A 143156-nucleotide genomic window follows, 5' to 3' on the forward strand; every position below is an offset into this window, starting at 1 on the left:
TTTCATTTCACCACAGTTGTTTAAACAAAATGGAAACACGAAGAAACTGTGAAATTTTTATATTTCTAAAATGTGCAATAGGATTCAAAGTGAATAGTGTCAGATTACTATCATGGGAAATGAACTTGTGTGCTGCTGTGCCTCACAGATATGGTAGACTGCTGACATCAAACGAAGAAATGCAGTGAAAATATAGCACTTATGTGCTGGATGAAAAATGATTAATTTATGACTCTGCAGCTTTGAATGTCCTGACTGTATTTGAACTGTCAGTTTTCCAAATGCTTTCCAGAGTGCCTCTTTTATTTATCCTCTCTGCACTGAGCAGAGTGTGGAAGTGCTTTCCCTTTTCCCTGAAACTTGCATCTGATTGGAGGTGTGAAGACCAAAGAGAAGCAAAACTGTTTGAAAGAGTCTGTAGCAACCCGGGAAATGCCACAAGGGCACTTCAGACACTTCTGCAACCTCTTCATCCTGATAAGCCAAAGAGGAAAAGCCAGCTCAGAAGCTTTAAATTCAAACATTTCAATCTATCTTTCTCTTCATGTAAATAATTGTTTTTTGTCACTTCTACCCAGTAGTTTGGATTTACCTGTACAGCCAGTTCAAATTAAGTTTGTAGCCCTTAAGGGCCTTATTTCAAAATAACCTAGATAGTGGAGCAATGCAGAGACACCGTCTTCCATATGATGACAAGCAAAATTATTTTATCTCATCATTTGATGTCTGCATAACAAAAGGACATATTTCAGAAAATTTGTAGTTTTTGGACTTGGTTTAGATTGAATGTCTTTTCAGGTGGAAGCAGCAGGACAGGGCGTTTTAGGGTATCCTCAGTGCCATAATGTAGCAGACTGTATATATAAAAGAGTATCATAAACCAAACAGAGGAGGTGGTTCCTTCACTCAATAACAGACACAGAGTGGCAATCACTCATGCTGTGAGGTAGCTCAGAAAGTCTCTGGTCCAGCCCACTGCTGAGAGCAGGGCAGATTGCTCAAGACCTTGTCCAGTCAAATTTTGAATATCTGCCAGGCTGGAGACTGCACAGCCTCACTTTTAATATGTTCCAGTGTTTCCCCCTCAGTGTGAAGAATTCATTTTAACGATTTAACAGAAATTTTCCTTGCTGCAACTTGTTAATTCTTATACATCTGTTTTTTTCAGCCACTCTCACAGTTGCATGGAGTGTTTTACCTTGGTAGCTCCATAATTAGCTCTGTGCAAACAAGCAGCCTATCTCCAATTAATATATCCACAGCAAACCCTTAATTTTGATTAATCTTACTTCCCATGATCCTTTAGAAGAATGCAAAACAGGAGGGAATAATGGACTCGATAGGTTTCCAGAAGTCTGCTAATTCATTTCAAAGACTGAGTATTGCAGTTATTACTTTGACAGATGTTTCCTTGTTTTGTCCTAGACTAACCATTTGATTGCTAATTTTAAAAGAGTCTCAAGTTAATAGTGTGCTGACATCCTCAAGGGAGGAAGTGAGAATTGTGCTTTCTTTTTCTTTGACAGGAAATTAGTCAAGGTTGACATACTGGCAGTTCAATATGGCACATGTTCTGGCTAAATATTGCCGCTTATTCCTGTTTCTCCTTTGCATGCCTCTGTAAAAGGCCCCAGCAAGTATACAAACACTGATATTCTCAATAACCCTGCAGTTATTAGTAAGCATTTAACTGATTTGGCTCCCTCTTTGGAAGTGAAATATACATTTATGAGAATAATTTGGAGGTTTGAACAAGAGTTCAAACCATCAGCTGTCTGTGAATTCAGGTGGAAAGGGAGAAGAAGCTGGTTTGAGATTCTGTTCAAAAGCAGGTCTTGTTTAATATTAACTTCTTCTGTACCAAGAAGTAACAGCAGGGTTATTCTGTCCTGCTAAATAGTGTTATTTGCTGTGTTTCTGGTGGCTTCAGAAGGTCCACACATGAATATTAAATGCTGTAAACTCATGGCTGCCCCAACTGCTTGAAGGCCAGAGGCAACAGAGGATGGTGAGAAAAGAAAGATCAGCACAATAGGCAGTGGTGTGGCTGTAAGAGCAGCAGCTGGATAGACTGGCTGTGGTTTAAAACCACATGATAGAATTTTAAGTAAATGTTTGACAATATCCACTGAAGAATTTTTTTTAAGAATCCTTTCTGTTCATGATAAACATAAGGAAGGAAACAGCAGGCTGCAGAGGTGAACAGTGAAACTTGCTGAACAGCTCAATATGAGCAAACAGCAGATCAGCTCTAGGAGCACATAAATTGAGAGTATGACCTGAAAATAAGGTAGGGGTAGATTAGGAAAGGTTTTGGAGAATAAAGGGAGGAGAATTTCAGGCAGGTTTTGACAGAATCATTTAAAAAATAACCAGAGTAAAAAGTGTTGTTGAAGGAAGTCAGTAGCATAAAGAGACTGAAATGACAGTTTTAATTATACCCTTAATATATTAGAGGAAAAACAAAAGTAAAGAAAAATTCAGTAAACAAAGTAAGTCCAGAATGTTTTAAGACCACTGTACATGGGAGGTTTTTATAGTGCTGCTACAAGGGACAAGGAAAAGAAAGTCGGAGAAATGAAAATACTTGGAGCAAGGTGATTTCAGTGTCACAGGTTTATCAGTAGGAGCTGAATAGTGAGATCAGCTTAGAGAAACTGTGGAAGCTCCTGTAGCAACAAAACAACTGCTAGAAGCAATTGAAAATGAAATTGATTGCACAGAAAAAAAAAATCAATGCACAGAAGGAGGACTGAGTTGTGAGGGGGAAAAATCTACACATTCCTCTAGACCTCATTAATCAATTTCCTTCTTTGAGTTATACACATAAAATGTTATGCACTTTTCTCTAGGACTGTAGCAGTGCTTGCTGAAGGGAATAAAGGCAGCATCTGGGCTTGCATATCCAAGCACTTGTGGTGGTGTATAAGGGAGCACTGAAGAAAACTTGTTTACCAGCATTTCATCTCCCTTTCCATTACCTTTTTTTCCCCAGGAGGTAAGTCAGTGTAAGTTTGACCTTTCTTCTCAATGGCTGGTTACAGCCAGTCCACCACAGGAGCTGGAGTGCTTTCAGAATTCCCTGCTGAACAATACCTGCTGATCTGATTACTGTGTATCCAAAGCAATCTGATTAACATGTATCAAAATTAGCAATTTTGAATGATAAACAAATAATAGCCAATACAAAGGCATTCACTGCCAACAACTATAATATTATCTTTGAAGCCTGAAGAATTTCCTCAAGATTTAAATTTATTAATGACTTCTTTCTGCTGATGCAACTAGATTCAGTTTGTCATGATCAAAGCTCTCTGGGTAAAAAGAGAATGAAAAATGAAGAGAAGCAAGGAAACACTTTTTCTTTCCAGAAATCTGATCTATGTATCTAATTTGTTTAATGTATCCTTCAAAAATGTTTATAGGCTTTTCTCATTCCCCTGGGTAGACTTTTTACAGTGAAGGATTTTTCTGTCCTTATTAAAATAACAGCAAATTTATTTAAAAAAATAGAAAAGTCTTCAGGGGGAGCAGACTTATACTAGGAAAAGCAGCTGCTTTGCAAGCTGTACATCATCATCAGAAAGGCAGAAATTTATTGTATGAACGGCGAAGTTTTGTCTAGAAAAATATACTATGTCAGAGCATCTGAGTGTTATTTCTGGTCTGAGTCTTCTGAGTGTAGGATTTCTCTGGACACTTCCTCTACACTGAGGGAGGGTAATGAGAGTCTCTTCTCTTAAATAATGCTGTTCACTGGTTTGATTAGGTTTTTGCTTTCTTTAATTTGGGTTATAGTGGACACTGTAGAAGCTGCATGCTTGGCTCAGACAGGGTGAAACAATGAAGACTTCACATCCAGTGGGTGCTTATGCAGGATTTTGGCTGCTGGTCCCAGTGAACTGAGGAAGGTGTTCATGCAAAGACACTGCCCCCAAACACACACAGAGAACACAAAAGCATGTGGCATTAGCTCTACATTCCATGTGCTCCACTAAGAAATTCTGAGCTCAAACTACTCAGGTCAGTCCCTATGTGCAGCAGAAGTCAGGTTTTGAAAAGTCCAGGGAAAATTAGTTCCCAAAGGGACCGATGGTTTGGGTGCCTCTGTTTCCAGAAGTGAATGTGATGTACCTGAAAGGAACTCATCTTTCAGCACAGCATTCCTTGTCCTTGGCCACAGGCATTGGGGGGGTTATGGTATTGACCCAGGCAGGGTCACTGTGGAAGCCTGGGTGGCCCACAAAGGTGTGGATGTCACACCTGGATTTCAGAGGATGCTTTCCTGAGGACATGTATGGTGAGTTCCCTTGGGTCCAGTGGGATCAGCTGTCCCCTCCCAAGTTCCTGTGCACCCACAGCTTCCTCGCTGGTGAGGAGGTACAAGAATAGAAAAGATTGTTGCTCCTGCTGTAATGTTGGAGAACAGTGTGATCCTTCCTTGGGGCCTGAAATAAAAGTGAAAGTAGGTCACTTCATTTGGATAGCTACTCACAGGCACATTATCCAATTAAATTATTCTCTTATTAAATATTTCCAGAAATTGTGACCTAGACAGGTTTCATTCATAGATAACTGGCAAAAAAGCCTCCCTTTTGATGTAACCAAGAGATGTTTTAACTTGACTCTCTTACAAGTGTGGCGAAATGCAAGGAAACCCCCTTCCCTTCTGCGGGAGGCATTGCTCTTGGCTCTTGTCTAACACTGAGGCAGAACAGGTGCTCTCACTTTGCTCCTAACACAACCTCTATGTGACCATGAATTCAGTTGAAATCAGGTGATCCATCGGTGTTGCCCTTTCCTGGAGTTATTGTGAGGTGTTAGTAAACCAGTATGTTTATTTGCATTGAAATTAGAAATGTGCAAAACACTTCATTAAAATAGACTGATGATAAAATAATGCTTTTTTTTAAAGTTTCAGATTAAAAGTACAAAGTATAGGTTTACTGGTTTTGTCTTGTCAGTCCAACAACACTAACAGATGCATGAAATGTGAAAGGTGTATTTCTACTGCTTTACAGTAATTTCAGTGAACATGTATCTGGTGTTTCTTGTGTACATTAAGAATATCTTGAAACTCAAATGCTGATTTCATAGGTATTGTGAGGTAACATGCTTTTATGAGCACATAATGACTGCTATGACCACATAAAATGTGAATAATCTAAATTGTTGTAAGCTTCAGAACACTCTTATTCCTTAATGACCAGCAGATCTGAATAAATGTATTATATTGAACAGCTCTTAATTATAACCCTACCTATGGGAATTAAAACCCAGGGTGAATAGAGGAAAAATGTCATCCAAATAGATGTGAAGATAATAGTTCAGTCCTGAGCACTGTAAATTCATATTTGTTAAATATTCTGCCTTTTCATGCATCATTTCATTTGTTTTTAAGCCAATTTCACTTCAGTTTTTCAGAATATTTGGTGCAAGAAGGGAACTGGATTGGATTTGGAATCCAATAAATATTGAGCTGTGTTGTTCTGATGTGTTTTCTGGTTGTATTCCATCTACCCTACACCCAGAGGGTAGGTCAAGCTTTATTGGCTCTGCCAATATAGATACTGTGCTCAATAGACCTTCATGCACTCAGGCAATGCAGAGGTTTTTAATTAAAACATATGATTATTCAAATCAAAGATAAACTAGTAAAATAAAATGCAAATTTCAAACACAGTTCTGTAGTTCTGTTAGTTCTTTTGTCAAGAATTTACTTTAATTCCATCTTTTACAGGACTTTGCCTTTTTGAGCAACATATCTCAAAGGTTAACTATTTTTCCTTTTCCTCTCTTGTCTATATAATGTTTAATTCCAAATGTACTGAGAAGTCCAGATCAAAAAGAACTTATATGAGATCTAAAATTCTGTAATTTACAGAAAAATAACTATTTGGTTCTTAATGCTCAGATCTACCTCTCCTGTCATATTATCCTTCAATTGTAAAGATTTATTTTGCCTGGACTAGTTCCAAACTAAACTTTAATGTGCAGTCTCAACTGATATTCTCAAATAAAAATGATTCATCTGTATTTTTAGAGAGCATCTATCTCTAGATTTAATATCTAAGTGTATAAATTTGGAAGGAAGACTGTTATGTAATGATAAGTTTCTAAAATACTGCACTGGATCTGACAATTCATTTGCAGAGTACAGCTCTTGGTCATTCAGGTCAGGTCAGAACTGTAAATACAATCTGCACCAATACAGTGAAAGAGCAGATCTGAAATGTTGTTACTCAGTCTGTGACTGAAGACAGTCATCACTACCCTAAACTTGATGGAGGGGAGGGAAGGGCAGCAGAAAACAGGGGGAAGGAGCAACATGGAGTCTACTGCTAACATTGTCCATGTGACACAGGAAAAAGTTTGATTGTTCCATAAGATTCCTAGAAAATTTGGACTTGGTCAGTGTAAAAGAATTGGCTTTCCTGTGAAGGGCATTACTTGCCAGACTAACCTTAAAATATGTAGCAAACCCAAAAGAAGTTACAAAAAAAATAGGAGTGAAAGAAAAAAGATTTCATTTTTAAAATTTATCTACAGAACTTTTTAAAGCCTGCTGTATGTCACTTTCACCTTTCAAGGATTGGGATAATAACGCTATTTTTATTGTCTTCCCTCTCCTCATCCACTGCCTAAAATATCCCAGGCAGCAATGGATTAGCATTTTCTGCTCCACAGAACTTGATAAGAGAGTGTTCGGTCTGCCGAAGATGCTGAGAACTTGCCTGGCCCTGCTTTACAGGAATCAGAAGTTTAGGACCAGAGGATTAGGCAGCAGAATCAATATATTTTTCTATTTTTGCTACGAAGGAGTCTAGAGTCTTTTAAATCAAGGAGGAAGTTTGCCATGTATTTTTGGTACTATCACTGTGTAGTTTGCTTTCTGTGGAAAGTAACATCAGCCCTGCTCTTTGCTTTCAGTCAGTGCCTGAAGGGACAATATCTTCATCTGCTCCTTTCTATTTATGGCATGGCCAAGGGCAGCCCTTTAACCACTTGCCAAATTGTTTCTAAAGATCACAAAAGACCTGCTCAGCTTGTTGAAGTTTCATTTATGAGTTTCTAATTTTTTGAGATGTGGAAAGAAAATTTAAAACTGAGTCCACTGTATTATATCTTCAGCGAAATAACTTCTTTGAGTAGATTTTCAACATTTTTTCCATTAAAAACATTTTTAAAGTATCTTTTCATTTAAATGAGGCTTTCATTTTTAAATTATGTGCATAGATCCATCATCATATGTATTGCTTTTAAAAAGTTAACTTCTCAGGACATGCCACCTGTAATGGTGCTTCAGGTGCAAATGCTGCCCCAATGGACACTGGAACTTGCCAAGGTATATCCAGGATGGGCCTCTGCTTGAGAGCCTGTGGTATTCAAACTGTGAAGTGTTTGGAGGCTGTTTTGGGACACAGTAACTGGAGTACAGATAAATGCACATTGAGTTTGGAAAGCCTCATCTCCAGTCTGACTGTCCAAGATCAGAGTGAAGCCATCTTGAACTTCAGATTTCTGACAAAACTTTTATAAATGGTGAGTAGATATCAGAAGTGCTGGTGCATTATGGTATCAACTTGTTTGACATTTGAAATATTTTTGCATGCAAACCATCATAGCCAGGTTGTTGTGCTTAAAGTATAAATATGAACCATCTTAAAATAGATGTATTGATATAAATTTACTCCTCAGATAACATGAAGAGCCACAGCTCATTTAGTGCAAGAGAGAAAAATTAATTGGTAGTTCTTTATGGCTCCCAAGTGGCAGCTAATTTCAGCTGATGTAAGCAGATAGTGGGTATCTCACAGATGGGCAAAGGATATGAAAGTATGCTTCCCCTTTTGAAGAGGATAACCCTCCCACTCACAGCTGGAAATAACTAACTTTTGGCATTGCTTTGTTTCAGTGAATAAATCTTTGTAGGAATGCAACAGACCAAATCACAATGAACGACTCTAAATTAGACACTTTGTACTCTACACTGAACATGTAATTACAAATAATAGCTCTGCTGCTGTTTGAATCTTTCTCAGATAAAGTGCATGTGCACACATTGTCATGGGATAATTACATATAACATTGTAAATGCCAGCTGCTCAAGGGATATTCTTCCATTTTCTGGGTCTGTTTCTCCTCCATCTCCACCAAAACCTAAGTTTACCTGTGGTACAAGCATGTTATGCAGCATCTGTATACAGCCAATGCCACATTGGCCATCTTGTACTGTGGAGAATATATTTCACTGGTTTGGTTTAATCCACTACTCTGTGGGGAAAAATGTAAAGCCAGAGAAAAAAAATAGCATTTGCCTTTGAATAAAATTCTTACACTTCCTTTGTATATGGAAAACTGCATTTCAGGCTGGGTAAAACAATTGTCTTAGTTTCTTCCTAATTATCTTGAACTGATTGCAACATTTTTTAATTTAAAATGTAGTTGCTTTTCTTCATCTTTTTAAGTGTCCTTGTTCCACTCCTAGAGGGAGATTTTCTGTGCTCAACAAGCCTTAAAAAAAGTATTTCCAAAATGTGATTGTTGAAGATAACCAGTAAATGGCAGTGTGTGTAGCTGCAGCCTGCAGTGCCCTGGGAGCCCAGGCTGGTGTGTTGGTGCTGCACTCCCAGACTGCCTGAGGCAGGGGCAGAACTGTCTCTTTGACCCAAAGACTAGATTAGTTTTTCATTTTCTATCCTGCCTATTTTTGCTGTCTGGTACAAGCCCCAGTGGCTGGAGCAGTTTATCACCACAGTGTCTCAAACTCAAGTTCTGATGCTATTCTCAGCACTTTTAAAATCTTCTGCCTCCTGAGTTTGTCACTTCTTCCTATATTTGCCTCAACATTCTGGAGTTACTGCACAGATCATGAGGCACATAGGTAGCTGCCTCCTTTAGGCAGGACAAAGTTTATCTTGTGCTGGCAGGTCTGATACTGGCTGTAGCTGTAGATTTGGCTCTTGTCCTCAAGAGAAGGAATCCTGAGTATAATTTATAATAATAATTTCTGAAGCATGAGAATCTCGCAGCTGGTGTAGTGCAATAAGGTCTGTGCTCACAAGATTTTGTTAATCTCTTTAAGATTGCATTAGCATTCTGTTCTGTATATTTTGGTAGGTTTCAATTGTGAGGACTTTCACTTGACAGGTACTGAAAGTGCTTTGTCAGAATAAAACCAAGTTAGAGGGGAAAGAGGTGAAGCTCTGTCAACTTCACCTGTACTTAGTGTGAAGCTTCTAAAGCTTCTTGCTTGGCAAGAAATTAAGAAAAACTTCACAAACATAAGGACAAGATGATATCTAAGTACATCAAACAGCTAAGTGCAGGGGATGAAAGTTCATTAGTTTTTTCAAAGCATTTTGAAGGAGCTCAGAGGCAGGCTGCCTCTAATACCATCTCTTTGCTAATACTCCTGTCATTACAGCATCAAGCTGCAGATCTGAGCAGTTGTGCAGGAGCTCCTCAGGGAGAGGAGCTGCAAGACCCCATTTCCCAGCCTCTCTTTCCAACAGGTAGCAAAGATTGAGGCTTAATTTAGTGCACATTGTCATTGAACTAAACTGCTGTTTTAGTATTGATTTCAGTGGAGCAAGGCCTAGCAGTTCTAACTGCAGTTATAATATAAGGAAACTGAATAGATACAGCTGAGGGCAAAATGAATTCCACTATTTGCAGAGAGGGACAAAGTTGTACATTTGCAATTACGAGGAACCAAAAATATTTTGAATTAGTCACAAGACATTCAATGTCTTAATAGCACAATTTAAGACTCTAACATAAATAAACTCTGCTTGTTCAGAAATTTGTATGCAAGACAGCAGTAAATAGGCTGAGCTAGCAGTCCTGTAGAAATGTTTGCATTCTCACCAGTTTCAAAGCATCAGTCTTCTACAATTATGTGCTTGTAATAAACCACCATTGAAGGCTGAATTTGAAAAATAAAGTAGAAGATTATTTCACTGCTGACACAGGACTAGTTGTATATCCAAAATAACATCTACTTTCTGTAAGTGCATCAAGTATCACTGCTTTAGTAAGAAAGGTATTGAGAAGTTTTGAGCAAACCCTCAGCAGCATTCCATGGCTGATTTCTGCTTTTGTCATACACCATCAAGCAAAGATGCAAGAAATACTTCTGAATTCAGAAGTACCCTTATCAGGAGAGAGCTGTGTTTGTTCTATTCATCACATAGTTCTTGTGTAAGGGAAAACTCATGCTGCAGTTTTGTGGAGCTCCAAATACGATTATTTGAGAAAACTATTCCCAGCATAGTGACTTTCTTGCACAGAACTGATGTTTATTTATTTACTTTTATGATTTTGTAGATAGTCAGAATTTCTGCAATTTTGAAATAGCTCCAAGCTATTTCTCCAATTTTTCAATCACAATCTCTACATTTAGGCACTAATGCTTAATTGAGCATCTTGTGGTGGTACTTCAGTGATTTAAATAATTGCACACAGATTGTCAGCATGCTGAAATTGCTTTGAAATTCACTTCCCATAAATGTTTTTGCAGCTAAATAGAGTTCTTGGTCTTGCATCTGTATTCCAAGGACATACAGTCTTCCTATAGCTTGTGACATAGAATTCTAGCCGAATAGTCACAGAATTATTTAAAAATAATTATTTGAGCAATCCATTGTATGATGGAGCACAAAATAGGATCAGATCAAGAACTGAATGTGCAGTTCCCCGGTGTCCTGAAAGCCCTAACTAACAGCAATTAGAAACTCTGGCAGCAGCAAATTGCAAATGTGATTAACCTTAAATGGAAACAATTTTATTAAACTAAAGATCTGATTAACAACTGAACTGCACAATGCAAATTTTCCAGCAGGAGTTACAATACTACCAGAACCTACAATTTAATGCTGATATGAGTTAATTTGTTTCTTTGCATAAATGCTATGGTAAAGAATTTTTTTTTAAACCAGACATGTCCATCCTTAAAATAATTCCTAGTGGATCTATTGTTGCTAGTGAGTGGGCTGTGTTGGAAATGACTTACAGAACATTAGGAAAAAAAAAAGGAAGATGTGAACTCCTTCCCACTGATGGGCATCTCTTGCTTTCCAGGGTAGGTATAGCAATGGGTATTGCTGCCTCCCTTCCACTCTCTGTAGTGATATTACAAAACATCCACAGTTTGTTTCCAGCATCTTTCCTTTCTGCCCAGCAGAATTAGGGAACAGTCCCTGTTTGAAAGCTATAAGAAATTCTGAGGTCATATTCCATAAATCCCTTGCCTGTTTTTTTTAAGCTGTTTTTACATTCAGAACTACCCAGCCAAGGTGTGAAAAACAGAGGCAGACAGAATATCTTAGCCAATATCTAGTACAGTCATTGCTTTTATTTGTTCAGTTTGCATATTAGGCTTCTCCAGAGAACTCCTGACACACCTGGAATCAAGATTTTACGTAACAATCCCCACAGATCTGAACCCACCATGCTCAGTTTTATGGAAGAGAGAATGAAGGCACAGCTCGTGGGCAGGGGAACACCACAGTCTATGTATAAATACCAGTAAGAGGAGACCACCTTCATTTGTAATTTCTAGGGATATTATTCAAGTCTTCTTCCTAGAGCCATCTTCTATACAGCTGAAGAAGAGCTCTACAAAGAAAAGATTTTACCATAAATTGGTATATCCTCACTTTTCCTATAATATTTGGCCAGTTTTCTGTGGAGTTTAGGTAGCACAACATACCAGTCTTTATGAATGCATGTGGGTGGAAGCAAAGTCCTGTTTAGCATTTCATGTAGGAAGTGAAATGTTTCTGCAATCTATCAGCAGAATAAAATGTATGTGCCTTTTGATATTTCAAGGCTTGTTATCACAGCGCAGTGAGGTAGATTTTGACATACACTGTGCTTTTCTTGTGGGGAATCCAATTTTTGTTTTGTGTTTGGGTGAGAGTAGTGGATTCCTTCCAGAGGAATGAATGGAGCACTGTGTGTGTGGTGCAGGGATGTCCAGTCCTCACTTGTGACACTTCTGGCATTATAACAGCCTCTTTTGTGAGGGGAACAATGTCCCTCTGCTACTGCTTTCCCTGTTCCCTGGGCAGTGTTGCAGTCCATGCAGCCCTTCTGCCACTGGTGCCATGTGTCTGCTGCCTCTCCACTCCCCAGCATTTTCCATGGGAAAGGAATCTTGTTCCTCATTCAGAAAGCTGGGAATGCAGCTCATTAGAATCTTGGCAGCATGAATGAAGCTTGTCATTTAACATCAGGTCTCATTATGGCTCAACACAAGATATAAATTGTCAGATAGGGAGCAAACCCAGTACATTATGGATTTAGTAGTCTCTTTCTTTTCTCCCATTTTAATCTTTTGGATATGAAATAGAAGAGCTTAAACCTCTCACTGAAGTTGTTTTGAAAGTGATCTCATTTCTTCTAGATCTCCAGCATTACTGTGCTGCCCTCTTTCTGCCAGAGAATCCAAAGGGCTTAAGGAAATGAAGTGCTACAGATATGATGCAAGAGTTGCTGAATGGCAACTCCCTTAACTCATTTCCCTGAAGGAGAAATGAGTTGTATTTCTACATTTTCCTTCAATTCCCAGAGAGTGTGTCCTGGACATCACATAAAGTCTGCCACACTTCCTGCCAATTCTGGGGTGAAATTCTTTGAGCCTTAAGGAATGTGCACAATCCTCCTGTCAAAATCCTGTGCACATTCTGGAAAAAGGCACTATTTGCTCACTTCCCAATTGATAATCCTGCCTCGTATGTTACTGTTGAATTCCTTTGATTTTGAATTATTCCATGTTATGGTTTTAGGCCTGTTTTACACCTCTGTGTGATGTCATCCCTACCCACGTACTCCCACTCCTGTAGTCAGACTTGCTGCTGTACTTCTTTTTTGCCACCTTTTCTAAAAGCACACATTCTCTGTATATATAACTGTATATATTCTCTGTATATATAACTATATATATACTGCAGTTACAGTTGGGGAAAATGCTGTGTTGCTTTCATCTTTCCTGATGAAAGCAAAGAAGACTGCAGTTAGGTGAGGTATTGTTAGTGGCAGAAGATTCTTATTCTCTCATTCTTATGTATCTCACAAACATTGATTCCCTTCCTCAGTCCACACAGATCTCCAGGACAGGCTGAGGAATTATTGGCCCTCATTCCCCAACAATTCCTGCCTCTGGTGGGGGCAGGCAGCTACTGCCTTGCATGAGTCCTGCAAGGGTAATGACACAAGGAAGGGAAGGTCTTTCTGGAATTCCTGTAGTCTTTAAAGCCTTGCAGATGGAAATCTGCAGTAATACTGTCAGCACTAGGAGAGCTATCATTGCACATTGATGCAATCAGGCACAATCTTCATTCCCAAAATGAAGGAATGAGGAGAGAAAAGAATCCTGACACAATCTGCTGTGACCATTGCAAAGGCACTGGTACAAGGAAGAAGGTACTCACTACCCCTTTTAGCCTCTGTTGTGGCCAGTTCACTGAGTTTGAAATTAATAGGAAGAAACAAAATCAGAATCAAGTAAAAACCAAAAACATGGTGAAAACTAGCAAGCTGAGGTTATATTATTGAGAGAGAAAGAGAGAGAGAGGAGCTTTATCCCCACTGTTCAAGTTCCAGATACAGCTATGTCATCTATATATAGATTTTAATTTCCTGCAATACCTTCTATTTTAACAGGTATTCTTCTGCAATTCTTCGGTTCATGCTGTACATGAGTCTCTGTACTCATGTCATCCATACTTACAGGGGCAAAGTTCAGCTTTCACAGTAAATTGAAATATTGAATGTCTGAGTCAAGAGACACAGTTTGGTTTTTTTTGAGCATTTCAAGTACCAGAAGGTGTATTGACATCTATAGCTTAGAATAAATAGAATTTTGAAATTACTCAAATCATATTGAAATAAATTTTTAAGAGTCTGAAGCAGCTTTTAATGTTTAACTATGAGTATCTGCAGTAGCTGAGCTGCAATGAGACAATCTGTAGAAATTAAATTAGCATCCTTGAAGTGATTTCCACTGATTTAACTAGATTGGATATGATTCGTTTTGTTTTAATTTGAACTGCAGTTTAGCCTCCTTAGTTTTCCTGTGTGAGTGAGGCCTCAGAACTGAAGGTACACCAGAATGCAATCTCACCCGGCCCAGCACATCAACATCACTTGTTTTTAAATCACATTGTTCTTCTTATAGGATGAGGAGGTGCTAGAGAAGTGCCAAGTCACAACACAAGACCCGTGGTTAAGTCATCTCTACAGTCTGGCAGGGCTGAAACTGGCAGTGTCATCTGTCTTACTCTGTTTCTTTGCAGACACACTCTGGTTTTTCCCTCAAGCAGGCTGTGCTCTGAGCTTAAGGCTGGCTGTGCTCTCTTCAGGGCACTTTGCACCTGGGTTTTGTTGGACCACAGATTTCAAGTGCTTTTCAAACCTGCCAGTCATTAATGCAGCAAGTTGTGACTGCAAATAATGGAACTGCTGTAGAAAAGTGTGGCTTCCCTCCTTTATTAAACAAAACACAGAAGAACAGAGTTTGTTAAAGGAAATAACAAATTACAAAGCCAAGCACTTGCTAAAGGATGCTGTCTCTGGGCACCTGTTCTGTGTAGTTTGGGCAACTGTATTAACAGTTCAGATGCCTTAGATGCCTGAAATTAGGTGGGATGAATAGGGGTCTAAATCTGTTTCAGCCAATGACCTGATTTGCTATGGCTTCTGCAGCTATTAACATATAAAATAACTGCAGCACAGAGAGAGGCTCCCACAAATAAGCCAATGTTTAAGGTTTATGTCAAATCAAGAGCCACCACCATTTTCCCTGCATGCTGGATCGTTGCCTGAGGTCCAAGTGTTGGTGCAGTGTGAGCACTGCAGCAAGTTCTGTGCTGTCAGCACGGATTGCTGTGCAAGGGGAATGAACAGTGAGCTCTGACTGAACAGGTACTTGAACTGACTGAGAAGGGGAAGCAGAGCCCTGCCATTGCCATGGGTTCTGTTAGTAGATAAGTAAGTACTGGTGCTTTATACAAGTGCATGTACTTACAGCAGAATTCAATCTATCTATTCAGTGGTGGTGGTTGTGTGAATGGGGACTGACACCAGAAAAGCTTCAACCTTTTTATGAAAAGCTTAAGTAATTTCTGTAATCTAAAACGTACACCCAGCCAGTAATGCAGCCTTGTGATTTCATTATATACCATGCTGCCCAGCTATTTTGGGCAGAATCAAAACTGTTTGCAGGCCATAACTATGATGTGTGGTACAAATAATCTGATCATTAAAAAAAAAAAATCTGTAAGACTTAAATTGATTTCATTAACTTGTGGTCCAAGCTGTAGTGCCATCATCTGTTTTTGTTAGGGCATCACTAAAAAAGCCATGCCAGTAATTCCCTATGGTCACCAAGCATTTAGTAGAGAGGACAGGTTATTAGAAGAGGTTATTTTAGCTATTTAGGCTTGGGTACTGGGTTTGGAAGTGCAGTTCTTCCTTCTGCTTTCAAACATTTTGTTGGGCTGTTTCATGGAGTATTAGTATTCTCTAACTCCTGTGTTCAGAAAATGCATGTGAAAATGTTCATTTTATGGCTAAATATCTGGAAAGGGTAAGGTATTAACCTGTATAGAACCAGCCTAATTGTATGAAACATAACAGAGAGTTATATGAGATGTCTCTGTCGTGTTCTTTCTGGTTTTTGTATTTGACAGTATCAGCCAAATGCTATGGGTATGAAAAGAGACAAGTCTTCAGGGCTTTGAAGTACTTTTTAAAAATTTCGTCAAGTTTTGCTAATACCAAGCAAACCTAGTACCAGATGTTGCTTTTCCAGGCTAATACATATCCAGTGTACATTTTTGTCACTACTGATGGCAGCAGAGATCCATCATGATGTGCTGCTTTCAGTGAGGTAGGGACAAAGGACAGGATCTGATAGCCCTGCTGTAGGGTTCACTCATCCACACTCCTTGAGATCCTGGAGATTTCTGCCCTGGGATTTGCTAGCACAGCACATTCAATCCAATGTTGCCTCCTGTGGGAGGAAAGCAACGCAGGGTCTGAAATTTAACATATCCACTATAGGGTATTCAGAGGAAAGATATTTGCCAATGTTTTGTTAAATTTCAAAGAGATTGTGGCTCTCTGGAATTTTTAAGTTTAAAGAGGCTTTTAATACATTAAGCCTAGTTTTCACATTATGGAAGGGTTTAAGTGTTATTTAAAACATTGCTAAGCAATGATGTCCTAGATACAAACTACCCAGTTCTCCCCTTGCATGTAAGCTCAGCAAAGCTCAGTATGTTGTGGTGCTGCTGGCTGCAAGGCATTATCTGGGCATGTTTGATGGGGAATTACATGCCCTAAAAAGAAAATTAATAAAAATATCTGCTCTCAAGTCCTAAATTTTCTACCTACTTCTTTCTGTGATTAAAAACCATGTATTTTAATATATGAAATCCTAACACTTAAAATTACACAGTCCATTTTTTTTTTTTGTCATGTCCAGGACTTCAATAACTCAGGCAATTCATGGGAGAGTGGGAACATTTGTATTATCTCTTCCAGATGAGCTGAAGCAGAGTAAATAAGCTGTACCCAGCTCTGAGAAAGCAGCTTGTTTCAAAGGGATCCTTTCAGCTGCAGGCCATTATGTCATTCCCTCTGAAGAGCTGCCCAGGCCTGCAGCTCTGGGGGAGCTCAGAGTGTGTCCTGGGCTGGCTGGACAGACTCCAGGGTTTGGCTGCAGCTCGGGCTGCTGGGTGAGTGGCATATTCACACTGGAGCTGCAGGTGAGAAGCAGAGTTGTTAGTGATGCTGGCAAGGTGGCTGTGAAAAAAAGCATTTATATTGCATCCTTTCAGAATCCAAGGTGGTTTTATGCAGCTGTTCTTTGTGGCAGTACAAAGTTCCACAGAATGCTGTGTTCTTGTGATGCAAAATACATCTCCTGCAGTCATTTGTTTGCGGACTCACCACTGGAGTGTAAAGCTTGCTTATATTAAAATCTGTGATGAAATGTTACTTCCACTACTTGTGATACATGGGCTTCATCCACTTTGTTCACTGTGCCATGGTATTGGAAAACATCCATCTGTGTGTGATACACAAATTCCTTCCTAAATTGGGAAGCAAACTTAAGTATTTTTCACCTCTACGTTTCTTAACCCTTTCTTGTATCCCTTTGAGTAAAACTTGCTTTTTTTCATGAGCATCTTTTTTCATCTTCATTTTAACTCGTGATTTCTCTTTCATCTACTCCTGTTATGTGGTACTTCCATAATAATTTTAAGGTTCAAAACATTAGCAATATTTTTTTTTCTTTTGGACAAAAGTTTAGTTTATGAGAATGTGTATTTTTAGTATCTCTTTACAATGAGGTTTCTCCAAATTGCTGTGTCTGTGGGTGTGGTGTCCAGACTACCCTACAGATTTCTAAAGGGAAAGAAGGAGGAAGATATTTGTATGTGGTTTCAGGAGAATCTTAATAAAAGATTAATAAACTGAGATTGAATGCCCTTGGTAAACAACTGCTCACTACCATGGTTAAGCCCACTTGTGACTATGTCACATTCCCCTTCAAACTACTTATTTTTTATCTACTGGAGGTTAATCACTGAATTAATGTTCAGTTATATACTAATCAAGAGAAAAGCAAGACTATAAATTAGCACTGAGTTTAGATGTAGTCAAACAGCATTCTGAATTACTCAGAAGCATCTGATGAGCTTCAACCATTTTGGAGGATAACATTCTGTATTACTGGCAATCTTGAATGCCTTTGTGTGTTTACTTTATATATATATATATATATATATATAATTTCATGGTGTTAAAGCAGGTCTTGAACTTTGGTGTATTTAGTGTCACTTTGAGAGAAGACTGGGCAGCTGTCAGAGTAATTGCTGTGCAGGAGCCACTCAGTAATTTTCTGCAAATGGGTTCTTTAACTAGCAACCTGTGAAAATCCTGTTGACAGCAGGGATCCTTGAAAGCATAAATTCCCTTCAGAACACGCATTTAATGGTTTGAAGAAACAACAGTACCTTGTGTAGCTCCAGGCAGGCCCTGTGTAATGGAAAAAGAAGATTGGTGCTGTGAGATGAAGCAGAACAAGGTTGCAGGGCCAGAGGCTGTCCCTCCTGTGGTCCCACGGCTCTCCCACAGGCAGCCAGGGAAGAGCTGCTGTGCTTCCAGAGGTGGGATGGCATGGAAGCACAAGGTGGAAGAGAAAGATGACTGGAGAAGCTGGAGTTGATGAAAGATCTTGTCAGGAGTAGGAATAATATCTCATGGATAGTGAAAGCACTGAAGTGGCATTAGGTTCACTTTTCTTGCCCTACTCTAATTATTAATAGCTGTTATACACTTGTGTCTGATTAATAAAGGAGCTAAAGGGAAAGAGGGTGATGGTAGTTCTGCCATCCTGATGCAGATGGAAAGAAGGAAAACATAACCAAGCTCACATAGAGGGAATAGCTTGGAACATCTGGAATTAATCTATTTGTAGAAGTTTAAAAGATTAAAAAGGAGCATGGATGATATGGAAGGGAACAATGTTTTGCAGCAAGGTAGCTATAAATTGCTCTTGCTGCTGTAGAAAAACATAGATTGCATTCAACTTGGAAAGGACAGAGAAATTGATTTTAAGAGTAATGTGTGTAGTAACAAAATACTTGCAGGAATCCAATGAAACACTGTCTGTCCTAACAAATCTTTGCTGTCTATAGGTAGTATTTTGTTTGTCTTTCTTTTGGAAGTTCATTTCAAATGCAGAAATAACTGCAAGTTTCTGTTATGAAATGATGAAATGAACTTTTGCCCTTTTCTGGTGCTTTTTTTTTTTTTTTTTTTGGTGAGCCTGAAGAACCTGGATCTATTTCCCAGTTTGTTTTTGCACAGCTGCTGAAAGAGCAGAATTGCAACTGCACCATTGTCAGTTACAATCCTGGCAGGTTTGTTATCACCCATCCAGCTTTCCCTGTATAATTGGGAATTCAGTGTAGCTCTTGCTGAAGAAAGTTGGAGTTTTTTGAGTTTCATTGAGATTTCATAAGTGCTTCGGATAATCACAGCTAAAAGCATCCAGTGTGCTTGTACTGAAGCAAAGACAAGCAGGTTTTTCCCTTTTTTTCAGGTCAGTGGTCCCCAGAATAACAATGTATGGTTGAACACATAGCCTCAATTCCAGAAGGATGATATTGCAGCTTGAATGTCTGCTGTTGAATTCTAGCCTCAAATAAACAAATTCTAGCCTCCACATAGGGTTTGAACTGGAATAAATGCAATATTTTGGTCTATGCCTTGCAGTCAGAACCTGAAAATTGATTCATTACTATAATTAAAAGATAAACTTTAATTTCTTAGAGTGCTCATTGTAGGGCACTGAGAATAAAAATTAAATGTGTCCGCAAGAGTTTAACCAATTTGCCCATTGTAATTCCATTTTATTGGGTATATTTGACATTCATAACTAATCTGAAAAATATCGACAGGCTGACATTTAATTAAAAAGTATGTCACATTCCTCTGCATGGGGAAATTAGATGCTGATTTCACACTGATTTAACATTGCTCTTCTAGGCTGCTCTTGCAGCTGACATTTGTGTCTTTCCTCTGGGTATCCAAACCCAGTGTCTGAACTAATCAGCAATGGCTGAACATTGAATAGTTTCGTCTGGACTGTTATTAATTTTATCTTCCTAGGAAGCACTGTTGCCTTCACTCTGAGTTTTTCAGGTTTGGTCAGTCCTTTAAACCCTCAGCCCTTTCCACTCTTGCCTGCTTCTCCTAGGCAGGCAAGAGTGGAAGCAGGCTGGTAAAAAACAGATGTTTAGTAAGGTTGTAATATTTTTCCATGCAATGTCTTTGCCTCTTATGTACGACTTAACTTGGCTCCAGCCACCTGAAATCTCAAAGAGAAAAACGAGTTCCCCTGGATGACAGGCATTTTCTGTTTTCCATCTGAATGGAAATCTGCTTATCTCTGAAGCAAGCAGATTTTTGGATTATATAAACAAACCAAGAAAATAATTACAGACATGTTTTCTTCTGTGCTTGCCTAGAAGCACAAAGAAATTAAGAAGGATAATTACCATGAAGGTTTTTTGCCCCACAGATGTTACAAAGCACGTTTCTGTGTCTGCGTCTTCTGGATACAGTGCCTGCCATCTTGTGGACAAGCCACACTCTGAATCCTTGAGATGAATACTTAAAGACCATAATATTTTGTGTATGTGATATTTGTAGCTCAATGCAAACAATCTTTCTTCTTAGGGACTTATTTTTCAATTGAAGTTACTTGAGTTTGCTTCGCTCCCTTACTTTTTGAGGATGCTTGATTTCCTCTGCTCCACTTGTTAAAACTATCAAATGCAAAATTCTCTGCAGTTTTTTATTTGAATAAGTTTAAGTCAATAACCTAAAATGTTTATCTGAGAACAAATCAGAAGTAATTCCGAGAAATCTGTCAAAGCAGCATAATTGCTACATGCCAACAATAAGGAGAAAATAATTTTAGAAATTCCCTTGCTTCAAATCTGAAAGCAAAAATATTCCTCTTATTACAGACATAAACAACTTGTACAAATATTATTTGAAAATAAGACATCTATATTCTTTGTTGACATATACTAGCTTGATACTTTCTTGGTAGAATTCAAGTGACAACTCTCATATCATTCTTTAGTGAGTGAAAAATCCTTTCCAAATGCAATAAGGATTCATTTTATGGGGAAGGCTCTAATCCCCAGTATTTGTCAAAATATTATGCTTGCTGAATGAGATAATTTCCCTTTTGTAAAAGTCCTTTGGAGACAGTCCCACTACCTGTTTTTCCAAAATTTATGGTAAATATTCCCAAAAACAAGTATGCAAAAGTTTTAAAAAATTGTTACAAAGGAGATGTTTTTGCTGGGAGATGGAAAGTACAGTTCTAACAAGAAACAGCTTCAGCTATTGGCCTGACTTAAAATCTAATTTGGACTCAATTTTTTGTTTAAAATAAAAAGGATTGTAATTCAAATTTGATTAAATTAATAAAAGTTAGTGGATGGATTGTCACTATTGTCACTCCCATCTGATTAAAGAAACATTAAGGTTCATTGTGCTGGTAGCTGTGCCTGCCCTACAGGTGCTCAGAGCCATTCCTGGCTTTAGGGCAGATTTCTGACTTCAGTTCTGAATTGCTCCTGCAGAGATGCTGGGAAGGTGGCTGATTCCCAAGCCCTCCCAGCACCCAGGTGTAACAGAATTAGTGCCACAGAGGTGGCAGCTCCTAACAGCAGATTTGTGAGGCAACTCTGGGGTGCTGAAAGCTATCAAGGAAGTGGCAAAGCAGCAGGGTCAGATATACAAATGAGGGTAACACAGTCTGCTCAGAGAACTGACGACTTACTAAACAATCATCTGGGACTAAACCCACGTGTTGCAACTGTGTGAAGGTCCTGAAAGAGCTGGCTCTAATGACAATTAATGAGGCCGTGGACAATGTGATAATCATAAGGAACTGAGTTTGCTGACCAGTGCTGGACAGTTATTTATAACCTGGACTAAACTGAGCCATAAATTTGCAGAGAAGCAGTTTATTTTTAGTTACTGTAGATTCTGTTGTGATTGTGTCACAGACCACATGATTTTGCTGCAGGGCAAATTCAGGAGGAGCTGTGCATACAATCAAGAATCTCTGCACCCAGCAGATCAGCCAGCTCTCGCCAGCCTACCTGAGGCTTTCTAGTTCACTTATCTTTATTACAAGTCTTTGTAAGCATGTTCAATTGTTTACTGATTGCTTTGTTTATCATAAAGGATCGGTCTGAAAAGACAAAGGTTTCATTTCAAACAAGGAGTGTCCCAAACATTGGCATCCAGTGTAACAAGCCACTCAAGGCTGCACAGCAAATTTGGGGAAGTGTTTCCTTACTGTGTAGCAATGGCTGCCGAGATTGCATTTCACCAAGATTAGTCATCTGTTTGGTAAATGGTTGTCAATGCTCACACTGCTGTTGCTGTTTGAGCTCTGTAGCTGTGACATTTGTACCCAGATGATGGTAAGCTTCCTGGCTTGCTGCTTCCTACAGACAATCAAGTGACAAGATACAACATAATGTGTGAGCTTCTGAAACAGGAACTGAGCCCTTCCAAGCTGAGACTTGAGAGATTCACTGAATCAATGAAGGCAGTCCTGCAGAGGTGGGCAACTGAAATGCTAAACATGATGTCAAACCTATCCTTAAATCATGTAACCTAAGTAAAAAAACCTAGAAATTATAACCCAATACATAAATCAGTATCGATAACTCATAAAGTGAGAGAAGCACAAGAAAATAAATGCTTGCAGGCATCTAGCTTTGCATATAATGTGTGAGGGATGCTAGAAACAGACTTTAAGAGAAGGGGATATTTGAGGCCTGAAGGAAAGCCTTATTGGATAACTATGAATTTTTAGTAATATGGTCTCAATCTTTATACATATTTCTGTATTTCTTGCCTATATCCCAACTAGATCACAATAATCCTGGATTCCAGATGACAGCTGTGTGAGTATTCTATCAGAATTATGCACAAGAGAATACTATATCACTCCTTACTCACTTTAGATCCACAGAGTTGGATCAAAACACTTCATGAAAACATGTCTGGCTGCTGCCTCAAGCAAAATAGCAGGAAGCTTCACTGTAAGATTTAGATCAGTGATTTCAGTGTCAGATACAAGAGCTGGCAAGGCTGATTTATGCCAAGATTATACCACAGCTTGGCCAAAGAGCAGGTCAGGCATTATTCTGGAGGAAGGGTAAGAAGAAAGGATTTTTTCACCATTTCATTCAGCAATGACATCAGAGCAGTGGAAATCATGTTTCAGTTCTGTCTACAGGAAAAATAATCAGGCAGCTTTATTTTTTAAATCACATCATTCCTGCACCCTGTCAAGGGAGTAGGAAGATTAATTTGAAGGGTAAATGGTTGGAGAATCATAATTTTCCTCTCTATTTTGTCATGGCATTAATAGATAATCCATCAAATAATGGATAACTTAACCAAGACAGACCTGCTGTTTTTAAAGGTGAAGCTTTTCTATCATAACCATTGCTTTTTGGTTGTTCATACTAGGAGAACCATTACTGGCAGTGAGTGGTTATTCTCCTCATAATCCTTTACATGAAGTGCCAAGTGTTCTGAGAAAAAGAAATCTATCATTACCTCTTTTGACACCACACTTCTGTCTCGCTCTCTAGGGGAGATAATATGATTTACATACATAAATGTTTTGCTGTACTGTGTTTTGCAGTCTGGCAGCTTTATCAGTTGTTGTGATGATCAAATAACGCTACAGGAGTTGGTAATTAAGAAGGAAGCACTACTAGAAGGACAGCAAAGTACTAATATTCAGGTTTGGATTAATTTCACAATTCTGTCAATCAATTGCATTCCTGGGGAATCATCTGCAGTTTTAGACTAGATATACTGCTTCTGTTTAATGTGATAAATGACACTGAAGTGTGAGATCCTGTTGTCATCTTTGAGGCTTCTCATGTGAACTTCAACACTTGTATCATTGTACTAACTGTTGAAATTGTGTTGGAGTTTTTGTTCTGTTTGCTTAGCAACTTGAATCAGCCATTGCAGCAGTGAAGAAAAAAACAAACATGCTTTCAGATTATTTGGCTTAATATATCTACCTTACTTCTCTTTAAATCTCTCTTTGTACATTGATCATTGCTCTGAAACTGCGTTCTGGTACACCTCCATACATATTTAGTATTGCTGAAATGATCAAAAGTCATAGAAATTATCTACCTTCAACAAATCAGTACATGCAAAATTACATACACACATAAAAAAAGATTTATTTGTATGTGTGCAAGTCCTGTGATTTCCAGGCAGGAGAAATTTAAGGTGAGATGAAGGTTTACTTATTTTACACATGTTATTGAGACCATATTATAGTATGTAAAATATGGCTAACAGGCTTTTAAATGTACATCGACTTTTGAACTTCAATTAGCTTCATTTACAGAAGCCTACTGCTGTAAAAGCAAAGGGTAGTAAATCCAGCATGCAATTATTTTTGGGGTTAAACTGACATCTGCTGGTGTTCTGCAATAGCGTGTGTGCAATCAGTGTGATGACAAAACATCCACTATATTCTTTGTACATTTCCACGGTGCTGTTAGCAGCCCTGATGATGACTCAGTACAGCAGAGAGAAGCTGAACAGTGAACAGAGCAGGTGGGGCTGCTGATCACACCTTGCCACGGGACTGGGATGGAGCAGAACTCTCGTGGTTACATCCTGCTGCATTTGTGTGTCAGGCTTCTGAAACTGCCACGGGGCCCTTTTTACTTATTTTTTTTTAAACAAGTTATGTTTATAATCTTCAGGTACACAGCTCATGAGGAAGCAGGGGTGGGGGTGAGCTAAAAAGCTGTATCAGTTTCTAGCCACATTTCCTCATGCCATGCCTTGAGCTGGCACTGGCTGTGTCCCATCCAGTCACCCAGTGTGCCACAGGAAGGGAACTTCTGTGGGTGCCAACGTGCAGGCAGCAGCTTTGGGGGAGCTCTGTGGGCTTCCTGGGCCTCACCCAGCTTGGTTGTTGGGCTGTAGCTCTGTTCCATTAGACTATGAAATTTGGCACAAAATAACCCTGCTTGTGCTGGAGATCAGAGGGGATGAATGCAGCTGGCCTTAATTTCTGGTTATTATCAATTTGGCATTCTAGTCTGGTTGTGTTTAATAAGAACATCCACAATCACAGATTCACAAATAGTGCTACTTATTGAAGCAACAGAAATACAGATTTGGAATTGCTGTTGATAAATGCTGTTAGTGCATTAGCACCAACCAATGGTTAATTAAGCTAAGTTAGCTTCAAGCTAAATTAAAAATTCAGTTTTTCATTACATTTCACAGTCATTTAAGCTTCGTTTCACCCATGTATGGTCTGACACAGAAACATGAAACTTACTAAAGAGGCATCTCTCCTTTGGGGAGGAGAGAGGAGCAAAACCATCCACTTGTCTATGAAATGGGGTCATATTCTCATCCTCTACATGGAGAATTCCAAATATCAATTTTATATTTTCAGATAAACAGAGGTGAGACAGTAGTCAAATATAATTGGTTACCTGTTGCTTCCATCTTAGATAGTGGGGAGGAAGGCACTTTCTCAGTTGCATGCTGGTGGATGTTTCATAGCTAAATGAGGGATAATGAGGATTTCAGTTACCTTTGGTCAGGATGAGTGAGGACTAATGGTTGAATCAAAAGCAGAACAGAGGCATGATACTTCAGTCTTGTTTCCTCCTCCACTCAGCTGAGGCAGCAGTAAAGGTCATCTGACCTTTGCTTGATCATCTTCATTCCCATCAACATTTTACAACTGCACATCATCATCACAGAATCATAGAACAGTGTGGGTTGGAAGGGACCTTTAAATATCATTTAAAGTCCAAGGCCCCTGCAATGAGCAGAAACATCTTTCAGTAGACCAGGTTGCTCAGAGCCCTGTCCAACCTGGCCTTGAATGTTTCCAGGCACATCCACCACCTCTCTGGGCAAACTGTGACAATTGTTTACCACCCACATTATAAAAGTCTCATTTTTTAATATCTAATCTAATCAAAACTGACCCCTCCTTCCATTTAAAATCATAATATCTTTTCCTGTTGCAACAGGCCCTGCTAAAGTTTGTCTCCAATTTTCTTATAGGTCCCCTTCAAGTATTGAAAGGAACAGTAAGATCACTCTGAAGCCTTCTCCAGGCTGAACATCTCCAGCTCTCCCAGCCTGTCTCCACAGCAGAGGTGCTGCAGCCCTTGGCACATCTGCATGGCCACCTCTGGACTCACTTCAGCAGCTCCACGCCCTTGTTCTGCTGGGGGCCACAGACCTGGATGCAGCCCTGCAGGTGGAGTTTCATGAGAGTGGAGCAGAGAGACAAAATCCCCTTCCTTGGCCTGCTGGCCACACATCTCCTCACAGGACCAGATTTCTACTGCTAAGACGGCCTGCTGTGTGTGGATAAGGGGGCTGAGGGCCTGTCTCCATACCACGTGTGAGTACACTCTCTACTTCACTGACGCACTGGGCTGGGAGCTCTACACTTTAGCCCAGACACCATGAAGGGCTTAAGCTCACTCAAGTCAGGTGTAATATAAGCAAATGCCTCAATTCATCCTTGCCTAACCAGCCTCATCAATTCTCCATAGCAAACCTGCCAATTTTCCACAAGCTTGTCACTGAGAATCAGGAATAAAAGACCTTAACACCAATGTAGTATTAACAGGCAGGGGTTTACTTTTTATGGCGCCTGATGGACAGGATAACTTTGCCTAAGGTGCACGCTTGGCTCAAGGTGGTACAAGTATTTATTAGCAAGGATATACATATTCCTCAGGAAAGTGTTACAGTTTGTTACTGTAGGTGGCCACAGAGCCCATTGCCTGTGTTGGACTGATTTGTTCCACTGAGCACTACACAACATTCCATTAATTGTGACTTCTGTGTAATTGTCCACACACTCTCAAGTGCTGTGGTGACCTGGTCAGCCACAGGCTGGCTAAAGCTGATGTTTCTTTCACCCAGTGCCATCCAGCAAAAGGACTGGAAAGGCAGAATTAGCAAATGGTGAGCAGGGTGAAAAGGAGGATGGGTAGTGAGAGGAAATACATACCAGTAAATGGATGCCAACTGCCTACTTGGACATTTGGGGGGAACTGTAGTAGGGCAAAAAGAAGAAATGTTACTGGGCAAGGAGGAGCACGGGCCAGCCTAGACTAGATGCAAAACACAACACATGAGAGAGCATGGCAGCTGGAGTAAAAAGGCTTTCAGTTGAAGGCCAGGCCTTATTTCACCATGGGAGACGTGTTCTCTTGGCTTCTCTTTTCTGTGGCTCCTAAGCTGCCCATAGCCACCTGGGGAGGGGGGTTTAGTTAGTAAGAGAACAATTATTCCTACTTTAGTTAATCCAGGCCAACAAAGCCCAAATTAGTCAGGTTCTGCTCCTGAGAAAAATAATATATTATGTGATTTCTTGGTAATGGTGTAAATATATTCACCTCTAAGTCTAGTTCTAATCTCAGTGCTGGTGAATCACACTCCACACTCCTCTCCCTAAATCGGGGGGACTGGAGCATTCATGCCCTCAATACTCTCAACATCTGATGACATCCCCAAGCACCCATACTTGCAGGTGAATCAATATATTACTGTGACTGCAGAGCTTCCTGTTGGGTTTATCATCACTTTGGGTAAACTTCTTTCATCCTATAAAACCTGACTCCTTGCTCCAGGATGGATTTGAAGTTTTATGCGTGTTCCTTAGGGCAAGGTTCAAGAAGAGATTTAAATACAAAACTAGGACTTTGACGGATTTTAGATGTTTTCAGCCAAAAGGCCTTATGAACTGTCCCTGCTGATAACCTGCAGGGGTTATCAAGTCCCTTCAGTCTAAGGTAGATTCACACAAACCAGTGTGTGGAGCAGTCCCTTTTGAAGCCCGTTTAGGATCTGGCCATAATTTACTTCTGTGTTATCCCGGAGCTGGATAGGGGAACGACTGACATACTCTTGTGTTTTCCAAAGACTGAATCCAATTCAATTCCTTGTAAAGGCACTACCTAAAATCACTGAATCTTAAACTTCAAAGTTTTGTTGATCATTTTATACGTTCTTGTATGTTGTCTGAAATATCTGATCTGGTAAGGTAAAGGGCACTGTAGAATTAGTGAAGTGATTTATTTCCCTGCAGTGTCACAGAACGCGGTGCTTGGCCGCGCTGCTGACGGGGCAGTTGAAGATTACTGGTTTAATCTGAGCGAGCTCCTGGCGAAAGCCGCGGAGTTCCCGATGGCCGTGACTGCGAAATGCGCCAGGAGTGCCTGTACTTCCACAGGCTTTCCCCTTCCCTTCCCGTCCTGCCCAGACACGCCGCTCCGGGAGCCGATGGCTCGGGGGAAGCGGCCGAAGCAGCCCCCGGGCAGGGCCGGCCGGGGCCAGCGGAGCGCCCTCCCGAGCAACCCCCGCGGCGCCTGCTCGCGGCTCTAGGGGGAAGGGGAGGAGGAAACGCGGGTGGGGACGGGACGGGACAAGCCCTGCTGACGGTGGCCGCGCCCGGGCGAGCGGAGACGAGCGGAGAGGCAAGGAGGGCTGGCGGGCACGGCTCGGCACGGTAAGGGCTGCCCGGAGCCTGGCGGTGCGGCGGGCAGGGCAGAGCGGGGCGGCGGGGGGGCTTTGCTGCTCTGCCGGGGCCGCTCCCGGGCCCGAGCGCTGCCCTCCCCGGGCCGCTCCCAGTGCTCCGGTGCTCCGGCCCGGCTGCGGAGAGGGGGAGAAGCCGCGGCTCTAAGGCTGGTCCCGCCCGGCAGGAGCCCCCGGGGCACCGAGGGCAGGTTGGGGCTTCGCGGGCCAGCCGTGTCCCGAGCGGCGCAGTCCCGGTCTCGGTCCTGGTCCCGGTCCCGGGACGGTCCGGGAGAGGCCGTGGGCGACGCCTCCTGCCCTCGGCGATGCGGGCGGGGGCCGAGCGAGGCCGGAGTTTCGCTTTCCCGAGTGTGGCAGGCGGACGGTGGCCCTTTCCCTAGGGAATGCTCTCGGGATCCGCGCGGCAGCAGCTCTTCTCGGAGCGGCCCTGCCCCGGGGAGGGGGTTACTCACAGGATGAAGCCACTCACAGGATTATTCCAAAACTATTGATTACTTGATAAAAGTAATACTCTAGTCTCTGAAATCGCTCCTGCCGGCGGAACACGCAGTGCTTCTTCTTTTACTTCTACTTTTACTACTATACTTCACCAGTATAGAATTCAATGTGACCACAGTGCCGTTGGTTCTTCCTGAAATAATATGTCAGAGTCTTTTTTTTTGTTGTGATTACTAGATTTTATTCTCTCATAAATGCCTGGGAAATTTAAACAACTTTGAGATAGTATTTCTCAGCAGGTTGGTAAACTTGGAAGTTGTTCAGATTTCAGACGAAGTTGGTGGTCCAAGAAGGTGCTGTGTTAGGGCTTTGCACTGCAAAAATCCGAGTGCTCTGATAAACCTGTATATCCTGCTGGGTTGTTAAAAACTTCAACCTGTATTTCATTCTCGGTGTTGCTGACTGGTAGCTGTCTTAGACTCTGATGTGCAGGGAGCCTTCTAAACCACCCCTGGTGTTGGAGGGCAGCTTGGGATTTCTAGTGAAGAGGACTGCGTAGGAATTGTTTAATTTAAGGATTAAATTGTGTCAAATTTTAGCAAGAGATTAAGGGAAGGCCATCAACAGATTTGTTTGGCCAGACTAGGTTAGGATAGCTGTAATTGTAAGCAGTTCTTTACTGGATGGGTTTTTGGTTGGTTGGTTTTTTACATACCAAGCAGAGAGGCGGGCTCTTACCTTCTTTTTCAAGACCAGGAGTGTGAAACACGTTTGCACATTTGCACATTTGCACTGGCTGTATGAAGTGATGGTTCAAATATCTCTTCAGAGTTGACATTTAAAGCAGAAGGGACATTAGAAAAATGAAATTGAGAAGCTGAAGTTGTGGTTACATCTACAATGTTCAGTAATTTGAAGAGGCTTTTTTGTAGTCCCAATATCATCTTGATGTTTATTAGGAATTTTTGTTTCAATAGATAACTTCAAGGAATTCATACATGGTTTTAGTTTTTTACCATTCACTGTAGTACTTTGTACATGTTATTTGTGCTACAGATTTGAAACTTTAAAAAAAAAAAAAAAGGGATTCCACAAAGCGCTGTGAGGACCTGAGACCTGTTCATGTTTGCCTACAGAAATAGGGAAAAAAAGTGAAAGTGCAGAAAAAGCACTGTGATCACTTTTAAACTGAAATGGTTGTTCAAAACCATTTGGTGGTAAGAAATGAACATGCAATGTAATTTAAAATAAGTAAATATCAAGACTTGAAGTGTTCATGCTGGAAGTTATATAACTTTTAAATCTGTGAACAGGTGTCATTCAATTTCTTACAATTTGCTTGTCAGTGAAGCAGAGCTGAGCAGCTCAAGTAGCTGTGTGTTTAACCCCACCTGGCAACTGAGCACCACACAGCTGCTCACTCACTGCACCCCTGAAGAAACTGGATGGCTGTGAGAAAACTCATGGGCTGAGATAGGAACTGTTTCATAATTGAAATAAAATAATAAGAAAAGTAATGGTTTAATAGTTGTAATGAAGAGGAAACTAGCAGAGGGAAATAAAATCCAGTAAGTGAAGCAAATGAGAGCAATTGCTCACCAGCAACCAACCATTGCCCAGCCAGTCCCTGAGTAGTATTTCCCTCCCAAAAACCTTCCTGCTTTTATTGCTGAGTGTGATGCTTTATGGTCTGGAATATCCCTTTGGTCAGCTGGGGTCAGCTGTTCTGGCAGTGTCCCCTCCTGGCTTCCTGTACACCCCCAGCTAACACCAGCACTCCAAGTGGGGCCAGTAGATCGTGATTCAGCTCTGTAGTTTAGTCACAAGGAGAAAACTTCTCTTTTCTAAAGAAATCAGAAGATCAGTGTTTTTTAAAGCTATAGCTGTGAAATACTTGTTGCTACAAAAACTTACTGAGTTTCAACATCTTTGACTGCTGTCCTGTTTCCTCTTCATTCTGCCAAAGCTGCAGTGCAGTGTGAGTATGAGAAAAGTGGGAAGGAGCAATGTTTGTCCCAGGCTTACCACAATTACTGCTCCAGCACCTGTAGGCATGTCTGTTCCTCTGTACCACTCCTGGCCACAGGGCTACTATAAAACCCACACTTGATTGAGTACACAATCCCTTTGTAATACACCTTTCCACATTTCTGCTAAACCTGCTGGGAAGGCTGTGGGACTCCTGAATTATATAAACATTGGTGTTTGCTGGTGTATCCCCATGCCTCCAGTGATTAGTCCTGTGTAACCTGGAACAGTGAACAAACCTGTGACAAGTTCTTTATGGAAGTGTTTGTAGATTTCACTGAAATCCTGATGAAAGCTGTGTAGTGTAGGAAGGTAATCAACAGTATTCCAGGGACTTTTCCATGCTCTGGGAGAGTGGAAAGGCATGTGTCATTGTTGGGGACTTGTGTGCTGGGTCTCACCCAAGCTTTGTGTGGATGGAGTGACACCAGTCCCAAACAGACACACCCGAAATTCTTTTTCTTTGCATGTTGTCTTTTGTACCTGCAGATTGCATCAGTGCAATTTCCCTTCTTTTATTCATAGTAGTGCTGTGGGTAATTGGAGCTTCTATATAACCTTCATAGCACCATAGAATTAATATTCCAAATACAGGTTGCCTTTCCCAGACAGTACTGAGTGAAAAGACCTGCATGTGTACAGAGGGATCGTTGTGTGCAGCAACAGAATGGAGTGTGGCTCTTGGGGAGCTGTCTGATGGTCCTCAGGAGGAAGGGGGAAAGGGAGATGCTTGGTCAGCATTGATGCCATGAGACCTTGTTCCACAAAGAAAATGGTGGGCAAGCTACAGGAAGTGGGTAGGTGGGGAGGAGGAGAGGAAGTCTGCATTGAACCCACAGTAGTTTCTTGGCGGTGGTCAGCATTCCTATCCTCAAAATAACCAAAATAACAATTGGTGGAGGAAAATTTGCCCTACAAACTCATTAAAACATGGCGAAGAAGCAAAAATGGCAAGTGTAGATATATTAGATATATTTGATATCTAATATATCTAATTTGGTATAAAAGCTTTGAGTTCAGTTGGACATGCTTAATTGTTTGGGTTTCTTTTTCCTTTAATACAATTACTTCTTCTTTCAAATTACAGCAGAGGTAAATAGTATTTTTAAAATATTGAAGTTTCACCACAAACCAGGCTTACATTGGTTAGCAGCTACCATGTGGCCTATCATACTGTTCTGTTTTTCAGGAGAACAAGAGAGATTAGAAATAATGTTGAAAATTATGATACTTAGATTGTTTAGTATACTAATAAAGCCCCACCTCCCTGCTTTAGTGTTTTTAATTTATAAAGGAAGAATTGGTGTTGAGGCAAAGTGTAAAAAATTCCCAGTGAAAAGGAATTGGGAAGTAGGCAACAACAGTGAAATCATGATTAACATTAAATACTATCAGAAACAAATACCAGCCAATTAATTTTATGCTGGTAAAAGTCCCTTTTAATTTAGTTATCTTCTTGCTGCTGATTTGAGCCTAATTATTTGTCAATTGCCATTAATAAATAATACCTTTTGTTATGATTTTCTCTCTTTTATGTTTTAGATATGTCTGCTGCAAGTGCCAATCCTGTCCCATCTGCACCACCTTCTTATGAGGAAGCTGTAGGAATCAATGTGAACTATCCTCACCCCTATCCCGTCCCTGACCCTGGACTGAAGCCAGATGGGAAGGGAACGAACCTTCCTCCACACATGGGACAGCCTCCACCAGCAAATAACCCCAGTAAGCCTCCAGAACTCTTCTGTACCTCATGTTAAGGTGGTATCAAAGTGGTTGTATAATAGGTGTTGTTAGAAGATGAAAAATTGTGGTTTGCAGGTGTTCAACACCTGCCAAAAATACTTTTGAAGAGAATAAGATTAATCTTTTCTTGTGAATCCCTCAGCGTGCAGTGATATCAGTAACATCATTTGGCTTTCTGCAGTTTTTAGTGCAGCTTTATTTTTAAGACATTGTATTTCTGCATTAGGAAATGCCATGGTTATTTCTGTCATTGTGGATTTCATTGTTCTGAGCCCTGAATATTTCAGTTATACCTGGTTTAGAGGAAGTTGATTGCTACTCTTCTTTCCTGTTCCTCGTGGAGTAACCAGCCATTTCTCTGCTCAGTTACTGTTCAGACGGTGTACGTGCAGCAGCCAGTTATGTTTTATGACCGCCCAGTTCAGATGGTCTGCCCTTCCTGTAACCAGGTGATAGTGACACGTCTCTCGTACGACTCAGGAGCTTTGACCTGGCTGTCATGTGGTGGCCTCTGCCTTCTGGGGTAAGTCAACTCCAATTTGCACTTTTACCTTGACTTTTTTTAGCTCTAACATAGAGCTAAACAGAGCTCTCAGGTTTTCTTTCTTTGTGTGGGACCTGAGCCTTCAATTAGCCTGCATCTGTGTCCTACTGGACCTTAAAGCAGTTCTGGAACATTACAGTAATGGACTCCATAGCCATGTGTGTTCTTCCTAAAGCTTATGGCACCAGTTTTGCTGATTGCTTTTGAACAAAATACATTTTACCTTTTGTGTGTATAAAAAGTGGTAAAGCAGTGTTTTTCTTTCTTTTTGCCTCTGCAGGTGTATAGCAGGCTGCTGCCTAATTCCCTTCTGCATTGATGCCCTAAAGGATGTGGATCACACCTGTCCGAAATGCAGCGCTCTTGTTGGCTCTTACAAACGTTTATAGCCAGTGTTTATACATTGAATGATGAAGTTGTTTAGCACCTGTACAAGCCCTCTCTGAAGCATTATGGAGACTTTCCATTTTTCTGTGCATCCTGTCACTGGAAACCAATAAAAAGTAATGTTTATTGCTAGATGGTTTGAATACACAATTGCTTGAGAGGAGTCTCACTTAGGTCTGTGAAGAACATACCTAATCTGTATGGGCCACTCAGTCCAGCACCAATGGAGAGCATGGAGTATTTCTTTTTTTGCTTAATACAGGACAGGTTGGTGATATTCTTCAGTTAATTGTGTCTCAGGCATGATGCACATTGTACTTGCATTGAGACTGTAAAGTCTCAGCACAGAGCAAGCGGAGGACAGGAGGACAGGAGAACTATTTAGGCTCATGCTTTGGCAGCAGCACTGTTTATGAGCTTGCAGGGAGTTGCCTCAGAGACAGGTGCTCCTCCTTGAAAAAACAAATCTTTTGTTGTCATCTTTTTATGAGCACTAGAATTAATTGTAAAACTTTTGTAGTTTGAAGAGAACCAAACCTGAAGGCTTCTTCCTTCTTGGAAGTAGCTTTTCCAAATGGACAATTCAGGTGGTTGTGCAAAAATAGTGAATGAATCTAGTATCTGAATTTTCTTGCCAGTTTCAAGTCTAGTCATGTTTCTAATCTGAAGTAAAGATGTTCATATAGAAGATATTTGTTCAGTGGTTTTTGTTAGGCTGAAGGCTTTCTTAACTGCTGATTGAAAGTCTGTGAAGTGTTTTCTTCATGCCAGTGGAAATGCCCAGAGAGCCTTGGTTAGAGCATTGGAAAACTTCCTTGTACATTTACGTAAGTCAGCTGATTGTCCATAAACAAACCTCAGCCTTACCTTAAGGCTCAAATTCCACCTGAAACACATAAACAAAACACCTGGGCTTTTAGTTGTTGATCTGCTCATTAATTATTGTTTCTTTATGAAGAAGGTAAAATGTGTGTTAAGGAGTTTCTCTGATTTTTCTAAATTAAATGAAAGATGAGTTCTGCTTTTAGAAACTTAAGCTGGATATGCTTATTTAAGATGATAATCACAAAAAATTAGGCAATGAGGCTCTGAAGGTTGAAGTAATTTCTGTGTCATAAGCAACTGGATCAAACAACATTTTGATGCATATCACAGAATCTGAACCACAAAATCAACTGGGTTAGAAAAGGCCTTTGAGATCATCATATCCAACCTGTGTCCTAATGCCACCTAATCAACCAGGCTGTGGGTGCTGAATACCACACCCAGTCTTTTCTGAAATACCTCCAGGGACAGTGACTCCACCATCTCCCTGGGCAGCCCATTCCAACATCTGATCACCCTTTCTGGAAAAATCTTCTTCCCAATGTCCAACCTAAATGATACCTGTCCAGAAAAGGCAGACAGGTGTTTAAACAAGGCTATGTTGGTAACACTGTATTAATATCTGTAAAAAGCTAAAATAAATACAAATAAAAAATACTGCATTTACTGTTCTTACCAAATGTGCCTTCTGTATATATTTGGTATAATTTGGTTTTTCAAAAGTCTTTCAACACTTTGTGTTTGAAATCCAGTAATTTTGTAGATCATGTACAATCTCTAGTCTTTGTCTTAATTAGGTTTTGTAAACTGATGCTGCTTGTGAGCCAGTCTGCAAGTGATTTAAGAGCTTCCTTGTGTATTTGGAAAAGGTTTCTGGTCTCCTCATCCTGTAAGAATGTACATCAGGATCTACTCACTGGGAAGAGGATGATGGAGATAAAAAGCTGGTGGTTTTGTAGCTTTCCATGCTGGTGAGGTGCTACCAACAAGTGCTGTTGTCTGCTGGTGCACCACCAGAGTGCTCTCTGTGTTCTTGAAGGGCTTGGGTGATGCTGCATTGAATTTTCTGTTCTGGTGACACGAGCAAGTCCTGTGCCTTACTGGATGTCACAGAAAATGTGCTTCTTGTCAGTTTATTGTCAGAGCAAGACAAAAAGAAGCAATGAAGCTCACAGTGTTTCCAAAATTGGGATTTGCTTGCATGGTAAGAAGGATTTTTAATTCTTTTAGTACCTTGTTAGTCTGGTCTGGATAATCCTGCTATGTATTAATTTACTAAGTCTTCTAATTGTTATTACCTTAGCTCCCCTTCTCTCTCCAAAATGATGGTTGGAAAATCTGAAGTGGTGGCACCAGAATGCAAAACACTGAATTTTTTTTTTTAATTTATGTGGACTGTCCATTGATTAAGTTCCTTGTATGGATTGAGAATAGGACACACAATGTTGGCAGCTCTTCCTTCCAATTCAGCATTTTGCAAGACTTTCTGCTGCCCCTTCTGCAGTTGTGTTTCCTTAAATGCAAAGTGTGTTTATTCTCCTGTGTATGGAATAATCTACAGACTGTGCCAAAGTAACCTGCTTTGTTAAACCTACCTTGGACAAACAAATGCAGGATATAACTTGCTTTGTGTGAAAGCACTTTGTGTTCATGTTGAAATTACTGTTTATTTTTAAAACTGACTCTATTTAAAATAAAAACTTTGTCTTTCCTATCCAGTGCTTGTAATTGGAAAATTATAATATTTGGAATGTTTCCAAACACATGAATGGCTGAAATGTTAAAAGAAGAAATGTAATTACAGGGAGAAATTTTTCAGAGTCTCACCTGGGCCAAGTATCTGATAAATGGCACTGTCTGCCTTGCAGACCAGCTGTCGCACACAGAGCCACACTGAAAATGTGTTGTTTTCCTGCAACCCGGGCCCTAGAAATATTTTTTCAATTAAAACTTTTGGGTAAAACTTCCACTTGTAATGCTGAGATTGCAAGCTGAGAGGGAAAGGTCCCTCCTGAGACTCCTTTTCTCCAGGCTGAGGCCCCCCAGCTCCCTCAGCTGTTGCTCATAAGGCTTGATGAGGAGCTCCGCTGCACGTCTCTGGTCACGCTGCAGCACCTCACTGTGCTTCTTGGTGCGAGAGGCCCGGAACTGGACACCGGACTGGAGGTGCAGCCCCATCATCCCCTTTCCCTGCAGCCATCGCTGACCCTTTCGCTCTGCCCGCCCTCGCCCTGGCTGTGCCGTGGGCTCCTCGGGGCTCGGAGGCGGATTTTGGGGCCGATCCGCCGGGCAGCGACCGCTGCCAGAGCCCTGCGGCGGACAGGTGGCCCCTCCATCGCTTAACTTCGGCTGCGAAAGCGCCCTGGAAAGCGTTGGTGCCTCGCAGCGCTTCGCGGCGTTTTCCCCACAGGTGGGGGGCGTTCGTGCTGCTGCCTCGGGCCGTGCCCGGCGCTGTGAGGGGGGCTCCGGGACGTGCCCGGCGCTGTGAGGGGCCCCCGGCCGCGGGCTCTCGGCGGTGCCCGGCGCTGTGAGGGGGGCTCTAGGACGTGCCCGGCGCTGTGAGGGAGGCTCCGCGATATGCTCGGTGCTGTGAGGGCCCCACAGCCGTGGGCTCCCGGCGGTGGCCGGCGCTGTGAGGGCTCCGCGGGCTCGGTTCGGGGCCGTAGCCAGGCGGAGCTGCCGGCCATGGGAGGGCTGCGAGCGCAGGGAGGCGGAGGTGCGGCCAGCGCCCAGGTGGGTGTGGGACCCTGGCCAAGGGCACTTCCCTCCTGCCTTCGGCTGTTGGGGCTCACGTCAGTGTTACGATAGTATTAATTTAATATTATTTTTGGGGCCTATACAAAGCGGGCTTTGTAAAAGCTCAGGCTTTCTTGGCAATAATGGTGAACAATTCTCTGGTGTCCACGGACAGGCTTACCCTGTTGTGTGACAGATGGTACTTTTTATTAAATTCGTTTTCCAAACTTGCGTACCGTATCCATTAAAATGGATGAATACTTTTCTGAGACTTACAGCCAGAGTGGATCTCTAGTGTGTCATTAAACCAGTGTGTTTGCAGCATGTGTGTCAGATTTTCTTCCATTTTTTAAGATTATCTAGGACAGCAATGTGCTGGAAATTTCTCTTCAGTAGGTTCTTTTTCTGCCTGTTTTGGGGGTGGTGTTTTGATTTTTTAGGAAAAGCTCACCTGGTGTTAGGTAGGAAAAAATGCATACAAGATGTTGAGTCTTGGGCTCCATCCTGCACTTGCCAATCACTACATGAGAGATGTCACCTGAGTCAAGTGCGCAGGGCACTTACGTGATATTTTATCTTAAAGATTTGACTTCAGTGTGCATTTAGGACCTAGCTGCTATTCAGGCATTTAATTCCATATTTAGATGTTTCAATAAAAACTGCCCTGGTTTGCAGTGAGCAGTAGCTCAGCCTAGACCAGAGGGCTTGCAGCAGGAGGAAACAAGCATTTGCCTGCCCACACAGCTCCCCTTGGGAGGTGCTGGCACACAGGCACGGCTGAGGTGTGGCCATGGCTCAGGGGTGCATGGGCTCTGAGTGCATGGGCAGTGTGGGAAGAGCCCTGGGCCAGGAAGAGGGGTCTGCCTGGAAGGCCTGTGTTTGCTGTGTTCTACAAACCTGATTGGTACCAGAAGGATGGTGGTTCAGTGGTTTTGTGTGTTATTCACACACAATTTCACCCATTTGAGGTTTGAGACTTTGGTGGGATGAGCTGCTTCCCATGAACTTGCTTGCTCCCAATGGAAACCCCTTCCCTTTACTCCCAAAGCTTTGGCTTTCATCCTGTGTGCTTTTTGGTTGATTGTCAAGGGGTGATTGCTAGGGTGGCTTTTACATTTGTTAATTTAGTTTAAACTCACTGTATGGAATTGTTCTGAGCATTTGCTCCATTATGATGCCATATACCTATTTTTTTTTCCTTGCAGTTTTGTGGGATTTCTAATAGATTAACTTTTATTTCTCTTCTTTTGCAAAAAGGCTGAAATGCTGTTGGGAATGGGATCGGGGTGATGTATCTGTCTCTCCCCCTTACCATAACCTCCCCCTCCCCTCTGCAGGCTGCCCCTACCAGAGCCCCTCCTCTGGCAGAAAGAGGGGAGTTGAAATAGTGAGCTCCTGCTTTGTGAAGGAAATTTTCTTTCAGTGCCTTGCTCAGAGGTGCCTTTGAGAGCAGAACTGATGTGTTTTTGTTAACTTATGGTCTGAGGAGGTGATTTCGATGGCCACAGGGTTGCTCGCCATCATTTCACTCTGTGCTGTTGTGGCTGGAGCTTCAGGTAGTAAGTAGAAGAAATTTTTCCTCTGCTAAGATTGATCTCTCTCAATGCAGAATACTTCTACTAAGAAATGTTCTCACTAGGAAAACTTCAGAGAATTGTGTTACAGCTTGTAGATTTGCAGTAATTCTTGTAGCAGCTTTGTCTGGATTTTTAGTGTAGTGTAGCAGTTTGCTTTGCTGAGCTCTTTGGGTGGTACTGGGCAGGTGGGAGAGCACTCCTTGGAGAGGATGCATTAAATAGTGCATCTTCCTTCAGCATTCTGGGGAAAGCAACAGAAATAGTGAGATTGTGTCAGTCTGTATACTTGATAGAAAAACTCTCATGGATTTATTTATTTGTTTTAAGGACCATGCTTTGATTTCAGTAATTTCACTGAAATTCAGAAGCAGCAGGTCTGCCTTGAGCTGCACAGAAATTTGCAGCGCTTCTCTGTTCTGTTACCTGTCATTGCAGGATCCTCAGAGAGGTTAAGTTATGGAGCTTCCTGTTCTGCAGAATGTGCAGGTGAGTAAAAGAAGATAAGAAAAGAGGAATTTGAAAACTTGCCACCGGGATATTGTGTTCTGAGAAGAATGATACTTATCGCTGAGTGATCAGCATTCATGGAAGTAGCAGAGAAGTTCCACCAAGGTTTACCAGGTCCACACCTGCCTGAAGTTTGCATTCTGTGAACTCTGAAAAACTCCTAAACATTAGAGCTGAGCAAAGGGCTAAACCAGTGTGGGACTAAGCCCAGCCATGAGTATGAAGAGCAGATCTATTTCACCCTGCTGTGGTGAAGGTCCTGCTTTGCTGCTCTCTGAAAGGTGCTGAAAGAGCATCGTGCTGTAAATGCATTACATATCTGTTCTGCCCTTGGAAATTAACTTCTTGCCTTGAAGGAAATTGTGAGGTTATATGCTTGGGAGAGGGGAAGTCATTTCACGCTCCCTACAGGAGCTATGGCTGGCACACAGGGTGTTTTCAGAAACCCAGTTCTTTCAATTGAAAGTCCAAGTGGGAGCAATCTAAATATCCATCCCTTTACTTAGCTGATTTCCATGGCTGAAAGATTAAAAGATAGAAAAAAATAGAGAGAAGGGGAAGTTTAATAGGCTAAAGTAACACCCTCTTTTTTTGTTTATTTCCTAGGACACAGTGCATCTTACTTCCACAAAAGAGCTAGATACAGCTACAGGTATTCAGCAGTCACCAACACATTCCTGCAGGGAAATAGTTACAAAAGCAGTGGCATCTCTCTGGAGAGCACAGTGATCATTGAAGTATTGGGGAATTGCCAGATGGTTTTGAAAGTAAGTATTGTCATAATTGTTTGAGTGATTGAAATGAGCTGATGTGGAATCTTATTTTTCTTTGGGATTATTGCTACATTTCAAACATTTGTTTTTCATGTAATTAAAAGCTACTTTGATTCTGGATCTCATAATTAGAATTGCAGTATTTCTTTGATGCACTACAACTTGAAATTAGGTATTTGCCAGTTTTAAAAGGCAGATTAAGCAATAATTGTATTATTTTCTAAGTGGCACAACAGTTTCATGGTTTTGTGTTATGAAGTACAGAACTGGAGGTGAAGCCAATCCTTGAAAGGAACTTGTTTTACTTTAAAGCACTTGGATATCTGTAGTAATAATTTTAAAATAGCAAGCATTTTAAAGAGAACTTGAGGAACTTGTATGATGTGCTGGATTGGTGCCATTCCTAGCCCAGTGTAAAATTCAATCTTGTACCACTCCATTCATCACAACAGGAGATCTGTCTCTGACAAGAGCAGCAGGGCAGTTTCAAACTGTAGAGCTTCTCCTAGGGTTAGTCCTGTGGTAGGCCAGGTGGAGAAATACAGTGCTTTAGAACTACAGGGGCAGCAAGGAAAATCAATTTCTCAGCTGCCTGGGCTTTCCTTCAGGTTAACAGAGGGGATAATTCACTGGTTTTGCTTAGTAGACGTGTCTACTAAATGCACACCCATGAGGCCAACAAAGAGCACAGTTATCTCTGTCCTAGCACATGGATAAAAATTAACTGGTTAGTGATTTGATGGAAAAGGGATATAATAGTGCTGTATAAAATGGGTTTAATAGTGAATGAAACTTCTTCACAGAAGAACTTTCTGGAAACTGCCTCAGATATACCACTTGAAGATAGGGCTAATGCAGTTCTGTTGCAACACTGAACCTATGTTTGGTGTGGATATCCTGATGTGATAAATCCACAAGTTCCTCTTGACAATGAAATATATTGCCTATAATCTTTGCTCCTAGGTGCAAGATGTACAGATTAAGAAAAGTTTTGCATCCAGAGAGGAGTCTCTGATGGAAATGGACAGTCTAAGGTAGAAAACTTTCTAATTGGTCTGGTTTTTGGGGTTTTTTTGAAACTATGTGGCTAAGGAGCAGCTTGAATGGACACTGCTCACTCTGCTTCGTACTCTACTTAATTTTAGCGGTTTTCTTTGTTTTGGTTTGGTTGGTTGTATTTTTAGATGAGGATCCAGATATGAGCACCATAAGCAAAAATGAGAGAATGAGAGACATTTGGTCTGAGCAGGTTTTTCTTCAGCGTAATTTTCATCCCTTTGTATGTAAAAAGCATTTGGATAGTAGACAGTTCAAATTATTTTGAGTACAAATCACCAGGCCTCTAGCAGCACATGTGGATGGCAGCTCTCAGAGCTGCAGATGTTACTTCTACAGACTCTGGCATGTTGCAGTACATTTCAGAAGTTCTTGGTTTAAAAGATTCTCATAAAGCAAAACTTTGTGGTTTTTTCTTCCAAGGTATTTATATTTCATTTATTTGTCCAATGATATTTTCTTCCTTTTCTGTTTTTGGGTTTAGTAGCTCATTCATAACATATGTCAGTGTTTCTCATTGACTTGCCAAGGTATAGTCTCTAGTATAGATGGCTATACAAAAAGATCTCCTCAAACTGTGGAAGTCTGGCATTTTCCCAGAGAGTTGATGCTTCTTGTGTCATCAAAAAAAAAAGCAGTTCTGTTGTCTGATTAAGCTCAGCCTTGTAATCTTCCTCTTTGTCCTGCCACTTGGATTCTCAGCCTTTAAACAACACTGAGAGCTGAGGTAATTGACTCAATTCAAAGGGTCAAAAAGAGCAAGCTTGGGGTAAATGCATTGCTTTTTATATTCATCAGGAAGAACTTTGTGTTCTCTCTATGGGCAGTGGTATCAGAGTTCAAATGAGTGTACAGGCACATCTTCTGTCAAGTTATTTGCAAGATTTTCATAGCAGTAAGAGCAGTTGTGTATTGTTTGCAGAGAAGCCAAAAAAGAGAGGTAGCAAAGAAAGCATTCAGTGAAGCTTGGCTATTTAGAATAATTATTCAGACAAGTGAGCCTTATTAGCATTTGCCTCAGCCTATTGTGAATATACAGTAGTCTAGCTTGTCCTCTGAACATGCATGTAATTTCCACAGATGGTAGCAAAAACAGGCTCAGTTGCCTGGGAGTTCAGAAACCTTTATCATATATGCCCAGTCTCTTCTGGAAGGACTCTATCCAGATGTTGTATATTAAAGTTTTATCTCTTGCTTTGTGACTGATTGACTAGATGAATAGTTAGTATCCCAGTTAATGTGCAGATGACCTGTCTAGCTCCCTGTATGGGAGCTGACCATTGGACTACAATAAATTTCTTCCTTTGGATGGTTTGTTTTTCCCCATTTAGAGGGAAAATATATGATTAAAGTATGTTACATTAGGAGTGAAAATCAATGTTAAAAAGTGATCCCTTGGAACGGTAGAAAACACTGTACTCTCAGCCTGGGATAGTAAAAGCCATTAGGAAGTGTACTAACAGCAGAGATTGGGGAATAAGTTAGGGATAGAGCCTGAGTATTCACACCTAGCAGAGCAGGAAGATACGGGTTAGTTGGGAAGCAATTGTTCTTGTGTGCATCACAGCTGAAGAGGCGAGGCGTGGTGCAGTTACTTTGCCATTCAGACATGCCTACCAAAGGCACCCTGAGTAATAAAATGGAATTTCTCTCTTAATTAAACAAGAATCATTGCCATTAAGTACATTTACTTGTAAATAATTTGCCAGGACTGCTTTTATTAAGTGTTGCAGTTATGTTGAGGATACTGTAATTATCTTGAGCAGATTTGGTTTTTGGGTTTCACAGGTTTTTTTTAAGGACTCCTTGGGTGAGGCTGAGTTTATGAAGAATAGAGGCTTGCTGTAAAGAATAGAGATTCAGAGTGAGACAGATGCATTGTGGAAGAACAGCTCTGCTGAGGAAAATCTGAGTCTAATGTCATAAATTGACTCACACTCTTTGAAGCAAGAAATGATAAACTTTTTTATCACAGGGAAATACTAGAACAGCATCCTCTTCGTTTTTCTTTCCGTGATGGGAAAGTTCTGAAGCTCTGTCCTGTGAGGGGTGAACAGACCTGGGCACTGAACATCAAGCGAGGCATTCTCAGTGTGCTGCAGACAGCGCCAGAATTCTCTGCTGGTGCTGTTGTTGAGGAGGTGAGTCTGTCAGTCATGCTCTGAGGTGACTCCTAGCTCTTGTACATGTTAAGTCTACTCCACTTGTAAATAAATAAAGGGTTTTGCCACTTGGTTCAGCAGACAGTGGCAGTCATCTGATTGCTTCTTGTAGTGAATGTTCTAAAATTATCTCGGGCTACTGCTGCGTGTCAGTGCTTAGAGAGATGTTCTGCAGTAGGGCTTGGCACACCCATACATAATTGAAGTTACTCTTCCTAGTAATGCTCTTCTGAATTAATGCTTCCCTGCATGCCCACAACATTTTAAATGGAAAAGCATATGTCTGTAATTATCTGATTCAGAATAACACAGTGAAATTAAACAAACCAACAGAGCCTGGCTACTATAAACTTGACCAAGGTCGTTAAAATTATTTGCCTTTTCATGGCTTTTGTGGCAAAACTGGTTTTCTGCAATGGGGAATTTAGATCTCTGTTGTTATTACAAAAAAAAGTAATTATTATAACTAATTGCAATAACCTACACTATCTCCTTGTATTTTATGTGTGTGTGTGTGACTCAACAGTGTATGTTTGTTACTAGGTGGATGTCCTGGGAATATGCCCAACCAAGTATCAGCAAAAGGGTCCCATTCTTGTAAAGACAAGGGACTTAAACCTCTGCTCCCATCGCTCTTCTGGTTTGACTTCTATGCAGTCTGTTGTTCTTCCTCATGTGTCAGTAAGTTTTGGAGAATGACACTGACTCTTGCTTTTGACTCATTTGAAGAGTGTCTGCCCAAAGTTGAGTTCTTAGCAAAGAAATGGTGAATATTATTTTCCCTGTAATGTCTGTTATTCACAGAATTTGTTTTAATGCAAATTTGCATTGCAGTTGATGAATGTTACAGTATAAATGCAAGAGGCTGTTAGGCACCTGGATTAAACTCTCATTAAAATACTTTACAGAGGTAAACTGAAAACAGTCTGTGGGAGGGAGGAATCGAGAGATGTAAGAAAAAATACATTAGAAAAAGAAAGTTATTATTTGTAGAAAACTTTGGGAAGATAGATTTTCTAAATACCAGACTTGCAACTTTCCACTGTTGACAGAAAATACAGTCAGTGTTTAGATCTTGGCCTATTTTTATTAGGTGAATATCACCTGTCACCTGTTTCTTGTATTGTAGTAGCTATTCATAATTTACCAGACTTTTTTTTTTCTACTTTACTGGCCAAAACTATCTGATTAACTTTGAGGCTTTGTGAATTGAAATGAATTGACAACATTTGATGCTGACAGTTAATAGCAGTTTTTTTCAGTGTTGAAAAACTAGACTAAAATTAGGAGTGCATTAACCTCCACAGGCTGGGCACTGTCAGAGGTGTGGACGAGAGACTTCCTACTATCCCAGAACTGGAATCCTCTGTAAAGCTGGGAGAGGAAGGATTGGGTAGGCTGACACAGGTCATCAAGAATCTTCCTGAAGTATCTGTTTTTCTCAGTCTGAGCACCAGATTGTGTCCTCCCAGCTGGAATGTGTCCAGAGCATTAGGGATGGGGTCCTGGAGGAGGCCAAATGCAGCGAGTCCGACCGCGTGACGCTGCTCCCTCAGCAGGGCAGCGGGGCAGAGACGCAGACCCGGTGTGTGCTCAGACTCATGCACATGGAAACAGACACACTCTACAGTAAAGGTGACTATGCTTCTGCTAAAGTAAAGTAAATTCATTTCCTAGAAAAATTGTGACTTTGTCTTGCCTGTGAGAACTCTTTACACCCATGATTTTCACCTTTAATGGATTAAGCTGCTTTAATGTGGATGTTTTTACAGGCTGGTCTGAGCTGTCCCTTCTTTTGGGGCTTGGGCCTGCCATAACAAAACTGTGTGGATTTCCAAAACTGGGTAGGTTTCTAACAGTGATGGTCTGTAATGGCTACCTCCCCTTTATCTACTTTACATACTTCATGCACTTGTATGACGAGCATCAGCCTTCCCAGGTCCGTGGAAAATTTCTAGTTTTTATATAAATGGAGCCTCAATAATTGCAAGTCCTAATGGAATTAAGGACATGCCATGTCTGAGAACTGTTTTAATTTTTGCTCCTTCTTTGCTCTGTATGTTTCTCCTTAGGAAAATTATTTTACTGAAGTCAACAAGTGTGTTGCCTGAGGAATGATTTCCAAGTTGAACTCTAAATGTTGAGGAACATGTTTTTTGTCTGCTTCTAAATAATTGTTTGGTTCTTTTTTTAAAGGAACCCTCAAATTTCCATAACACTCTGTTTGTAATTATACAAACATAAGATGATAGAATTTTTCCTCAGGAAGAGGTTCAGAGCCAAGCCATTGATTTTTCTTTGCACCTAGATCTCCTGTTCACTTTTTGGGGGGTTGAAGTGTGGGACTAGTGATTAGATGACATTGGAAAAGGTGAATGTAAAGTAGCAGGGCCATACAAAGAGATGGATGGGTGAAAAATAGGGCTTTTTTTCATGTGTGTCTTTGTCTTGTTTCCTCATGCTTTCTTTTGGGTTACATTTGTCTTTGTTTTGTTGTGTTCTTAAATTCAAGCTGACTGCACTCATGTTAATATTCATACAGGGAGAAATAAAGGCTCAGAGAGGAAGTTTCCCCTTGCATATAGGGTTAATGATAGCAAATGGCCAGCAATCACCAGAGATGTGATTTTTCCTTTATGTTCCTTATTCCAGGGGACTTTGAGGATCTGTATGTGACTGACATTCTCTATGAAAGGGAGGTAACTAAGAGGGAGGTCACTGGAGCAGAAGTGACTGAACTGGTGTGGAAGCTTTGCTTAGCACACAGTGCAAGTTATGAGGTAAGCTGTACCGCCTCTGCCTCCTTGGGAGGCTCTTTGTGGGCTGAGAATTCTCCTGCACAGATAAGAGGTGACCAGGAGAGCAGCAATTTTGAAATACTGAAGCCTTCCATTGTTTTGGACATCTTAAAATGTGGAATTAGAAAAGAGAAAATGCTTTGAAATGTTGTTTTCTTATATAAACAGTAAATCACACTGAGGAGTTAAAACATACTGTAGCCCTCTGAATATTAGGCAAAAGCAATTTTGAACTGTATTCTAAATTAATCTGAAAGAAAATGTCCCAAATTTTTGTTTTGCTGTGAAAAAACAAAAGCAGATGAAGTATCTGGTTTGGGTTATCATTGGCAATTTTTATACTTTATTGTAAAACACGTCTTTTACAGCTTTGGTGTGTAATAGTGGTAGTGCTGTTGTCTCCATGTTTGTTGGAGTTCTGCCACCCTTACATTGCCTCATCCCCTCAAAACAGTTTGCACATGAAGCCCTTGCTTCTTGGTCTTGGCTGGCAGGTTACTTGTGCTTCTGATGAACTCTAAAAACCATCGTGTTTTCTGGGGGTGCTTGGGTCCAGAGGGAATCTCTGCCCCCTAGACCATTTTCATTGGTGAATGCTGCTAAGATGGGGTGGAATCTTCTGGTCATGTGGAACAGGCATTGGCTTAAATATTTTTTATGACGACCATCATTCTAGATGAGAGTCTGCCTGTCTCCTTAGCTCACTTGGGTGTTATATTTTTTGTTGATACTGGCAGCAGCTGAATCAGTCAGTAATTGTCTCTGTGTTTGAAATTAAGATCCCCATCTCTGAAATTCAGAGGTTATCAAGAACACGTGTTAGGTTATCAAGAACACCTGTTATGTACAATACAGAAGGATCAACAGATGATGGTGCTTAATCACTGTTCACCTGGGATCAGCTGAGGGCAAACAGAGGACATTTCATACCCCATATCCTTCAGAGAGTGGTTCTTGCTAGTAGTGAAGCTCCTACAGAGAAAAATAAGGGAAAAATGTAAATGTGAAAACAGAAGAAAATACTCTTTAAGTAATTTTTGGTCAGGATATTACTGACCAAAATTACTAAATTTACTAAAACAAGTATGGTCTAATGGGAATGGCACTAAACAGGGCATTGATGCCTCCATGAATTTGCCACTGATGAGTTTAGTCATCTCATTGCTGATATATTCCCTGTCCTCTGAGGTTCTTGTCAGATTGTTCGTACTTTGGAGCAAGGTTATTTCCTGTGCAGAGGGGCTGAGATCTCTCCTGTGAATGCACATAGGTACAAGTGATGTTAACAGAAAGCTTCAGACCCAGGAAGGAAGGTGTTCACCTTCCTTGTTTAGATTAAGTCCCATGTCAAAAACAGAAGCTCTTCCTTTCATTCCCTGGGCTGGACACAGATACTGAGGGATGGAGGAGAGGCTTTATAGGGACTGGAGACAAGTGCAGTGCTGGATTGTAGCTCTGCAGTGATGTCCTGGGTGTGTTCATCCTTCTGTTAGTGTCCCCTGTGATTCATGAGCACAGGTAGGTGTTCATGTTTTGTGTGTGAGACTTCAGGGCAAGGCACAGGGTGGAGCAGGGTAAGTCACAACTGCTGAGGCCATCACCTTCAATCAGCTGTGATAAATTCCAGCCCCAGACCTCAGTCCCAGCCTGTTAAATGGTGATCATAGCTGACCTGGTATCACAGCCTGACTAAAGCCTGGGCATGGGGCTGAGGAGAAAGCAGCAGGTGGCCTTTGTGGGTGTTGCAATATTTGGGATAGGCTTCTTGTCTCTGAGTTACAAGCAGGTCTGCCATCTCTTTTAGCTGAATGCTATGGAGACTGGGGCTGTGGAGGGCCAAGACAGCTGTACAATAATGGTTGGTGCTAATATAGAATAAGAGCAGACCTTCCTCTTGAGGAAGGATAATGCTTAATTCCATGTGATTGTCACTGTACAGCAGTATGAAATAGCATTTAGGTACAGACTAGAGGGTCACATACTGCCTGGAAAATGTTGAAGAAAGAAATTACTGCAGGAGACCTGAGAAGCTGTGTAAATCCTGCCTTCTATGGAACACTCTTAATTCAACGTCTTTGAATGAATGGGAGATGATTTTTCCCAGTAACAGTGGGATGTCACTTCTGCCCCCAGAAAGGCTGACTGGCTTCATGTGTGGGAAATTTATATTTTTTTCAATCACTAAGATTAGCACAAGTGGCTGCTGTCTGTGCCACTGCCTGAAAGAGAAGTGAATTATTCATCATGTGCCTGTCCCAGCACAGAGTTTGATTGGTTGTCAACCATTTTCACTGTTTCAGGGTGTTCTTTCTGTGTGACCAGACATTTCAAAGAGAATCTTTATCATCCCTCATTTCAACCAATGAAATGTCCTTTGGGCCAAGAAAGAAGTTATGGGAATGCCCACAGTGTTGCTTGGGAGACAGCTGCACTGTTATGCATGTAGAGCTTGTTTGTCCCTTTATTGTTTGGCTCTGAATGAGGTGAGATTATGCATTTCTTTCAGGACACAAAACCAAGAATAAATGGAAGGGAAAAATCTCCAACTCCGGGGAAAACAGTGAAGGGATGAGAAAATGGAGGTGGAGATGGTGTCAGTTCCAAGGAAGCAAAGTTGTTGTTTAATTTTTTAATGCTATTATGAGACAAGATTGAATTTCAATGTGGATGTAGATTAGCTAATGGACCATTAAGTGAACAAGCTGCCTGCTGACAAAGAATGGAAAAAGGGATGGGGAGAAGGGACCCTCTCTTGAGAGAGGCTGGAGAGAAGCCTGTCACACCACTTCTGATGGGGCTGCATTTCCAGTGACTGGCTGGGATTTGGTGCTTGGTTAGTAGCTCTGGTCAATGTGTCTGGGTATGTCAGATTTGCTTTGCCTTGCTCCTGGACCCCAGTCTGACCCAAAAAAGTTTACTCTTAGGGCATGATCTTTCATTTTTGTTTGGTTTTGGTTTTTAGGGTGTTTTCCCTTGTAGGGCATTCTAACTGCTTGCTTTTATCTAGTTTCTTTTCTTAAAATATGGCAGGTCTGCAGGTAGAAGGATAATCAAGCTTCTATGAAGAATAAAAGCCAGGCTTTCTTATGTTTCTTTCAGAGGTGGGAATGGGAGCCAGATTTGAATGTAGTTTGTTATTATGATACTACAAAGAGAAGAATTTGCAATGACAGCTCAATTTTAATGCAGCAAACCTTAAAAAATGAAAACAGCCCACCTGGTCAGACAGTTCATTCTAAAGATTTATTATTAGAGAGTAAAAATAGCTGCTTCTCTGCAAAATTTTGCATGGAGTTATTAGATGAGAGCTTGTCTAGTCAGCAGGTGTGAAGCAGAATGAAGTCAGTTTACAATCTAAAATTGCATGACCTGAAAGTAAATCAGTCTGGCAGTTTTATCTTGACCTGTGCTCCAGCTGATGGGCCACCTGGGCTCAGCAGCAGCTGCACATGCAGCTCCTTGTGATGAGATCTGTGAGGGTCCCCTGCTCCCCAGTAAATTTGCCTGTGGAAAAATGCACATAGGGCCCATGCTTTAGAAATGCTTTTAAAAAATTATTATTATTCACTAACTCCGTAGTGTCCAGGCTTGGAATTTCTTTTTAAAATAGATCTCGGTGGTAATGAGGGGATGGAATGGAATAGGAGGGAATGCACATGGATCTATCTGAATTCTAAGTATGGAATTATAAATGTTAACAGAATTAATATGTAGGTATTCACATACAAGAACAGGTTTTAATTTGATGAAATTATATATTATTTCAAAGAATAATATAAATCCCCAAAGAATAAAAAAAATAAACTGTATCTGTATTGGATCTGACAAATTGCTCCCTCAGCCTATCAAACAAAACAGTGAGAAATTACTCAGGCTTCTTACTGAAAGACAGCTTCTTGTTACTGAAAATGGCTTGGCAGTCTTAAATTAAAACTGAATGCTGGCACTGGGTTATTCCATGTTTTCATTGTTTTTGGGAGTGGCTCCTGGAAGGAAGGTCAGAAAGTCAAAGTAGGTCTGTCCCCAAGCCTTTGGAAATGTGACTCAGTGAAATTAGACTTTGTTTGTATGATTTTTATGTAAGGAAAAATGTTTTCTTTGGACCCATAAATTTAGTCCTATGTCTAAGCCTTTCACATCTGAGGTGAATAAAGCATTGAAATGAATCTGACGTGGATTGTGTTTAAAACTTCCACATTATAAAGTTCAGTTAACATGAACATACAGGATATTGTATTGAACATTCTGCTAATTTCTCAAGTAATGAGACCTATCTTCTTTCTTGAACTTTGGATCAAGTCTCAGAGGAATACATCCACGTGCTATTTAGCATTTTAAATGCCACGTAAAGTAGCTGCTGCATGATGTAGCAATTCCTCTTAGTGAGAGAGAACAGCTCTTCTGCCTCTAGTTTTTCAGCTAATTCTATGCTGCCTGCAGAGGTAAGGGCAGTTCTGCCAGGGCTTTTCCCCAGTAAGATGGAATCATTTCTCACAGCCCAAGTGTTCTCAAGTGAAACTTCTAAGTGTTGTCCAAATCTCAGTTAAATGATCTTTCACATAAGCCTAAGATTAATATACAGTTAGCTTGGCCACTTTTTCATTTGTGTCAAAGCTGTCAGCAGTTTGGGTCATAAATCAGGATCTTGCCATACAAACTCAGAGAAGATTGACTTTTCTTCTGGACTGTAGCCACACTGTTGCCTTTTGGTTTGTTATTCATTGGTATGCCAGTGATATGTGTGGTGGTCACTGAGAACTGTTGTCTGAGGGACTAACTGACATCTAAAGCAAAAGCCCTTCTCCATATACGTTTGCAGTCTGGAGAGAAAAGCAAATGAGGAAGGAATGTAAGGACACAGGGAAGAAAGAGGGTTCAGTCTCAGGTTACATTGTAAATCAATGGCAATGCCCACATAACCTCTTGTGCTCTGTTCTCTGAGGCTGGTTTCTGCACAGCAGGAATATTACACTTGTGGTTGTGCACTTACAGACTGCAGACCTTTTCATGACTCTTGTGTTTGGGCTTCGACACCTTTCCCTTGAGGCCTTAAGAGCACTATGGCAAAGATCATCATTTAAGTGCAGAGACAATTGGTAAGTCTTCTTTAATTGCATTCAAAAATATGCAAGAAATAAATGTTTTGCAAATATTTAAATGTTTTAAATCTCTGCCCAAATGTTGGATTTAAATTTGGGGCATTTTAAAGGAATAATTTGTATTGCAGATCTTGTTTCTGCAATGGGATGACATTCTCTCCTCACTGAATGAATGTTATGTACAAAATAGACTTACCTATTCCCACAGCCAGATTTCCTGTTTCCGAAGCAATGTGAATGGGAAACGTGAGTCGTGGCTTGGATGGAAATCAGTTCTGCTGCTTTTAAGCTTATGTTGCCATTTGTTATGAAAAAGATTACCTGGATCTGTACCTTTGATGCCCTTATTAGTTGTGGGGCAGAGGACACAGATGTTAGGCTGGAAGTATGGATGTGCTGGAGCTGCATCTTTCAGTAGCAGCTTGGTCTCAGGAAGGTTTATGTCAATTGTAGAATTGTGGCTTTGAAGATCAAGACCCGACTCATCTGCAGTCAGGAATAGTTCTGATCCAATGGTTTGAGACTATCAGGAATACTAATCCAGTATGATTAAAATCAGTAAATTTTTCTCCCTTCATAAAATTGAAAATAATGAAACAATTATTTTACTTGGCTTCAGTGCAAAATGTCATCAGCCTCTTTGAAATTAATCGAATGCCAAGGTTTATGTTCACAACAATATCTTGATGCAAAAGGGGCAAATTTTGTTTTGGGTTAGGTTTATTCTCATCCTTTGATAAATAGTCATGCTAATATTCTTCAGTATTAGATAGTAATTAAACTACTCTGCCTCTTTTATATTACCTTTAGACTAATTTTACTCAGGACATGGTTATTAAATTTAGGAGTGAAAGAGAATCCCATGCAGATCCCACTCTGATTCTTTTACCCCATCTAGTTTAACTGCTTTCTAGTTAATGCAAAAGTGTCCTTCCATCAGTATAGGAGGCAGGTACAGAATATTTACAGAGGGCCTCTTAAGAGCTGAAATGCGTATTGTCTGTCGTGTTGGTGTAAGCTTTCCCCTTAGATAAGGTCTAAAAAAGCTCAGGAAGTAAAAGCTGATCAAGCTAAAAAGTCAATTCAGTTTTAATATTTTAATTGGTTACTTGTGTTACAGGTAAAATGAAAGGTAAAAACCACCTTAATAAAAAGTCAGTGCTTTAAGGTACCTCAGTCTTTAGAAGTCAAACCTGGGATATGATGTGGTTTAATTCTCAGAGAAAGCCACTGAATATTTTCTTGAAAATCTGGTTAGGTACTATTGAAAACCAATGCATTTCCAATCACATCCTGTCTGAAACATATTTCTATACCAGAAAATAATACTGATTTCTGTGGAATCTGGAATTTGCTAAGCCATTGGACATTTATTTACTTTGAAAGAAGCCCAGTCTCAATGTACTTGTTATGTGATACCTAAGTATTTTGGTCATTTTAGGAATTTTTTGTACTTTTTTCTTGTGTTACAGGCAACCATTAATAGATGCTCTCCCATCTTGTGCCACAGAGGCATGTGTTGTCCTAATGAAAGACCTCATAGTTTCTGGAGAAATTGAGGAAGACAAAGTAGAATATTTCTTCTGGTCATTTGCATTCATTCCTAATCCCACCTCGGGCATGATTGAATCTCTTGCTGTGAGTGGATGTTGTTTTTCCTTTTTTGATTTGTAATTAATCTAGGTGGCTCATAATTTTTGTATTTTACAGTAAGTCTTTTTCACAGATTTATACAAAGCTCTGTCCGGGTGATTTTGTTGAAGTTGAATTTGAGTATGTAAATATTTTGATACATTTATAATCTGTGGTATGTCACAATAGTGATTCTCATTACTTTTCTGAAACACCTTGTTCTTTTTGTGGTTGTTTACAGCCTTTGCTGAAGTCACCTAGAGCAAGCCAGAGCTGCTTCTTGGGAGTAACTGCTCTTGTACATAGGTTTTGTTCAGCTCACAGTTCCTGTGCTGTTGTACCTGCTGTGCAGAGTGTGATGAGGACTCTTGGGAAATTTTTGGGAGGAAACTGTACCGTGCAAGATCCAGAACATCTCAGCAAGGTATTGGTTGTACAGAGGCACATGATATAGGGCTTTACTTTTCTGTTCTCTTTACAGTCTAGAACTTGTTTGATGAAAATGGTATTCAGCCATGATTACAAGCTTGGTAAATGAATATTCCTTGCTAGAATGAGCTGATAAAATTTTGTACTCCAACAAGTAGAACCTATCAATATGGGTTTTCTTGTGTGTAGAAATAAAGAAAAGCCTTGGATTTCCTGATGAAGCGAACTTCATACCTTTGAGCAATATGAAGAACACATATCTGTTGATAAAGTATTATTTTAATTTAGTTATTCTGTCCAGAACTCTATGTTGAATCACTAAAATGTCAAAATATCTGTGATCAAAAGGGACAAAATATCAAAGGACTTGAAAAACCCTTCCAGTACGTAAAATTTGTGACTATTACTTTTCCATTGCAATGCAGTCTTTTAAAAAATATTTTTGTATTCCCCCAGGTCTAAGGCAGGTTCTACTTACAAGTGTCACATGATCCATGTTGGTCCTGTCCTCCCAGCAGAGCCAGGGTGTAGGTGGTACAATAGGGCCTGCAGTAAACTCCCCAAATCACCAGTAATCATTTTTAAATCATTTTTGCACAGAAAATGCTAGTGCCATGAAATTCAATGTACAGCTGCCAGCACTTGGAGAGCTTTCTGTTCTACCTTGCTCTACATTTCCAGATGCAGCTGGTGCTGAAAGCCATTGGGAATGCAGGGCTGGCAGCGGCTGCGCTGGCTCCTGCTCTGAGCTCGTGCGCTGCCCTCAGGAGCCATCCCGTGGAAATCCGCCTTGCTGCCGTCCAGGCCTTCCGGCGCATTCCCTGCCCACTCAGGGTGAGTGATTTACTGCCACACATTTGGGACTTGTTGGAATAGTTACAAAACACACAAATGAATAAGGAACAAGTGTAGACGTGTTCCAGCAGAGCCCCTCTGCTGTTGGAGGAGAGGGTAGAACCACCCAGATGAACAAATCTATAATGAGCTTTGCTGCAGTTGAGGTAACAGCATCCAGTGTTTGGGACTTCTTAATTAGGCACTTCAGTTGAGTGCCTTCTGTCTGCAAGGATTCTGGCTAAGATCCCACAGGACTTGATTTTTCCCATAGTCTGTTTCACTGTTTCATTCTCTGAAACATGAAGTATTAATGTGAGAAGCTTGCTGTGATTTGCAATACACTGCCATAGTTAGAACGTTTTGTTAAGTGGTTTAATGGAAGGAAGTTCAAGACTTGTTCATCTCTAATACCTTGATACTTAGTAGAATGGCAAAGCCAGGACAAAGCTGACTATCCTGCTCCAGAAGAACAAGAAGCTCCACGTGGACTTCACTTGGAGAAGCACCTTTCTATGGCTTTTAAAAATTTAATTTCATATTGTTCTGCAGTTATGCAGCTTGGTGTTGCTCCTTAGATGTGTTTAAAGTATCAAGTCTGTATGTTGTCATGTACCCCATCGTCCGGCAAATGAACTGCTGAACTGAGTGAACTGGGGCTGTTAAATGCTAATAAAAATGTTAGTAGTATGAGTCGCTGGTTTCTTAGTTCCTTAGTTCACCAAAAAAGTTATCTTGATTGATACTGGGGAAATACTGAACAGAATAAATTTGTTGCTGGCCTGCTCTTTGATTGAGACCAAAAGTGACGATCTTAATAGCCTGTGAACAAAACCATGGCCATTGTTGTCTGTGTATTGGCTGTAGCACACGAGAGATACAACAGACAGGTCTCCCATGTGGTGGAATAAAACTGTTCTTAACAGTTGTGCTTGCAGGGGAGGCTCTGTGTTGCAGAGTCCTGTATAGATTTTTCTATATAGGATTCAAGGTCACAATGACAATTTGTTCAGGAAATTTGTGGATAAGGTAGTATAGACAATATATACGTACATTTGTATCCATGTTACACAAAGTGGCTTTGTCAGGTTTAAGGCTGTTTAAGGTATAAATGTAGCAATAGCTCTTTGAAAACAAAAAACCCACCAGGACCTGAAAGTGCACGAGGTGTTCCAGGGGAGTGAATCGTAATTGTCTTTATCTTTTTGTGTTTTTCTCTTAGAATGCTATATTAGTTCAGCTGTATCAAGCAACCAGCGAAGATGTGGAAATAAGAATTGCTGCTTATTATATAGCAATGAAATGTCCACATGAAGAGTTATTTAAACAAGTGCAAAAGACTTTGCTGAAAGAAACATCCAGCCAAGGTCAGCCAAGCATTTACTGAAGTCTTACATGTTCCTAATTGATACTTCAATGTGACATTTACTTTGCAGGTGTAATGATACCAATCTATGTCAATTTTTATTTAATCTCAATGCTTTGTAGATTGTTTCTAAATAATTGTTTGTATGATTGTAACATTTTATATTGAAATTGTGATACTGGTAGTTTAGCAATAGTAAGGACTGACTAGTTCCTCTACTGGCAACATTTCATTCACTGAAGGCTCCTGAGAAGGATGTATGGAAGAGCTTTGATGCTCAGTGAATTAGAAATACAAATTCATGACTGCAAATTGCATTTTGTTAAGTTGAGAAAGAATCAAGTGGCAGAAAAAAATGTTATGATATTCTAAAATGATATCATCACATTCAGTGAAGGATGCCTCTAGACTAATCCCTTGCATTTACATCTCTCAAGAAGAAGCAAACATGAGAAGGGTATCTGTAAGATTGTTTGCAGGCAGATGAAAGCAGGCTCTGTCTGCACTGTCTCTGGATCCTGGCCAGCTCTGCCTCCGAGCTGGGATCCATTTCCCAGGATGTTATGTCCACACCAGTGTCTCCTGCAGTGATTGTGAGTTCAGGCTCAGCATTGTGTTCACCTGCTGATGTGTCTTGTGGTTTGGAGGGCACTCATTCCTCTCTGTTCAGAGTTCAGACAGAGAGAAATTGCATCCACCTCCAAAATCCTGTCAAGGTGTACCTTCAGTGACTCCTCCCGGTGACTCTATGCAGAGAATTTGATTTGTCAGATTTATGAAAGAACTCTACAAGTCCATCCAAAATGTTGTGTGTTTCAAACAATTTAATGCAGTACTCATTAATATTGTTAATTTCTTTCCTTTGTCTTTTGTTGATGTGACAGCTAAATAATTTATATAACAAACTTTTGAATAATGACTGCTTTTGAAGGCATGGGGCACATGTTAGCTTTTAGTTCCACATTCAGAAAATGAAATTTGAAAAGAAGTTGTGTTGTGAAAAATGCAGTTACATCAGTATTCAGTGTCTGTGCATTGAACTAGCACTGGAGCCTAATATCTTTTATCTTTGGGAGACAAAAAAGCCTCTATTTAGGAACTACACTCCAGAACATATGGGAAATATTTGCTCCCCATGACACAGCACATTCTGGGACTCCAACTGGGAGTCCAGCTGGCCAAACTGGGACTCCACAGTGTCATGCAGAAATACTAATTCTGAATCACAATTGTTTAATTGTATGTGCGTTTTTTTAATTTAAGGTGCTGTTGCAGTAGGTGCATCAGACTGATTTTAATCATGCTGAAAATGAATGGATTCTATTGTGGTCAGGGGAATGGCTTAGAATTAATGGTGGTATATATAAAAAAATTTCTGTATCTGTTTTTAAGACTCCTGTAATTTTTCTCTGATTTCCACATGCTTTTCTTTGTTGAATTTTAGTGGGCTCCTTTGTTTGGAGTCATCTCACTCAGCTCCTGGAAACAGATGACCCATTGAAGGAGCACCTTCGAGATTCTATTCCTGATGAAATCCTTAGCAAAGATTTTGACTGGGAGACATGGAAATACTCCTCATACTCTGATGTCACGTTTCACTCAGGTATGTGGAGTTTTAGAACTTCATACTTTGTAGCATATGTATTATTAACATCCCACATGGCTTTTCTGACCCTTTACATATTGTTCCAAAGAACTTTAATTTTTATGATTTAATGCTATCCAAATATACAAATGTAAGCTTGATTCTGTTTGACCGTAATTGGAGCATATGAAATGTATTTCCTGCAAACCAGATACCATACACCTTTGCCTCTTGTGAGAGGGGAGACTAAGAACCAATGAACACTTAAGATTATTTTTGTGAACTTCAACTTTTAATTCCTTCCTTAGTTAACTTCCTTTGCAGCAACAGGGGACTGGGATGTTTTATCTTCTCCTGATCCATGTGCTGTCCTTGGTATAAGAAAAGAGTCAAACTAGTCCTATCTGGTCATTTATTTTTAATGAAAATGTTAGATGATGTTTTTCAGAGTTACGTTTTGATTTTCTGTCCATTTCCTCCAGTGCATTTATGTATATTATGCTTTATAAATCCTTTTGATGTTAGTAAGATAATACCCAGTAATATCCAGTAAATATGGAATTCCAATAGCTGGAAGTTACTTACAGTAATGCCTTTGCTGTATTAAAAAGTTAAATATTTTCACCTGTTGACAATGTTTCTTTCACCATCTTCTTATTGAGTGGAGTAACAGTTTTCTGAAGAATTATGAATTTTGCAAAATATATGAGAACAGCTGATCTCCAGCTGACAGACAACTATTTTCCATTGCAGCTGGTGCAGGTGCAAATATGGAAGCATCAGTGGTCTTTTCTCCTACATCTTTTCTACCACGATCGGTCATGACAAATTTGACTGTTCACTTCATGGGACAGGCTATAAATCTCCTGGAGGCAAGTTTATGGATTTTTTAATTGTGGGAGTTTTTTATCCCCCTTCTCAAGTGACTCTTGGAATATTGAAGTACAAAGCATTTTCTGCTTTCCTGTTGTAGTTCCTTTAGCAAAATGTGCTTTTCACTGCTGTAGCACAGTTGTCTCAGACTGGCGAGTCCTTTGTGTAATGGGCTTAGTCAAAATAAAAGCACTATTACTCTGCTAGTGCCATGCGCTAGGAAAGTGACTTATATTCAGCTCCTGTGGATTCAAATGAAACATTAAAGTCAGTGCTTCCTGAGACACTGCTCCTGTTTAGGATGGTAAGATTCCTTTTCTTGATGTACAGTGGAAAATGGATTGCCTTGGGTACACCATTGCTTTAATTCAGAGATAGACTCATTTGTACTTAGCTGAAGTCACTATTCTAGTGCCATTGACCTTACAGTGCTTGGCACATTTCAATGACCTGCCTGTGACCTCATCATCTTTACCTGCTGTGCCAGGTAACAATGTGCACTTGAAAGAAAGAAAGTATTTAATGTAGCCTTCAGATCTCAAGTTTAAGCTTGCAGGAGAACAAATTTTTTTTTCAGTGCCACATACCCTGGATTTATGTGTGTTAGTAATTCTGTTTTAAGTAAACTTCCAAACAGAATCTTATTTCAGAGCATGAAAAGGATGTGTTAGTGTTTTCCAGCCAAAATACTGTTTTTAACATGCCAAAATAGCAGTATCCCTTTTTGGCCCATTCTGGTGTAAATGGACGTCAATACCTGAAAGAAAAAGGATTTTTATTTTGGACTGAGCTTTACATATCTAATTTTTTGGGGAAGATTTAATGCTGGAATATTCAGTATTGAATGCTGAAGGAGGTAGAATGCTAAACTTTGTAGACTTGCTTGGCAAATCTTTTGTGTTGGTTATATGTGGTTGTATATTTGGTTGTATATCTGGTTGTATATTTGATTTTCTGCTTTAGACCTGGCCATGGCCTGTACATGTCACTGTTAGGCTTTTCACTGCTGCATGCTTTTCACTAGGTTGGTGTACGATTGGAGAATGCTGAAACTCTCATAGAGAAGGGTTTTGGGCCGAAATCTTCTACTTTCAGTGACTATCTTTTTGGAAACACTAATAAAGGAAACCACAAGTCAGAAACTCCAGTGGAGGCAGCAGAGAAAGTCAAGCAGAGGAACCCGACTTTGAAGCAATATAGGCCCACTGATCATCTTCTGAGCAAGTCTGGCAAGCCAAAGCTGAGAAAAACAAACCAAAACTGTCTTGGTAGAAAATACAGTAAGATGAATGAATTAGTCAAAAAGGTAACTGAATCTGTGGATCTTGGAAAAATTAATGACATTTCCAAGTCTAACACAGGGCCCCATCTCACATCGGACGAGTGTCTGGATTACTGTGACTCCTTTGCATAAAGCACATGTAACTCATTCTGCTTACTTGCAGAGAACTTAGCAGCTGCAGAAAATATGGAGCAGCAAAGAGCCAGATCTTTAGGTTTTTTTCAGATTGTTTTATTGTCTCAAAACTATGACACTCAGCCATGGGATTATGTTGCCTGTGTTTTGGGCTTCCTCTCACTATTTTGAGCTCTGCTCCTTAGGCTGATGTCCTTTTGTCGATTGACTGCTGTGGCACTGTAAACAGCTGCTTGATGTTGAGTTCCTGAGTCCTGTTGTTTGCAATCTGACTTCCCAGTTTGATGTCAGATGTTACACTGGCACTTTGTGAATTTACTCATTTTTAGAGAGAGCTATATTTTATGTACACAACAGGGAAGCTCTGAGAATTTACTTCAGTTGTTGATGTATTAGCTGGAAAAATCAGGGACTGTGATTCTTCTTGGACTCATCTTCTTAGGGTTTCTTCTTAGAGAGTAAGCTCATGATACTGTGTTGCTGTGCAATCATAGAATTGTAAGGACAGAAAATGTAAACTTTTTCACTTCTTAGCAGTTTATTTAGCAATCAAGGCATCCCCAATGTTGTTTTGAGATTGTATTTTTCAAAGCTTCATCTGTTTAGGGGTATGTATTGTAATACTTCTCCTTTGGCTGTCCTGTTAGGACCGGACATAACCAATGTCCATAGTGGCAGCCAGCTTGTGTGCTATGGAGCTGAAGTGTAGCTGGAAAGAACAGCTGCTAATCCAGGGTCTTAAGTGGTCTCCAAAGTACTTGTAAAAGGGAGCATAATGTTTCTTTACTAATAGCATAGCCTGCATTGAGGAATTGTTAATTGTGAGTTTGAAAGGAAATTATAACACCCTTCCTTTTGATTTCTTTTTTTTATCATGTCAGTTCACTGAGAGAACAGTAAGAAAGGAGGCGTTGAAATGTGAGCTAAGCATGAAAATCTTTGGAAATGAACTTAGCTTCTTAGATTGTGAAGATTTAAGAAAACAAATGAAACATTATTCCTTAAATCTGGCTGAGTTGGCTGTCAAACTTCTGAAGGTAAAAGGAACCTTTTTTCTATTTGAAAGTAAATATCTTGAGAAACTGCCTTTTGACAGATATGTTAAAGATACAAAATATTGCTTGTTATTTCTCTAAATTGAACTCTAAAAGACACCTGTGTATATTTGGTTTAAACAGCATTCAGTACATTAGGCAAAGATTTGTTCTGCTGTCTAATGGTTCTTACTTCTCTCATTCAAATCCATCCATGCTTAAATGCAAATTCTTTTTTTAACTAGAGTAGAACTGGTGTCTGACTCATGCCATGGCCATAGGCAGGCTTTGGGCTGCTTTCTTCTTTATGTCCCAGATCAGCTCAGATAAAAACACTTTTACAATAGACAGATGCAGTCAAAAGTTATATCTGACAAATTCATTGGATGCTAACTCTATTATGCAAAATAATATTCTGGATTTTGTTTGGGTTTCGTTCACCACAGGGGCAAGAGGTCCAGTTTAATAAAAGGATGAGCTTGGCCACTGAGGAGCTGCAGTTTCCAGCAGTTTCAGGCTTTCCTGTTCAAGTGGCAGTCAATGCCTCAGCAGCAATCAACATAAAAATCAAAGGGAATGCCGATTTCAAACAACAGTCCAATTTCTTTCTAAATGGATATATCAAGCCAAGGTATTAAATGCTGCAAATGTGTCCCTTTCACATGTCCCTGATGTAAAGTAGCAATTCCTGATGTGAAAGTTTTGTGCCTATTAATTAATTAGGAGATTCCTGAAGAACAAAAGCAGTCATCATCTTTCTGTTGCTGAATGGTTGCCATGGTGTAAGGGCAGCAGTGCTTTCCTGTCCTGCCTGTCTGATTTTGAACTCTCACTGTGTTATTCCAGTACTGGTTTAAGCTGACTATTCCTCTCTGTCTCTAGATCAAACTCCTGAATTGTTGCATGCAAATGATTTTTTGGAATGTTCTACATGTGACAAATGGATTTTTCTTGGGATCAAATAATGCTGTTACAGGTTATGGATGCACAAACCAGTGGAGGATTTAACCCTGTGTTTCCTTACCTGGCGATTTTAGCTTTTATACATACTGAACAGGTTACTAAACTTTACTAAGTGCTGTACAGACAGAGAGAAACTTGCCCTGTGATACTCAATTCTTACTGTTTTCCTTTCCTTAATATCTCATGCTGAAAGCTGCATTCAAATCCCCTCCTTATGGGACACAGTAAAACTATAATTTGTGTTTAAAGTGTGTGTTGGTGTACATGCAATCTTTTCAGTTATTTCCTGAAAAAAAATAGTTCATGATTTTAATCATAGAATATACTGTATTACAGCATCAAATGCTGTGTATTTATTGAAGAGGTTTAAATTAAGTGCTTTAAAAAGAAACTGCATTTCATGTACATGAATCTTTCAACAGTGCATTTGTTCAGCTTTCTGTCCAAATGGGAATTGTGGGGACTCTGGGACAAGCTGGCCTAAAGTGGTTAACAGGAATGAGGACATCTACTAGTCTTGATGGGGGGATCCAGGTGAAGAAAGGGAAAGAGCTCAAAGTTTTCTTGAACACTCCAGAAGAATCTATGGAGATAATTAATTTCAGGTAAGATTAAGCACGGGCATCTTCAAAAACAGTAACTGTTAGCTTTCTTGAATATAACTGACAATTTTGTTTAAATATTGCTGTAACTTTAGCATAATTGCTTTTAAGTTACTGTTCAAAATTCTTGATTGTAGCTCTAAACTCTACTTCAGAATGGTGGATGAGACAGAAGATATAGATGTCTTCCAAGACCACACAGAAACCAGATCTTGCACTAGGGAGGAAGGTGAGTCCAGCTATTATGTTTGTCTTAGAAAGGCATTCTGAAATATCCGTAACAGATTGTTTTATTCGCTAGAGTGTCTTTTATCACATATTATTTCTAAAAGGTCTACAGTGCAATGTTCATTTTCGTGTTTCCTTTGTTTGCTGTTCTAATTGACTGTTCAACTGTTGTCTTCCACTAGTATCTGAGATTATTGGCTGGCAGCTGTGTTCTGCAATGTCCTATCCTGACCCAGCCAGTGGTTTGGTTTTCCCCCTCAGTGGACCTTTGAGAGTGGCTGTGACATTAACTAAGCAAGACAGAGGCCTGCAGCAGTACGTGGTGGAAGCTGCCTATGACCACATAGCTCAGGTACCATTGGCATGCTGGGCTCTGGCTTTAGCTGCAGTTTGCTGTTCTGGTGGATCTCAGTACTGCATATCCAACCCTCTGCATTCCAACCTCTATGTTATTATTCATTCCATTCCCAATAGATGGGAAAATATGTTGGACACAAATTACTGATGCTGATAGAAGGTGTATACTGTTTTTATCTACAAAACAGCACACACAAACAATCTGTTGTCTCAGTGTGAGAGATTTGTTTTGTAAATGGTGTGCCAATGAATAATGTGATTATCCTTTTTTTCTTTCAGGAGAATTCATGGATCCCTAGTGAAGCTGTCTTTCACTTCTTCCTTGGGACTCCAAAGTCAGACTTGAAAAGAGATGTTGGTGTTGACCTAAATTTTAGTGTCCCACAGAAGAAATTCAGAATCCAATTTATGCACCCTAAGAAAAAAATTGAGATTGATGGTAGGTTTTTCAACTAAGAGCCTAATCATCAGCTAATATCAGTTAGGAGAACTTCATTACAATTAACTGAGAAACATCAGCATATTTCACTCACTAATCTAATGCTGGAACTACATTATTATGTGATAACTGTCAGTTTACTGCTTTAGGTAGCAGCCATTCTGAATGGGGTTTGCTCTTGGTTAAGACTGTATTTTGCACAGTCAGAGGTTCAGTACATGGTTCATAGTGTTAGAGAAGAAAGCTGTTACCAGGATTGATGAAGTGAAGGCTAAAGAATATGGTGGATTGTTCTGACATCTTTTACATATGCTAATCTTGCCTTACTGTTTCAATTTGCTGTGTTCTGTTAGTTGTGAGATGAAGTTGTGTGTTGCTAAATGACCGAAGTACTGACTATGATATTGTCATGCATTATAATAAAAAATAACATTTTAATCACAGTGTAACATAGAATTCAGAATCTACAAACCCATCGAGGAAATATAAACTGATAAATTAATGGTAATAATATAGACAACATATTTCAGCTTCTTTGGTGTGCTCGTCAAGTCATGTTTTGTGTGGATGTATTCTACCATATGATGTATTTAGAATTTTCCACTCAATTTTTTTTTTTGATCCTGGTTATTTCCAAATGGATTGCAAGGAAGCTTTACCAAGACTGTGCAATGCTTTGTGTGCACAGTGTTCTGAGCTCTTGAAATGTCTCCACAGCACAACACAACTTACAGGTTTTAGCACAAGCCTAAAGGAAGTGCATAAATCAATTCCAGAACTAAGCTGTTTTTGTCGGAGTCAGCTTCATTGCCTCTTCTCAATTATTCTCCTCAGAATATCTTTTCAAAATTACTAGTTTATTCTGAAGACACTTTGCAAAATGCCTTTGCAAATTCTGATCCTAACTTTTTTTTCCTTTGAGCTGATATTTATGTTTTTAATCTCTCTGTATCTATTGTTTATAACAAGAACTATCATTTCAAGTACAGTCTTATGAAGCATCACTGAACAGTAAATAAAAAGTAAAGCGTTTTCTTTTTCTCCAAGGGAGGATTGAGTTTTCTAAAAGTTCCCGAGTTGGACACCTGGAGCTGATAGTGGATGACCGAGATGTGTATTACATTAAGGTATGTTTGCATTTCATGAGGTCTCCTGCTGGCATGAATACTTACATAAAAACACAGAAAAGAAAGGCAGGGAAAATACACATATTGAAAAGCAGTTTTGTGAGCAATCCATCTTAGAAATTACCAGTTCTCCTTATTACATATTTTGGAGATAGACTCAGTGCTAAATTTCAGCCTAAATCTCTGTGAGACTGCCAATGTTTTCAGTTACACCCTATTAATTTCTGGCCTGGTATTCTAACATTCATAGTGATTTCAGTCCTAAAACCAGCAGAAGCTGAAGGAAGTAGCATCTTGCATCACTGTGACCTCTGTGTAACTGAAAAAACAAATCCATCCTTCCTTTCCATTATTTGTCAATGGCAAGTTTTAGGCTTTGTGGGGTGTGGGGAGGTTTATTGTTAGATGTATAGAAAACGGGTCTTTTCTTCCTCCTCTCATCTCATTTCTGAAACACCCAAGTCTATACTATTGCTTTCTTAAAACTTCACTTATGTTGCTGAGCGGCTTGAGGTTTGCTTTTTGATTTGTTTGTTTGTTCTAGGGAATGGCAGATTTGCAGATGCTGAGTGGAGAGCAGAGATACATGACCCAGCTGGAGGTAAAGCTGATAAAGCAAAGCAGTCCTATCATTTTGTCAGGAAACATCACTAAACAGCTTGGCAAGAAGATAGCTTTTTCAGTATCTCTGCATAATTTGTTGAAGGATGCTGCCTTTCTTTCAGGTTAGAGGACAGTAAGTATTTACCATATAAATGCAAGTTCTGGAGCTGTTATTTGTTACGGTTGCGTGGTTTTGGACATTTATTCCTTAAATTCCTTTCAAATCCATAAAGGCTGTCTGTGGAGATGAAGAAAGACACTGAACATCCAGCTCTGTGTCTTTTTATCTGTTCACTACACAGGGAGTTCATAATGGTGGAGAGACTGAATGCCCTTTTGGTTTCCCCACTGTAGTATTCCTTTAACTAGCTGAAGTAACTTCAAGTTCTATCACTGCATAATCATTTCTCCTCTTTCTGTAGCACTTCTGGAGAAAAAGGTTGATGATGAGCAGAGACAATACTTGTTGGAAGGGGAGACTTACCTGCCAGGTGTTCTTGGAGCTCATGCAGTCGCTCTTCTCCAGCAGCGTGAGGGATTGTGGTCTCATGGTCTGCAGATTAAATATGGACTCCTAGGTACACTGAAAAGCAGGGAAAGTAAAAGTATTCTGTATTACTCATTTTTCCTACAAGATTTGCCTCTGTGTTTAGAGCACAGTAGAAAGATTTCAGTTAATTTTTAAACTGTGATCTGAAACTTGGAACAAGTTGCTTTTTTCAATTGGATATACTTTACTCTTTGAGTCTGCATAAAAACCAAATTTTTTAAAATGGGCTTTTCACAAGCATATCTATCATTAGATTAAAAATCATCACTTTTTCAGTGACAATTGCTCCTAGTCAGTTTGTGTTTTCAGATGATTGCATGCATGCACTCAATAATATGAGGGTGGTTTCTAGAAAACAGCTGGCTTTGCTTCCCTGGTTGCAGTATAGGAATTGTGTTAATTTTGTGGGACAAAGCAGGTGGCCATCCGTGCAGTTATATCAAAGTATTGAATGCTTGTAGTAGCTAATCATGATAAATATTATAGGGGCGTTGTTTATGCTAACTCTGTTACACCTTCAGAGAGTATGTAGCAATATGAGTTATAAAGTTTTCTTAAACCTACGCAGGCATGACTTCATAATTTTGCTAAAAATGGCATGCTGATCACAATGTTTTATAAACAGCAATCAAAACGTACCTGAACACTTAAGCCCTACCTTAAGATGCCTGGCTATAGCTATGTAATTGTGCAGTTAGATACTTGGAGCATAGTTACACTTTAGTTTAAACCTAGTTTGACAGCTATTCCACCTGAAGTGTTCAGCAAATACTTCCTTGCAGGAATACTGGATTTTTCATTTTAAAAAGTATTTCTACTTATTAGTTGGAACTTCAAATTCATTATTTTAATTTTCTTCTCAGTGTCTAGAAGGGCTGGAAGTTGGTTTTTTTTAATGAAATGTCATGTAATGTCATGATGTTGGGAGCTAGGTGGTAACAGAAAACCATCAAATACTGTGTGACACCAAGAAAGCTGCAAAGCTTGATCATGATTAGTTTGTAGTTCTTTTACTTCAACCAGGTAAAATTCTGTTTAAGTAATGCAGTTTGTGCTTTCCTTTGGATTTATAGGATAAAGCAACAAGTATATAGCTGTAAAAATAATCAAATCTCACTTTGATATTCTGAAAAGTAGAAGTCTTGAAGCCAGTGCCAGATTTATACTATTAACATTTGGAAAGATTAATTCTGATTTACTTGAATAAGTAACTTTGTGATTTAACTTGAGCAGGAGAAGCAAAAACCCCTTGCCATGAGTGCAGCACGCAGCAGAAAGTTCAAGTGGAGACGGGTGCACGGGGTTTCTACAGCCTGGAGCTGGGCCATGAGTTTCACTGTGTGCAGGCTCCCTCCTACAGCCACCAGGTGGGTGCTGAGCACCGCTGTGTCACCTGTGCTCAGGCCTCTCAGCATGAGCAAGAGATCACAGCAAAAAGGCAATGCTCTCCTCTTTAGGTTCACCTGAAACATGAAGTGACTGCATCTTGGATTTCCTCCCAGATGGAAGTGAACTATGGGAAACATTGGGATGAAATAGACAACAAGAAGAAAGTGCTGATCAGCCAAGCCTTTAAGAACAGTTCCAGTTCATCTGTAGTCAGCTATTTCATGGAGGTAATAGTGATGGTTGAAAAGTAAGACCTTCACTTCAAATATTTAACAGACAGACTAAGAATGAATTTTGATTTTTTTTTTATTACAACCTTTTTTTTAAAGTATGATGTGTACCTATAATAGAAGGCAACTACCCAGACCTAATATTTTTGAGCTAGATCTTAGCTCAGAGACACTGAATCTCTGACATTTGCTAGAAGATAAATTTTGCAAATACTGGAAAAGTTGGAGTGTAATTTGCTCTGAGGTTTTTGCATTATTAACTCATATAAAATGATTGTAGAGATTTATGAAAGCTGCTTTGGTGACACAATGTGGAAGGAGGGCACAGGTTATAACAATTCAGAATATTACAGCATTTTTCTTTTTTAATCTCCTGTAGTTGTAACAAATGCATATTAAAGAAGCCTCTACAATTGGTGAGCATGCCTGAAAATCTATAGAGTGAATGGCAAATGTGCAAAGGCAGAAGCTGTGACCTTCCTGCTGCTCTGTGTGTGTGTGTGTGTGTGTGTGTGTGTGTGTAACTTCTACAGCCCTGAAAATGGGATCTTGTTTTTATTTAAATTTGCTTCACTTCTTTTCCAGTTTACCATGCAAGTACTGGAAAAACAGATGAATTATAGAACCCAGCTGCAGCACTTGCACACCTCTCAGGTGTATTTGCAGAGCAGCACCAACTTTGAGGTGCAGTATAATGACCATGTACCATTTGTGGCTGGGCTGCAGTGGAAGGATGCATCCAGAAATGGCCTGAAGAAGTGGGAAGGTGAAGTACCACAAACCATTTCCAGTCTGTGATTAGAAAAGCAGGCATTGGGAGCTGCTGCCAGGTTTTTCTGAGCAGTTTTGTGTGAGTGCAACAGAATGATAAAGATGTTTGTTGGAAGAGAGAGACCCTGGAGGTTGTCCAGCCCAGCTTCCTGCTCTAGCCAGGGCTGTTTCTAGCAGTAGATCACATCTGTTGTGGCTTTGTCTAGCTGAGTTTTCAAAATCTCCAACCTCTCACAGCCTGGCTGGCTGTTCCATTTATACTAGTGTAGTATAAATGGAACAGCCAGCCAGTTCCATTTATACTAGTGAAGGACATTAATTTTATTATATACAACCCAGAAATTTTAGCAATTGGAAGAGAAAAGGTTGATAGTAGCATTTTAGCTTCATTCTGGAACCCCTGGATCTTATCAGCCTTGATGTGGAGTTAGAATCCAGGTAGTTTGAAATCTTGTGTTTCTGTCAGCTTTAATATATGTTCCTTGCAGGTGGGTTCAATATAGACACCCCATGGCTCTACCTGTACACAGCTCACAAACTGCACCAGCCTCAGCATTCTGCTTATTTACTGACATCCCAGCTGACAGCTGCAAGAGCTCTTTCCATTAAAGACCTTGTAATGGAACTATTCTATAAAGATCAAGGCAATGAGAAGGAAGGAAAAGTTCACATTTACACACCAGCTACCACATACCTGCAGGTTGGTGACCTGGTGCTTTGCAGGGTGTATGGCTTCGGGGACAGGGCTCTGTGCTATCACTGTGCCCTGACTGTGGTTTCTAAGCTTCCTCCTAATTTATTTTAGACTGTGCTATGCACTAGAGGTTTAAAACTGATTTAATCATAGTTGCTGTTTATCAGGCAATGTGGTAGACTTCTGCCACTATGCAATTTGACTTATGTTTATGATTAGGATGTTCCTTTATCAGCTTTTCCTCCTTAGGTCACTACTGCTTCAGGCACAGTCATGGAGAAATGTGAGAAACATTCTTGAATGAAAAAAAAGTGTTCATCAACTATTTAGCTTTTTGTCTCTCCCTTGTTTGGAGGACAGAAAATAAACTTTGAACTCTGTGTGGTAATTTGGGGTATTTGATAATGGAAAAGATGGCACACATTTCTAATAGTTCTTGTAAATGATGGTTCTGTCACCTCTGTGCTGTGCTGCTGCACAATGGAATGCTGTCTGTCCTGGCTCAGCCAGACTAATGTCTTTGTTTTTCAGGCATCCACAGTTAATCATCTTGGGAGGAATGTTCTGCATAGCTATAGTGAAATGCTCTCTCTGTGGAATCAGCTTGTGAAGAATGAGATTCATTTGGAGAATAATGAACGAGCCAAACTTCTCTGCTTTAAGATAAAGAGTACAAAACAGGAATTTAACTTCACAGCCAGCTATCAGAATCTGCCAACGGTGAGAAAGAAAAACAAAAGCAATTTTTTTGACTCAGCACTCTCTTCCTGAAAGATGTTATTGCTAGTGTTGAAACTTAAACCCTTCCAGTACTGCATCTATTTCTGTCTATTTGACAGACTGCAGTGTAAATCTAGGTTCAAAAGGAAAACAAAAACTTGTGTGGCATAGTTTGGGGTACTTCTCACCTATTAGAGAGCCCAGACAGGGAGGAGAGGGTGAAGAGAGACAGTGTGACTAAAGAGAGCTGGAGATGTGGTTATTCATAACTTGATGAAGATGTATGAGGTGTAGAAGATTCTACTGTCCTGGAGAATCAGAATCTCTTGCCTGCTAGTGAGCATGGTAACAACCCAGGTTTATAGGCTATTTTAATCTCGACATGCCTTCTAGTCTTAAAATAATTTTTGCTTTGCTTAATGTCTGTGGCACAGGAAGGATAATCAGCAGTTTCTCCTGAAAGCGGTACTTTGATCAGCTGCTTTGGTCCATTCATACCTTGCAGGAAGTCTTAAAAGTGTTTTTCTAAACATAGCTTTGAAAATACTTTTTCCATGCTTTGAAAATCCAGTTTGTTTTTTTATGCACCAGAGCTTGCTTGTGTTGCAAGTAGGTGATGCTCAAGTGATATGTTAAGGGGCATTTTTCTTCTGCTGGAGTCAGTTTTCTACTGATGGCACTTTTAATCCTCTGAGAGATTAATGGAGATCTGGACTTAAACTGCAGCAGAAATGGTTTGTCTGTGAAGTGACAGCCTTGCTGCATCCTGTTGAACCAAATGGTTTCCATATTGAGGTTCCTGAATATGAATGCAGTAAATCTGATGCAATTGTCCTTTCCTGTTCTGGTCTCATGATCTGAGTGCAGCCTAAGAAGACAAACTTTTCTGTGAAGATTGTATGGAGAGATTATAAAAGTCTGCCTGTTATACTGCAGTGTGAAGGTCAGATAAAAGAGCTGAGGAAGGAGAAGATGCTCTATCAAAAACGTGCAACCCTCCATTTCAGGTTTAGTATTCGTATTTCTATCGTTCAGGAATGTTTTGGCCTAAATTAACGTGCATCTTGATGCTCTTAGGAAATGTTCTGGGCTTTGCAAAGTGAGAGTGCCATATGCAGAGTCTGTTCTTTGTCCCATCTGGTTCCCTGAACTTGCTCAAGTACAGCAGTTTCATGGGCTGTTTTTTTGCTTCCATTAGGTTTTGGCCTCTTTGTTCAAAGGACAGTGTACAAAGCTGCCAAAGGCAGCAGACCATGTGTGCTGTGACATGTTTGCTGGCAACTCAGCCAGGCATATAGCCTCCTTTCCTGAAAACAGCAGGATTTATGATGTGTCCAAACTTGTATGTGGTGAGAACTTCCAAAATCCAGATCTGATCCTCTGTGCCATCCATGTGCCTTTTTCCTAGTCCTTAGGCATTATACAGTCATTCTAAAGCCAGAGGTATCATACCTCTTAAGACATGTAACAAATGGTCTTGTTTGGATTTTGGAATATATTTCCATTTTCTGATGACAATGAGTACATTGCTCCTACATATTGGCTGTCCCTGAAATTTCTCTTTTCATTATCCATTACTAAAGCCCAGCCTGAAGGCTTTAGTAAAAATGTGTGCTCAGATTAGAGACATCTGGATCATTTCTGGAGAAATCTCAGCTTTCCTAAGGCACAGAAGCATCAACAGGAGTGCACAGACTGCCTTAGGAGCCACTCTACTGCTCAGAGATAACGAAAACACTGGGAGGTGTCTTTTCAGTAGAAAAAATATGTAAATGAAGAGCTGTACTGGGTATTCGATTATGTATAAAGGCTGTCCAGTGTCTGCTTATAAAGGTTTGTGCATGCTTCCAAGAGGTCTAAGTAAATGTGCAGAAATATTTAATAAAGTCCATAAACCATTACACTGAAGTAGTAAACTACGCCTAGAGCTGTGTAGTGCTGAACATCTGTTGCCCAGGATTCTTGGCATGTAGATACTGTTTCTACATAAGGCATGAAGTGTGGATAGGTGAGATTTTCAAACCTGCCAGGAGCTTTTGGACACTCCCTATTTGAAATGAAGTCTTGGCCATGCAGGTGTAGAAGGTGTTTGTGCTGCTTATGCATGTCAGAACTTCAGAGCAGCACCTTCTCCTATGCCCTTCCAGGCATTTACCAAATCCAGGATGGAAACTCTATCAGAAATTCAGGCTAGTGTGTGGAGTTTGTATCAAGTTGTCATTATGCTCTGTAGTTTCCTAAATGTCCAGTCCCATGTGTTTTGCTTCTGTACCTGACACCCTGGTGGTAACTGAGAATTTGGGAGTTCAAGTTGAACTCTGCTTGATTTCTTTTTGTAGTTGTCTATTAAGATCTTTTACACTATGTTTATTTCTTGGGTTTTTTCCAGGCATCCTTTTAAAGTGTCTTTTCTGCAGAGCTTCTTTCTGCAGGAGACATTTACTGTTGACAAAAAGCAAAAGCACTATTTCATGGAAACAAAAGTTTTGATAAATGGAGTGGAGGAAACAGTTCAGACTCTCATACTTGGTTACCAACCTGAAAACCCCTATGTGAGTTATCCAAAAACTTTCTTTAGTCTGATATACCAAAACAACTTGTAAATGAGTGGTTTACTGCATATTACTTATGTTCCTTGCATTTTCTCTCCAACTTCTTTTTAGATTTGTGCTGGCTTAACTCATCCTTATAACTACAGCATGTTTCCCAAAGATGTTGAAATGTGCATTTTAACTCTAAGTCATCAAAATGTGAGTAAATTTCCCATTAGATTCAGTTCGGAGATGTTCATTACCTGTTTATTTACACTTTGTCTTTTCAGACCTCGCTTGCTATAGGTCTTTAGTTTCTTGCCACAGAGTTGCTGCAACCAAAATGTTCAGAGGGTGATTATGTCCTTGGTACCTCCTTAATTTTGTATTATAATATGTTGTGTAGTAATCAATGATAAGAATACTTCGTATATTATTTTTTAGAATATTATTATGCATGACTGTTAATAATAAAACAAGTACTGGGATAGAATGGATTCAGGGTTCTCACCCTTATCTAGCTATGTCTATTTATCTTTCTTACCAAATGTAGCTATTTTTCCTCATTCTCTTGTTTTTCATTCTGAGCCAAAATGTAATAGCTTGAAACTCTTTCATTTTTCATGATGTGTAGGGATGACTTCTCTGATCTTTCATTATACACAGGGTTAATACTCAGTGCACTTTGCTTACTCCCATTCTTAACACACAGGTGAAGCATGAGCTTGAGACTGTCTTAAAGGTGAATAAGGAAGATGTCCTCAGTTTTCTAGGGAGGTATCAGGACAAATCCAGTGAGGCAGATTTTAGACATCTTTTACACATGGATGTGACACACTCATTCCAGGTACTGGGTGGTTTAATTTTTGGTATTTTTTATGTCTTGTGGACTGTTTTACTGTGTTGTCTTTAGAATGATAATTGTTTGATGCTGGTAAATGTCCTAATCCAATTAAGTCCTGGCCCTGACAAATAACTGTAGGTATCTTAGCAGGTTCAGTTATGTATCAATAATTTGTGTCAATAACACCTTGTAAGGCACATAATGACCTTTTTTCATGCCTTTTTTACTGCTTTCAATATATTTTTCAGTATCTTGGGATATAACTGGTATAATTTGATATTCACATTTGCTTATATGCATCACCCACTTCATGCTATAAGTTCAGACATTAAATCACATGAGGCAATTGGGGGGAATGCAATGTTCTTTTCTGATATTTTACTTTGTCAAATAGCTTGAGTTTCCACAAGCAATGGCCCTAAGTGGGGAGCTGTTCTCCAGACAGACTAAACTGGAACACTTAGACTGTGGTGTGAATGTAAAAGTCATCATCAACAAGAACATGTCTTCACAGGTCAGTCCCCTGGTCATCACAGTCTTGTTGCTTGGAGCTTTTGCACTTTGTACACTCAATGACTATAGTGGAGAGGTGTAAATTGTTAGGGAAGCAATTAACTTTTGATGGTTAGATTTTATTCTGGCTAGATAGCTACATGGGGTTGGAATAGTAGGCTTGTATTTGGCTGAAATTCAGAAAACTCTTAATGTCTAACTAAATTGTACTTAAAATTAAATGTAGCTTGCATTTTCTTGTCACAGGGTTGGGATAAAGACAGGGAGATTACTTACCCATTACCTTCACAGACAAAAGAGGCTCAACTTGGGCAATATTAATTTAATTTATTGCCAAATAAAATTAGTTACATTATGAGAAACAAAGATGAGAACTAAAAACTCCTTTCCCCCTTTGCTCCCCTCTCCACTTTTGTCCAGTCCCAACTTGTCTGCAGTGTCATTGCTCAGACTGATGTTTCAGTATTGTGTATGATAATCTGAGATCCTTGAAGTCCTGCTCTCCTTTTTCTCTGTGTGCAGGCCCAGGCAGCCCTGAAGAGTTATGGTGAAAACAATGTCAATGGCTCCCTTCACCTTCATTCCAATGGAAGGGAAATGCTGATGCTGGAGGTTGATATGAACAATGAAAAGAGGAGGAATGCCAGAATTGTTGAACTGAGGGCTTTTCTCCATCAGACAGTCCTGACAAATCCAGAATCAGTACAGTTCCAGCTCATGGGCAAAATATTTCCATCAAGGTAGAGAAATCAGAATGTTGGTTAATTGAGGAACTGAGGAGTGTTCTGGGATACAAATTTAAATGTAATTACTTTCCTATGGCTGCAGCAAGGCCACTGAGTAAATGCCAGTTCATGTGTTATCCCTATTATTGAAATGCTTCTGCTGCTTATGTTTCATAAGTTGGTATAAATTGTGTTAGTGTGTTCTAGATGCTTTTGAATGACTTTGAATAGAGAACTTTGAGTGAACAGATAGTACAAGTTATGCCAGTGGAAAAGGGCACTTCCAGTGTTTAGTATAAGGTTTTTAAAGCATTGGAGAAAGCTCTGAGGTGGCAGAAGTGGGAAATAGAAATTTGGCTCTCCAAGTTTCAACTGATTTTTCAAATTTCACAAATACAAAAGTATGCAATGAAGAATTTTAGAATTTCTGTAGAGGTCCCAGTGTTTACCAACTGGATGGGATAAGGAGAATGAGAAAATAAGAGTTAAAGAAATCAGAAGTTACTACAATTTAGATGAAGCACATTTGATTTACTAGTAATACTAAAAATAGATAAAATATTCCAAGAAGGGTATTTCATGTGGTTCTGCAGTATGCTCGCAGTTTTGGGTTTCCAAAAGTGCATTAATTTGTTTAAATACCAGGGTAAGCCATAAGAGAGCAATTTATTGCAGTTCACAGGAAGGAAAACAGAGCACTTAAAATTTTTGGAATGACAGTTTGTTTAGGGTTTGTTTTACAGGGAGAATACAAACAAAAATAAACTGTTAAATGTTTCTGGAGAACAGCTAAAAGGATGCAATCTGTACAGACTTCAGTTGCTGACTGATGGAATGAATCTTACTTCCCTGAACTATGTAGTTTTGTTCTTCCCATGGAGTGGATTTTCACTGAAGTTTTACTTGTCATCAGTCTTTCAACAGGGTTCCAGTTTCTAGGAGGGATGTCTAACACTATGAAAGCTGGAGTGATTACCTCACTTTTAGGTATTCTCTGTAGTATACTTGAGTCTAGAAAGTCAGTTTAGTGGATATTTTGTTGAAGGCCATGTGAAAATTGTGTCTTGGTCTTACACTTAAAACACTGAAAATGGAGCTTTTTGTTGCTCCAGCAGGTTTCCCTAAAAAGCTCTGCCATGTTTCTCCAACACTGTTCAATTCAGGGCCAAGATGCAAAGAAATATTGTTGGTTCATTTACCAAACTCAAATGATAGTGTCACTTATAATTTTTTTTTTAAACTGAATTCTCAAATGCTTCTTTTAAATCAGCACCAAAGAGATATTTCATATTGTGACAGAGAAGGTTTCATTACCAACTCAAAGTCTCCTCAGCTCTTTCTTTTATTAGGAACTATAACAAAAGCATTCAAGAAATTTAAAGAAAAATTAGTCTTCCAATCTGTGAAGCTTTACTGAGGAATTTATAAACATCTGGTGAATAGTGTGTACTGACTGCAAGGCATCTGATTGCCTGATTCACAGCACTGGAACGAGTGTCCAGAGAGTCTGTGGAGTCTCCATCCTTGGAGATACTCCAAACCTGACCACACACACTCCTGAGTACCCTGCTCTTATTGATCCTGCTTTGAGTGAGGAGGGCTGTCCTGACAATCCTGAATCAACCATAAAAATATCTTACTAGCAATTTTTATGTCTGTCTTTTTAGACTTCTGTTGTCTTCTGACTTTAAGCTTAATGAAAATAGTCTTCACATGGATTTCATGGGAGCCAGGGAGCAGAAAGTTGGTTTTGTTTTGTCCCTAAATGGAAGAGTCCAACACACTTTTGCTGGATTAAAGGCCATACCTCATCTCCTTTCTCTGGATGGATTACTGAAGTGCAAAAACAACATTCACGATGGTACTCTGTTCCTTTGTGTTTTGTTCTAACCTGCAGCTATCTAAGGACACTGCTTAATTTTAATGGATCCTTCCTGGGCTGCACAATGTACTCAGCTCTGGGGCCCCCAGCAGAAGAGCAATGTGTACCTGTGTACCGCAGAGATGATCAGAGGGCTGGAGCCCCTCTGCTCCGCAGCCAGGCTGGGAGAGTTGGGGTTGTCAGTCTTGGAGAAGAAAAGGCTCCAGGGAGACCTGAGAGCCCTTCCAGTACCTAAAGGGGCTCCAAGAGAGCTGGAGAAGCCCTTTGGACAAGGGGGAGTGTCTTCAAACTGACAGAAGGCAGGTTTAGATTGGATATGAGAAGGAAATTCTTGTGTGGGTGATCAGACAATGCAACAGGTTGCCCTGAGAAGCTGTGGATGCCCCATCCCTGGAAATGTTCAAGACCAGGCTGGACAGGGCTTTAAATGACCTGGGGCAGTGGAAGGTGTCCCTGCCCATGGCAGAGGGGTTGGAACAAGATGGGCTTAAAGGTCTCTTCTATCCTGAACCATTCTGTGATTCTGTATAATGCAGAGCAGAGTACTTAGCATGCAGAATGAACCTTGGGTCATTGGGTTGAGAGTGTTTTTCAGTGAACTAACACAGTTTGGATTTTTCATGTTTTCATGGATTAAAGGAAATAGTGGGTGGCCTCTTTCCTCTTCTGAAATGTGGGGGCTGACTTGAGAGTTCCACTCCTTTGAATGGCTCCATGGGTGGAGTAGGTCACTGCAGAGCTCTGGAGGGATTGTTTAGCCTGCAATTACACAAGCAGTAGGTCACAGTCCATCCGTAAATTTTCCTTCAGAGGGAGTGCAGTATAGTACAGGGCCTAAGGGCACAAGAAGCTTGGTGACTAAAAAGGAACAGCTGCCAGAAATACTATAATGTAATTTATTTTAAACATAGACACTCACTAGTAAAAAACCCTCAACACTGAACTTGCTTTGCTCTCTAGATTAGGCAAAATTATCTAGTGTAATAAATGGAATTTTTTCTACTTCCTCCTGGTATTAAAGCAACAGTTAACTTATACATTACTTCTAAAACTGTGGCTATTTCTGTCCCAAGAATCTCTCTCCACAGTAATAATTTCTGCCTGTTACAGGTAACATCAATGTGATGGTCAACCAAAGACTGTATGGACTGCATGTCAGGAACAGGAATGTGTTTGGGAATACCACTGTGCACAATCTCACTGTTGCCATGGTTCAGAATGGCAGTCAGGCAATCCCAGGGGAGGCAAGACTGAAAGCACACCTGGAACTGAGTAAAGAGAAGAAAAGGGGGCTAGCTAGCTTCCAGGTGGATGAGAAGGCTCTTTCTGTGGATTTTCTCAATATCATGGATCATGGGCACAGCAGAGTCAGTGGGACTTTCACACATAATGTCAACTTTTTTAAAAATGCAGGTAGGAACAAAAGCTGACTTGATGGTGTGGTCTAATAAGGTGAATTTATCTAAAAGACAGCTGACCAGCGGAAACAGATGAGTTGTGTTTGCTCACACCAGAACAAAATGTGTTCTAGACTTAGCAGCATTCTTTTTAATATTGTTGAGAAAATACCATAAAATGGACACAGAAATAGTTCAAAGAGTTTTGAAATACTTCAGAGTAAATTATTTCTCTCTTGTACATCTGTATTCTTGCACAGCACTAAGCTGACCAGTTCCTCTAAGTATAATGTTGTTTCCTAACCCAAGCTGTGGATTTTCACGAACTGGAGTTATCAGTAATTTTGCATGAGTTCCTTTGAACAGAATAAATATTTTCTAAATTTTTCTGACAGCTGACTACTGGAGTTGGATACCATACCAATTGGTAAATATCCTTTATTTAGAAAAGGAAAATTCTTGGTTTCCAAAGTGCATGCCACATTTTAATTTAGCAGTCCCTTTTCAATATGATTTTCACCTGGTAGGTAATGTCCTTCTATAAATATCACTAAAGTGATCACACTTTATATAAAGATGTGTCTCTTATAAAAATTACAGAAGGCTTCTTTTGATCTGTAATACAGCTTTGTAGTCTGTAATGACAATCCAGAAGTGCTGTGTTGCTTTTACTTCCTCCCCTGTCAATAGGGTTGCCTTTGGATGGCATTCTTACTGCCACGTGTGAGCATGGCACAGGAAATCACACCATTGCCATAGCCCTGCAGAGTGGCAGTGAAAGGATTGTTGCTGTGTTTGAGAGGCACAGAGTGACCATAGAGCCTCCAACATCCCAGCTGTCTGTGAGCTTAAAGCACAACATCTCAAAGATAAAGGAACATGGGATCCCTTTTGTTTTAGAAGCTGCTGGCTATTATGAGGTAAGAAGAGTTCTGCCTGCGAAAGTTTAATTTCTGGCAGGACAATTTGTGTGTATATAATAACTCTAGGCTTTTCCTGTGCACTCTATGTATTTATTTTAGACACTGCTCTGTTTTTGAGATGCACTAAAGTACTGAGTGAAAAAAAGGTGGTGTCTGGCTCCTTGTCATACTGTGGACCTGTCATCTGAGCTCTTGGAGCTGAATCTAGACTAAATGAGATGCTCCATTCAGTTCTCATTTAAGTGAAATGCTTTGCTGCATATGAACATATGTCTTGTCCAATTTTATCTTTCCCCTATAAATGGGAAGTGGACCAGCAGGCCTAAGGCTTTCATCTGGTACTGGATTTAACTGGTCCTGGTGTCATCCTTTGGATGGCTGCTAAAGAGCAGAACAGTGTTTAGCATGGCTTTCCCTTTGGAAATTCCTACCTGCAGAAGCATTATGGACCATGATTCCTGGTATGGTGTTGTTTGGCCACTGTTCTCTCTATCTGCATCTCTATCAGCTCTTTTACATTGCAGATTATTGTTCCATAAAAGAAGAGTTCAAATACTTTGCTATCTCAGACATCCACTGCAAGGCTTAAGTCACTTACATGCTTATATTTGGGTGGCTTCAACCACTGTGGTAGGGCGAGACACAGAGGTGTGCAAAGAATTCTAAACACTTCCTTTGCCTTGCTTTTTAATAGTTCCAGTGCTTTAATTGTTTGTGCCTGAGGGCTCAAATCCTTCAGGGTACTGAATACTCTCAATATGTTTTGGAGCCAGAAGGAATTATTGATACACTGCATTTAGGAGGTCTGGCATAACACTGCAATCTCTATTTGAAATGAGGTTCCCTCGATGAATTTGCACTTTTATTTTACCAGTGCTGCCTCCCTGACACAGGCTGTGATGTTTAAGTACAGTACACTCTGCCTTTCCCAGTTGTTGCTGGGATGTTGTTTGTTTCTTTCCATGATTTGCTTTCTTTTGTGCATAGAATTTCTCCAGAAAGATTGCTGCAGGGATAACAACCACAGTGGAGACAGAGCAGCTCAAGATTGAAATAGAGAAGAAAACCACTGACACTGCTATGGAAATTTCTCTTTCACTTCACCATGATGTGGGAGGACTGATGAACATTGTTCCACATGTGCTAGAGGTTTGCAAAAATCCTGCCATTTATTTTAATGTATTTAGTGCACTAAACACTAAACTGTTTATCTTTTTGAAACAGAGCTCTAACCTTTCATCTATGGTTTTGGTGCCTTTATGCATTTGATCCTTAAAAAGCAGCCTTGTAACTTGCTCCTTTGAATTTTAGTCTTCCCTGATTTTCTTCATTTTCTGAATGTGCTTTGTTGACAACATCAACAGGTTGCTTGCAGTGGAGAATCTGCTAACAAACAACTTTCTGGCCTTTGCAATGGTGCAATTGCATTCCATCATTTTGAGGTACTTCCTTCATTTATAAACTTTGCTCTCAACAGCATAGTGTCTTAACTACTGTGGAGGGAATAAGTACTGAAAGTGTCAGATACACAGAAATTGATTTGAGCTTCCTGGAAGTTTTGTGTGCACTTTCAAATATTTTCATTAATAAGTGCTTTGAGTTTTCTTCCTGTTATTTCTATTATGGAACTCCAAAATAAAGATTTGAGTCAATCTCTCTGTTGGCTTCAGCATTTATAATTATGTAGGATGAATACAAAATGGTGTAGGGAACAGTTCTCTTCAAGTAATATGAGCTTTTAAAAACAGTATATGACCTGACAGGAAAGCAAACTTGACCACAGTTTTCTGTAATTTTTCAGACTCCAGCAAGAGTTTCACTGAATGGGTCAATATTTACCAGCAACTTTACTGTCATCCTCTTTGGACATGTTTCTTTTCATGACATATTTGCCTGCCTACAACTCTATGCCACCAGTAACACCCATCCTCATTTAGAAATCGACTTCCAGCATTCTTTGCCTTCACTTCATTCTCTGGGAATTTCCAGAGAGAACCAACTGAGGGTGTCAGCCATGAGAAGTGACAAGTACAAGGGCATCCTTGGTATTGTCCTTGGGCCTTGCACTTTGGAAGCTGATGGGGAAGTGAGCCTGGCAGGCAATGAGACAGGATGGGTACTTGCTCTCACAAACAAGTGCGTCAGTCTAGAGGTAAGCCCAGATTGTTGTTTTCTGCATGCCCTTCCAGTCTGTGTATTTCAGATCACTGACTCACAGAAAACTGTCTCCTGATACATTTGTGGATAGGCCAAATTTGGTCATTAAAGTTCTTACAGAGCAATGAGTCAGAGCATTTGTAGGGGGCAATGGTAATTTGCAGTAATACAATGGTAGGTGTTGCCATAAAAATGTTGCTTAATAATAGTTTACTAATTAAAATAAACTTTTGTCCTAAAATCTAGTGAAAAGCATGTCCTTTCAGTTTGGAATTGTGGAGGTAGAGAAATTTCTGATTTCTCTCTGAATCAAGCTGTCTTGTATGGTCCTTTCAAACACAGATTGTTTCAGAAAGAAGGAATGCTTTCTCATGAATTAGGAACAAATGAGAAGACAGTTGCTTTGCTTTGTGTGTTTTAAATTGTGTAATCTTTTCTGTTGCAGAGGATGGGATTGCCTCGTGCTGCAGTCTTGGGGGGCTCATTTCAACAGAACATCTGCAACGTGGGTTTGTTAATGAACCTGCAGTGTGATGGCAGAGCAGTGGATGTGCAGATAGACACCTCCTGCCAGCATGAATACACACTCCAAGGGATGCTCAGGCATTCATTTCCCTGGCTCAGCCACCTTGGGCTGCCTTTTGAAAACTCAGTCCTGTTCTCTGCAGCCACAGACTCCACCACAGAGGGCATTTTCCTGCTGCAGGCTGGCAGATGCAGACTGAGGGCTAGAGGGGATCTCTGTATTCAGAATAAAGCTGACTGGACACTGGAAACAGAAACAGAATGTCAACTTCTGCAGGTAGCTCTGGGAAGCTTTTAAAGAGAGTTTGGGGATCAAATGAAGGCCTTGTGTGTTTTAGCTAACATGGCACTGCTGGAGGGTTGGGAAGGCACTCTAAAGGCAGGCCTGTCCCACAGCATTAGGCAAAGGCAGTGTCACACATCCTGTTCAGGCGCTCGCTGGGACTGAGATCAGCTCAGCCTTTGCTGTCTGTTGCCTTCACAGGCCGACACTGCCCTCTAAGGCTGAACAGCAATATCAGCCTGAACTCTGTGAGAAATACATTCCCTGGTCTGTGAGCATTATATCAAAAGAGAACTTCTTTGGTTTTTCCAATTAGCCTCACGGACTACATTGGAAAGAATGACTATTGCAAAATCAGGGTTTTTTTCCTAGATGTTCATAGGCATTTATATTTTGCTTTCAAATCCTCAAACTGAGTAACTTCCTCAACTACAAAGTGGCAACATAAAAATGACAGGAAAGTTGTAGTGAAAAGGGAATGAAAACCTCTTAAAGTATTAAAAGTAGTAGAATTTTCAGTGTTTGTAGAAATCCTTTGACAGAATGGGAAGAAACCTTTAATTTGAGATGTTGCACGAGAAAAGCTGGAAGTTTAATTATTAAAAAAACCAAACCTTCTACAGCCAGGTGCAAGAGTGTCTGTTAGGCCTGTGATTTTTTGAACATTAATTTGTTTGCAAACTGAGATTGGCGTGGTGTGGATGAAGCATGGAATGTTTAGTAAACTTTGCCAATCTGAAGAAACAGGTATTTGTGTTTTTTGTAAATGTAAAACTTTGTAAAGATGCAGAAGTTGTGAGTTCTGCAGGACAGTCGTTAAATCTTCCATCAAGTCCTATTCAGCAAAAATCACCATCTTTCTTGTTGAGGGGGAGAAAAATGGCAGGTTGGGAGATTGTAGGTTTTGTCTCTGATATTGTATCATATAATATACACTTAAAGTGTTTGTGTATTCCAAAGGATTTTTTGTTTAAATCTTGATAGGATCTCAGTTTCCCAACTCAGTCCCGGCTCACAGGATCGATTCAGAAGGACAAGTGCCAGGCAGAGCTGCTCTCTGTCCTGGAAACAGGAGGCAAAACTGCCCGTCTTGAAGTGAGAGCAGAGTGCAAGCCAAAGCTGGCTCTGGAGATTCAGTTCAGGCATGACCTCCCCCAGCTGAGGGAAATCCCAAGGGAAAATGAGCTGTCCATCACTGCACGGAAACACTTAAAATATCTCATTGGAGTTGGAATGAAACTGGGGGCCTGTGAGCTTCAAATGAATGGAGACTTTGACCCTGAAAAGAACTTGCAGTGGAAAATGCTTATAGAAAACAAGTGCCAAACAATTCAGGTATAGTAAAAAATTTTCTCCTTTAATGTTGAATTTATACATCTAAGCTAGTATAATGCTTTGTACCTGGTAAAGTCAAAAGACAATAATCTAGGTACTTCAAAGAGGTAGCAGAGAAAAATAAAAACATTCTCTTTAAATGTTGCATCTTACTTCTGGAGTCACTCATTCACTGTTTTGTCATATGGCATACACCAAATTTTCTGTTAATCAGTACCTGCAGATAATGACTTTCTTGTACTAGCTCAGATGTATTTTCTAAAAGATGGTTGAGAACTCTGAAGGGTTTTTCTGTTCAGAAATTATGATTATTCAAAGTTGTCTCTCAAGATTTCTGAAACATCCTGTGCCTGTGCTGCCTGATATACTTGATTTTACAGCTAGGTGATTAAAGTTACTATTAGGAATTAAGTTTCAGAGCTATAATGTATTTGTGGTTAAGTGCTAAAGTGGTGATTTTTATGTTTTTTCTTTCTTTTACAGGATCTTGGAGCACCAATGAAAATTGATGGCTCAGGCTATCTTTTGATGGATAAAATGAACCTAGATTCACAGACACTGATTACTGTTGATGAAAGTAAATTCCAAGGACTCTTTATACTAAAAGTCACTGATGTGAGTACCCTGCAGGCTGTGGGAGTGTGTGAACAAAGTACTGAATAATGTACTCCTACCTGTGTTACTTGGAACAAATAGTCAAGCTTAAGTAGTAAATGCCAGAATAAAAATGAAATAATAAAATCTTTGAAAATCTGGCACCTTCAGTGTGCAGTAACCAATGCATAGGCTCTTCCTGAATAATTTCCTTGTTATGCTGTTTATGTGTAAATTTGTATTCTACTGTTGGATGTTCTTTACATCACTGTGATTTAGCCTGCAAAATAATAGGCAGTGATTAATTGAGACACTACTGTTTGTTTATTCAGTGAGACAGTAACATAGGGAAGGCTGTGAATCTCTTGCTTTTCTGTTGACAATTACAAGTTTGGATTCTCTTGTCATCAGAGCAAGAGAGTAGAGAACACCACAAGTACCTGTTTCCTCAGGTGTTTAACTTTCCTGCCATAACTGGTAATTTCTGCATGTTTCTGTGCCATAGAGAAACAACATAGCCAGTGGGAATTTAATTCCTGTTAAATGTAGGACAGACAGATTTCTGGTTGGAGCTTTGCATTGCAGCAGTCTTTGGGTTCTACATGTGCTTTGCTTTCTGTGCCGTGAAATGTTAACAGGAAAGGCAAGAGCTGGATGCAGTGCTAACCCATAACATCCAAGGAGCTGCTGACATTGGCATTCCCATGAGGATGTTACTTGATGTGATATCAGAAAGAAACAGTGACTTCTATAAAGGATTTATTCATTTCTGTGTGAACAACAAGCAAGTAAGTGTCTTCTCCATATCAGTAATATGTGAAATAGAAGTTGAAGTGAGTTAATTGATTTGGTAAATATTGTTTCTGCAGACAATCCAAATGCAGTACTTTGCTGGGGCTGGGTTAGTTCTAAAGACCTTAATTAAATGAAGGCAGTATCTTTCAGCCAGTCCTTCTGTGCAATTGCTCCTTGCAACAAATTTGACATCAGCAATGATCCTTGACTCTCATTTGTAAATGATCTCAAACCTTCCTTATCAAGAATCTTCACTTGGTGCAGCATATTCCCTCTTACAGTACAAAGCTGTGACTTCTAAAAAAGTTAGACAATTCTTCACCATCAAGTTTTCATGGTTTTCATAATTTTATTCTAATGTGTAATTAGTCCCATGATTGTGGTTATTCAGAGAAGTCTCCATATCAGAGATGTGCCACAGTTAACTTTTGTCATATTTACTTGAACTGAGCAGATTACAGAAGAACTGAACTTTGTCCAGAAGTTGGATGTTGTGTCTCTTAACTACAAACTGACTCATAACATAGACACATTGAAGACTTTGCAAATACAAGACAGGATTGAGTTGCAGGTACGTTATGAACCTGGAGCCATGGCACGAGGGGGACAGCAGCTGGGGAAGTGAGATGGCAAAGGGCAGCAGGTGTAGATGGGACTTTACACGTTTGCTGTTTTGGTGAAGGGGAGTCCCGGTGCTCCCTTTGTTCTTGAGGAGAGTCCAGAAGCTCAGTTTGTTCTCATGGGAGAAGAGTTCAGACCAGGACTTTCTGCAGGCCTGGGGCTGGAGTTTGCTCCCAGTGTGAAGTGAGAGGAGGGCATTGCATTTTTGGGTCTGACAGAGCTGCAGTGTCCCCTGGACACATAGGGCAGAGGGGAGCACTGCTGGGATTTCACTGGGTCCTTTCCAAATGGTATTTTCCTTCTGAACTCTGATTACCTGGCATATTTTTTTATCTGAGAAACACAAGACTTATTACCCATGTAATAGCATTAAAGCATGGCCATACTTGAGAATACTTGTTAAATGGTTGAATTCTAAAATAAAAGGGACATTTATAACTATGTTGTGTTGTGTTATAAAATGATACAAGATGCATCTTTGACACATCTTTGAGATTATACTGTCTCAACCAAAGAAAGAACCCTGACCAGCAGGAGCTTTAACTTTTACAATTCTGTCTTTTCACAATTCACTTTTATTGCACACAGGCTATCTTGAACCTCAAAGTTACCAGGAGCTTTAGTTTGAAAGTGCTTTATGGTGCTCACCTAACAGTTCTCGAAGGACAAATTCAGGAGTTTGAAACAAGTACCAACATAACAGGGAATTTCCATCACTCTTTGCCATGGCTGCTACAAGCCAGAGTCCCGTCATCTTTGCAGGTAGTTTTGGGGTTTTGTTGTTTTGTTTGTTTGTTTGTTTTATAATTATTGTCCTGTATAAGGGTGTAATTCAAGCTCGTGGCTTGAATGAAAACTCCCATTTTGTAAGGTACAGGATGGAAGCTGAGATTTTCTGATATTTAAAAACCATGGATGCCTAAAACCTGAATTACTGAAATAGAAAGTTTCTCCTTGACTGCTTTCTGAACTAGATTCTTCCATTCTGGTCAGTGGTAGTGGAATGGGTACTGTTGATATTGTAACTCTACAGGACAGCTTGAGCACATTGCACCAGGGTCTGGAGTATTGCTCCTGTGCTCTTTAATGGGAATTTTGTACTGAAAGAAGTATTTCTTTGGATACTATTTTGAGATAATTATTGGAGTAGCTACTATCTGGTAACTATTGTCAGTAGGTGTATATTAAGTATCCTTTATAAGAAGGAAGCTGTGTTTGTGGGATGAAAAAGAACCTAATGAAAATTTGCCGTAGATCAGTGAGGCTGGCATGGCTTGACATTCATTCAGTTGAATGAGCTTCATACTTGAAAGCAAAAGATGATTAATGAAAGGCCAAGAGATGTTTTGTTAATGGATAGATTTTGACATAAGTGTAGACTAGACAGAACTTTCTTTCGCTTTCATTTTCTCCAGTCTTAAAGCTAAATACTATATAAATATTGTTTTGAGAACTTATATTTACATGTCATTTTTAGATAGATGTGGTTTTTCAAGGGAGAAACACTACTCAAGAGAGATATGTGCACATTGCAGCTGGAGAAACATCAATCACATACATAATAAACTCCCATTATGTTGGCCACCAAGTGGATCTGTTCTGCCAGAGTGTGCACAGCAGTGAGGTACTCCAGGCTTCTGGCTACCCTAAGGCAATCAACTTGATTTTCAGTTTACAGAAATCAGGTGGGTACCTGCCATTCCTAGCAGGGTTTTTATTCTGTAATAGCTCTATGAGGATGTTTCAGCTGTTCCTTCAACAGGCTACAAACGGACTAAGATTTGCTGGTAGTACCTAAAGAGACTTTATCTTGTTTGTAAGTGAACTTGTCATTCTGAAACTGCATCTGTGATTAGTTGATGGAGCCAGCCTGCCCTCAAAGTTTGCCCTGGCATAAATCCTATCTGCATATCTGTCTTACACTGTGATCTTAAGTGCCCCCAGGGGAATATATTCATGTTGAAGAAAACAACTGTGAGAGCACCAAAGGGCAGAAATTACTGAGGTTAGCAGGCACTGAATCAATACTGATGTGAGTGGCATCAGATCCTTTCACCCATTCAGAAAAAAGCAACAGGACAAGAGGTTGTTCTCAGGACAGCCACAGTCACCATGTGATTTCCACCACAAACCCACCATTTCTGTGGGTTTTGTCTTACCTTAAAGAATTTGCAGGGTTTCACGTATCTTATCTCACTTTGATCTTTTAGCAGTTTTGTATCTTCCTTTTCAAAAATGAAAAGCTGGTAGGACAGTGGGGAAAGGTCTTCAGGTCATGCCCTTTGGGCATTGTTGAGCTGCTGCAGCTGGAACCAAATGAGTCACTGGAGGTCAAAACAGCTCAGAGCTCTTCCCTGGAAGAGGCTGCTGCAGGCCAGGGATGCAGTTGGCTGTATGGATTAGTCAGCTCTAGCTGCCCAAATACATTCTTGACAGGAACTAACTTGCCACTTAACACTGGATGTGGGTACACAAGCTCTGTTACCACAAGACTTTTTAAGGACCAAGTTCAAGGACATCCAGAAAAACTCTGCCCTCCTCCAACCACAGGCTGAAATTCTTGTAATCTTGAATGGTGACTTCTTCTTGATGAATGTATTAAGCTAAAAGCTGGCTGGGTTGATATTATGCAGGCAGTGCTGAAATTTCTCAAAAATTAGCTGCTCAAATTGGAACTGTTTGGTCCCTTCTATATAGAAAACAAAGTCAAGACTGTCTGTGAAATCCAGTATGATGAGAAAGATATAACTGTGACTGTGGATGTTGACACAGACTTTGAAGTCTTTGGTATATTTGTGTTCATGGCAGAAGTGAAGCATTCAATATCACTTTTCCGTCACCTGGGACTTCCCTTCTTTTTTAAGGTAATGCATCTCAAAACTTTTGCTGTGCTTTGATGAAAGCTGTCACTTGAGTTACATTTGCATTAATCCAGAGCACTTCCAGGTAATTTCACTCCTCCGTGAAATTACTCCAGGTTATATATAAGTGCAGCTGAGAGCTGACTTGGCCCAGTTTATCTGAATCCTCGTTTAACTTAAGTACAGAGCTAGTGGTCTGTTTCTAAGGAGCCTGGTCAGGTACCTGAAATCCCCATTTTCAGGGTTAATCATTTCAGGAAGGCATGTATTTACTGTCACTTTGCAGCTGATAGGGCTCACAAAAGTAGAAAGAACTTTTGGTAGAAAACAGCTGTCCTTCATACCTAGAGAACTCCTTGCCTTGGTTAAACCACTTGTAGCACAAATACCTAAAATGCTTCAGTGTTGAATAAACAGAAGTAGATTTATATTCCAAACTACTTGATAGGATCAACAAAGGCTGTGTCTGTTTATCCCCTGGGAGAAAGAAGCATTAGTTGAAATGTCCCCTTCCCATTTGAAGGGTAGTACACAGAAAAACACTTCCAAGTGATCCACCACCTTCTCTTCAACTAACAGGCCATGTAGCTAGGATGCAAGAGTAAAGGTCAACTTTAGAAAACATTAAACATTAGATCAATATTAAACCTGCATATTAAGTATCAGTGTTTCAAGGGAATATTTACTGCCAGCCTTTTATTGAAAGGTATAAGATATTTTCACTGCTTCTTCCCCATTAATATTTAGTGAAATGTCTTTTGTCCTCTAAATGTTTGAATGAAAAAAAAGAAAAGCAGAGGTGGTAATTCTTGAGGTGCCTTATTCATTTATAAGGTATGAGTATAACCAGGGGACTTCAGAAATTACTGGTCCCACAGACTTTGGCAAATACCAGTGTTGCTATTGAAATGTGGGAAATGGCCCTCATCTCTCCCAGACAGGTTCTTTAGCAGTTTCAGGATGAGGCTGTAGATGATGCAGCAGCTGTGGGAAGAATGCCCTGGAGCAAAAAAATGGTGGAGCCTGATCTGTTTATTAAAAAAAAAGGCACAATTTCTTTCTGGTAGATGAAACATGAGATTGTGGAGACATAAACAAGAACCAGTAGCTTTAGACTTAAACTAGATAAGGGTACATTGAAAGTAACACTAATATTTGTCAATAATGCAAATGAGTAGCTATGGAAGCACTCACAAAAAAAAAAAAGGAAAACCTCTCATGAGGCTCTTGGTTTACATCTAGGAAGCATCCAGAAGGCCTGTCTGGAAGGTAAACTTCAGTCAAGATGATGGTTTTAAGTGAGTCCAGAGATTGTGCTCAGTTGAGGTGAAATGATGGGCAGAATTATGGCGTGTGATTTGTTTATTTTCCCCCTCCACAGATGACAATTCAAGAAGTCATGACTGAAAATGAAACTGAAGGTGCTCTGAGGCTGACCTATGAACAAAACAAAAACTTCTCCTTTTCCATCAGTAGAAAAAAAGACCAGCAAGGGTAAAAGGGTCATTCTGAGCACTATAAAAAAATGTCATTAGGCCACCAATTTCCATGGAAACAGTTATTGTATTAATCACCAAATCACTGGTGAAATGGATAACAAAACTTGGATAGTGAGTAGTCACACCAACCACTCTATAAACCTCACGGAGTTTCTGAAGGGCTGCAAATAGATTCTTCTCCTCACAGCCTGGGACCTGTCTCTGCCTGCCCACACAGAATCCAAGTAGCAGACAGTGAAAGAGTCATAAAACTCTAGGCCTGGACCAGACAAGTACTTAAAAATATAACTTAACTTGACATAAGTATTTAAATCTTATTAAATTAATTAATCTTATGGTGACTTGGTTTTCTAAGTTGGTGTCAGTATGGCTGTATCTGCACAAAACTGTAGGCTTCTAAGGGTGTTTAGAGGTGTGATATTTTTAGCCTTGGGGTATTTCATATATTTCTTAACTTTCTAGCAAAAGACCTTTGCACTGAAAAGTCTTGTAAGTTCTGTTAAAATCTCTAATCATTGTAAATTCTAAGTTTATAAACCATGACAGTGCATGCAAAGTCAGATTCCAAAATACCTTTCGCATTTTTAAAAAGCTGATGCATTTGCTATGGCAAAATGATTTCTGGTCCAGTGGGCTACATTCTGTCCCTGGGATGCATACACAGATTTTTTAATTGAGCTCATTTTGTGTGAATGTATCAAAAACTGGGAGCTGGGTAAGTGTTCAGTGGCAGGTGCTGCCATTTTAACTCTAAAGCTGTGGCAGACTTGGAGCTAACTCAGATGAAGTTGTGCTGCCAGCAAGAGTGGACTTTGTAAAATATTGTTGAACAAGAGAACATTTCTTCCCTTTAGTGAAGAGTTGAATATAAAAGCACTCCAGACTCATCCCTTCTTTCTACAGTACTTCCCCTGTGCAGCACAGCTGTCTTCTAAGGTAACTATCTGCAAGTAATCCATTGCATACATCACTGCAAAGTAGACTTGTCTAATATGTTAGAAGTCAAGCTGCTTCATTTCTAGTACTAGTATCTCTAACATGTTTTATTACTGAGGCTGTTCCTGTTTTTAAAGATGTTAACCATTCCAGTCTTTTCTTTTCTTTTTTTTTTTTTTAAATTTAATGGGAACTTGAAAAGGTAAATTATGATATGAGTGAAGCAAAAGGCAAACTCTACCTCAGGATGGAAAAAAGGGATTTCAACATTTCAGCAAAGCTAACTTTGACTGGAAGCAGCTACACCAATGCCATTGAGGTGGCACAGACCATGGCCCAGGTTGGTACCATCCACTGCCAGCAAAGGCAGGCTGTGACAGGAGGGCACTCAGGGGGTGGCTGCCAAGCAGGGAAGGACAAAAGCAGCTCCTGCTGTGTGAGGTGTTTTGCCCTTGATTTCTCCAGTAGCATGAGCAAACATTTGACTGTGGATTAGTTTGAGTTTATATTTGTTTGCTCCTATAGATGGAGCACTCATATAGGATTTATAGGAAATAAGAAAAATAATGTGCTACAAACTGAACCAGTTTTTGCAATGCAGGTGCCACACATTTGTTTCTCTAAATAAGAAAAGACATCACAAATACCTGTTGTTGTTTGTGCTATCTGCTGGATTTATTCTGTAATAGTGGAACTCTTGATGTTAGGTTTATTCTGTGAGATAAAAGAAAATCAAACTGAATAATAATCAAAGACTGTTGTAAAGGGAATACTTGGTTGTTTATATATGTTCCATTATTTGCAAAATGAAGAAATGAAGACAAATAGAAATGAGTAGTTGCTTGTACAAGAGCAGTGGGCTTAGAGTATCATTGTACTACACCTTTAAAAACACATTCCTATAGACCCCACAGGACTTTGGGGTACCAAAATTACACTCAGGTTTTACTCTCTCAGAGAACTTGGGGTTTAATGTTTGCCCTCTTTTATTTTTAGTTAAAAATTCTTCCGAGACAACTTATGTTTATGACAATTTACCAAAAAGGCAACAGAACTCATCTGCTGAGGCACATTGCCCTGTGGGATGGCAAAGAGATAAAGCTAACAGGCACTTACACTGGACTCTTCCCAAAGCTGCCTGGAGGCCATGGCATTCAGGGTAGGCTTCTCAAGTCTTTTACAAGTGTTCAAAGCAGACTATAAATAAACTACATAAATCTGATTTCAAAATGCATGTCCAAAGGGTTTCAATCCTGGTTTCAATTTAGGGCTTCTAAGGTCTCATTTGCTTTAAATTCATTATAGGGTCTGGCTGTTAAAAACATCCACTTCAGAATTCTCTTTCTGCTTTGTGAATATGGAACATAAAACTTCAGTACTGGGTGCTGAAGGGAGCACTGGTCACACTGGCTGCTACCTTGAGGTGTTAAATCCTTATGTTGAGACTTTATGATCTGAAAATAGAGAAGATAACTGCACTTACCTGTTCGAGTGTTGTAAGCTGTTCCTCTTCCAGCGTAAGGCCATCTCAGTTTCACACAGATTATTTCCCTGGTGGTTGTTGCTGAGGTTGTTCTGGGTGTAGCTGTCAGTCTTTTGCAGGTAACCACTGTTCTGCTGGTAAATTGAGAGAGAGTTCTGTTCTCACATTTCCTCGTGTTGAGCAGACATCAGCACACTGAATTCCTTGTGGCTGCTGGGTACGGGAGTGTGTGTGAGCAGAGATGTTTCCCTGGGAGCCAAGGGATGTCCTGCTGCCTGCGGGAAAATGTCCTGGGAAGGGTCATGATTCCTGGTGGGAAATGTTACTTGTTTGTTTTCCTTGTAGTGGAACTTCTCCATCCTCTCTCCATCCCTTTTCCACGGCATGCCTGGGCCAACTTATATGTGAAACATTCAGCACGCAGTCACCAGGATGTCCTTACTGTCATTTGGAATGAGAAGGACAAGGTACAGTGGCCCAGAGCAAATAAATGTCAGGAGGGTATCAAGAGATTTTTTGGTGTTTTGTTTTTTGGGGTTTTTTTTTGGGTTTTTTTTTGGTTTTTTTAATTAAAAAAGGCACTAAGCAAGCCAGGGAACCTGACTATAAGGCAACCTATCCTCCTTCTTGGATGTATAAAAAGTTCTGACTGTGAAAGCTGAATAGCTGATATTCTTGTAGGAAGTATTTTCAGGCCATAGGATTTTTTTGTTTGCAGTAACCCCACACCTTGCTGCTTAACCAAAGGTAAGGAAATGCATCAGCTTCAAAGCACTGCGTAAAGGCCTCTGAGAGTAGGTGGGAAGAACAGCACAAATGTCATGCTTAAAGGAGCTTATGGACAAAGAAATAAAATCTAAGACAAGTGAGCAAGTGTGAACATTAGTGGAGATTGAGAAGGATGAAGAACTCATTGCGTGGGTATAATACTGGATTTACCCACACAGAAGAGGACACATACCTTGCTTAGCATTTTCACCCTTATTGATGCAGTCACAGCTCTTTTGTATTTTGCTCTTTCACTCTCCTCCTTGCTAGCAAGACTGACAAATGTGGAACAGTTGAAATCAGTCTCTGTTTTCATAAAGTCATCACTATTTTTTAAAAAATATAAGGGCTGAAAAAGACAGAACTCGGAGAACATAGGGTAGGTTGGTTTCCAGATATGGTCAAGTGGGGACACTTTCCTGACTTGCTGCTAACTGTGCTATCTTGATATGTACATCTGAAATGCAGCACCTTGGCTGAGTATTGCATTATTTTCTGAAAAATGGAAAGATAGAATACAGTGTATAAAGTATGCTACCACACATAAACATAAATGTGCCTGCAAAGAGCACAGAATTTTTTGATTTCTTTAATAAGTGTTAAAATTCCAAAATTTACTTTAGCAATTGTATAGAATGTATCTTTTACTACTTCTTAAATTACCACAACTATTAAAATCCCACCACTATCTAAATTACCACAAAAATATTTTGATCTCAATAACATAGCAGAATTTAGTTCCTGATGAAGCAAATGCTTTTTCTTGTGCTTTAACTTTGCAAGCTGTGTCCAATGATTCTGTGGCAGTGCAGCCTGCAGTGCCTAAAGATGAGATCAAAATTAAGCTTCAACAAACTTAAGCATTGTTCATTATTTTAGTAAAACACAGAGAGTAGTTCTGCCTTGAGCTGTGCTATGCAGGGAATTCAAGCAGCAAAAATTGTCCTAATTTTACCATTAATTTGCCTCACTTCTTCAGAAAGGACTTTACTGTGCATGCAGTTCATCTGAGGACAAGGTACAGGGAAATCTTACTCGATGCATGTTTGAAGTCAATATGTGAGAGGTGTTTTATTTCACAAGTTCCTTTTCCATCTGTTCATGTGGATCAGATATCAGTGTCATCTTCTCTGAAGATTGGAAGGCACCGGACAAGCTACAGAGCCACTGTTGCCCACCCATTTAATTACACTCTGAAGGAACTGGAGGTGAATTCCCTGTCAGAAAGAAGGGGCAGAAAGTACAACCAGCAGGTGAGATCATGAGGCTGGGCTGCAAAACACAGAGCTGTGATACTGCATTGACTGTGAGTGTGCCTTTCATCCCTGAGAACTGCAGAACCAGGAATCATCCTGAAAAATGTAAAGAGCACTGAGTGCTGTTATCTCCTTGTGTCCAAACCACACCACTATTTCCTAGCCAATAGTCTTGCACTTTTAGTATTGACCCATTTTGGATGAGAGGAACTCCAAGTGCCCAGGAACCTGCCAAGCAATGAAAATGAGGCAATTTTTGTCCATGAAGCAATGAACAAACTCCTAGTCTGCACATAAAAGAAAAACAAAACAAAACAAAAAAACAACCTCACAATAAAACCAAACCAGAAACCCTTTGATACCCCTGTGAAGAAAATATAAATTTTTAGATTGTATAGGAAATTGCAACAGAAATGTGAAAATGTGCAAGACTAGAAAGGCTTTAAACTATAGTTGTGAAATGTACTTGCAAAGGATATACAGGGAAAAAGAGGAGGAGGAACTCCACAAATCATCATGCCAGATCAAATGCTACAGTATAATTGCTGTCTGACAATGCACAACACTCAGTAGGTTCTAGAACCATATTCAGAGGAATAAATTCTCTTGTAGGGTCATTATTGCAGTTGTGCCATTGGTTGCTTGGCATGACAGACCCCAGACAGCTTCCAGAGAGGGTGACAAAGCCTCTCATGGCCTTGGCTGTAGAAGTGCAGCTTCCCTGGGTTTGTCTCAGGCCCGGAGCTTCCAGACCACTGAGTTGCACAGAGTCTGAACATGGCTCTGTGGCAGCTTCCACAGTGGCTCTGTTTGCCTCCACTACATGGGGATCATTCTGCTGGTTCTAGCTTGCTGCTGGACAAATCCTTCTCTGCTTTCAGCTGCAGGTCTCAGGGAATGCTGGGCAGCCTGCTCACCTCCAGCTGGGGCTGGAGGATAAATCCAAGATGGACATCACTGCCTGGGGTGGCTGTGTGACACTCTCTGCAGGCCAGGTATGAGTCTTTCATCCCTTGGAAGGGATGAGCGTAGCTGAATTTCTGTGTTTGATCCTCACAGAATGAGTTTTTTTTTCTACACTAGTTACCATAGGAAAGCCTTGAAGTCAACCTTTTTGTGTCTCAGAGGAAGAAAAATAAATGCTGTGAAAAATTCTGTTTCATGTTGCCAGACATGGTTGTACTTGGGCTGCAGCTTTCCCTCAGAACAGAGCTGTCAACCCCTTAGGTTTCCTGGCAGAGACTGAAGCGGGGTTTCATGGGCACAGACCATCCAGGGTTCTCACAGGGTGTGTTTTTGCCCAGGAAGCCTACTGCCCAAGGATATACTGAACACTTTTTAAAACAATTACTTATATGTGTCAATTTTTTCCACTTTTCCAGTTTCAGAGAATATTAAGCATGGAACACCTGCATGCATGTGGGTCTCTAGAACAAAGACCAACATTGTTTAATGAATACCTAGATCTGAAGTGGGATGACAAAAAATTCAAACACAGTTTCACATATGAGGTAAGAGAAGGCAATTGTATCTGTTGACTTACCATTTTTATGGTGAGAAGCTGTTCTCAGTAAATAAGGAATTATTTTGGTTTTAGATGTAATGTAGAGTGGATTTTAAGAATAGTATCATTATTTCACTTCACCTCTTACATTTTTCTCTACACTGGAAGAAAGCTAAATGGAGCATAGTTAAGAAGGAAAGGGTTCTTCCAAGCTAGAGGCCTCACCTGTGCTCTAAATTTGCAAAACTTGTAGGATGGGGACTGGTAGCAAGGCTGATAAGCCAAAACATTGTCAAATGGAAATGTTATATTCTAGAAATGTTACATTAAAATCCTGAAACTACTGGAATAACAAAACCAGCCCAGGGATGGGATGAGTGGGCTCCAAGGAGTGTCTAAGATCTTGCTTTGTTTTCTTGGTTCATTGCAGAGAAATCAACACTTGCATCCTGATAAGTTTCAGCTAGAAGCTGTTCTGGAAAATATTTTCCTGACCCCATGTGCCAAACAGAAGATTCTGGGTAAAATAGAAACAAACTACTACTCTTGCCTGGATTACTATTCGAGCTTTGAGTTCTGTGACCTTCCAAATGTAAGTCTGACTTAAACACACTGAACCTATTTCAGTTTAAATGTAATTACTCATTTGGAGTCTTAGTTTTCCTCAGCTGCAACTCTTCAGCAGACTTAACATACTTCTGTAGCTTAAATAAACAAACAGTGTCATTTGATGGACTGAGACAGAAAGGTTCTGTTTGCTACTATAGTGTATACTATAGGTCCTTTTATGGTTATAAACTCTCACTTCCTCCATGTTCTTTCTTTTCTGTTCCTCTTTCAGAGGTATCTTAATTTTATGTTTCTGGAGAATACCAAAACAGGCTCATAAGTGATCAAAAAGGAGACTAGAGAGGAGTAAAAGTGCTTTCCTTCCCCTGTGGGTAAACGTCTGCTGGTTTTTATGATTGCTCTGCTGGTAGTGATGGATTTTTGAACCATAATGTAACCTTGTTTTTCTATTGCACACATAAAGCAAAGGCCCACATAAAGCAAAGGCCCACCCATGATCTTCCTTAGGTGCATGCTGGTCCTCAGAGTTGCTTGTAGACACTCACATGGAACTTGGAACCTGCAATAAATGTCTCTCTCCAGTTCCCAGTGGCTGAAACACATCTTGGCTTCCTTATTTAGTGTCAGAGCAGCTCATGCTCTGTTAACAACAGAAAAATTTTTTCCCAGACCAAGTTGTGATAGAACCTGTTTACAATGCATAGGATGTATATACATGTCACTCCAAAAGCAGGTACCTCTGTACTTTTGGATCATTCTCTTCAAAGGTATCATGGTTTAAGCCCAGCTGGAAATTAAGCACCACAGCCACTCATTCAACCCCCTCTCTCTCTACCCTCTCCCTGTGGAATGGGGAGGACAATCAAAAGTAAAACTTGTATGTTGAGATAAGAACAGTTTAATAATTGAAAACAAAGTAAAATACAATAATAATAGTTACTACTACTATTGAAAAGGAAAAAAAACTAAATGAAGTGATGCACAAAAAAATTGCTCATCACCCTTTGATCAGTGCCAGACCCCCCCTTCCCAAACCCAGGTTTGTCTCTTCCAGGTAACTCCCTGCAGTTTATGTCCTGGACATTATGTTCTGTGGGGTGGAAAATCCCTTTGGCCATGTTGGGGCATCTGTCCCAGGTGGGTTTTTGTGCACCTCCTCACTGTCAGAGCAGGAGAGACACACACACAAAAAATTCCTTGACTTAGGATAAACAACTGAGCAAAACCAAAACATCAGTGTGTAACCAACCCCATTCCCATTCCAAATCCCAAACTATACCAGCGGTTGGGAAGAAATTAACTCTATCCCAGTAGAAACACAATAATACTCACCTCACTTCCCATGTATCCCCAATTTTATCAAAGTTTGGCTAGAGTGGCTGAGAAGTGTAGGAGCAAGAAACATTGGACATTTTAACGAAATACAGTTCTCTGCAGCTGTTCCTCTGGTCTTGGGGTGTAATCACTGAAATGCTTTGTTAGAGCACAGAAACTGAAGATGTAATGAAGACAATGCTGTGAGGAGCAGGGAGATGTGCTGATTTCTGAAACTACAAGTTTTGTTTGTAGTGTAATTTCATGAGAATGCTGTACAACTTCTTACTACTCAAAGCAGAGCCCATTTGTTTGGAAGAATTTGGAAGCTTTAACACCTTTTTTGTGCATACACAGGTAATTGTTTTATCTGGAAAGCACCAACTCAACAAAGATGACATCATTTTGCAGTCAGAGGGCAGATTCCACCTTGCTGATCATGGGAGAGATGAGGGGTTGATTGGAATATCCATAAAGAATCAGAGCACTGCTGATGTGAAGAACTATTCTCTGGAAATTGAAGTGAGTTTCTATTTTATTTTACTGGCACTGGGGTTTGGTTTTCAAAGGCCTGCTGCCATGTATTTCCCAAAGAGATCAGGTGCAGGCAGTGACTGTAAAACAGCAGCAACACAAAACACTCCTGGTTCCTGTAGTGCTGTCTAAAGGAGCAGCTAGGCAGGGTCCAGGCAGTGTGACCGACAGACGAAGGAAGGCACCAATATGAGTTCTCTGTAGAGCTGTCACAAATAAAGCAAATGTGTTCCTAGTGGAGTGTTTCCTTCTTCGTTTTTCTCTCCTCTCCCCCTAGTTTTGCATTTATTTTTAATTTCCTGTGAAATTAAAATGGTGGAGAGGCAGATGGAGACAACAGAGTGAGGCAAGAAACTAATGGGGTTGGCACCATCCAAACTCTTCATTAGTAGGAATGTAGGTAGTCAGGCACTAACTGAGATAATACATCATCCCTTGACAAAATTATGATGATGATTTAATTAGTAACAAATACTAAATTATTTTTCCATTCCTCTCTCTTTAGAGACAAGGGAGATAAAATGATTATCAGCTGCTCTGCATGAGCTTGCTTCATTCTGTGTTTTGGAATAAATGGCACAAATCAGCAGCTTCACAGAGAACTGACTGGGACATTATGTTTCTTTCATTGCTTCCATTAAAGTTTTGTCCACAAGTCTTGTACTATCCAATCATTCAGCTCCTGGGTCGATCACTCTGATGCTTGTGCCTCTCTCAGTGTAACTCCTGCATAGTGCACAAGCATTGGGAAACATTTCCCTCACCACTTACCCTTTTGTGGGAAGCACTGATATTTGAGCACCGTCTCTGAATGATCATTAATTCTGTGTGGTGGCTTTGAATAAATGTTTTTTCTTTATGGCTGCAGTTAAGAGCCTTTGAAGATATTTGGCTAGGCCTGGCAGGAACTGCTGCTTCCTCATCTGTCCAGAGCCAAATCCTGGTGGAGGGGATTATTGATCAGAAAGAGAAAGTAAAAGTAGCTGCTTCAAAAGGAAAGGAGTGTTTTCAGTACTACATGGGGTATTTGCAAGGTATGTATCTCTCTGACCATGCTCTCAGCCACAGGACTTTGTTTTAGGTCATCCTGCAAACACAAACACCAGGGAGCTGGACTTGATGATCCTGCTGGGTCCTTTCCAGCTGGAGCTATTCTGCAGCTCCCAGTGTCATTGCTGTGAAGAGACAGGAAGAAAGTCGTGTCTCTAGCACTGAGCTACTCATCTCATTCAAGCTATGGTCTTTCAGATAAAGAAAAGCCGAAGTTTAAAATTTGTTAATTAAATTAAAGTTTGGGACACATTTTTGTATGATTACAATAGATGGTAACAAAAGATTAATTTCCTCTTGATTTAACCATCTTAAAGTTTTGTGCCTTGTTTAAAATAATAATTCCAAATTCAATAAAGGAAATGAGAGAGGCACCCCCATAGACTGACTGTACCACATGCTGGAATAGCAGTGTGAACTGGGATGTGTGCAGTCAGTCTCACAGCAGTCAGCTCTGACTGACAACAGAGAGGAAAAAAAGGCTGTTGTTTCAAGTTATGCCTGAATTTTGGATAAGTGAGGTGAAATGAGCTGCAAGAGGTGGGGCTCATCCACATTTCAGCTACAGTTAGAGTTGGGTGCAAATCAAATAGGTTTGGTGCTATCCCAGTTGTCTCAAACTCATGTTGCTGACAATCCCAGCCCTTGTTTCACTTATGGATTTGCTATTCCACATTTCTGCATGGGAGTTTCTCTCAGGTTCATGTCCTCACCTGTATAAGCTGTGATGTTTTTGAGATTAGGACCATTAGTTTGTGAATCACTGAAGTCAGAAGTTTGTAGCAATGACTCAACTCAGCTCTCTCAACCCAGATCTACGTGCACCTGGCCAACCACTTGTTTATGCTCATCAGCGCTTCTGTAGAAACGACTTGTGTGGGGTGGGTGGAACTGACAGGCTTTCATTTAAGGGCTGAGCAGTTTTGAAACATCTGCAACAAAGGACACTAAAGTAGAAAAAAAGGCCTTGTAAATCAGTGTGACCGAGAGATTTAGGTTTACGTTAATCCAGTGCTTCCTTTGCAGTAGCAAATCTGTCTATGTAATTCATTAACAAGCCACACAGAAGAGATCAAATCCTGACGCTGATCTAATTGTCTCTTGTTTATCTCTTCTGTTTTTAGTTTTTACCTCCACACCTAACACACTTAAGCCCTGATTGATCACCTAAGTAATTAAAAACTGGCTTTGAAACAATGTCTGTCAATGTTGTTCCTGTAAATGAAGGTTCTTTTTTCATTCCTTAAGGGGATTTGGAAGAAGGAGTGGAAGTCAGTGCTTGTTCTGATGGGAAACAGATGGCTGCCATTAACACCTATCTCAGCATCAACGGTAAAAGGCAGGAAAACGTGGGACAAGTAACTGTAGCAGCTGCTAATGGAAGCTTGAGTTTTCTGGCCCGTGGATGTGGGGATCCAGTTCTTAGGGCTGAGGTGAGACCCTTGAGTGGCTGTTAACTGCAGCGTGATTTTCCCAGAATTTTATTTGTTATTTTGATGAAGCACCTTCCATGCAGGCAAGTTTGGTGAGTAACCAGGCAAAATAATGTAATGTTTTAATTATTTTTACGTTGATGTGAGAAGTTACTACGGTGAGAACTAAGAAATTCAGCCAGGTCTAGAGGTAGAAAATACAGGACCCTGTTCTAACGGGTGGATCCTCTGAGGACGGTAAGTAAATAAAGTGAGAGCAGCAGTAACTGCTCAGCCTGTTGGTTACAAAACTAATGATCAGAATCCTGAACGTACTTTCACTTTTATTAGGGTAGGGTTTCACATACTCTCTACTTGGGGAAAGCTTTTTGCTTTTTACCGTTTCTCTTTTCTGTTCCCTTGTCTGCATTGAATAATGCAGAAGTAGTTTTCCCAAGGAAATGTGAGGCCACTGTGGGTGTTTGCCGGCCTGTGAAGTAGTACAAACTTTGAATTATTTGGATCCAGCACAAGCAATTTTAAGTAATGAATTCAAGGTTTTAACAATCTTCTCACAGAACAAGTTTAATGAAATTGGGAGCCTTTTGAAAGCCAAACTGAATGAGAAGATAAAGAAGTTTGACGGATACCTGTGGAGATTCAGGCGATCAGTAAGTATCTGTACATGATCTGTGAAAATACCATGAAGGGTTCATGCAGTGTTAGTTAAACATCATTAATTGCCTGCAGCTGTTTTGTTTTGCTCAAACATTTCAGTAATTACTCCTGTGCTGACCTGTACACAGAGACAAAAAGCGTTTAATGGTGGAGATCGTGTATCTCTGCACCAACGCTGCGGAGTCAGAATTGCCTTGCAGTGAAGTCAAAGCTTTGCTTGAGATCACTGTTTTTAAATTGCTTCTTTTTTGGAACCACTGTAGGTGCAGCATGTTGGTTTCCTGTCTGAAGCAGCTGGCTGGCCTTCAATGGCCTTGCAAAGGGCAGCAGGATTCCTGCACAGCGGGGCTACAGCTGTCACCCAGGTGTGGAAGCAAAGTGGAATTGGGCACATTCTGAGAAGCAGGATCCCACTTTACCTGGAAAAAATTCAAGATGTTGTCCAGCAAATGCAGAATGAATTACAAAGTAAGCAAAATGAAGCAAAGCAAGAAGAGGGACAATGTCAGTGCAGGGCAAACCAAACTTCAGTGTAAATATAAAACATACTGAACAGCACAAAGGTTTCTATTTTGATCTAGCAAGAAGTGCTGACCTTGGCTCTTAGTGTACAGAGTGGGAGCCTTGATGCAATAAGCTCTAAGAAGGCTCTCTGTGAGCACCTTTCTAATGAAATCAGTGCTGAGGCTCCATCTGGGTCACAGGAGGCTGGGTTCAATTGGATGAGAAGAGTCTTTAATTCCTAAGCTGAAGTATTTCTGCTAACAGTTCCCTGGCAAGCCTTTCCTCCCAAAGGGCTGTTCATATCCCTCCTTGAGTTTTTAATGGTTGTACTAAATGGATTTCACTTGATCTGTTTTTTTCCAAGCCTATCCAGTAGCCACTAATTCACTGTTCAGCTGGAATGTGGCCCATACTGAAACCTTTGAGAAATGTGGTCAGCTGGAATTATCTGCGAGAACCTTCAGTTCTCACAAGGGTAAAACCTCATTTGGGGCCACTTAGCTCTAGGCTACTCCCTCTCAAAAGTTGAATTTGGTTGATATACCATGCTTGAAATCAGTTGAGACCAAACTGTCCCGTTGCTCAGCAGCAGTGTATTTATAAGGGGTCAGGGTCAGACCTAAATTGCTCTTTCAGTTCACAGTGCAATGTGCCTGACTGCCATGGAAACACAGCTGCCTCTGCTACTTTTCTGTGCTCTCCCTTCACTTCTGCTGCAAGTTGGGTGGAAACAAACAAGCAAACAGCCACTTTGTACCAAACCAGCTAAGGTTTTTGTCTCATTATTGTGCTTGCTTCAGAGCCATTAGCAACCTTGAAAGATGCCTACTACGATGTAACCTTGAAGCCACTGGATGAAGTCTGGAAAGAAAAGACAGAAGAGCACATGAATAAAATCCTGGCTTTCTTACCCAAGATTGTAAAAGACACGTGGCTAATGAAACCAATTCAGATAGCATTAAAGGTTGTGAAAGCAGGCTTGGATATGGTTGGTATAACTCCATTCTCCATTTCTAATTCAAGGCCTAATTTAAGTCTCAGCTTTGAACTATAGATACACAAAAATAGTTAACTATTTTTGTTTATGGAAATAGTGTAGTTGTCTTTCCACATAATAAGCTTGTGCACAGCTGATTTACTGTTCTTGCAATATTTGTCCTGCTTTGAAAGAGTACTTTTCCAGCTAGAGGATAAGTTGTTTTACTAGTTCTGGTTGGAATCACAGCAGCAGTAATCTGTCATTCATGTAGCTTCTACTTTCCTTGCATAAAGAGGAGAAATTGTGATTAAAATAAACAGTGTACAAATAAATCTGGGCTCTTCTAGTTGAAATGAAAAGCATAAAAGATACATCATGAGGTTAATTTATATTATTAAAGATACCAGTCCTTTCTAAACTACTGAAGCACATTAACTTGGTGAAGCATTGCTACACTTTAAGTCATGTTACTTAGGAGGAATATATTTCTGTCCACTGGTGTTGTGACTAGAGTCTGTCCTCTGGATATTATTAACCTCTACATGACAAGATGCTGTCAGACAGGAGACAAATGCAAGAGACACTGAAGTGGTATTTTGCATTTCTTCATTTAAAACTCATTTGCAAGTACTGACCCTGCCCTGAAGTCACACTGAAATTGCTTTTATAATCTGTGACTCTCCAACAGGCTACCCAGCAGGTGCTCAGGTGGGCAGAGGCCACGTTTTCCAGAGCTGTGAGCAAGATCCGGAAGCCCTTGCTGAACCTGTACAGTTTTTCACCCAGGTAACTGGTGGTTTTACAGGATCCCTGCTCTGGGCAGTGTTCTAAAAGGATGTGTGCATAGTTACTCTTTCTGTCAGTGAGCAGCTGAGGGTTCTGGACAGCCACCCAGCCACTCTTTGCTTTGGTCACATAACATCCTAATGTTTATTTCTGTGGGCTGCCAGACCCACTGTGTTTGAAAGGAGCTACTGGGCAGCAAACAGGATATCAGTAACTGGTAACTGGCCTGAGGTGACCTGGGGAAGTGCATCTCCTGGCCAGAGGAGGGTTGTGTTCTGCTGTTCTAACCAGACTACAGTTCTTATGAATATTTCACTTCATCATTTCTAATAATAAAACAACAGCATTTCATCAGTTCAGCAGATAAGGGGTGTTGTCTTTGTATTCTGCAGGAACTGTTCAGTGGCAGGAAAGCTGCCAGTACTACCTAAAGCAGACCTGTCCCTGCAGCTGGCAAATGTTACCACTTACCTCATTGGAGAAAAATTGATGAGGCCTCTGCAAGACCTCTACAATCTCAACATCCTTGCAGAGTACTATAGAATCAAAAGGAGGATGATGGAGAGCCCCTTTGAATGTAAGCCCTTTCAAAGTGCTACTTTGTTTTGTACCTGGGTCTGTATCCACTTATTACTGTATTCTAAAAATTGTATCTGGAATAGGAGTTTACATAGAGATGGTCACTAATTAATAATTTTCTTATAAACTTACATACAGTCTTTCTTGTAAGATAGTGCTGGTAATGTGTAAGATCAACATTCTGGGCAAAGCTGGCATGCAGTAACACTGCTCTACTTAATATTCATGCAAATTTTGTAACTCTCTACACCTCCTACTCTTGAGAGACTAGAAACAGCAGGTGGTATTTATCTGCCTTATCCATATGCTCTTGTGAGCTGATACTATGGTTCACTGCCACTCTCACCTGCTGGCTCTCTGTCCTGGCACAGAGGCTTGGAAACTGGTGACTTCACCTCTGCTGCCTCTAGGATGAGCAAGCTCAACCCTACCAAAACTTCATCCACAGTACAGTCTGTAAAAGTATTGCTAAATGCTAAAGGAATGCACTAACAGTCCCAACTGTCCCTTAGAGACAATGGCTTTTCCGGAAATCCCTTTTTAATGGTTTCCTCCCAGTACAGAGAGACCCAACAAAGGGCTGTGAAAGGAGCTCCTAGTGACCCAATAATCTGAGTCATCTGTCAGCAGGGTTTCCTGGATTGCAGCTGTATGATGCACTGATTTGGAAGGGTCATTTTTGGAGACAATTTTTGAGAATTAATATTCTTGTGTTTTCTGCATAAGAATGTATAATGTGTGTGTGTTTATAAATATGACTGTCAAGTAGTACAATGACAAATCAAGATTAGCTCTGAATCCCAGTTCAAGTTTATCAGAGTTTTATGGCACTCAGGTAAATCTCAAACAAAAACAAAATCATTAAATTGTTTTGTTTCTGAGAAGAGGGTGTTTTTTTGCAGAGCAATTACATTGTAACTAATTAAAATGTAAGTGTAGTAATGTCACTGTAATAATAAGTTGAGAAATTATTTTAAGAGTATGACAGCAAGAAGCTGTGTGGGTTGCAGTATGTGCAGCATTTACTGCTCTGTGGAAAACTCACTGATGTTTCTTCTGAAATACCATTCTCCAGATCATGCTATGATAGTTGGGAGCAAGCATCTTGTGACTTTTGATGGAAAAATGTATGATTTGGCATCAAAGTGCAGTGTACTTCTTGCAAAGGATTTTGTTCACAGTGCTTTCACTGTGATACTAAATGAGGAAACGAGGAACTCAAGATCACTGTATGTGGAGATGAATCAGACTGTGATCACTATCTACCCACGACTAAAGGTAGGAAGATCAAGTCAAACATTTTTCATTTTTGGCAAAAATTTTCTTCAGCTGACAAAAAAAGTTTTTTAAATATTAATGCTCAAAATATAGATCAGAAGCACTCTCAGCCAATGGCTTTAAAGTAACAGTTTCTTAAAAAGAAAATACCTCTCCAAAACAAAACCAGTTTAACTCAAGGCCTGCCTCTGCTCTCTGTATATGACAGAAACTTTTCAACTTCCCTCTGACATGGTCTAAGAGAATGGCACTAAGAGGGACATTGTGCTTTTTGCTCTTTCAGAAGTTTAACACAGCCCTGTTCTTATTCCCTCATTCTGGGCTAAGTTGGCCTCATTACCTGCAAATCCAGTGTGCTTGCCTGTGACTGAACTTTCACTCTGACAGGTTTGAAACTGCATTTTCATTTTAAAACAGATATCCATGATGTATAACTTCTCCTTTACGGAAGAGAACTGCCAAGTCTTGGATCAATCCCTTGAAAACAGCACCATGAATTCAAGGCAAGGAATCAACAAAATAGAAGTATCTGATCAGAAAGGAGTTTCTGTCTCTTGTGACTTTCAGTATGATCTCTGTACTGTCACTCTGGCTGGGTGGCACCATGGTGAGCATCAATCATACAGCTGTTGTCAGCTGTTAGTCATTTTGCTATCTCTCTGAATTATCTGTATTACTGGTAGTACCAGCATCTGTGCTTTCACTTTTTTCCCCCTCTTCACTTACAGACACCCTGGAAATGGCCCTAGGCATTCCCAGTAATTGCCAAATAGAGCATGGAATGCACCATTCCAGGGAGAAGAGCAGGTTATGGGTTACTGTTGATTCAATGCTATAAAGCAGACAGAAATCAGAGGCAGAGGTACTGCAGTCAGCCCAGCCCCAAAACCTGGCTGAAATCTGCTCTAGAGCAGGCTTAGCTTGTCAGACCTTCAAGACAACTACAGAGGGAGGCCCAAAACCTCAGAGAGTTTTTTGTATACTTGGAATGCATTCATGTGGCATCCACACTATTCTGAAAGTCACCCTCCAAAGATTAGCAGAGAATGGATGTGATGCTGTGATGTGCTCAGGAGCCCATGAGCAGCTGAGACAGATGGCAATGCAGGCTGGGCAGCTCTTCATCAATAGAGCTGAACCTGCTGGACAGAATAATCAGAGCCCAGAGACAGCTGCTGTAATATTCCTGCACCTAATCCTGAAAATTCCCATTTTACTCCATTTCAATTTTCCCCCAGGTGTTTCAGCTGGGCTTTTTGGTACCAATGATAATGAAGCTGGAAATGAATGGATGGTGCCTAATGGTTCCTTCACTGACAACGTGAAAGAGTTCACTCAGAGCTGGCAGGTAAGGAGCTGAGGGGCTCCTGTGTGCAGGGCTGCTGCCAGAGGGCACTGTCTGACACGCTGGGCTGGCTTAGATGAACCAAAGCTCGAGAGTGAAAACAGAAGCACATGCATCGTTCTGCTGTGTCTAACCAGGGAAAAGGCTGCACATATTTCCTAAAAACTGTTCAAGAAATCCCTACAAATAGGCATTGAATGTTTTTGGCCTAGGTGGTAAGGTAAAACATAGAAGTGGCTGTTGTTGATTTTAGAAGAAACTGATATTGGAGCTAAGTATCCTTGATGTTTTCCTCCTTAGAGCACCTTCTCCTCGAATGCAAGGACAGGTGCTACTAGGTCTGGGCCAGATCTGTATGTTCATCACTGAAGTTTTCTTTAGAGCTGTTAGTTCTAGCTGGGTATGTTGAGCCTCTTAATTTTCTTTGTTCTTCATGCTTTACATCTCATCAATAAACAAAACTTTAGAAACAAATCTCTAAGTATTTGAAAGTAAATTTGTTCTCCATCCTCACACCACTAAGTATTCAGACCTTTCTGGAAGGTTACCTGCTGCTGTCAGTTACTGACTTGCATAAAAAGACTCCTATAACTAGCATAAATAAATGTTGTAACAATTTTATACCAGTAACATTATAGCTCTGCTTAATTAATGTATTCTGTCATCAGCTGCAAATCATCTAAATACACAAATGTGCAGTTGTACAGAACCATTTGTGATTGCAACCTACCAAAAAAAGTAGCCTTACATGCTCTCAAGCCATGTTGACAGGATCCTCTAAATCCCTTCCAAATCTAATTTTAAGAATCTATTACCAAAAAGAAAAGGAACCAGCATCTTACTACCACAAAGATTTTGTGACTCTTCCATTTATGCTGTCTCACAGATGTCTGAGTTCTGGGAGGAGAAATCTCATTTTCAGCTTTATGTTGGTACTTCACTGTAAAAGAGAGAATTGCTACAAGTATCTTCTTGCTGTTGCAGAGATACAGTTAATGAGCTTGCAGCCTATGTTTATGTTAATAATGGGGCAGGATCCCAATGTGACTGGCCATAGGCACAATTTTCTTTATTGCTACAAATATTAACTTCTAATATACTCATAAAAATGCAAAACTCCCCAGACATTGAACAAAAGAATCAATGAAAAGCAATAAATAAGAAACTTGGGGTCATACAGAAGCAGGGCAGTCCCGAGTGCCCTTTAGGGGCAGAATGGCTGCACTTGCACTATTGATTGGAAGGGCTCACACTGAACTGTGAACTCTGACTGCAACTTGTTCCCAGGAGCTTTATCACAGCCTTTGTCATGCACTGACCCTGCAAAGGACGTCAGCAGAGCTCCACCAGGACAGGGCCAAGGCTGCACAACAGGAAGGGACTGAGTGCCTGACTCCTGCAGGATGAGGGTTAGCACAGAGTAAACTACCAGCTCATTTTCCTTAGCAAGTAAAGTAACTACAGTTTACACTTGCTTAAAGAACTTCTTGGTGGTGAGGTTTTAGTGTTCTTTTTTAAAGCCACCTTTACCTATGAATAATCCAGCAAGGGTATGAAGTTTTTTCCTCCATGAGAAAGATCTAGTAAAAGCACAACTTTGACCTGTCAGATCTACATAAAAGAGAACTAGCCAACTACCTGCTATGTCAGCAACTACACACCAAAATCCTTCAGTGAACAACCGAATCAATAGCAAAAGGAAATGAGATCTAATCTGTGAGGTGCCTCTCAACCTTAATGAACAATAAACATTAGAGCAGGGTACTGAGCTGCCCATATCATCCTTCAAACCAGCTCCCACTGGAAATCTGAAGAACTCATCCTACCCTGATGTATGCAAAAAAACCCCAAAATACACCAACTTCAGTAATTCTGTTTTCCCAGGTGAATAAGTGCAGTCTTGTACAGAAGAAAGAGAAGCCATGCCCAATTACAGCTAAGCAAAACATCTGTAAAGTGTTCTTTGAAGAACCACATTCACTTCTTAGGAACTGCTTCAAAGTTGTAAGTAGAACTTCAGCCAGAAGCAATGTCTCAATTATGTGTCATACTTCCAAGGAGGTCACATAACCATTGCAAGGATACAAAAGTTTAGTTGCAGAGAACTTTAGAAGTGATCAAAACAGCAATCCAGACAGAAAAAAAAAGTCTTTTTATCACCATAAATTGAGGTTTTTGACATCCACAGAGTAGTGGCATGACTGCACTGCTCTTTAGGATACAGATCTAGAATTTGGAAACAGAAATAACTTCCTCACCATTAGGAAGGAAATAAAGGTTTATGCATGGTCCTAACCAGGCAGGGGGGAGGGGACACAACCCAAACCTCTGGGTTTTCCTGCAGGTCCCCCCTAACCCCTCCCTTTGTGCCCAGGTGGAGCCCGAGCCATTCTACACCATGTGCACACAGGACACTTGTGACTCCCCAGCCCTGGGGGCTGCCTGCAGCTTAGCAGCAGCTTTTGTTCATTTGTGCAACCGGAATTTTGTCCCTGTGGAAATCCCTCCACAGTGGTAAGTTTCATTTCTTTTACCACCCTGAATATTCTGACTGCATTGCTCCAGTACTTACATGTCTGTAATTCAAGAACACATGAGAAAATAAAACTAATGAACCTGACTGTGGCCATGAGCAAAACTTATCCTATTCCCAGAAATGTTCTTCTTGCCTCTTGGCTACCTCCCCTTCCTGCTGTTCACTCACGAGCACACCAGAGCCCATCCACTGCACACTCTCTACTTACTGCCTTTCTTATTTTGTCCTCATGTGCTGTGTGACAAGGGCAGAAGGATAGCTGCAGAATACTGTGTGATGTCCCCATGAGTTCCTCCTCTTGGATGCTGTGTCTGCTTCCATCTTTTTTTGGTCTGAATAATTTATTTGGATTCATATTAACAACAATGCATATACAGACACAAAATACTCAGGGACTTATTTTTGTACTTTTTAGTATCTAATAATGAAATTTAGATATCTTTTCAACCAAGAATATCCACATTATCAATACTTGTGTTTTAATGCAGCTGTCATCCAGACTGCATTGTTAACTGGATTCCTGGAATATAGCCAAGGAAGATGAAAACCCTGAATAGAGCAGTAGCACTTGCTTGAAGTTTTTGTAATTACAATCCCTTCCCACTTCTGTAGTTATTGTGCCAATTTGTGCACTCCAAAAGTGACTGGAGCCATGGGTGCTGCTAACTGGAGATCCATTATTGATACTCTTGCCCAAGTAGTAACTCACTGAATTTTTACAAGACTGCACTGGAAACATTTACACCAAATAAATGGCAGCATCATGCAGAAGAGCTAATTATGCTTTTGCTTGAAACAAAGCACTTGGGTTTTAGCTCCAGCAGTTACAAAAACCCTTCAACATATAAATATGAAATACAGAGACAAATTTTGTTAAATCTGAGTTGACAGAATATTCAGCTGAAAATAAAAAGTTTTAGAATAGCTTGGTAGCTGAATGATTGCAGTCAGCTAGTGCTGCTAGTTTGCATTATCCCATTTCTGAGGAAAAGGATTGGAATGAAGGTGGACCACAAGCTCAGTTAACAAGAACATGCTAAAAAAGAAGCAAAATACATTGGGGATGTACACATGAATCAACATATTGAAGACAAGAAATACTTTTTATCTATTTAGCTTATTTCATATATCCAGTTTTGGACACCATGTTTTACTTGTGAACCAGTTGAGAACAGTCCTGGGGAAAAAATGGAAGGGTTGAGGAAAGACATGAGTTAAATCTCTAAACATGTAAACACTCTAAAGAGAAGGAAGTTGAACAGACGAAACTAAGGGAGAATTAGGTCTGACACAGTGAAAGAGTCTGTAATGGTTGAGTTACTCACACACAGTAACTGATAACCAGCAACAGTCATGACAGCAAAACAGAAAGTGGCTGTCAGCAGAAACAACCTCTGCACTATTTCCTAGAAATTCATGCTTGTCAAGGATCTTCCACTGAAATAGCTGAACTACTCAGACCTCATAAACTTTAGAAATAATCCTGCCCTTTTCCTCCTAAATGTGAATTTATCAAACATGAGAGAACCGTACATCTTTATTTCAGTTTAGAGATCTAAGATAAAACCGCATCTAAAATGCTGGAGTACTTTCCCCACAGGGTTTTGATGTCATAAATATATCTGATGCTATTTTCCCTTCAGAGATTTTTTTGTATTTCACTGTAATGAGAGCTTGCATTACATGTAATTTGTACTTATCACTTACCTGGAGTTCATCTCTTCTTCATTTCAGCTCGAGCCAGTTCTGAATGGCAGATAGCAGCCCTGAAGATGGAAGAACCCTTTCAGCACCCAAAACAGAACAGTTATTTTAGGCAGACAAGCTAGAAGCAAGAACAGGGAGAGAAGAGTATAAGTGTGAATGCATTAGTGTTAACTGTGAATATAGTGAAGTATGTATGGTACAAAAGGAAAGCTTTCCACCCAGAACCCCTGAGGGCAAGAGGAATTATTTCAGTATATTGACAAGAAAGTATAATCAACCAGAAGAAAGCTGACAGGAAAGTATCAGTTACTCTAAAAAAATTCTCCCATTCGGTGGCAAAATTGCCTCTCCACAAGCCTTGAACCATAGCACAAACACACTGGAAAGCTGAGAAAAGCTCTCTTCCAGCTCAGATTAGTACAAGTGGACTACTTTGTAAAAGCAGCATCATCAGCTTAGAGTCAGCAGAGATGCTGACTTCTTTTTTCTCCAGAAATGAAACTCCAGCATTCAGTGGTTCTGGAGAAAGTTATCTATCTTTTCCAGGGAAGTGCTCCAACACACAAGAAGGCTAAGATATAAATATGATGGGTAAATAATGGAAAGCAGTTAATAATTTTCTCATTTTTATGCTGGTTGCTTTTTTCCTTATTAATGTACACATTATTAAATGATAAACAGCATTCTTGGTTTCTGTGCACCAGTTTCACATTTTCCCTTTGTGTTTTTAGAAACCCCTTGTCAGCAGTCAGTTGATGTGTTGGGAAAAGGTGACCAATATCTACCCTACACATGAAGTAACCTTAGGGTGTTATTGCTGCTGTTCTGTGAGTGTCTCACACATAATGAATCCTTTCCTGGATTGTAGGTCACTTGATTTAAAAATTGCATCACCTTTCTCCACACAGTGCCTGGAATGCAGCTATTCCTTGGTGAAAGGTAGCACTGCAAATGCAATGTTTGCGTAATATGCAAACATTGAAATAATGGTGTTTTGTACTATGACATCATGCTAATAAACATTTGACTTCCTTATTTTTAGGCTGGAGTACATTTTTATTGATTATTTGTAACAACAAAGTTGCACTCACCTCTGTAGAGAGTTGGCACTGGCTGGGTTTGGCTCAAAGAAAAAGCAAGCAGCTGCCTCTTAGCTCATGTATGCTGCTTGCAGCTGCACTCGCTTTCTGAACACTTCTCTCTAGCTTAATACAAATTAAAACATGTTCCTACACTAGTCAGGAAAAAATCCTGCAATTTTTAGGATTCCCACACACATTAGATGCTAGAAATCAAATCTTCCTCTGTAAGAATTTTATACCTGCACCTTTGTAAAAAGCCAAAATTGTATGAAATATTTCTAGAAGTTACAGAATATTTATACTAGTTACTGATTAAAAACCACATCATTTTCTCCCCAGTCACTGAATGTCACTTCACTCCCCAGCTAAGCACACCAAGCATCTCTGAAAAATGTCCTGTGGTGACAGTTTCAGAAACAAAGAAAAATATCAGCAAGCAGAGGAAAAGATTGAGAAGAGCTCAGTCAGCAATACAGAAATACAGGATTTTAACTAAATGCTAACTGCAGACAGCAACACTGAGCTGGATGCAGACACCAGGTCTCTTCTAAAAGCTGCATATAACTCATCACTCGTAATAAAGAAGCCATTTAATTACCAATAAACATTTTTAACTGCAGCCATATCACTCAGTCCAGTTGTTTGGTATCTCTGAGCTGTCCCTAGGTTCTCCACATGCACAGTTCCTGTCTAGATACTCTTCAGAGAGTCAGGAGCTTGTACAGGCCCTGGACACACCTCAAGCCCTGAAGCTCAGCAGGAGCCAGAACCAGCCCCGCTCCAACCCTAGAGCCACAGGCCAGGTGGAAACCCTGCTGACTCCATGGGCTGGGCTGGACACCCTGCTGACCCAGGGCACCTGCCTGCACACAGGGCATGTATGAGACACCACCTGAACTGAGCAGGGCCAACAGAGCCACCATCAGGGGTGAGGGAAAAAGAAAAAAAATCCGAAAGACCCCATACTTAAATGAAGTGTTCCGGGTCATGTTCATAATTGGAGTTTAGCACTGATTCATAGCTGTCATGAATAAAAGCTTATCTCCATGTTTCTGCACTGGCAGCTGTGCCTTTCCCCCCTGACTCTGCTGTTAATGCAAAGGCAAATGCTCTGTCACACCTGTTCACCAAATACCTGCCACAAACACAGCAGTGTCACAGGCCATGGGGTTCTTTGACTGAACTGTGTAAACCTTTTCATGAACCACTAAAACCATCCATCCAGACTGTTTTTAGGTATGCCTTATTTACTGCATGATAATGTCTCACCTGGGGAATTAAAAAATGGAGCACACACTTCACCCTCCTGCCTAACAGAGGCGAGAGAGATGGCAGCTCCTATCAGCAAACACAACAGCAGAGTGACAGGGGGACGTGGGGAAGGCCATTCCAGGTGTCCCTGGGGGGAGGGACAGCAGTGTCCCTGCAGGGCAGTGTGCCAGCTCCACACCAAATAGCCCTCGGGCCAACTGAGAGACCTCTGTGATTTCTCATGGATGTGAACCTCTGGTGAAGAATCACCTTGGAAGGGTTTGACTGAAGCATTTATCAGATAATCCATCACCTTCAGTATTTCAAAACTGGCTTTTATCTCTGCACTAGCCCTGGCTTTATCAGGACTAAACTTTTGCTGCACATTATTGAACACTTGACTGAAGTAATCCAAACTGTTTATGCCTCAGATGCAGCCATGCAGTACATAAACTATGTTATATGGCAGATACATACTATGCTCTGCATATCTCATGGGTCCCCCCACCACACCACACCCAGGAATTCCTGCTGCTGTGAGTGCACTTTGAACACACCTGCCCACACCAGCTGTCCCTGCAGAGCACACAGCTTCAGTGGTGCTTCCCAGTGCAGTTGTAGTGCTTACAACTCACCTCCAACATGTTCTTTATAGAGAACCCCACGATCTATGAAGGTCACAGAATTTCTACATATTACGCCAACCCCAAAACGATGTAACAAGAGCTCAGCTTCGATCTCCTCCTCAACACAGGGCTACAGAAGCCCCTTATCCTGTAACTCCTCAGTTACATATTCTGCTGTGCAACAGTAACAAAAATCACAAACTCATGTTCCAGCTGCAGAATTTGAGATACAAGGTGAGGTAAAGGGAAAATTCCCAGTATTCAGTAGAGCCCCACAATGCTTAACTGTAGAAACCCAGAAGCAAGGCCCTTCAGCCCAGCCCTAAACAGCCACCATCAGCCTCTCATTAGGGGAAGTACAACTGAGCTGGCAAAGCAATCTCCAGCAGCCTTTTGTTTAGAAATACAACACTCACCCTGGCTACAAGTGTCTTTTGCTTTGAACTCCTAGGAAAATAATTTTTAATATGAGCTAGTTACCGGCCAATATGGCAGTCACATGGATTATTTCTGAAGGCTACAACACTCCACAAGCAGATTTTTTTCCAGAATTACAAACAATGAATAAACCCACACTGCCAAAAGTCTTTGTATGTCTTGGATTTCATCAGCAGGATCTCAAGAGTACAGGACTTCAACTATCCAACTGTCTGTGATGTGGTCTGGTTTGGAACACCAAACTCAAGACTGGAATTGTACTCTGAAATCCAGCCCTTAGTCTGCAAAGAACTCAAATCTTTAAAGGGTGCTAGTTAGTTTCTACATGCTTTGAAAACCTAGTCCCACAATTAAAAAATTTAATTACCACCACTTGATTCTCATCTTAAATTGCAGAGCATTCAATCAGAGAGTCTCTTCTCTTCCAACATGCATTCCTAATTAACATAACTCCATTGCTGGACAGTACAGTCCCCAATCACAAAACCATTCCACACAGATATGGCAATGCATTTGTCAGGACCCAAATTCTCTTTAGACAAGATGGAAAATAAAGAGTAGTAACATTTCTACTTTTTAAGTTTCTTGATGTGATTTCATAGTTTGATTTTTTCAGAAAAGAAAATATAAGAATAGAATATAATTTAGAATGATTTAAACAGTTAAAAATAGCATACACTAGAAGAAAAAAACCTTCAAAAAGAAAAATGCACTTAGGGACAGAACACTTGTTTCTGGAGGTAAAACGTATTTACATCTTGCACCTGGAGAACCTATTCCAAGGAATCCAGCATCACATCTTCTCACTAACTTCACTTCACTGGAACAGAGGGGTCACTACCACTTTCAGTATTTCAGAAACTAGAGAGGTATTTTAAGTACAAGACACTGCTAACTGTTACCAAGAGACACCTGTCCTACAAGCAGTTTACAAACATGGTGATTACTGAAACAGAAAACACAGGTGAAAACAATTATTTCCAAGCACAGCCTAAATGGATTGAAACACATTTTTCCTTGATGCCAGGTACTGAGTTCACCCTGGTAACACGAGTCCTGTGCAGCCCTTGCTGCCATGAACACTCAGCTGTAGAACAACTGCCTCAACACAAGCCCCCCACCAAACAGCAGCTAACACAGAAACAAACATACAGCCTTTTTAATAGCATGAACATCTTAATCAAAACATCAAATAGGCACTGCTCAAATATGTTGGTATAAAAAGACTGGGAGACATGAACTGTGATTATTATCAGATAAGCATTGGTCCCTACACTTCACTGAGCCCAGCTTCTCACTTTGGTTTACTCCAGGAGTGGTTACACAGAATAGTCCAACGTCCTGCACCAAAAAGCAAAAGAAAACAAATTTCCAGTTCTTTTAGGCAGAAAGTAAAAATATTAGGGGATGACTCTGTGCAAATCCTCCACTTCAAGATCCCACATATTCTTATGAATGGGGTTTTCAGAGAGATCTGACATCTTTATTGCTCGAAGAATGGGCTCCGGACTGCAGGACCGCACCACACCCATCACCATTACATAGTTCCCTAGAAAACAAGTAAGCATTAAATTTAATTAAACTTTGTATTATCATTGAAATTCATAAACCAAGTTACTTAAAGCCAAGTAAACAGTGCAAATTGAAGATGTTGATACTTGTAAGAAAACTCAAGGAATGAAGAATGCTTAGAACTAAATTTCAGAAAAAGCCTTTGTTATCTGTACAGTCACTTCTATGGCATATTAAACTATATTTCCACATACAATAAGAGCCAAACAAACACAAAGTTGTCCTGCTGTATGAGCGGACTGAGGATAGGTCAGAAGGCTGAAGTTTTAAGCAATGGGCCTATTTTGTACCACAATTTCTGCAATACTGCAGAGCAACACTTCGCCATTTGAACTGGCAGTTCTGGTGAAGGGAAGAGAAGGAAAAGAAAGCAAGAAAGCGAAAAGAAAAATAGGAGAAGAAACCTCCTTGTTCAGGGCCTCCTGCAGGTGGCCAGGCACGGCCGCCGGGCCTGGGACGAGCCGAACCACGTTAGAGCGGGCACAGGCAAGGACAGGGACAGGGCCCGCTGCCCGCGGGGATCCCCCCGCCCGCGGTACCTGCGCTGAGGCACGGCCGGCCCTGCGGCACCTGCTCCACGCCCACCACGGTGAAGGCGCCGCTGCCGTCCTGCAGCCGGGCCGTGCCGCCTTCGGCGCCTGGCTGCACCTCCAGCACGGTGCCCTGCATCCACACGGCCCGCAGGGACAGCGGTGCCCGGCCCGCCGCCGCCCGCCGCAGCTCCCAGGTGCCGCCCGCGCCGCGCTCCGCCCGCCGCAGCTGCGCCGCCAGCACCTTCACCGGCGGGCCCGGCGGGCCCAGCGCCGCCCCGGCCATGCTGAGGGCGCCTGAGGGCGCGCAGCCGCTGAGGGCGGGAAGCGCGCGGGCCGCCCCGCCCCTGAGCGGCGGCCGCGCTGCGGCTGCGGAGCGGCCTGCGCGGAACGGGAGCTGCTGTGCGGGACGGGCGGCCCGTGCCCGGCGGGGCTCTGCGGGCGCGGAGCGCAGGCGGTGCCCCGGGTGGCTGACCTGCCCCGTCGGTGCGGAGCGCAGGCAGAGCCCCCGCCGGTTCAGCCGCCTGTCGCCTCGGCTGCACCGTGTGCCAGCCCCCCGAGCCACCGTCCCTCGCCTGGATCGGCCCAGAGTCCGAGTGGCTGTCATTTTACCTGGTTCCAGTTCAGCACCGGCCCTTTTCGTGCAAAAGGCAGTGTGAGCTGTGCTCGGTGCTCTGGTTCGAGGCGAGGGCGCCGCTGAGCGCTGGCCCTGGCCCGCTGCCGGAGCCAGCCCGGCTGCCCCCCGCTTAGCGGCAAGGGTTCACTTGCGAGTTGATGGAGCTCCGGTTTCATGAGAAACCAGGAAAATGCACCTGCTGATTTTCCCAGGGATGCTCTTCTGGGGAAATCAGAGCATAATGCACTGAAACCATGGGCAGTTTTAATATGGGGGACTTGAATCCCAAGTCTTTAACAAATTTATTTACTGTCTTTATATTACCGACAGGCTAGTTTGCTTTGCTGCAGTCTGGTATTCTTGAACTGTTATGGTTTCTTTTAGGTGGGTGGGTTGACATTTCATTTAGAAAATAAGCCAAGAAATAAGCTAATGAAGAAACAGGAGGATGGAACAAAGACAAGAATCAGGGAAACCAAAGGGATGGGTTCATTACTTTCACAAGTCCTATTACCTACAAAAGTGCAGAATGGGTAAAAATACACTGATTGCAATCATTCTTCTTTAGAAGAGCTTTTATTCTCCATTAAAATAGGCAGTTACTTTATTTTAAAAATCTGGTTTTTCCTGAGTAGCAAAATACATCAAAAGACCTTTTTACCTGCTCACCCATCATGTTGTGAATTATTTATTCAGTTTTTTTTCCAAATATATTTTCTGTTTGGAGACATTCTGTAAATGGGACCGTATTCTTTTTATAGTGTAAGGAAGCAGTTAATTTTTTGTTACCACTTACAGTAAGAATAAAACATAATATTGGTAATAACAATAAAAACACTGACATCTAAGCACAATACAGAACCATGTAATCTGGCAATCAAATCATATAGCTTACAGGAATAGAAAGACATTAGATGGTTACTGTATATGAATGCACGATTTGAGCAAGGCTCACAGGAGAATATTTGTAATTTATGCCCTTAAGCTGCAGTGACTTGACAGCATCAATATTTAGTTTCACATAAAAAAAATTAATTGTGCCAAATATTGATAAAAGTATTGTATTCCTATTTGTTACTGCATAATAGGAGTGTCTAATGCTTATTAAGCCATTAAATCTACAGATCAAGGCAAGACCCCTACAAGAGTGTAATCTTCAGGAGAGACTAAAAGGTCCCTTTTAAAAGATTTGCCTTCAAGAAACAGTGTTATAAGAAGGGCAAAAGCATTGGCAACCTGCATCAAGAAATGGATTTGTTTTCCTATACCAGAAAATCCTTATCTTTCAGTAAAATGCATAGTTATGCTGAATTATCTGCAAAGCTCTTCCCCAAGACCTGGTGCAGCTCAGCACAGACACATTCTGCAGCTGCAGGGAAAACGTCTGAGGCCTCAACAGTCTGATCTGGAGGTGACCCCACAGTGTCATCCTCTGATTTAAGGGTAGCAGAGGAAGCTCAGCACACACTTGGAAAAGGCACAGAGTTGGTGGCTGCCAGGCTCTAAATTACACTGGATTAAACATGAGCAGGTTTTTTGAGAGCACGGAATGTGAGAGTTTTGTATGGATTAAAAAAGAAGGAATCAATCTCCTGCCTGTTACTACAATATGCACCTCACTTCAAAGCAATCTTCAAGGACATTACTCCTCAGGCTGACGCACACATGAGATGGTTACAGTGTGGGTGAAGAAAGGTCAGACTACACCTAGAGAGCACAGTCCAGATGAGAGCAGGAGTCAGGGCTCCCTCAATTACACTGGCAGGGTTTTGTTGGTATGGTGCCAAGAGAGCTTAGAAAAGAATTTGACCCCAGATCTCTGTAAAAAGAGATTTCCAAAGAAGCATCAACTTGAAATTTTCTGTCGAGCTCAGGCCTTTTTGTGCCGCCACTGACAGTACTACTTAAAATGGAAGCAATTCCGTGCTTCTCTCCCTAATTTTGGTAGAAGGCTGATATTACAGAAGTAGAAAAATCCTTCTTTCCCATGGCCAGGAAGTCTGATCTTTTACAGCCTTTCATTCTGCCTGAAAGAGTTTCTAAAAATTCTTCTTTCCAGTCTACTGGCCAATGTGTACAGAACAGGTTCTTCAATTTTATTTCTCTTTCCTAGTACTGAGAAGTTATGAAATGGATTTCAAACAAATTTTAATTTTTTTCTAGGATTTGGAATCCAAGTAATCATGAGGTTATTTTTTTAAAATTTTATTTTTAGTATTTTGTAAGCACGTGCTTTAGAAATAGATCTAGCTGGGAGCTCCACAGCTGACTGCAAGAAAAGTCACAAAGTGTGGAGCTGAAAAATACATAGATCATAATGGTTATGTCTGGATGGCCCACAAATGTCCATAAAACAGATCTGTAAAAAAACCCTTGTCTCTGGTCAGCCCAGAAACTCATAGGATTCAGAACTCAGAGGATGTGACTGGAGCAGGCCAACACCTTCTCTATTCTGGCATCTCCAGCAACAATGCCTGCCCACAGTCACAGAGCAAACTGCAAATGATACGACTGAGCTTTTCATATCCTCATGCAGAAAAAGGAAGCAGCACATGGGAGCTCAGCATCACTGAAGAAAGATGTGAAAACAATCTTTGCAATAATTACTCTGCAAGTGAGGGCTCTGAGACTATCTTCCTTTCCCTGATATTCATATTTGACCTTTAAGAGATCTGTCCTAATTTAGACTTATTTTCTTACATTGCACGCAGAACAATACAACACAAACACAAGAATATAAACTTCAGTTGTTCCCAGTGTTTGTTTTGTATTGCATGAAAGTTGCAGTGTGGACATGCTGACTGAAGTCTGGAAAAACATCCTTCAAGGTTTTTTTTTTAGACTATCTCATCATCACTGAATTTAATTAATGATTTGAAATTAATGGATCAATGAGTTGGAATTAATGGGTTGGAAGTCAGTTGTATTTACTTCCCTAACATGAGCTTCAGCTGCTTGTAATTTGTGCTTTGGGGCAGAGCAGTCTGGCAGATGGATACTAAATTGTGTTCGACCAGGAATTTCAAAAGACCTGGAGCCAGCAAAGGCATATGCTGAAACAGGAGAACTCTAGGTGCAACCTGCCAAGGTTTTAATTAGGAGGTGGCTCTGAATAAGTGGTATTTTAGATGTGACTTGGACAGGGCAGGTAAATGTGAGCAACAGACATCAGAATCAAACTACTTAAAACAAGAAGATGATTCTGACCTCTCCCATGGTGTGATCAAGCCAAAACCTGCACTCAGAGTGACAGAGGAGTCACTGTATGATACAGCAACCTAATTTTGTGGCAAATACCATCAACCAAAGCATTAGCAAGGCATCCCCAGTGCTCTTTTTCCTTGAGAGCCCAATATAGGTGCTCTGCATCGCACATGAGCTTGTGCTTAGTGGAATCTGTGGAGGATTATGGCAGGAGACATCCTGTGGCTGCCAGGAGCTGCCAGCTGCACCCAGTGTGTGGAGAGGAAAAACAGCATCTCCTCAGAGAGTGGGGGGAAACCTCAGCTTGTACAGGCAGCCTCAGCATGAGAAATTATTTCATTGCTCCCACTAGCATGCAGACTTAGCCAGTTCCTGTCACTCATCACACATCCCTGCCATGGGGCCTGCAGGCTGTGAAAAGGGCAATGCTGTCCTGCTTAGCTGACTCATTTCATTTACAAAGAATACTTAGAGGAAATAATTAGAGAACTGCAGTTGTGTTCTGCAGAAGTGGGTGTCACCTGTTGGTTTCTTTCCATGGTATATAAATGCTGGTATGTAAATTAAATAAATCAGTGTTCTATGGAATAGGAATATAACAAGATTAAAGAAAAAAATTAAGGAATCAGTCTTTACTTTACCAGTATTGTTTGCTGCTCTGGAAATAGTCTGCAGAGCTGGCTTCCAGATGGGCTTATTCAAACTCCTGCACAAGAAAAAAGAACTCTTTAAACAGGAAACATGAATGGTATACAAAACATGAGATCTTCATCCTGACTGAAGCTGGGCCAGTAGCTAGGAGACTTCAGTCACTCACCTTTTTGGCTGAATTTCACTTTTTAAAAGAATTGGATATTTAGCAAAAGTTTAACAAGACTGGAGAGTCCCTATAATCAGGGTAGGGGAACACAGATCACAGTGCCTTCCCTTGGCAGCTGCTGCTCTTGCACAAAGACACTGACTAGCAGGGTCAGCATCCAGTTCATTCAGCAATGTGACAGAAGAATAATTTTCCTAAAGAACAGTAAGCAGCAGAGTGACATTTTACTTCCAGAAACTTAAAGTCTGAGTTGTCAAAGAGAAATCTACATAGAAGCCAGTAAGGCTGAGAAGTTACAGCCATTCCATTGGCAGGATTCTGTAATAATCAAGGCAATATTCAAAAATCCATGAAATTAATTTCTGGCGCTTAGTAGGGAGATGCTTTTAACTAACAGTCAAATTTTCATGCTGGCAAGATCTTTCTCAGGTCCAGTCAAAAATACTGTCTCTCCCTATGAACTTTATCTTGTTTACACTAAAAACATCACAACTACAGCACGACATTGGATTCACAACAAACAACTGAATGACTGAAAAAGCAAAAACAATATAAAGAGGAAACCAACAGCAGTGAAACTTTGTTTGAAGCTGCTCAACAATGGCACTTACATGGTTTTGTGTACATAGGTGGACTGGGACCTAAAGCAGCTTGAGTTTCCAGTTTCTTATGATGATGTGCATTCTGTAAGGCAAGATTCAAACCCAGAAGTACTTACAAGCCTGGATGTAGAATGCATTTATTGCCATAGCCCCCACAAATAGCAGCCTGCTCCCCAACTACTGGCATGAGTGAATGAATGAATGAGTGAATGAATGAACAAATGTTGGCATGTTAATAGCAGTAATTTTAGATGGAAGTCACATTAGTATATGAATATACAAGGCCTACTTATCTCTTAATAGGTCTGGAAGAAGATGTAAAATGTCATGTTAAATCACAGAGTTCTTCCTAAATCAGAACACTTAGTGTATAATTGATGAAGTATGTTTTCACATTGTTAGGGTTCTTTAATTTATTAAAAAAGTCAGAAGACACAAGACTGCATGAACCAATGGGAAGACATCTCACCAGTTCATTTTAGAAAGACCTCTACAAGCCATATGGAAATGTCATGTTTTAAAATACAATTTGACATTAAAATGTCACAAACTGCCTCCACCTCTTGATTTAAGTAATTTTAATCACAGGTTTTAGTTTGTAGTTTGTACAGCACCTTATGTTAAGCACTATGCTGGAACTCTCTAATTTAGACCCATCTCTTTCCCCTAAGTCCAGAATATGCAAGGTCAAATATGAATTTAATGGAATGAAGGTCAGAATTTTATTGCTGGCATTCGCTGTTATCGAACAGCCATCACTGGCAACTGATCCACGAGCATCTCAGTTCTCAGCTTTTGTGAAGGCAAATACACCTACTGGTGCTCCAAGATTTTAATCAGCTCCTCCAGTGAGACTTTAGAAACTCATGGTATGAACCAAACAGGGAAACAAACAAACCAGAGGAACATAGAAAGAAACTGTGAAAAGGACCTTCTTCAAGGAGAAATATTAAAATAACTTTTTATATACAGGTAAGCTGACCTTTCTACTAACCTAAAGGTTGTATGAAGTCTGCAGTGAGGCAACTGTATATCTACCTGAATATATTTAAATATTTACTGATTACTCATATGAAAATATTTTATTTTTATAGAAGGCTAGAAGATGGCATATAGGGTGCAACAGAATGGTTGTATCTGAATGTAGCTCTATATAGGGCTGCCTTCCAAACTAAACAACAAAACTTGGACTTGAAATTCAAATGCAACCAAAAAAATGACTCATCAGGGATCCAAGTATATTGAAGCCAAAAACTTAGCAAGCTTTCAGCTTGTCATGAAAAGTAGCAGTAAATGATAAATGCAGACCTAGTACACCTTATTTTCAAAACCTGACAAGCCCACAAAACCAGACTTGCAGTAGTGCACTCTATTGCTAAAGCCATCAGTGCTTGTTTGTTCAAAATAGAAACTGTCAATACTGTAAGAGCCAAGCAGGAGACATCAGTTCAGTGCAGATGGTGCCTCAGACTCATGCAAATGTCACAGAGTGTCTGTGCAGAGCTGACAGGACACCGTGTGCACATTTTTGGTTGCACCTTTGGAGTTTTGATGTTCCAAACAACAAGCATTTATATTCAAGTAATTTCAAATTTTACACAGGAGCATTTGAAGAGCTGAAGCTCTGCTACAATTTGAACAACTACAAACAGACAATAGATGAGATCAGACAATAGACACTTGAGAACAGAAAAAGGCAACACATGACCTTGGATTTGCAAGGCAAAGCTTGGGCTCCACTGCCGGTTACAGCTTCATTTATGAGAAATCATCTTGGCGAAAGTGAAAGGCACATGCATGGTTTTTGTTCTTATCTACAGATCTCTGATTTGCCAATAAGTTATCTAGACTACTATAAAATAATACTGTGATTACTAATAACCACAAGATGTGCATTAGGTATTTTCATTTTTGTTGTTTTCATAGATTTTTAAGGCAGAGGGAGACTTGAACAGTTGACCCTACTGTTTGACACAGACCATTGGTTTATTTGCATTCTGGTACCTCTGTGTCTTCCTTTGCTGAGAATTCAGTGGTGTTTCAGTCCACTGCAGACCACAAGGGCTTCCAGCACTCACCAGTGGAGCTAAGGAGGCTGAAGCACACTCACTACTGCTTTCATGCTGCCATTTAATGGAATCAGTTTTACATTCATTTCTGGCAAATGAAATACTTGAGTGAGTGTCTGGGGAGAGCAAAAATAGTCTCCAGGCCCCTTTTTTAAGTCCATCCAGGTTTGTGAACAGCAGTTAAGCATATTGATGAAGGAATTAATACCTTTGGGCAGACATTTTGCAAATGCAACTGGGCTGGCTCCAATCACTCTCCAGTTCCACTGCTCTTCCCTGCCCGGAAAAATTAGGCATTCATGTATGGAGGTTAGATTCAGAATACATAATGTGCATAGTTCACACTTTGGCTGGCCCAGTTAAATAACAGTGTATACTGCTCATAAAACCAGTGCTGCTCAGTATCAGTCACTGATTCTTCTGAAGGGTGTATTCCCTGTTTTGATGGGTACACAGTGCTTTCTGAAAAATGCTCCACACTTCAGTCCTCCTGTGGTATCAGCCCGAGTAATGGTCACTAGCAACTTCCAAAATCAAGGCTGGGAGGAACAGTCCTTATAAAGAAAATCTCTGAAGTTTACAGTCACAGGAATGTTCATTTAAATAGTGCCACATTTTACTCAAAACTGGCAGTGTTTGGTGAATGTCCCTTTTGCTTGTGGCAACTTTCCCTTCTATTTCTTAGAAATGTCATTCTACTACCCTGGGTTCTGGCTGGACACATGATGTCTGGGGAAAACAAAAATTCCAGCCAAAGAAAACAGAACTGAAAGTAACTGGAGAATCTTTCTCATTCATCTTTTCATCTGTGCAATAGATGCATTTCCTTCTAAAAGCTGCCTTTCCCAGATAAAGCAATAAAGCTCCACCAGTACTTCTGCAATTTCCGTCACACAGCTGTGGAGTGTTGTGAACTAACATTTGTAAAGAGTAATTGTAAAGTCATAAAAGGAGCAGTGCCATGAAATTCTTACTCATAAACTGTGGTAAAAGTTTCTGTCCTTGAATTCCAAGCATTTTTCATGTTTTGCAATGTCCTCAAATTATAGTTTATGGTCTGTAATCTTACATGAAGCTTGGTTAAATTCCTGGTACACAAGTAGGAAAGAGTGTGTATTTGTTAATTATTTCATCAGAAAAGTTGCAGATATATGTCTTAGAAGCAATGCTTTCATCTTTCCTGGTACTTGTCTCTTGCAAGCTCATACTGAAGAACACGTTTCCATTGTGGTTTTCATTTGCTGCTTTTCATTCACACGTTTATATTGTCTATAAATGTCTGGATATGTAATGCCTCAGCTCAATAGCTCTCAAGTTGTATCTTCATTTTGCAGCTCTGCCTAAATGGGCAGACTGTGCATTTCAGATGGTAAGAAACGAACAGGCTCTGCATGAAAAGGCCTCTGGAAAGAAAGAAGCTGTCTCTTGGGTCAGTCCCTGTCCTACGTCCCACTGAGTGGCAGGAGGGAACTTCTGCTTGTTTTTCCAGCACTTGTTCTAAGTGCTACAGCTTAGCTGGGCACAGTTTGGCCTCTGGAAGCAGGTTAGCTCTGATCATACAAGTACAAGCGTCCTGAGAAGATGGGGTGAGGCCCCTAGACTGCAGACCCAGACTCTGCAGTGTACCTAAGCATGTCCATGCCTCAGCAGGATGGTGCTCCTGCTGTTGCAGAGCTGACCCTGGTTACCTACTGCTTGGGACAGAAGCACTTCCTGATACCTTTTCCCACCCCTCTTCCTCTCTTCTTCCTTTAGTGTACACAGACCCTGCAATAAAACCTTCTCAGTCAGAAGGAAAGGGAACTCTTTATTGCATTGAAATTATAAAGCAACAGATGACTTGCACCTGGGAGGTACTGCAGCTGCATTTCATCAGCCAGGAAATGTTGCATAGTCACAAAATGTTGCATACAGGAGAACTGAGACTACTTGTTTTTAACCCTCTGCCTTGTTGGGCATCAGTTTCCAAAGACAGGCTGGGTTTTCTAACTTCCCTAGAACTCAGGGCTACTTCTTTCTGGTCCAAACCTGTTGTTAATTCTAACATTTATTTGGCTACTGCAGCTAAGGCTGAACAGTCATTTAACCTCATATGTTGTGCTTAGAATATATTCTAGGAAACTTTAATTAGTTCATGTTTTCATCTGAAATACAATTACATTTTTAAAAGAATATTTTTAACATAGAACAGTATGGTTTTCCTTCCCTCAGTGTTGCTAGTTTGATGTTTATGGAACAATTGTCACTATTTTTTCCAACAGAATCTAATAATAGAGGCTTGAAGTATTTCTCATCCCTTCAGAGACTTCATTAGAGACACTTTCTTAAAGGGGTGTCATTTTTTCAACCTCCTCTGTTTTATCCAGCAGTTTACTAGTGAGATCTTTTGTGGGAATGTGGGTGCTTCAGGCTTCAGTTTGGGGAATCAGGCTCAAACCCCTCCCTGGCATGGACTCAAGGACATGCTTCTCAAGCTTATTTTGAAATTAAATTGAAATACTTCACACCACAAACCCATAGAAGGAAACTTTCTCTGGTCTTCCTATGAACTTGCTTTAGTTCACAGAAAGGCTTCCAAGAGCCACTGACCTACAGAAAGAATGGGCCTTGCCTTTAGGCCTGCAGGCTGGGGCTTTGATTTAACAGAGGTGAGCCACTGACTTCTGTCTCAGCTTCAAATACCACTGCAGTAGCTTATCTAAGAACTGATTAATGTGCAGTAAGTTAACAGCCCTCAGAGGGGTCACCAGAATCCAGTGTTTCCCAGCCACAAGTGACTGCTCTAGATGTTAAGTTCCCAAATACTTAACAAATACTCCTCATTCCCTCTCAGTGAGAGGAGAGTGCTCTAGATGTTAAGTTCCCAAATACTTAACAAATACTCCTCATTCCCTCTCAGTGAGAGGAGAGTGCTACTTACTTGTTAGGACAACTGCAAGAAAAGGGAGAAACTGAAGTTTGCTCTCTGCCAAGCAGGGACACAAGTCTCACTTTTCTACATTCTGAGGAGGTCTAAGTATAAATCAGCTGCCCCAGCAATGTTCTCTTGGCTTGCTTCATTTTTAAAAGCCTTTCTTCAGAGACCCATTTTTGAACAATCTCAAGGGGGGAAAAGCTTCAGCTCTGTAGGCAATAGCTCCTCACTGGCTGCTTGCATGGCACACTGGCTGCTTTGGATCTCCTTTCAAAGAAACTCAGTGCTCTCAATGTACACCACAGAGGACCATATACAGGTCCAACACTTTGTCTCAGAAATCTCCAAATTTTCTTGGGCAATGCTCAATGTTGTGGCTTTTAGCTTAATTAACTAGAACAAGTTCACCAGGCAGTGTGTTTCAGAGCAGGGCTGAAATCCATGTCCTCCTTCAATGCTGAAGCTATTGGCTTGTCTTTCCTTGCTGTGCCTGTTTCCTGATCTGTGCGTGTAAAGCTGGTCCTTGTAAAAGGGTTTGTCACACACAAATGACAAGTGTGGTTTAACCAGCACATCACCTTGTCCTTCACCCAGTGACCTGCTCTTATCACACTTGAGAGACAAGCAGAGCACTCAGGAAGACAAGCACATCTTTGCAGTTTGAATTGCCTTGGAAAAGCATGAGGGCTTCTTGCAGTCAAACCTTTCCTGTTTGCTGTATTATGTGAGTTCACTGTAACAGTGTGTAATGATTGCTGACAAAGGATGTCAATTATACATACGAGATATAGTAGGGGATGAAGAGGGTGGACATTACTGAAAATAACTTGGATGATAAAAGAATCGAGAAGATGAATTTTCAACACACTGACACATTCAGACGGAATAATCTGAACAAATTTGCAGTGATCATCCAGACTCTTCTCTAAAGCACAACTTATGACAGATAATGATAGATAATAACAGAAAGGTAGTAAAGATCTTGTGAACTGAGCCTGTAATTACTTGCACAGTAATAAGGTGGAATGCTTTTAGATGTCTTCAGCATGCAGAGATGAAAACATAGTTTTTCCCTCCAGCAGAGGGGGCTTGGCAGTAAGTTTTTTAAACACAAAACCAAATGATTTCTTCAGAAATTGAGTAATACTAACATTGAACCAACTTTTGTAGGAACTTGCGTAGTATTATAGGTAAAAACAGAACTTCCTCCAAACAAGAGATTTAAATATAAACAGACACGATTCCAGTGAGTGTTTTTCTGGCTATCTTTGTTTGCCTTATTTCTCAGTGTGGCTTTTCTATTTCAGCAGAAAACCCTTGCAGTTCCACCTGACTGGCAGTGTGCAAAGTTCCTGTTAAATCTGTCCCTGTAAAATACTTCAATACATGCACAAGAGAAAAACATAGAAGGCACTTAGGTAAAGTCCTGATGGAAACTTTTCCAAGCCACAACAAAGGTGTGTATTTGAAGGCAGAGCATGTCTTCTGAGTAGTCCAGGAGTTTGCAGTACAGTTATTTGGGGCCATAAACAATTGACATAAATCTGGATGGCCAAAAGAGACATTGGCAACCTCACAATATGGATGAGACCAAAACTGTGGATGTAATCCAAGGCTGTACAAAAGCCCATCTGAAGCTAATGCTTAGTGTTAAGTTGCACACACTGTTATGTAAAGACAAAAGAGTGACACAAATTTCCCTTTAAATTAAAACAGGCTTGGTAGTCATCTGGTAAATTCCTCTTTTTCATGGTTAATTGGACTTGTCCCCCACCCCCCCCTTCCCCCTTACTGTTTCCTTGCTTGATTTCAGCTCTAATAGGGGAACAGTACAGGCAGATGCATTTGAATACCTGGGATTATATTCTCTTTATTATTTGTGATGCACAGTCTTACTCCACATGCAACTACTTGAAAATGGCACTGCTTAGAGCTGTTCAAAACCTGATTCTTTTACTTCTAATGAGAACCAGCTGTCAGTTTTAATGACAGATTCTGGTAAATGTAATTTCACCTCTGTGGCTCCAGCTTCTGGTGAAGGAAATATTGAAAATAATGATGCACAGGAGTAACTCAAAATGAAATTCGTGCCAGATGTAGCAAAAGGTGCAAATGACTCACCATGACCAGTAAAGGTGCAGCACTTTCCCTCCCTGACGTGGGCACAGGCTGTCCTGTCACAGGCACAGGCAGCAGTCACCTTGCAGGATGCTGGGAGGTGCAGCACTCCCAGACTGGGCTCTGCACACTCACTGCCCTCCCTGGTCATTCTGGTGAGCTCTTCTCAGAAGGCAGGATCTCAGCACCCACTCTGTCTGTGGGGTGCCACCCACGTAGCCCCACAATCTTCCCTAAGTACTATACTTAAAATGAGAGTATGTGGGGGAGGAAGAGGAGGAGGAGGAGAGTTCTGGTCACCTGGTGAAATAAAATTATCATTTAGCGTGGATATCAGAGTGATCAGGTTGTCTATTAACCCTCCTATTTGGAAGTGGATGTATTATGTACTGACACCATTTCTGGTATTTCTGGTAGAAGAAAAAGGGGGTTAGGGCAGTTCATGGGGAGGAAGGGGGATGGGGCAGGTCAATGTGTCCTAGGTCCCAAGCCAGAATCCCAGCTGATGGCACCAGCTCTGAAAGATGGTGAGCCCCAGCCCCTCCTGCCTTTGAGTCCCCTCATCCATGGCACATCTCCAGCACTTCCACCCACTGCTGTCAGCTCCCCTGTCTTTGGACCTGGTGTCCTTTGTGTCCCTCACCCCACTTCTCCAGTGGCAGGTCCCCAGTGCCAGCCACCCCTCAGCTCCCTCTGGCCTCTGCAATCATCTGAGTTCCTTCCTGGCCCCAGCTCCTCAGGTGCACTTGGGCAAACCCTGACTCCTGCTTTTCAGAGGGGAGGGTTGCAAAGCACACCAAGTCCTCCATCATTCACCTCCCTGAGGGCAGCACAGAGGACTTGGCTGAGGGAAAGCAACTGAGAGCAGCTTTGGTAAGGCCATGCCCTGCAGAGCACCCTGTGGGGGCACTGGAGGGGACTGGGGAAGAGAAAAGAGAAGAAAAGTGGGCAGTTATAGGAATTTGAAAGAAAAAGAAGAATGCACTTTGATGCTAATGACTTGAGTCAGAATACAAGGAGGCTGAACTTCCCAGAAAGGAAGTTCACTAACACGGAACCACAGATAACCTTCAGATGCCAAACTGAAAACTCTGGAGAAAGTAGACAATTCTCAGAAGGAAAAAAGATAAAGCCCTGTACAAACTATACTTAATATAACAGAGAGAAAGAAAGCAAAAGTCCAGCAGACTGGATCTTGAAACTAAAAGAGGTATTAAACAGAAATTAAAGGGTCACTTAGATAACATTGGGCTGGAAAGCAGAAAAAAATGGAGCAGAGTAAATTTTAAACCTGGGCCATAGGTATTTGTTCACACAGAGCAAGGTCAGATGGGACAATGTTCCAGCACTATTAAGGAGGAAACCAATAAGGAGTAGCAGGGACTAGCACACAGGGAATACAATAAATAAAATAAAGAAAAGAACTGTAGGGGAGACAAGGTAGAAACAGAAGTGTAAAGAAAGAAACAGCATAATAAATATTGTATGGATAAAGAGGGAAAAAGAACACCTTATTCTAGGTCAGTTCATGGAAACCTGCAGATCTCCCAAACCTGTTTTTTTAATTCCCAATGCCAAGTTTAAAGCTGTGTGTGTGCAGAACTTTTCACATGAAAGGCAACTGTCTGTACAAATTCAAAATTGACCATGGAAAGCATTATCTCAATGGCAAAGGATGTTCCAAAACCATGAGCCCAGAGGAGTAAAATGACATGTGACTGCTTCAGACATAAAACATTCTAGTGCAAGTGAGAATTGATGCTGCTGATGTAAAAGCTATTAGACATTGCTACTGCTGTTACTTTATGGGATTCTTCCATCTCAGTTCATCTTTCCATAGGTGTTAATTCTTTGAAGGAACAGTAGATACATTAGAAAATGTACTATAAACAAACACATAATTGTCAACAGTCTCCTATTTAGCATATTTACACATATACTCTTAAAAAAAAAGAAGAAAGGTAATTCTGAGTATTCTTGCACATGAAATGAAAGCAAGAAAAAATTGATTTTTAGGCCATCAAGAGATGGATGCAAGAGCCCAGTAAAAGTATGAGAATATAAGGCCTAAAAACTTTCACGTGAAAGATCCAAGCAGATACATCAATTTGCAGGTGTGGGTGGGGTCACTGCTAACCAGACAAGAAGTCTGAACAGTCCTGTTGGGTCTACTGTGAGATCATTACCTTAAGACAATAAAAAGTAATGGGTCATATTTGTCAATTCTATCCCTCCAGGAATGAATGGAGCCCCTCTTGGTATGGTGCAAAAAGAGAAGTAAAACCACCCAACCAGAAAAGGGTGTCTGTGCTGAGTTCCCAGTGACTGCAAGGGCTGAGTCACAGTGGGTTCTTGGACATGCAGGGGAGTTTTAGCAGGAAACCGCCTACCACTTTATTTACAGCCCTCCTTCAGCTCTGCCATTCCACTCAGCTCAGGAGATGATTTTATCTTTCTGCATGTTGTGGATGCAGTTGCACACAGACACTTTCCAAAAGGCCTCATATGTTTAGCATTGGTTTTTCATGAGGTTTCAATACATTCACTTCAGATGGAAGAAATACTGCCCCTTCTGCCTCCTCTCCATTGACTTAGGTTTGTTTGAGTCATCCCTGACCTGCACAGATGCTTTGCATTGCTCAGCTCTGTTTAGAAACCAGCACGCTGGCAGTGTGTGCCTTGTGAGCACAGGCAGATGCAGTAGCACAAAAGCACTTACCTTCAAAATTTGAACACTTCTAGTGTCTTGTGATTAATTTTAAGTAAAGCAGGAGTTCTAAGATCCAGAAAAGCAGGGGGAACCTCAGTTCTGCCAGCCTATCCTCCTTCAACTCAGTGATTTCCACATTCAGCACCTGGGAGAGTCCTGCACTCCCACGTGCAACACATTCTCTTTTTGGCTATTAACATAATTAGAACAACAGTAAGTTTATATTTAAAAAAACTGTTCTGGAATGCTATCAAAGTTTCTTCTGTGTAGAACACAGAATCATCTATAGGAAACCATATAAAAAAAATCTAATTGCAAACTCCAGCCCTTAAAATTGAGACAGGGCCTTCCTTGTGTTTCCTGCCAATTCTGTCCTAGTTTTGTGAGAGTTGAGATTACACATTTCCCCAGCACCCCTGTGTCAGTCAGTGCACACGTGTCGGTGGGCAGATTTCAGGTTACATATGCAAATATAAATCTGATATTGCCCAGTTTTTCAGTTCTTGGCTTTGTAACCATGGTGTGTGTACCAGGGTACAGGATGGCAGGAAGGCTGTGGTATGTGCTCTACTGAAGTGCAAATTCCTAATTAGGAGAACAGAAGAGGAAATGGGGTAACAATTCTCTGGAAGAGTGGTGGGCTCTCTGCACAGCCTCAAGACTGCACTGAAATCCCATTTTCAGAGGGGAAAGGTTACTAAATCCCCAGTGATGAGGAATTGTCTCCAGTCATGGAGTGCTCCCCACTGTGGTAAACCCAGAGTAGAAAAATGCACAGACCCTCCCAAATCTGCTTGTGCCTGCACAGGCATCTGTCATACTTCCCCAGCCCTGAGAAGGGGGCTGGGAGGAGATAAGGGAAGAAACAAAACCCAAGAAGATACCCATTTCTGTCTGCATACAGCAGTATGCAGAATAGTTTATGTAAATTAGAATCAGCCACAGGACTTCTGGGAAGTTGGCAGTGAGACTGTCAGTGTCTCAGAGTTAAGGTATGAGTGAATTAAGAGAGGAAAGTCTCTTAAAGCTGTTTCCAAATAACCAGTACAAACATGCAGTTCATTCAGCAAGAATTGCTTTGGCAACCTACACTGGCAGCTTCAGACACTTGGGACCACTTTCTCTTTTTTATGCTGCACAAAACTCTGCTTGTGGGTCATTTTTTGAAGCCAGACTCAGCCAGATTCAGCTTTAGCCCTGCCTTTGAAGGTCACATTTGAGAGATCATCATAGGCAGAGCAGAGGAAGGATGCTGCATGAATCACAAGAGATGATCTGTTTGCCAAAACCTGCAGGCTGCATCTCTCTTGGCATTTTGTGCAGCAGGTCTGTCACATGAAGAGGATTCACACATGCCCTGAAACAACTCAGTGAGCGCAACTCCCTAACAGCCAGTGGGTTTTACCTCCCCAAGCTCCAGTCCAGGGTTTCCCTCTCCCCCCAGATCACAGCCCTCCTACTCTTCACCCACCATCACAACCACAGAGGGTTCAAAATGAACAGGAAATAGCCACACTCAGATCTGCCTGCCACCTGCTAGTGGAAACTGGGAATTCACTGGAATTCATGGAACTGGAGGCAGGGCACACACACATTATGCCCCTGATGCCACAATTTAGCTACACAGTTGATATTTTAGAGTTTCATGTATGTAGTTCAGTTTCCCTGACATTAACCTTTGAAAAAAGGAAAAAAGAACAAAGAAAAAAAAAAAAAGAAGAAGAAAAACCCACAGCCTTTTGGGGGATCAGAAACCAATTTCAGGAAACATTACCAACTTTGATGGTAAATGCAGCCACTGAGAGTAAATGCATTCTTTTGTGTGTGTGTGTGTGTGTGTGTGTGTGTGTGTGGTGTGTGTGTGTGTGTGTGTGTATATTGGACCAAGTTTTTAATTGAATTTCCTAGAAACAGAGAAGTAAAAGTGTAGAATGCTATGACTTACTGCTGGAATAACACAATACACCATTATCAGTGGTGAGCTATTTTTAGTATGGCCCATAAGCAGGCAACAAGTGAGGGTTTTTTGATCCAGGCAAGCTGCTTTTTCCAGCCCTGACACCTGGAACTCTCCAGTGCAGGGATCTCTTGGCAGCCCTGCCTGGGGCTCCCCTGGTCTCTGGCCCAATGGTCAGTCAATGACTGTCCTGGGGAAACTGGGGCACTAAGAAAGGAAGGATAAAATATGCAAGGAATAAAAAGCCAGAATTAAACTGGAGAAGTTAGGCAGTGTCCTTTAAGTTAATTCAAAATTTGTAATGCAAGTGTATCTAGAAGAGAGCTTTGAATGTCTTTGTCCTTAATCTCTTCAAAAACAGGCTATTTTTAGCAGTAGATCTAAGGCCAGGACTGCTCTGTTGTGCAATCCTGCTTTTCCATATTGCTAAAAACGTCTTTGAGATCTCTGCCCAACTGCCACTGGCAATGTTTTGGATGCAGAAGTCAAGTCTGCACGTGAAGTCACATTTGCATTCTCCTTTAGCCACAGCACATCCATCACATTCCTAATAAAGCAACAGTACCAATTACAGAACAAAATGTTCACCTTGCACAACAAAGAAAAGAATTTCTGAGACACTTCCTAAGAACACAGCCACTGTCCTATTGTTGCTGTGTTTATACACCACTGGAACAGGAAATCTTCTGAAGGGCTCTGATGAAACTCCTGCCAAGTTTTTAGCAAAAAAGTCTAAACTCGAGGAAATTTCCTCCTGACCAGAGCACAGACTCTGAGCATGGACTTGGGAAAATACTGGGGCATTTTTAATGTAGCCAGAAATTCTGGGTGTCTGGCTGGCCTCTGAAGCTCAGCAAACCTCTCAGGATATGCAGGACCTTGTCTGTAGCTGCTCCACCTTTGCCAAGGGTAAGGACAGCACTATATGAGGATTTCAAAGGGTCTAACTGCAAAAAGTAGTAATTTAACCTGCTAGTAATTTAACCTTTCTTACAGACCCAGGAAGAGAGTATATAAACCTATTTATATGGGAAGTCATGAGAGAGAGCACAGTATTTAAATTTACATTCATACATTTATTGGTATTTCTTGCTGGTACTGTAGTAGGTGCTTAATTGTATCTATTTGCCTATAAAAGCTCTTGAGGGAAAAGGCCCCAACACTTGGCATAGGAAGAATTATATCTGCTTTTTCTTTACAACTTATCACACAGCTAATCTGAATTTTTAAACTGATGATTAGAGAAATCTAATTATGGAACTTCAGCTTAGATATGGACTAAATCAGCAACTACCTGAAGGCTGTATGAATTTCTGTTGGATGAGACTGCAGTGTCAGCAATATACAGATCATTTTGTTTAGAAGTAAATCCTGAAGATCATGGACACAGTTTTGGTACTGCTGCAAAAACTGAGAGGTAACTCAGTCCATACTCCAGTGGTATAACACAGAGACAGCACAGGGCAGCTGGAGCAAAGAACTAAGGAGAAATACAAATTTAAACTGCTCTCCTGTAAGAATAGCTCTAGTTACCTTTCCAAAAGGCTTTTCTGTCAGTAAAGCTGTATTAGAATCACTGGAGGTTTCAGGCAGCACAGGTCACTACCCACAAGTCCAGTAAGTTTTAGGAGGTGATCTTGGCAAGCTCAATTCAATTAATGTGATTAAGGGTAAGGCTTCCTCCAGACTCATTATCAGAAATTTTGCCCGTATTTTCTTGTGACGTTATTGTGACCTGAAATAGATCTGCAATTGAAATACAGCACAGCACTCATTTCCAGTTTAACACAAGTGACAATAGGACTTCTTGCACTCTCAGAGGACAAAGTGGCCCTGGAAAAGTGAGTCACCACAGACAGAACACTCCCTACAAGAGCAATTCGATGAGTCTCTCCAAAACTCCTGCAGGAAATCCTCCAGGCTGGGCACTCTTCCCACTTTCATATTCTTAATTATCTAATTTACTGATAGAGGACATCAAGGCCTGCATGCTAAGCTACACTAATTTTACATAACGTAATATTTCTTCTTAATTAATCCAAAAGTATGTGTGGTGAGGTCTGTATATAACTTATAAAGATATTTCTAAAATTAGAAAATGCTTCATTAATATCACTGGATGATGTTTCTTTAACATCACATGCCAAAAATTCTACTTTTAAAGGACTTTTTTAATATTTCATCAGAAACTGTCAGTTTATTCTCCCAATTCCTAGAAATTTTCCTGGAGCTGGAACATGGTGGAGCTAATTCATTTTGCACTCAGCTTGTTGAGTTCACATGTAAAATTGGCTGAGGTTTGTAATAAATCTGGAGAGGGAAAATGTCTGAAGAAAAAAATCCAATTCTTCTTCCACAAGAGCAATTATGGAGGGGTTTTTTTTCTTTTCTTGGCAAATGAGGAATTAATATTTGTACTCTGAAGAAAACTATTGATCCACCTATCAGGACTTATCTTTTCTCCAGGGACAGAGGAGGAACAGAAATCTGGATAATTCCTCAATACTTTGAAGAGCATAAGCCAATAATAAAATCTATATTGGAGCAATCTGTACAGTAGAATAAAAGGTGCACATTCAGTAGTTTCTGCTTGTTGGGTATAGGAGTTATTAGATACTGAAGAACCAAATGTATTCCATCATCAGAAGGTGGTGGAAGGTGGTTTATGATTTGGGATTTGACTGCAACTGTGAAAAAGATCTGTCAATGAAGGTAGATTACAAACACAGCAGGAATACAGAGGTCAGCATATCATGCCCATGGAAGATCTTTTCTCTGAGTATTAACAGTGATTTATTCAGATTTAGTCATCCAGGCTTGATGGCTTCAAGTTTTAAAATTCCAACTAAATCATCTGAAAGTGCCTCAGTGAGTTGCCCACCTGGATCTGGCTGAGATGCTGCAAAACACTGCTTTGCCATCCACCTTCTCATTTCTCAGTTTCCAGTGTGCTAATTCTGCCTCCTATAACAGCACCACATCAGTCTTCATTCACTTTAAGAACAAGACCACTTTTTTCCTTTTAATTTGGACTGTAGAATCTCTCTACATTCAAAGCAATGGAACTGAGATTTGGATCCATTTGACTATATTATATTAAGAATGAATTTTATTCAATTTCTGTGGACTGAGAACCAAAGATGAGGGAACACTTGAATAATTTCCTTTACCTCACTCCCACCATAAAAATCTCCCCATGTGTTGATTACGCCCAATAATAAAATGTGTTCCTTTAGCCAGCACTGAAAGCTCTGTGGTCCAGCAGATGTATCTGGAAGCCAAAGTAGCTTCATATTCTTCTGCTTCAACATCTCCAGCCCAGTATTTATTGCTGCAGTTCCCCTGAACAGCACCATGCTACCTCTTCAATTAGCACCAATTATTTTTAGGGATGCAAAGTTCCTTCATCAGTTGTGGAGTGTGCACATACAGACACACTCACACACAATCCAGCAAGACAAATTTGTCATTTGGATGAAAAAAACCATCACAAAGCAGGCTGCCCTTTCACAATATTTTACCAGCAATTTAAGACTTTCCCTTTTTTCCCCCCCACTCAACTAATTACAAAGAAGGATGTCTAAACTACTGAAATGCAGAAAGCCCAAACCACATTTTCATGTGGTTAAGTGCTCAGCATTTGAATTCATGAGACTAATGTGAATCTTGATTTGACTTAGTTAATATCAACAAGGAACTTCCACTGAACATCAGACAGGATCCATTTAGTCTGGGCTCAAGGAAACCAGCATTAACTACCCTGAGAAAGTAATTAACATAATTCAAAATAAACAATTCCAGAATAGCCAGCTGAGAAAGAAACTTTTCTCGCAGCCTCAGACAGTTAATTTATTGGTTATTTGAAAAACAGCAGTTTATATCTCTTACAGTGAAATATTTCAGATAACATGGACTATTCAAAGGAACTTAAGGGACAGAAGGGCTCAGCTGTTACTCAGCCTTAGTCCACAATTAAGCTTCATTTGCTTAACTTCCAAACCTCACAGTTCTCCATTCTAGCCAGCACACATGTGCACATTCTTTTTAGAAGGCAAAACCACTAATTCCTCTCGTCCATCCCATCTGGATGGGATCTGACTTGGACATTCTCTGCAGAACAGCACAAATTCCAGTTCAGAATTAAATATTAGTTCCAGACAGAACTAATTATTGCTGTACCAACTGGCTTGCTCTTGTCTAGGTAGATGCTAATCAAGACTTGATAACAAATTGGTGACATCCTCAAAATGTATTTTGTTCTTGGTATAATGACAGATTTGCTGTAACTGACAGCCTGGCCAGACACACATTGTTCTTCAGGGATACCCAGCATGATAACTAATACCAGTGTAAAGTGAGTCACATCTGTAGCTGTTTTATCTGGAAGGGTTGACTAAAAGGATAAGAAGATGAGCTGAATTCATCAGGCCCACTTTATTACCTCTTAACTTAAAAAATGATTGATTGGATGGTATGGGAATGGAAATGTGTGAGGCAATGTCACAATGGCTGCATCTCTTGGACACGTCCTGTTTAAATGCATCAAACTCTAACCCAAACACTTCATCAAAGTGGATGACAGGTTCACACCTGGCTCAATGCTGCTGGTTTCGCTGCGTCTGAAAGCAGACTCACAGACAGTGTGGTGTCTAATTTACTTGCAAAATCAAAGAATTCCGATTTCAAGGGTTTTGTTTAAATGAAAATTCAGATTCTGGAGAAGAAAACAAAACCCACTAAAACAGGAAGGATGGTATTGTGGTTAAGTTTCTAGTATAGGGCTGCGAAGACCTGAATTATGTTCCATTCCTAGCCCTTCTGCAGACTATCTCTCTCTGACTTCAAGCAAATCACCGAATCTCTTGGTGCTTCAGTTCCCTTTTTCTGAAGATGATGGTGATCTGATCAGTTTAGATACTGAGCACATTCATGTAAGAGCTATCATGTACAGTATCAGCACAAGAGAGGCTCTAACCTCAAAAGACAAATAGTCAAATATGACTCTATTTACTGAACCACTTTTGCAAAATAGCAATTCTATATTAATACCCACACTGATCACCCACTTACTGTACCAAACTCTAAACAACATGCTGTCCCACAGCATTCCATTAATCCAGATTCATAACAGAATCAGTGTCTGCTTCTATTCTCAAAAGCTAGGAAAAAGCTAAAATGGGGAGTGCCTGCTGGTTTCCTAAGCCTTTCAGGTTTTCTGAGGCTTTTTTTCCTGGAGGACTGTCCCTGCAGTGGGGATGAATTCAGCAGGTGGAATGCCCCATAATGGAATTTATACTGGGGAAAACCCCACGTGGTATCACAACCCCATCCCTGCTGGTGGTTTCAGAGGGTGAGCAAAGGCTTGGAGCACAAATAGAGGAAGCTCTGCCTGCATTATTCTGCTGTTGGCTGGGCTAAGAATATGGGGTTTGGAAAACTAACAGGCAAATGTCCCACGTATCCCCAACAGAAACAGTACTCTCTCGCCTTCAAAACCATCTTCAGAACCATGTTTTTTCTCTTGCTGCCTCCTGGCAGACCTTACCTGGCATCCCTATTCCCAGAGCTTTCTAAACAGATTCCCTGTCACCTTTGTCCTGTTTCTAGCCAGTAAGCCATGCTCCTGCTGCACAAGTGCCCAGCAATTCCTGTGAATTTTATGTCATTTTTAAAAACAATGTTTACAAAATAGGGCTGAGAACTTTCATTTTTAACTAAAGCTGAGTTTGTTCTTTGTCCTAACTTTTGGAGGTTTACTGATATGAACCTTCAGAGCAAAAGCATTTACTTTCCTGTTCTAGAAACAAGGGAGAAAGTAATATGGGGTAATGTCTCCCAATAATTTTCTCTCCAGATTTTCCTTTTCTTTTCTGAGACCATCAGCAGGGAAGGAAACACAATTTGTTTCTCCACATGGAGAGAAATATGCATTTCACATGGAAGGCTTTACTTAGCAAATAGACTCCTAGTTTAATTCACCTTGCAAAAGGCAGCAAGTGCTCCTTAAGCTGCAAGAGCACGGGTCAGAATCACCTGGACTGGCAACAGTGTTTTCATCTTCAGTCCTTTATCTAGAGCAGCTTCCCCGAGTGCTCTGACCCGCAGCTGCGCCCCGTTCCCGTTTCCGCAGTGCCATCTGCTGGGTACAGTGACCTGCGGGATCCCGCGGGCAGGAGCTGCTCCCGAGGCACACACTGCTGAGGCCAGGGAGAGGATGCAGGAAAGGAAACGGAACGATGGGAATGGAGAGTTGCAAAACCAAAACATGAGTGGGTAAAACTGAAGATTTCCCAAGAAAGCTCAACTTGTGGGATCCTCACATCTAAACCCTCAAATTCCTATTACAGAAACTTCACTCTCTGGGCAAATCTCCTTCACACACCACAGCTGAAGCCCATTTCTCCTGGGCAAGCCTTTCTAAGTACTTCATGGAGCACCCGGGACCACTCTCACTGTGGGATGGTGTCAAACTCCATAAGCAGCAGCCTGACACTCTTGGCTTCTGCTGTCCAAGCTGGCAGGTTCACTCCATCACTCTCTGTCACTGGGAGTTCACTTACCCATTCGAGCCTTGCCAAGCTCTGAAGCTTTGCAACTGAACATTATTACCACATTCCTGCTCAATGAACACGACTTATTGGACTGACACTTTGTCAGCTGCACTAACTACTCAGTCCATGGCAGACAGGCTGAATGTGCACCTGCAGGATCTTTCTTTCCCCTGTGATCTTACAAAATTAAAAATTACATGAGAGTGAAACATCTTTCCTGGCACATCTACAGCAACCTTCAGCCAATTCTGTTTCATGTGAGAAACACGCTCCCCGCTGTGCTGCATTACAGCTGTGAAGGGCTCTGCCCCAAAAGCCACAGATGGCAGGACAAGGCTGCAGCAGCAGGAGGGAGCTCGCTGGGCGCCCGGGGGCTGGGGGAGGAGTTAAGAGGCTCTGAGCTGTACTTTTGCTTCTGATTTACCTTATCTTGACAGAGTTATGCACTTCAAAACCCTTTTCTTTGAAGAGTGTGGGGGAGGAAGGAGACTTTGTCTTGCCTAAGTAGACTTTAAGCTGTTAAGGGCAAGGCCTGGCTGTGCTACCTGTGTGAACACCAACAGTGCCACATCTAAACCAGCCAAGGGATCTACTCCTGCATGGAGCACGCTGTGCCAAAGAGTGGCAATATTGCATGTTCAAATTCTACGGGAAGTTGCAGTTCCACTGGTCCTTCATGCTTTTGCTATGAGCTTCCCCCAGCAGCTTATGCCAAACCTTGACTAAAGCTCTGTTGCTCAAAACTTGAGAGAGGAGTCTGAGCATAAAGTGAATCTCTGTACAAGGTCTTAAAATTAATGGCACACTGGTCTCCAAATTCATGACAACTATGCTCCTGCATGACAGAACATAAGCAGTAAATTTTGGTGGCTAAAACATCATCAGAAATGTCAAGATTCACCCATTGTACACTGGCTGCACATCACTGTAAGGTGCTGTATTGCCATCAGGTTAAGTCAGTCTGTGAACACACTGGATTTTGAAAAGAATATTTAGTCACAAAGCAAGAAATACATTCCCTCAACTTCATACCAAAGGACAACTCGCAAGGCATTGCCAGCCCCTCTCCCCTTAATCACTTGACAGAGACAATTCCTTTGCATTGTCACAAAACATCATGTTAACTACAGGGAAACTTCTTGGCCTTTAAAACGTGGTGGTTATTTAAGAAACATCCTCTTTGGAAGAAAGCACACTTTACTGGGCCTGCTTAAGGGAGCACATAAGACACTGGTGTAGTACTTGAGATTTCAGATCTCCTTCTGGGTGAGCAGGAGAGCATTCCAAGTCTCCTGCACTGGCTGCTGGCAAGGTTATAAATACAGCTGGGATTTGAACAGCTACTTTTAATTCTGATTACTCTGGAGAAAACTCCAGGGAAATTCTGCTTTAAGAACTCAAACCCCAGTGTAGCATCTTTACAGCCTTCTCAGTGTAAGGATCATAAGCTTTTCTGAATGCTTTTTGCACTTGGAGATTATTGGTCTAATATTTTGTCCTTTCTTTAACATTTAAGTTATACATTAGGTCCTCTTACCTCTTCTGTCCATGCTGACCTGTTAGCTCTGAGGAGAGCAGCTATTTTCACGTTACACCTCCCCACAGTGGTTGCTTACTTGCTTTTCTTCCCATTTCCCTCCCCCCCCACGTTTTGAGGCAGCTGCCACCAGAGCCTCATCCATCACCTACCTCGAGTGTCCCCCGGCCTCCCCGGGGCCTCAGAGCGCTTCCGTGCTCGGATTTCCCCCGCAGCACCTCTCGACCCCGCCCGCGGCCACTGCCTGCTCCCACGGGACTGTCCGAAAAAAAAAAGCAAAAAAAAAGTAAACTCAGACGTAGTCGGATAGAAAAAGAGAGGTTGAAGAGCATCTCCAGCGGCGGGGCATGGAGCCCGCGGGGCGTTCTCTGGAGGCGGCGCTTAGGGCCACCCAGCATTAAGGAAAGCGAAAGTGAAGGCCACATGTTTTCCGAGAAGGCGGGGAGGAGCCGAGCCGAGCTCCGCCGCGTTAAATAAAAAGCCGGGGCCGATGCGCCGCCACAGAGCGCTGGAGGGCCCGGGAGCGCTGGAGGTGCCGCTCGCCCGCTCGCCCCGCGGCAGCCCCGGCTCGCCGCGGCGCCAGGCAGGGCCCCCGCCGGAGGATGCTCGGCCAGCCCCCTGGGCCAGGACCAGGACTAGCAGCGGGACTGGGACTGGCAGCGAGTGCTGCGCTCCGGGGACGGCCCCCACCCGCGGCACCCCGAGGTAAGGGAGGGTGTCTGCCCCGGGGGATCTGCGCCAACAGCGACGTGCACCGAGAGGGCTCGGGCGCCGCAGCCCGATGAGCTCAGATTATCGGAGGAGTTCTGCCAGATGTGCCAAGAGCGTGGTGGCTTCGGGAGTCTTTGCCCTTTATTTTATTTTTTTTTTTTTAAAGTACATTTTTCCCCTCCCTTTTTGGCTCAGTGCTCGTGCTCGCACAGACCTGTTGTGCCTGGTGTAAAACAGCGGAACAGCACTAAAGGGAACCCGCAGCGGGGTTTGCAGGGCCCCGCGCCGGCGGCGGGAGCCGGAGCAGCCCCGGGCCCGCGGTGCCCGCTCGGCCGCGCCGCCGCCGGGACCCGCCGGGCAGGGCCGGAGCTCGCGGAAGTCTCCGCTCCGCCGCAGTCGCGGCACCCTTGTCCCAGATCCCTGCCCTGGCTTTGGGGCTCCGAAGACTGGCGTGTCCCCTGTTTGTCTGTGCGCTTTGGAAAGGCACTGCGAACTCGCTTGGCTCCCTACGGCTTCTTTTGATTTTTAGATCGCGGGCTTAGTGCTTATTTCTCCCCAGGGTGTCCTGAAACTGAATTTTTAACTTTAAACACTAAGCGATAATCCTGGCTCAGTAATTGGAAAAACTGGCATCAGTTTCCGTCTGCTGTGCAAACCAAGCCGAATGCTACTTTCAGCCTGTTACTTACCAGCTTAAGGATTTTATAACCCTCGTAGGTGCTTGAGGAAGTAATATGACAGAAATGAAAATAAACATCAAGTTGTTAAATTAGTACAGACAGGAATCCAGCGGCATACTTTCTTAGAAATTCTCATTAGCATGTTACCCTGAACTGTGAGACGGCTGAGGGATTAATTTCTGAGAATCCTTCAAGGTTTCTCAACAAGCTGCTGCTGCAGATCTATATCTGACTATAGGGATAAATCCTAAAATCTATGCTTGCCAGTAAGGTCAAGGCAGCCAGCGGAGATGTATTGAACCACACTGTCAGAGGCAGACATTTCAGGCCAAACTCATTCCTGGTGCAGCACTGCTAATTCCTTTGAAGTAACACGAGGGATGAATTTAGTCCCTCATGCTGAAAGATATATCAATAGGAAGCAATTTAGATTGGGCCACTTAAAGTGCATGTGATACAAAAAAAGAGAGAGAGACTGCAGAGTAATGCTTTAAGGGTTCACAGAGGTTGATTTGTATAAGCTAGTAGGTTGTAGCATTGCTGTCCCAAGGGAAACTTGGGAGAATGGAAATGGCCTTTTATGGCTGAGCCTCAGGTTAACAGGAGAGAGGAAAGAAGTTTTAGGACTACTGTGTAAATTGACCGTGTTACAGGCTGCCCCTCCAAGTTACACTTCAGTCATACTATGGAACCTCACCTCACCTCACTCTCTTCCCCAGTTATCTGGGGACACAGCCTTCATACACTTTCTCTTTTTTGCACAATGCATGCACCAAATAACAACATTGTGCGCTGGGTTCTGACATTGTAGTTGGGAAGGCAGAAAAAAATGGTAATTCAGTCGTAAAACCTTGTTGATTTCTTCTTTAAAAACTTGAGAATGGGAGAAAGTGTCCATGAGATGACTTCTCATTGAGAAGTCATTTGAGTTGCTAGGCCCAGAAAGGGCTCGTAGCAGGGAAACTTACTATCTTCTGTAGCTGTTAGTGATCCTTGCTAAATATTTTTGGAACTCTGGAGTTTGCCGTAGTGATAAGGCTGCTAATCTTGTCAACAGAGAGCAGTTGTTTGCCTGCTGTAAATTGGAAAATGAATATTTAATTATTTTATAATGGGTGGGAGGTGTATCAATGGAAGAGGCGGTCATTCAGCGATTGCCGCCGCCTGTCCCTGGGGTTGGATCTCACATGGTGTCTCTCCTTGGCATTGCAGAGTAGCTGCTGGAAGGCCGCCCCGCCGTAGCCGTGACGCTATGGAAGACCGCATCCGCTGCTCTCGGCTGTAGGATGGTAGCGCACAGCAAGGTGTCAGCAGATAATGCACTTGGAGCAGACCCACGACGGCTTCTTGACCCTCCGGCACGGGATCGCTCCCAGGCACGAGGCTTCCCGGGCCCCGGCCGGCCCGGCGCTGTGCAGGCACAGGGCAACACGCACTTCCGAACCTTTCGCTCGCAGGCGGATTTCAGCAGCATCACTCGAGCCAGCAGCCTGCTGGATGCCTGTGGCTTCTACTGGGGGCCTCTGAGTGTCAGTGCTGCCCACGAGAAGCTGAAGTCTGAGCCCGAGGGCACCTTCCTCATCAGGGACAGCACACAAAAGAATTGCTTCTTTGCCATCAGTGTTAAGACTGCAACTGGGCCCACCAGTATCCGGATTAACTTTCAGACTGGGCGTTTCAGCCTGGATGGCAGCAAAGAGACTTTTGACTGTCTTTTTAAGCTGCTGGAACATTACCTAAGCTCCCCAAGGAAGGTACTAGTTACC

At 41.0% G+C, this 143156-nt stretch overlaps 4 protein-coding genes across 7 annotated transcripts in view; 3 read left to right on the forward strand and 1 right to left on the reverse strand.

The window, feature by feature from the left end:
- Positions 1-28044: 28044 nt before the first annotated feature.
- On the forward strand, positions 28045-34814 carry LITAF (lipopolysaccharide induced TNF factor). The gene is made up of 4 exons (XM_030958225.1): positions 28045-28156; positions 32191-32370; positions 32758-32914; positions 33216-34814. Exons 2-4 carry the CDS (start codon positions 32193-32195, stop codon positions 33322-33324), a joined length of 444 nt encoding a protein of 147 aa, XP_030814085.1. The 5' UTR covers positions 28045-28156; positions 32191-32192; the 3' UTR covers positions 33325-34814.
- Positions 34815-36245: 1431 nt separating this feature from the next.
- Positions 36246-110686, forward strand: LOC115909152. 4 transcript variants are annotated; one of them, XM_030958261.1, is made up of 73 exons: positions 36246-36313; positions 38896-38946; positions 39574-39734; positions 40704-40774; positions 42772-42937; positions 43502-43639; positions 44404-44593; positions 45611-45738; positions 50749-50852; positions 52328-52493; positions 52729-52911; positions 53598-53750; positions 54973-55117; positions 56561-56719; positions 57455-57573; positions 58599-58880; positions 59873-60028; positions 60472-60656; positions 61411-61593; positions 61728-61819; positions 62001-62170; positions 62455-62614; positions 63662-63741; positions 64286-64466; positions 64767-64922; positions 66128-66261; positions 66352-66510; positions 67099-67279; positions 67773-67984; positions 68510-68698; positions 69566-69705; positions 71088-71250; positions 71362-71448; positions 71942-72076; positions 72468-72587; positions 73109-73326; positions 74979-75172; positions 76304-76606; positions 77281-77510; positions 78501-78662; positions 78878-78955; positions 79315-79665; positions 80116-80472; positions 81463-81813; positions 82297-82428; positions 83046-83195; positions 83657-83773; positions 84412-84585; positions 85301-85508; positions 86521-86687; positions 88066-88178; positions 89038-89119; positions 89322-89459; positions 90116-90278; positions 90948-91069; positions 92483-92623; positions 93508-93621; positions 94009-94137; positions 94561-94722; positions 96372-96536; positions 97417-97582; positions 98847-99031; positions 99589-99681; positions 99952-100156; positions 100993-101180; positions 101860-101957; positions 102350-102534; positions 103612-103814; positions 104232-104421; positions 105053-105162; positions 107044-107163; positions 107534-107673; positions 109430-110686. In XM_030958261.1, exons 3-73 carry the CDS (start codon positions 39723-39725, stop codon positions 109443-109445), a joined length of 11319 nt encoding a protein of 3772 aa, XP_030814121.1. In that variant the 5' UTR covers positions 36246-36313; positions 38896-38946; positions 39574-39722; the 3' UTR covers positions 109446-110686. The 4 variants fall into 4 exon arrangements, with proteins under 4 accessions (XP_030814121.1, XP_030814120.1, XP_030814119.1 ...); XM_030958260.1 differs by lacking the exon at positions 36246-36313 and adding an exon at positions 38310-38439; XM_030958259.1 differs by lacking the exon at positions 36246-36313 and adding an exon at positions 38313-38442.
- Positions 110687-113944: 3258 nt separating this feature from the next.
- On the reverse strand, positions 113945-115508 carry RMI2 (RecQ mediated genome instability 2). The gene is made up of 2 exons (XM_030958462.1): positions 114911-115508; positions 113945-114348 (listed from the first exon to the last, which is right to left on the reverse strand). Exons 1-2 carry the CDS (start codon positions 115506-115508, stop codon positions 114200-114202), a joined length of 747 nt encoding a protein of 248 aa, XP_030814322.1. The 3' UTR covers positions 113945-114199.
- Positions 115509-140585: 25077 nt separating this feature from the next.
- Positions 140586-143156, forward strand: part of SOCS1 (suppressor of cytokine signaling 1) — a 2995-nt gene continuing 424 nt past the window's right edge. The window contains exons 1-2 of the mRNA XM_030958243.1: positions 140586-140704; positions 142603-143156. The exon at positions 142603-143156 is cut by the window's right edge and continues 424 nt beyond it. Coding sequence (XP_030814103.1) covers positions 142677-143156 — 480 coding nt within the window. The 5' untranslated portion in view covers positions 140586-140704; positions 142603-142676. The remainder of the gene's footprint in view (positions 140705-142602) is intronic.

Source organism: Camarhynchus parvulus, chromosome 14 (assembly GCF_901933205.1).
Source record: "Camarhynchus parvulus chromosome 14, STF_HiC, whole genome shotgun sequence".
In the NCBI taxonomy this organism is placed as follows: Eukaryota; Metazoa; Chordata; class Aves; order Passeriformes; family Thraupidae; genus Camarhynchus; species Camarhynchus parvulus.

Excerpts from the sequence above, each read along its gene's own strand:
- LITAF (XM_030958225.1), top strand. The coding sequence starts at position 32,193 with ATGTCTGCTGCAAGTGCCAATCCTGTCCCATCTGCACCACCTTCTTAT. Across the intron at positions 32,371-32,757 it reads TCCACCAGCAAATAACCCCA|TTACTGTTCAGACGGTGTAC; the intron begins GTAAGCCTCCAG and ends TTCTCTGCTCAG. Across the intron at positions 32,915-33,215 it reads GGTGGCCTCTGCCTTCTGGG|GTGTATAGCAGGCTGCTGCC; the intron begins GTAAGTCAACTC and ends TTGCCTCTGCAG.
- LOC115909152 (XM_030958259.1), top strand. The coding sequence starts at position 38,382 with ATGGCCACAGGGTTGCTCGCCATCATTTCACTCTGTGCTGTTGTGGCT. Across the intron at positions 39,735-40,703 it reads ATTGCCAGATGGTTTTGAAA|GTGCAAGATGTACAGATTAA; the intron begins GTAAGTATTGTC and ends CTTTGCTCCTAG. Across the intron at positions 89,460-90,115 it reads TGGCACAGACCATGGCCCAG|TTAAAAATTCTTCCGAGACA; the intron begins GTTGGTACCATC and ends TTTTATTTTTAG.
- RMI2 (XM_030958462.1), bottom strand. The coding sequence starts at position 115,508 with ATGACAGCCACTCGGACTCTGGGCCGATCCAGGCGAGGGACGGTGGCT. Across the intron at positions 114,349-114,910 it reads CCGGCCGTGCCTCAGCGCAG|GGAACTATGTAATGGTGATG; the intron begins GTACCGCGGGCG and ends CTTGTTTTCTAG.